At 41.6% G+C, this 144179-nt stretch overlaps 2 protein-coding genes across 4 annotated transcripts; one reads left to right on the top strand and one right to left on the bottom strand.

Annotated features, from left to right (window-relative positions):
• Window positions 1–26400: 26400 nt before the first annotated feature.
• On the top strand, window positions 26401–85609 carry abhd2a (abhydrolase domain containing 2, acylglycerol lipase a). 2 transcript variants are annotated; one of them, XM_067971396.1, is made up of 11 exons: window positions 26401–26465; window positions 36949–37050; window positions 37957–38165; window positions 51861–52036; window positions 52543–52710; window positions 62830–63013; window positions 71788–71880; window positions 73287–73400; window positions 75833–75902; window positions 77888–77972; window positions 84869–85609. In XM_067971396.1, exons 3-11 carry the CDS (start codon window positions 37963–37965, stop codon window positions 85069–85071), a joined length of 1296 nt encoding a protein of 431 aa, XP_067827497.1. In that variant the 5' UTR covers window positions 26401–26465; window positions 36949–37050; window positions 37957–37962; the 3' UTR covers window positions 85072–85609. The 2 variants fall into 2 exon arrangements, with proteins under 2 accessions (XP_067827497.1, XP_067827498.1); XM_067971397.1 differs by lacking the exon at window positions 26401–26465 and adding an exon at window positions 26610–26626.
• Window positions 85610–110738: 25129 nt separating this feature from the next.
• rlbp1a (retinaldehyde binding protein 1a) lies at window positions 110739–126791 on the bottom strand. Of its 2 annotated transcripts, none has more exons than XM_067971154.1 (7): window positions 126780–126791; window positions 124676–124804; window positions 118886–119090; window positions 115560–115738; window positions 114011–114169; window positions 113161–113271; window positions 110739–111125 (listed from the first exon to the last, which is right to left on the bottom strand). In XM_067971154.1, the coding sequence occupies exons 1-7, from the start codon at window positions 126789–126791 to the stop codon at window positions 110967–110969; spliced, it is 954 nt and encodes a 317-aa protein (XP_067827255.1). In that variant the 3' UTR covers window positions 110739–110966. The 2 variants fall into 2 exon arrangements, with proteins under 2 accessions (XP_067827255.1, XP_067827254.1); XM_067971153.1 differs by having other exon boundaries at window positions 124676–124807.
• Window positions 126792–144179: the final 17388 nt, after the last annotated feature.

Below are 144179 nucleotides of genomic sequence, written 5' to 3' on the forward strand. Positions count from 1 at the left end.
CCCATTTTCACTGGGGGTGGGACAGATTCTGACTCTGCTGGGATTCCATCACATTTGGACCAGACCTTTAAATCTCAGTCATGGAGAATTGGGTGGATCTTCTGTCCAATGCTCTATGTCAATGGGGTGTGCCAGGGGGAGTTCCCACGTCCCCCCAGGAAATTCCTCCTTTAATGCGTTTGAAAGACCACAGTGGAACTTAGATCAGTTGAACATGGCAGGAGTCCCTTTGAGGCTGTCTAAAATTCTAAAATCAATCGGAGTGGCTGCAGTGAGAGCTGAAAATTATTAAAAATAAAAATTCGTCAGCCCATTTGAGCCACGGGAGCACTCAGCTCATCCTTAGAAGGATGGATCGGATTGGCTCAGAATGGTCGCTGCTGATGCACCCTTGCCAGTGACCACATCCCCAGGGTTTGGGATAGGGCCTCGGTCCTTGGGCACAGGCAGGTAGGGGTTGCACTCCACCATACTTATACTTGCCCCATCAAGCACTCAGGCCCCAGGACAGCTACAGAAGGAGTGTCAGAGCTTTTTTTGTCCATGTGGGACATTTAGGTGCATACTATGCAGCCTCAGCAATCACAAAACAAGGTTATATCCAGGTTCCTATTAATTTATATATACTTAAAGCTGCTGATACTAATAGATCTTGATGTTCTGATTTTGGATTAATCCACCAATGAGGCACAGTGCTAAAAACAGCCCTTTCCAAATCTCCAGGCCCATGAAATTCAAACAGAAGAAACAAGAGAATAAGAAATATAAGAGCACGTTGCAGTGAGTTGCCTGTGCATCAAGGGCTAGACTACCTGGGCTCATGAGCCACAGGTTAGATGCCTGTGAGATACAGCACAGATTAGAAGCATAAATATGTTCTCTTTACACTTATCGGTCAAGCAGTTCCCAGATCAGCACCGATTAGAAACGGAGTAAAGCTCCCTCTGCACCCTCTCAACAAGCAGTCCCAAGTCAGCTGTAGTGCAGGTAAGATGCAGAATAAAGCTCCCTCTGCTCTTGCCCACAAAATGTGATTTAACCCCAACCCTCAGAAGTGTTACTGCACCAATATGACATTTCTATTTCCCACACCATCCATTATTATGGCATTTCTGAGTGAGTTTGCCAGTAATTCGACAAATTATCTTGAATTATAGTCAATTTTGGGCATTAAAGTCACTGCAGTAAGAATTGAGTTGGGATTCAGCTACCCCAATGTTGGTGATGCACAACCTGATGTGGTACAGAGCCATTAAGGATGAGGAATTTCCAAGATTGGATACTTGATCTGTGCTGAGTTGGCTAATACCAATTGGGTGGTGATGGAGGTGCTGTAATTAGCTTCAGTCTGGCTTAAAAACGAGAATATTCAGGGTTCCCACCCCCGAGGCAAGGATTGCCTCTTGTACTGTTCCCCAACAAGAATCAGCATCTTCAGGCAAGAAGGGGATAAATCTGAGAAAATAAACATTAAAAATCTATTTCTGCATTTACCCAGGTTTTACATCTGAAATAATCATGTGCTAACCAACTGCTCAATCAGGCTCCAATTACCTCCAAAAAAGCAAAATACTGCGGATGCTGGAAATCTGAAATAAAAATAGAAAATGCTGAAATACTGAGCAAGTCAAGCAGCATCCGTGGAGAAAGAAACAGAGTTAACATTTCAGGTCAATGACCTTTCTTCAGAACTGGAAGAAGATAAAGATTTAACAGTTTTTAAGCAAATACAGATGCCAGGCAAAGGGGAAGGGAGGAAAGAACAAAGGTCTGTGATAGGGTTCCTCCCCCACACCTTTACCTGGCTCTGCGCTTGCTTAAAAACTGTTAAATCTTTAACTTCTTCCAGTTCTGACGAAAGGTCATCGACCTGAAACGTTAACTTTGTTTCTTTCTCCAATTACCTCCTCATTGTTAATTGTAAACAATTTTACAACACCAGCAATTTTATTTTAAATTCACAAGCTTTCGGAGACTTCCTCCTTCCTCAGGTAAATGTTCAGGAGCTCCACATCATTGTTAATTGTAAGATTTATATCAATGAGTGTTAATTGTATTCAAGTGGTGGGTATCAATTGGGGGCTCTCTTGTGTCCTTTATATAGGAAGTTAATTTAGGGTGTGGTGTGTGTGTAAGGGGAATCTCTATGAATAAAAGCTTGGAAACAACTAAAGACCAGGCTCTAGTATTCTATCCTTCAACGGCTATCCAATTATACCACTCGTGAGCTGTGCCATTTACAGCAGTGCTTTCTTGCTTACTCTAATTTAGAATGTGTTTTGCAATAAATCATAACCAACTGACAGACACAAAACACAAACCAATAAATACCCATTGGCACAAGTCAACAGAACAACAAATACACAGAAAATCTACCCCATAATCTGAAATCTATGGACTGTAAAGAAATCAGCATCTGTCAGATGCTGCAACAACAACAACTTGCATTTATATAGCGCCTTTAACGTAGGAAAACATACCAAGGTGCTTCACAGGAGCATAACAAGACAAAAATTAACACCGAGCCAAAGGAGATGTTGGGAGAGGTGAATAAAAGTTTGGTCAAAGAGCTAAGTTTTAAGGAGGGTCTTAAAGGAGGAGAAAAAGACAGAGAGACAGAGGTTTAGGAAGGGAATTTCAGAGCTTAGAGCCTACACGGCTGAAGGCACACCACCAATGGTGGGGCGAAGGGAGTGGGGGATGCACAAGAGTCCAGAATTGGAGGACGCAGAGTTGTTGGCGGGTTGTAGGGCTGGAGGATGGTGCGGTCAATCATGTCAAAGGCTACAGAATTCGAGGAGGGATAATGCAACATGGTCACAGTCACAGAGGATGTAATTTCTGATTTTGATTAGAGCTGTTTCAATGCTCTGGCAGGGGCATTGCGATGGCTTCAGTCATCTCCTGCACTGATTTCCATTAGCCCCAGCCAGTGTTTGCTCCCTAACCCACCTGAAACAATTGCTAATTGCAAGACAATTGCAAGACCAAAACGCAAAAGCTCATTTTGTTCATATATCAAAAAATATCTTGCATTTGAGAATAGAGCAAGGCTGCAAGGTTTGAATAACATTCACATGTATAATATAATGCTTTGCTTTCTTTCTGTTTTTTGAACTAAGTTTTTTGTTTACCAGTAAAAAGCTGTCATTTGAAGCCTTAATTGTGTTAAATATAGCACTACCAATGGCTGGAAGTGAGTTATTATAGTGTAATTTCAACAAGGAGAGGGCTTTCAACAAGAAGAGGCTTAGATGATATCATAACGTGCAAGAGTGAAGCTGGAGTGTTTTGGGATGTGAGCTGAACTCTGAGATTAAATTGATGACTCAGTAGGTCATCCAGTGTGGTGCCAAGGCATACAGACCAGAAAATCCCAGTTGGCAAATCTCAGCCAGAGCATAGGTAGAAGTGGCAAACAGGGCCACCTCCTCACAACCACCTCATGCAGTATCACCGCCACCTCAGAAATCATCAGAGGTTGAGTGCTGGTCTACTCCATTACTTATGTGTAGACTTTGATTTTTGCCTGTCGGTCCTTAGCTCTCCCTTCATCCTTGGCAATGGCTGCCAATGGGTTGAGATTCCTCTTCAGTCTTTCAAAGTCTGTAAGAATTTTTGTCTCCTTGTTCTGCCACTTCCCTATAATTATCTGATTCCCTTTAAGTTTTCACTGATATGCAATTTTCCACTTCCTTCATTAGTCTGTTCCCTGCACCTGTCCAAATCGACGCCTGGAACTGTGAATAATTATGCAAACGAGTTGACCCACAAAAATTGAGTGCTATCAGCACCCTACCATTCTTCTGGGATTAGTACCAGTTCTTAACCATTTAGACCTGATTTACACCATTACATGAAAATCAGGGGAAAGGGGAGCTTCGGTTACAGAAGTGACCTCAAATGTAGAATAATGTTATCAGCTTTCAGCATTATAACACGTTCTGGGTTACTGGCATAAGTCAAACTTTAAATTGTTGGCTTCAATGTTTGCATAATTATGGAAATAATTTAAATATTTTAATTTGTTTTGGAACTTCTCTTGGAAATATCTATCCTCAGTATAACGGACAAGTTTCTGTGTTGCATAAAAAGTTGAGCATCAACCAAAGAACTAAGCAGCTGACAGCAAAACATACAATACTCTGCTGTCAGCAATGCCACAAAGCCAGCTCAACAGAAACAACTGGAGGCTTACATTAACCCCGTCAGCAGCAGCATATCTCCCTGTCTCCTTTTCCTTTGTTTCTTTTCTTCTCGTTCTCTTTCTAGTTCTTTCTTTTTTATCATTTGTTCTTGGGATGTGGGAAATACGGGCAAGACTGTATTTATTGCTCATTATCACTGCATTAGGGAAAAGGTGATGGTTGGTCTTTTTGAACTGTTGCAGTCCTTTTGGCGATGGTGCTCCCACAATGGTATTAGGTAGGGAGTTCCAGAATTTTGACCCAGTGACAGTGAATGAATGGTTCCCTGGTGTCCTGGCCAACATTTATTCCTCCACCAACATCACTAAAACAGATTATCTGGTCATTATCTCACTGCTGTTTGTGGAACCTTGTGTGCAAATTGGCTGTCACGTTTCCTACATTACAACAGTGACTGCATTTCAAAAGTACTTCATTGGTTGTAAAATGCTTTGGGACGTCGTGAGGTGGTGAAAGGTGCTATATAAATGTAAGTCTTTCTTTTCGTAATACATATCCCAATCAGGATGATTTGTGACTTGCAGGGAAACGTGGAGGTGAAAGTGTTCCTATGATCTTGCTGTTCTTGCCCTTCTTGGTGGTAGAAGTTGTGGGGCCTTGAGGTGTTGTCAAAGTAAGCTCGATGAGTTACTTCAGTGCATCCTGTAGATAGCACGTACTGCAGCCACAGCGCATCCAGTCCAGTGACGGGGCAGCAATCAAGCGGAATATCTGTAACACATTCTCCCTGTAACATGTTGTTCCTGTAACACATGGTTCTTGTAAATATACACTCTCTGTAACACATTCTTTCTATATCACATTGGGTAGATTTTGACATTGTGTGATTGTGTAAAACAGGTGATAGTGAATCGGCAGCCCGTTTTAAATCTCTCCCGATTTTTATTTCCATTGACTTCAAAAGTCAAAATCAACCCCATTCGTTCTGTAACACATTCTCTCGGTAATACATCTTCTTTGTCACACAATCTGTTTGCCATCATACTTCAGCTTCATATTCACTTTCTAAGCACAACTGGCTCTCTTTAACCAGGCTGTTTTGATTTTCCTATTGCGAAATCTAGGTGATGGGCCAAGGCTGATATCTCAGGACACCACCAAGGCTGAAGTGATTAGGAGGGAAGATGTGATATATCATGTGATTTGGTGACAAATCCTTTTCTATGACACAAATTCTTTATGGCTCTTAAAGACATATGAACAGAAGGAGAGTATTATAAAAATCCCTATTGTTCTGCCCCACACATAGAAACTGTGCAGACCATTGTAATTGTGTTCTTGGCTTGCAGTTAATCTCATATCCCTCCACTCTGTTTGATCAGGAATCTGTTTTTTTTTTGAGTGCTTCAATGGGGTCCACATTCACCGTAACATTTTCCATAAGGAGGTAAATTTACATACGAGGCAGTCACTTCTTAAGACACATTTAGCTTGAGCTATCCTTAGTTTATAATCAAGCCACTGTCTCAATAAAGGCTTGTGCTGCCAGTAAAAATTGAGATATGCAATTTTCTCAATTTGAGAGGAAGACAAGTGAATGATGAACACATATGTGGTTAACAAAGCCCTTCCTCGCTCCTGTAATGAACCAAGAGTCCCATTGCTCCCTGTGGAGCCCTCTATTTATACCACATGTCTGGTTTTGATGAACACAATTCCATGGTGAATGGAAATTGGATCCCACCCATCATGTGGTTCAGACGAAACGGACATACAAGATGTTGTTGGTTAAAAATCTAAATAAAACTCAACCAACATAGTTTTTATATAAAAGAAATAGAAAGCTGAGCATAAATAAAAAAAACACCATTGAGTAGTGCTCACTGACATTATTATCCTACATGTTTAATGAACCTTGCTGACACTGCTGATGTGTACACTCTGTTTATTCCCTCCCTGGGGCAGAATCTCAAATGTGACCAGCTAAAAGTAGTCAGATGCTTTGAGATTGCCTTAGAACATTCACAAGGAGCAACAGTGCAAAAGGAACAATAACTCTTTCTGTGGCTTGTGCCTTCTGATTCAAATCAGCAAAAAAACATTTGGAAAGCACCTAAAGTCAATACTGTTTGGGAACTCAGTTTTAACAAAAAATCCTCTCCTCTCCTGTCTCTTGTGGCTGTATAGTTCCACCGATGTGACCATTCTTCAGAGGTCAGCCTGGACGGTGAGTGTCGGAAAATTATTTTACCGTGGGAAGCACCACTGCTGATCCTGATCCTGTCCTCACTCAATGTCCACACATCCGTGCTTTCCAGTAAGCTAATTTTTCCCTTCCATACTTCAGGGACATTGGGGTAATTTTGACTTTGGACGATAGCGTAAAATGCGTGATATCAGCTCGGCCACTCGTTAAACACTTCCGCCGATTTTCGATTCCATGGAAACGGAAACCAGGAGAGATGTTTAACAGGTGGCCGAGCCAATAGCGCGCGCTTTATATTATTGTCCAAGTCAAGATGACCCCCATTGAGTCCAATTGTAGCATCCTGCTGCCCTGACTGAGATCAGCTAACACAGACTAAGAATTGAACCTGGGACCCTCCAGGTCTGGGAAGCTCATTTCTTTACTGGGACATCAAGGGTGCCTGCTGCTCAGTTTAATGCAAGCACACTGACTATGTTTCTTTTATAACAAAGTTATCTCTCCACTGCCCTGGTCACTTTTCTTCTCTAATGATATATATTTACTAAAGGCTGACATATAATCACAGCCTGTAAATAACAATCACTTACTCTTTGAAAAAGATATTTTCTCTCCATTTTTGCTCGCACACAAACCATTTGTGCGTGGAAGGTGAACAAGTGCTGACCTGTGATTTATTTGCACTTTTAAAGGTGCTTTGTAAATAAAGCAGAGAGTGTCTCTTATGAGCCCTAGATACCCTGGAACAGCTCCGGCCTGAGGCCTGAAGGTCCATTACATAGACTTCACTTGAACGGACAATCCAACCCGCTCAAAGTGCAAGGTTTTACTGTAATGGGAAGCACTGGAAACACAGTTACTTAATTCAAGGGTGCAAAGTGTGGTAATGACTCAGAGTGGTTTCAGAGTGCGATTAACTTGCAAGCTTAAATATGTTCTCTCCGTGCAATTGTCTAAACATACGTTTTAATCACCATCACAGAGAGCTGCCAGGCAATCCGTTGTATAAAGGTACGATTACAGCAGAAGCTCGCTGCTATAAGAACTGATCCATAAATTGGAAAATACTTTTTGTTTGCAATCCCTCACTCCTTCAAATCCACATGATCATCCTATGATAAATCCACTTCAAGTGCCCTGATGGCTCAGCTAGTAAAGGCACTGCCCAATGAGTCATACACAACAACAACTAGCTTTTATAAAGTGCTTTTAATGTAGAAAAACATCCCAAAGTGCTTCGCAGGGGTGCTGAGCCAAAGGAGGAGGTATTAAAGAAGGTGACCAAAAGCTTTTTACAATAAATGGGTTTTAAGGAGGGTCTTAAATGAGAGGGAGGTGGAGAGGCCAAGTGGTTTGGGGAGGGAACTCCAGAGTGCTGAGACCGAGGCAGCTGAAGGCATGGCTGCCAGTAGTGGGGCAAAGGGAAGGGAGGATGCACAAGACCCCAGAGTCACAGAAACAGAATTTGGGTTGTAGGGCAGGAAAAGGCTACGGAAATAGGGAGGGACTAGGCCATGAAGGGATTTAAACACAAGGATGAGAATTTTAAATTTGAGGTATTAGGGGACCAGGAACCAGTGAGGACGGGGTAATGGGTCAGCGGTACTTGATGCAGAATAGGATACGGGCAGCAGAGTTTTGGATGAGCTGAATTATATGGAAGGTGGAGGATGGTGGCCAGCCAGGAGAGCATTGGAATAGTTGAGCCTGGAGGTAACAAAGGCATAGATGATGATTTCAGCAGAAGATGGGCTGAGATAGGGGCAGAGGTGAGTGATGATATGGAGGTGGAAGTGGACGGTCTTTGTGATGGATAGGATATGGGGTTGGAAGCTTGGAGTCAAATAGGATGTGAAAGCTGCAAATAGTCTGGTTCAGCCTAAGACAGTGGCTGGGAAGGGGCAAGGAATTGGTTGCAGGGCAGCCCCATGGAACTGGACAATGGAAGAGAGGTGGAGGAGGAGGATGGTGTGGTCAATCATGTCAAAAGCTGCAAAGAGGTAAAGGAGGACAAGGAGAGATAACACACCACAGTCAGAGTAACAGAGGATGTCATTTGTGACTTTGGCCATTTTGATACTGTGGGAGGGGTGGAAACCCAATTGGAGATTTATATGGCGAGAGAATTTAGGGGGGACAGTGGAGAAAGGCCAAGGGTGAGTTGGGATGGAGATTGAAATCACTGAGGAAAAGGAGTCATTCAGTGCAGAATCTGAGTGAGGAAAGGAGGAAGGATGGGGGGAACCTAGGGGTAGAGCATGGTGAATGGGCAGTAGTCAAAGAGGATTTTAAAGGAGAGGTGAGAGGAATGGAATGAGGGAAGATGCTCAAAGGGGGAGAAGGTACCAGAGGAGTAGGAGGAGAGATTAAGATGTGATTTAGTGATAAGGGCCACTCTGCCACCACTCCAGTTTGGGCAAGGCAGATAGTGGAAAGTAAAACCAGGCAAGGAAACTTTGGTAAGAGGCAAGATTTTGGCACCCATAAGCCAAGTTTCAGTCAAAGCCAGGATGTCAATATAATCATCCAATATGGACCAGGAAGATCCCAGGTTTAATCTTTGGTCTCTGCTGAATTAAATGATCTCTGCTTGGGCAGCTGTGGGGTATACTTCTCATTTTAAAGGAAAAAAATCAGCCATGGCTCCAGCTCCTGAATGTTATCCAGTGACCGTTGCTGGAAAGTGTGCGTGTGGACATCATAAGCCCATTCTGCCCATCAAAGCTCATCCTTCAATTGGGTGAGAACTAGGGTTGCCAACCCTCCTGGATTGTCCTGCAGTCTCCAGCAATTAAAGATTAATCTCTCCGGACACTGCTTTGAGCAACCCAGGACAGAAATCATAGGGAATTTTCAAAATCAATATTGAATGGTGAATCAGATTTAGCTTGTTATCAGCTTCTCATTAGTTTCAGGCATTCCTGGAGACTCTATACTCCAGCCAATGTTTGAAATATCAAGGCAATGTCCGCTTGCCCTCTCTCAACCATCTTATTGGTGAACTGGTGCTGTGACTTACAATTCTACCATAAAGTCAGTGCTGTCTTGCTTTATGTCATGTAATGAAACCTCCCAGAATAGGTCCAATCAAAGTTGGCAACCCTAGTGAGGCATGAAGAATGGCCACTTGGGGCCAGTTACTGGGCAGTGGCCAGTGACCAAGGAGCAGACTCCAGACAGGAGAAAGAGTTAACTTCAGGTCCCTCATTTGCATATTTATTCACAACATCACTTTTTTCTCAAATATCTCCAACACTCTCTCCTGCTCAATAACAAAATAACTGCTGGTGGTACAAATTATTACCAAAGTCACTGATATATAGTTGCCACAAAAAAAAATTGATGGAACTGCATGATGCAATCCCCAAAACGCCGGTTAAAAATCATAGAATGTTGTGTAATAAAAATGGAATATGACTTAATTAGTCAGTGTATCAGCTAAATGAATGCAGAGCAGGGACCGAACTTGCAACATTCTTGGTCTGAACGGCTCAGTGCCATACCTGCGGTGCCATGAATTCTGTCTCTTTTTATTCTGATTATTGTCCCAGCTCAGATGAGGTGCTTTTCCAGACACCCTCACACCCCGCAGGGAACACTTCAGTCTTGGGCTGAGATGCACCCGTCTAGTCCTGTCTCCTGATCGCTTAACCCCAGTATTAGAGCAAAATCATTTCAGAAACACGCTGCTGGAGGGCATCCATTACAAGAGTTACCTGTTCATTTTGATAATTATATGTACAGTAGAATGATCTGTCATTGAGAGGGAGTAACAGTGCCAAAGGCAAAGCTTCCACCTCCTGATCGGTCTATTACCAAAATGTTCCTGTACAGCGAGAAACATGGGGGCTGTCAGAAATTAAATAGCAGAAGATGGCCAACATGGAACCGTAACCTGGAGAAAAAATTGGCAGAACAAAGGAACAAAATGAAACACTAAAAGTGGGAACACTGGAATTGTGGTGCTGTTTATCTATATAATGAAGACTATGGGGTAGAAATTAGCCTTGGCCTATTTTTGGGCCATTCTCCTTCAACCCCTCTCCCCTGTCTTCCAGCTCCTTGCAACTGTCCTTGCATGGTTCCATTCCTACCTATCTGAATGGAGACAGAGCATCAAAAGCAATGGCTTCTCTTCCTTCCCTCACACTGATACCTCCAAGATCCCCAAAGGATTTCTACTCAACTCCCCTTCCTCTTCCTTATCTACATGCAATCGCTTGGCAACATCATCCACAGGTACAGAATCAGCTTTCACATGTATGCTCATGATGCCCAGCTCTAATTTTCCACCACTTCTCTTGACCCCTTCCATGCCGTCAGACTGCTTGTCCGACATCAAGGCCTCCAGCACAATGTGAGGAAAACCGAAGCCATCATCTTCCGCCCCTGGCACAAGCTACTTATGCTTATTTGTGAAGCATCCTGAGAGATTTCTTTATGTTTATGGTGCTTTATGAATGCAGATTGTTGTTGTTGTTGTCTGCATTGGCTCAGCAACTTATCTGATATGCTCAACCATCACAAATCAATATTTATAAATATGGCACTGACTTTTCAACTGTTTGATGCAATGAGTTAGAAATACACAGATTGCATCTTCAGATCGAGTGTTTATTTTTATTTTTCCATTTTCATGTATTTTTCTATTATTCTTTAAATCTACCTCCACTTGTGTCTCCCAACAGCACTGCCCAGATAGGGAATTCAATGGCATATTGAATTTGAAATTGAAATTGAATTGAGTTTGAAATTGAGAGTACAAACGCACCGCACCCAAGAAATGGTAAATAAAAAATGTCGCCCACTTGAATCAGAAGGGGATCTTCCAAAGTTGAGGTTAAGGCACATTGTTGAGCCAGAGCAGAGCTTTACTCTGGATCTGGCCCGTGCTGTTTCTCACCTGGAATTGTTAGATGCCTATACCAAAGTGAAAGGGGTTCAATTGGAACATAAGAATTAGGAGCAGGAGTAGGCCATACGGTCCCTCGGGTCTGATCCGCCATTCAATAAGATCACGGCTGATCTTCGACCTCAACTCCACTTTCCCACCCGATCCCCATATCTCTTGATTCCCCTAGACCCCAAAATCTATCTATCTCCGCCTTGAATATACTCAACGACTCAGTATCCACAGCCCTTTGGGGTAGAGAATATCAAAGATTCACAATCCTCTGAGTGAAGAAAGTCCAGTCTTAAATGGCCAGCCCCTTATCCTGCAACTATGCCCCTTATACAGGGTATAACAGCATAGTGGTTATGTTATTGGACTCGTAATCCAGAGGCCTAGACTAATAATCTGGAGACATGAGTTCAAATCTCGCCACGGCAGCTGAGGAATTTAAATTCAGTTAATTAAATAAAATCTGGAATAAAAAGCTAGTATCAGTAATGGTGACCATGAAATTACCAGATTGTTGTAAAAACCCATCTGGTTCATTAATGTCCTTTAGGGAAGCAAACCTGCCATCCTTACCCAGTCTGGCCTATATGTGACTCCAGACCCACAGCAATGTGGTTGATTCTCAACTGCCCTCTGGAATGGCCTAGCAAGCCACTCAGTTTTACGATGCCGCTACAAAAATATGTAATAAGAATAAAACCGGAAGGACCACTAGGCACCGGACACAACAAAGGCAAACCAAGTCCAGTCAACACTGCATAGTCATCCTCACTAACATCTGGGGACTTGTGCCAAAATTGGGAGAGTGGTCCCACAGACTAGTTAAGCCTGGCATAGCCATACTCACAGAGTCATACCTTTCAGCCAACGTCCCGAACTCCTCCATCATCACCCCTGGGTCTGTCCTGTCCCACTGGCAGGACATACCCACCAGAGGTGGTATATGGTGAGGGGGGCGTGGCCCTAGGAGTCCTCAACATCGACTCCAGACCCCATGAAGTGTCATGGCATCATGTCAAACATAGGCAAGGAAACCTCCTGCTGATTACCACCTACCTCCCTCAGCTGATGAATCAGTACTCCTCCATGTGAAGCACTGAGGGTAGCAAGGGCACAGAATATACTCTGGATAGGGGACTTCAATGTCCATCATCAAGAGTGGCTCGGTAGCACCACTAGTGACTGAGCTGGCCGAGTCCTGGAGGACATAGCTGCCAGACTGGGCCTGTGGCAGGCGGTGAGAGAACCAACACGAGGGAAAAACCTACTTGACCTTGTCCTCACCGATCCACTTGTTGCAGATGCATCTGTCCATGACAGTATTGGTAGGAGTGACCACTGCACAGTCCTTGCGGAGACAAAGTCCCATCTTCACACTGAGGACACCGTTCATCGTGCTAAATGGGATAGATTCACAACAGATCTAGCAGCTCAAAACTGGGCATCCATGAGACGCTGTGGAGCAGCAACAGAATTGTATTCCACCACAATCTGTAACCCCATGGCCCGACATATCCCTCACTCTACCGTTACCATCAAGCCAGGGGATCAACCCTGGTTCAATGAGGAGTGTAGAAGAGCATGCCAGAAGAAGCACCAGGCAAACTACAAATGAGATGCCAACCTGGTGAAGCTACAACACCGGACTACATGCATGTTAAACAGCGGAAGCAGCATGCTATGGACAGAGCTAAGCGATCCCACAACCAATGGATCAGATGAAAGCCAGTCGTGAAAGGTGGTGGACAATTAAACAACTAACGGGAGGAGGAGGCTCCATGAACATCCCCATCCTCAGTGATGGCAGAGCCCAGCACGTGAGTGCAAAATACAAGGCTGGAGCGTTTGCAACCATCTTCATCCAGAAGAGCCGTGTGGATGATCGATCTTGGCCTCCTCCCGAGATTCCCACCATCACAGAAGCCAGTCTTCAGCCAATTCGATTCACTCCATGTGATATCAAGAAACAGCTGAGAGCACTGGATACATCAAAAGCTATGGGCCCCGACAACATCCCGGCTGTAGTGCTGAAGATTTGTGCTCCAGAACTAGCCGCACCTCCAGCCAAGCTGTTCCAATATAGCTACAACACTGGAATCTACTCAACAAAGTGGAAAATTGCCCAGGTATGTCCTCTCCATAAAAAGAAGGACAAATCCAATCTGGCCAATTATCGCCCCAACAGTCTACTCTCAATCATCAGCAAAGTGATGGAAGGTGTCGTCCACAGTGCTATCAAGCGGCACTTACTCACCAATAACCTGCTCACCAATGCTCAGTTTGGGTTCCGCCAGGACCACTCAGCTCCAGACCACATTACAGCCTTGGTCCAAACATGGACAAAATGGCTGAATTCCAGAGGTGAGAGTGACTGCCCTTGACATCAAGGCAGCATTTGACCGAGTGTGGCACCAAGGAGCCCTAGTAAAATTGAAGTCAATGGGAATCAGGGGGAAAACTTTCCAGTGGCTGGAGTCATACCAAGCACAAAGGAAGATGGTAGTGGTTGTTGGAGGCCAATCATCTCAGCCCCAGGAAATCGCTGCAGGAGTTCCTCGGGGCAGTGTCCTGCGCCCAACCATTTTCAGCTGCTTCATCAATGACCTTCCCGCCATCATAAGGTCAGAATTGGCGATGTTTGCTGATGATTTCAGGTGTCCAGTTCCATTTACAACCCCTCAGATAATGAAGCAGTCCGTGCCTGCATGCAGCAAGACCTGGACAACATCCAGGCTTGGGCTGATAAATGGCAAGTAATATTCGCGCCACACAAGTGCCAGGCAATGACCATCTCCAACAAGAGAGTCTAACCTTCTTCCCTTGATATTCAACGGCATTACCATCGCCGAATCCCCCACTTTCAACATCCTGGGGGTCACCATTGACCAGAAACTTAACTGGACCAGCCACATAAATACTGTGGCTACAAGAGCAGGTCAGAGGCTGGGTATTCTGCGGCGAGTGACTCACCTCCTGACTCTCCAAAGCCTTTCCACCATCTACAAGGCACAAGTCAAGAGTGTGATGGAATACTCTTCACTTGCCTGGATGAGTACAGCTCCAACAACACCTAAGAAGCTCGACGCCATCCAAGACAAAGCAGCCCGCTTGATTGGTATCCCATCCACCATCTTAAACATTCACTCCCTCCGCCACGAGCACAACGTGGCTGCAGTGTGTACCATCTACAAGATGCACTGCAGCAATGTGGGAAATTGCCCAGGCATGTCCTGTCCACAAAAAGCAGGACAAATCCAATCTGGCCAATTACCGCCCCATCAGTCTACTCTCAATCATCAGCAAAGTGATGGAAGGCGTCGTCCACAGTGCTATCAAGCGGCACCAATAATCTGCTCACCAATGCTCAGTTTGGGTTCCGCCAAAACCATTCGGCTCCAGACCTCATTACAGCCTTGGTCCAAACATGGACAAAAGAGCTGAATTCCAGAGGTGAGGTGAGAGTGACTGTCCTTGACCTCAAGGCAGCATTTGACCGAGTGTGGCACCAAGGAGCCCTAGTAAAATTGAAGTCAATGGGAATCAGGGGGAAAACTCTCCAGTGGCTGGTGTCAAACCTAGCACAAAGGAAGATGGTAGTGGTTGTTGGAGGCCAATCATCTCAGCCCCAGGACATTGCTGCAGGAGTTCCTCAGGGCAGTGCCCTAGGCCCAACCATCTTCAGCTGCTTCATCAATGACCTTCCCTCCATCATAAGGTCAGATGTGGGGATGTTCGCTGATGATTGCACAGTGTTCAGTTCCATTCGCAACCCCTCAGATAATGAAGCAGTCCATGGCCGCATGCAGCAAGACCTGGACAACATCCAGGCTTGGGCTGATAAGTGGCAAGTAACATTTGCGCCAGATAAGTGCCAGGCAATGACCATCTCCAACAAGAGAGAGTCTAACCACCTCCCCCTGATATTCAACGGCATTACCATCGCCGAATTCCCCACCATCAACATCCTGGGGGTCACCATTGACCAGAAACTTAACTGGACCAGCCATATAAATACTGTGGCTACTACAGCAGGTCAGAGGCTGGGTATTCTGTGGCGAGTGACTCACCTCCTGACTCCCCAAAGCCTTTCCACCATCTACAAGGCACAAGTCAGGAGTGTGATGGAATACTCTCCACTTGCCTGGATGAGTGCAGCTCCAACAACACACAAGAAGCTCGACACCATCCAGGACAAAGCAGCCCGTTGATTGGCACCCCATCCACCACCCTAAACATTCACTCCCTTCACCACTGGCACACCGTGGCTGCAGTGTATACCATCCACACGATGCACTGCAGCAACTTGCCAAGGCTTCTTCGACAGCACCTCCCAAACCCGCAACCTCTATCACCTAGAAGGACAAGGGCAGCAGGCACATGGAAACAACACCAACTGCACATTCCCCTCCAAGTCATACACCATCTCAACTTGGAAATATATCGTTGTTCCTTCATCGTCGCTGGGTCAAAATCCTGGAACTCCCTACCTAACAGCACTGTGGAGAACCTTCACCACATGGACTGCAGCGGTTCAAGAAGGCAGCTTATCACCACCTTCTCAAGGGCAATTAGGGATGGGCAATAAATGCTGGCCTTGCCAGCGACGCCCATTTTACATGAACGAATAAAAAAATACTCGCCAAGGATTCTTCGACAGCACCTTCCATACCGTGACCTCCACTACCTGGAAAAACAAGGGCAGCAGGCACATAGCAACAGCACCACCTGCACGTTCCCCTCCAAGTCACACTTCATCCTGACTTGAAAATATATCGCTGTTCCTTCATCATCACTGGGTCAAAATCCTGGAGCTCCCTACCTAACAACACTGTGGGAGTACCTTCACCACACTGACTGCAGTGGTTCAAGAAGGCAGCTCACCACCACCTTCTCTTGAGCAATTCGAGTGGGCAATAAAAGCTGGCCTTGCCAGCGACGCCCACATCCCATGAATGAATAAAAAAAAAGTTCTAGATTCTCCAGCCAGGGAAAACAACCTCTCAGCTTCTAACCTGTCAAGCCTCCTCAGAATCTTATATATTTCAATGAGATCACCTCTCATTCTTCTAGAAAGCACTGACATTCTTTACCTTCCTTAGCCTTAAAATTCTCAAACAATATAAAAATAGAAAAATATATAAAGAATTAGGAGATTACAAACAGAGACATTGTGTTTACATTATGTGAGTGATTAGTATTCAAATGAAAACAGAAAAACTAATGATTGAATTGATTCGCTGAGGAGATTATGAAAATAAATTGAAGAGTTTGTGTGGTCAGGTGGTTGAATGACTGGGTGACTGAATGGCCAGGTGACTGAATGACTGGGTGACTGAGTGGCCGGGTGACTGAATGACTGGGTGGTTAAGTGGCTGGGTGGTTGAATGAGCGTGTGGTTGAGTGACTGGCTGATCGACTGGCTGGGTGATCGACTGGCTGGGCAGTCGAGTAGAATCTCAAAATCAAACACTGCATTGCTATGATATTTTTCATTGTTGTGAGTGTATATAATTCCTCTGTTTTCCTTTCTGTCGCCCAGTATTCATGCACTGGTTATAGCTTTTAAGGCTCCACCCCTCACTATTCTTAGCTGACCATTGACATGTGCTTGAAAATGAACGTCTTCAGTTTAAAGTGTTAAAAGTATGCAATAGGATAGGTGCAGGAAACTGTTTCCTCTGGTGGGGGAATCAAGAACAAGGGGATGTACTTTTAAAATTAGAGTTAGGCCATTCAGGAAGCACTTTTTCACACAAGGAGTAGTAGAAATCTGGAGTTGTATATTCTGTTATGACCTCTGGTGTCAGCTGGATTGTTCGTTCCAATTCTGAACATCTCTATGTCAGTTCAGATTGTTTGCTAGAATGGCTACTAGTTGAGAGAGCGGTTAGTTTACTGAGAAGTTGGTTAAGTAAGTGGTTAGTTAGTTGAGTAAGTAGTTGAGCAACCAATTGTTTGAGTAAGTGGTTGGGTGGATAACCAATTAATTCAGTGGTTTGCTGAGTAACCGGAAAATTGAGTGAGTGGTTGGTTGTATGACAGATTGACCACTGCAGTGTAGAAAGTGTGAATTAATCAAGAGAGAGGGCCCTTGTCAGCCTCCTTTGTGTGGCTGCTACTGATTTTTCACTTTGGAAAATGTTGAAAAATAGGAATTGGGTCTCAGTGCAATGAACACTAGCTCACAACAATGTCAGACCAGGTGTTATTGGACTGGAGATGGACAACCAGGATTATTTGGGGAGGTTGCCACAGTACATTTAAGGTTTCATTTTTACATTTAGAATCTCAATATTAAACATTGAATCACTATGATATTTTTCATTGTTTTGAGTATATTCCTCTGTTTACATTTCTGTCACCCAGTATTCCTGCACTTCTGCACCGGTTATAGCTTTGAAGGCGACTGGGAGACTTGCCCCATCCCTCACCACTTCAAGCTGATTTTGGCAGCTCTTGGAAATGAACATCTCCTCAAATTTCCCTTCCCCTTCCTGCTTGTATCTCACCAAAGTGACACAGCTGAGAAAGAGGTTTTGTTGAGGCGGTGAGTTTGGTGAACCTACAACTCCCCACCGCTATGGTGCAGCACCAGGATGTGGCATGAGTAATTGATTTAAGGGTCCCGTTAAAATTCTTTAAGTCATTTTTATTTCCAAAAATGGGAGCAGGGATATTATAGGTGTTTATTTAAAATGAGCATTTTTATGTAGCGAAAAACCACAAATGGAACTGTTGGGATTTTGGAGACCTGAACTGGAAGCCACACTGAAAAATACTCGTAATGACCTGTCTCAAGTAATAACCAGTCTACTGAATAAAGACTGCATAAACCATAGCATAACAGGCGGGTCTTGGCAACATATCATTCATAAAGTATGACAGTGGAACTATTTTCACCTGTGGTCATTTTGGTTGAAAATGCTGATCACAGGATAGCATAGAACTGCTTCAAAATTATTTTAAAACCATCAATTCCTGTATTATACTAAATAGGGCCTTTTATATTGTCCTTTTAATTTTGTATCCCAGGAGCCCGATGTCTGTCACCTAGTTATTGTGGACAGGTTTAATAGACCAGCTCATCTTTTCCTGTCTGTTGTTTTTGTATGCTTGTAAGGACTACCTCCCCCTGCTGGTTAGAATCAGCAAACTCACCACAGGTTAGGGATTGAATTTTGGCCCTTTTTATCTCTGTGGCTCAGTACGACACCACCTAGCATGCTTACCTCTAAGCCTTTACTCAGTCTAAATATGTCCTGTGTTTGTTCTAAGGGATTAATTAGTGCTTCGTTGACCCCTTGGGTAGAGCAAACATCTCATTATTTTCTTGTTGCATTTTCTTCTTGTTCTCTGAACTATTATTTTCTTACCATTTTGCTTCTTGTTATATTAATTATGTTTTCTGATCGTTTATTCTGGGTTTAGAAGACATAGGCTGGTTCCACTTATCGTGCTTCCCTTTCTGCAGTGTAAGGCAAAGCTCTAGTTACTGGACTGTGATTACGATAATATGGCTGTTCCCCCCTTCCTGCCCTCCCACATGGGTTTGAATTACAGACTATTATTGGTGACTTCAAAGCACTTATCCACATTTAGCAATCAGAAAAGAAGACCTGAAAAATTGACTAGCCAAAAGAATTGCTTTCTGCTGGCTGTAAGAGGCCTATGTGAAATGAGTTTGGACTGCCTCACCTGACTTCCTAGTGGGAATGGGCCCACAACACAAACTACCACTAATTTGGCATTAATTGGCATTAACTTGTTTATCCAACTCAAAGAGGCCACACGATGGCTGATGTGGGAAATAGGAATGTTAGTAAAATAGTATTGAGTGCTCTTCTCAGGTTGGGGGTAAGATGCATCATCATTGCAAAAGGCGCTTTGCTGTACATCTAACCATGCTATATCTGACTGTGTTCTATGCTGACACTTGTGTCCAAAATAGTCGAGTGTTGCATTTCCCAGCACTGACACCCTTCACTTTGATGAGGACAAATAATTCACCCCCAACTTCTTTCCACAGTGAATTCCACACTCCCTGCCACACTCAAAGAGAGCGTCATTTGGAGATAAAAATGCAACAATGTAGCCCCGATTCTCTAACCTGCAGTCCCTGAGAACATGAATCGCACAGATAGCACTGGATCATGGAATTAATCCTTCTGTCCATTTATAAACACAATATGCAAATGTTAGTCCTGAACGATGTGATAAAATCACCAAGATATTTTCATATTTATTTCTTTTTCTATTGAAAAGGCGAGAGCCAAAAGGAGTGACATTTTAATAAATAATATATTTGCATTTCTATTGCACAATATCACCATCAAATTGTCTCAAAAAGCTTCCTTTACATTGAATTACTTTTGCAGTAAAGTTGTGTAAGCAAACATGACAGCTATTTTGCGCAGAGCAAGATCCTACGCACAGGATTGAGATGAATGACCAGTTAATCTGTTTTTCTGGTGGCAACTGAGTGAAAGATATGGAACTGTATTTATTTTTAAAAGCATATACATCAAAATAGATTACACTTTCAAAGCAGTTCTAACTCACCACCACCTGTCGCGACCCCTCCACTGCCTCCGTGTGGTCAGACTGCTTGACCGACACCTGGTCTTGGATGAGTCACAATTTCCTCCAGCCAAACATTGGGAAGAGCAAAGCCATTGTTTTTGGCCCCTGCCACAAACTCTGTGCCCTTGCCACTGGTTCTATCCCTCTCCCAAAGTCACTGTCTCAGTTGAACCTTGAGCTGAGCTTCCTATCCTATGTCCTTTCCATCACAAAGGCCGCCTACTTCCACCTCTATAACATTGCCCATCTCTGCCTCTACCTGTGCCCATCTGTCTCTATTTGTGCCCATCTGCTGTTGAAACCATCATCCGTGCCTTTGTCACCTTCAGACTTGACTATACCAATGCTCTTCTAGCCGGCCTTCCATCCTCCTCCCTCCATAAAGTTCAGCTCATCCAAAACTCTGCTGTCTGTATGCTATACTGCACCAAGTCCCTCTGGCCTCTTATACATCCTCCCTCTCTTCACCCCACCATTGGCGACCGTGCCTTCAGCTGTCTAGGTCCCATGCTCTGGAATTCCCTCCCTAAATCTCTCCACCTCCCTTTTAACAACAAATTGCATTTATATAGCGCCTTTAATGTAGGAAAAGGTCCCATGAGCTCCTCACAGTAGTTAATGGTTTGGGTGGGAGAGGGAGGCCTCCATCGGAAATGAATTTTGATGAAGCTCCCTACCTGAAGCATTAACCTATCTTTTGTCCTTCAGATGCTGGTAGACCTGCGATGTGTTTTCAACATTTTCTGCTTTTTTCTCATTAATTTCCTATTTGTACGGGCTGTTCCACTGCAATGATGCGATTCAAATAAACACAGGCTTCCCAAATAAGTATTGTTATTGCTTGTCTATAATGTGAGCTTCTGATGTAGTGATGTAAATCATATCCAAGTGCATCCTTGGTCTGTGACATGGAGGGGAAAACTTCCTCTGTGTGCTAATTGTTGTAAAATCATGAACGTATTTCCTATCCCAAGTACACAGGGGAAACCTTCACCCATGATGACTAAAATAGTGCACAACTCTTCTCCAACTTCCAAAAAAAGAAGGTTGCAAACACTGCTTTATCAAGTGCCTCTTTAATCTTCTCAGCAAGTAGCTAAAACTTCTCCTGTCAAATTTACTGCTTAATGCAATATATTTTCCAATTAGTGCTGTACAACTGCTTAACACGCTTGTATTAAAATCTTTTTCATGCTTTTTAGTGCATTTGGGTTAATGCCTGTGTTAAAAATGCATACAGGGGGATTTAGTATGAGTAGTTTAAATGATCGCATTACAACAGCACCAGTCAGAAAACAAATCCCAGAACCTCAAAAAGGTGATGTGAAACTCGGGTACTTTTTATCTAAGCTAATTTAAGGTTCTCTGCCATCATCAACTAAACCGTAGCCTGTGTTGTAAGGGGAAAATATCCCAGATCTTCTGTATTCGTTCAAACTATCCACAATTTGTAAATTTACTTGTTGTAATATGCATGAGCAGATGCCAGAGAATAGCTACTCAGTAGTAAGATCACCACACTTTCCAAATTTTTCATTTTGTTATCTCCATTTTCCGGCATTTCCCCAAGCAGCAATTTACTTTCCACATTGGTAATTCTGTCAGTCTTTAACTGTGCATCTGAAGTGGGCATGAGGGCGACCTCCTCTTCTTTTGGAGTAGATCTTTCAGACAAATTTCTTGCAATTTTGAAGTCCCTCCTGCAAGAGGTTAATTTCATCCCCAATGATCTTAGAATGGGAATCACTGGTGCCCCCTTTCTACCAGGCCAAGTCCTGCAACTACAGAAAATAGGACTGAAATTTCACATTTTTTAAAAACAACTATTTTGGATTCAGATAATGACTTAACAGGGAAAGGAGCTGGTAAGTGGAGGGTGCGCATTTGACCAGGCTGATTTAAAATAAAAACTCACTAAGGTAGAAAGGCCAATTTTTCATGTCTCCTTCACAGCACAAGGCATTGCTGCCACGCTTCTGATCTTTGGCCACCCGGTGAGGAGGGGGGGGCGGGCAGGTCGGAGGACGTCCTCGTGGGCCTGTCCAAGGTGGCTATCCACAGGTCCAGGTTAGACGCGGCCCGGCGGTCGCTCCGACTGTCTGCCTCTCTTCCGTGGCATTCTCCTCGCCTGGGCAGCCCTGGAGAGGGAGCACGCGGTGTCAGCCGGTACGCTTGAGGCTTTCCGCGACCGGTGGGCACCGCAAGGGCTGGAGTGCATCCTGGATCCTCATAATAAAATTATTATTTGACACTGTTATTTGGTTTTTGATTTGTTTTAAATAAAACACACCCTAACCCCCCCTTCTTATAAGAGGGGGGGCCTATAAACAAAAAAAAAAGAAAAATAAGGCATTGCTGGGGCTGAGAGACAGTTGGAAAATCAGATCTTCAGGCATGTCTACATGATTGCAGCATTTTGCAGCAAAGAAATATTGGGTATTGGGAGACTCGCTGCCCTCTGTCCTCCCTAAAAATCACCATCCATATAAACTCTCCAACCCATATTCACAGAAGCACCCTTAGTCTTCCCACTTCCCATGGCCTCTCTACTCCCATGGTCTCGATACTGACAAGGCCATCTCCAACCATTTCCTTGTATCCTTTACCACTCACATCCCCCTACTGCCTTCCAAACCCACTTCCTTCTGCGTCTACCCTTGGAAAACAGCATCCCCCTAATCACTTACAACCGCACTTTTAAACTCTCAATTGCTTAGCCGTTGGTCCTGTATTTGCCACTAACATTGTAAATGGGTCCCTCTCTTCAGGTACTGTGCTCCGCCCTTTCAAAACTGGCATCATCACTGTCTTCCTCAAAAACCTACCCTTGACACCTCTCCAAAGTGCTTGAATGTGTTGTCACCTCCCAAATCTATGTCCATCTTTCCCACAACTTCATGTTTGAATCTCTTCAATCAGGTTTCCACTCCTGCCACAGCATTGAAAGGGTACTAATCAAAATCATAAATTATATTTTCTATGACTGTAACCATGATGCATTATCTATCCTCATCCTCTTCGATCTCCCTGCAGCCTTTGATAAGCCAGTCACTGATTGATAACTATTTCCATTATTTGCCATCTTCTTTGAATGTGTCTCCTCTGTTGTCCAGCTCGGTTGGACTACTCCTACTCGGGTTCCACTCTTACCTGTTTGATCCTAGAAGGAGCATCTCCAGAGATTGCTTCTCTTTCTGCCCCTGTTACCTCTGGAGTCCCTCAAGAATCTATCCTTGGTTCCCTCCTCTTCCTCATCTACATGCTATCCCTAGGTGACTTTGAACCACACAATGGGTCATTCAGTCCATCATGTCTATGCTGGCTCTTTGCTAGAGCAATGTATAACTAATCCCACTGGTCTGCTCTCTCCCCATTGCCCTGTATCTTCCTGTGCTTCAAATGTTTATGTCCCGGGAACAAATATATAAATATATATATAGTTACATAAAAATTACACACTTGTGGGCTTCTCATATCAACTGCATGACCTACACAAATATAAAGAGTTTCCACTTTGCTCAGGTGGCCTCTGAACATAGAAACATCATTGTGCATTTGAATGCCCATTATCCAGGAATCAATATCCAGCCCTGATGCCTTCATTATGTGGTGGATGACAATGCCCACATTATATTTTTCCAAAACTCTGTGGAAAGGAAAATTATGCCAAAGGATTAAACAGTGGCAATTGTAACAATCCTCTTCGAAAAAGGAGACAAAAATAGGCCAGGAAATTATATGCCAGTTAGTCTTCAGTGGTTGATAAACTACTGGAGTTTATAATATGAGATGAAATTACTAAGTACTTTGGGAATCGAGTTAATTAGTGCCAGTCAGCATGGATTTCCATAAGGCTGGTCATGCTTGACCAAATAAACATCCTTGAAGAAATAATAGGCAGGATAGACAAAAGAAATGCAGTGAATGTGGTTTATATGGATTTTTGAAAGGCATTTGATAAGGTACCAATTAAAAGAGTTATGGCAAAGATAATTTAAGGGGAATGAGGCCAAGTGGATACAGAGATTGTTGGAGGGCAGAAAGCAAAGGATAGGCATATTAGGAAGTTTCTAGGACTGGAAAGACTATAGTCAAAGGGGTCGATATTGGGGCTACTTTTATTTACTATACACATAAATGATCTGCACTTGGGAACAATATCTAAATTTGCTGATGACACCAAATTGGGGCATATGGCAAATTGTGACTAGGATTCTGAAAAATTGTAGAAGGACATAGACAGGCTAGCAGGTTGGACAGATAGGTGACAGATGCTGTTCAATGTAGAACAATGCAAAGTAATACATTTTGGAAACAAGGTCAGGGAAATGACATACAGCTTAAATTGTAAGATTTTAAACGGAGTAGAAGGAAGGGACTTTGGTGGGTCGATACACAGATCAATAGAGTGAAAGTGCAAGCAGGTAAAGCCATGAAAAAGGCAAATGGAATCCTTGGTTTTGTATCAAGAAGCATGGAATGCTGAAGCAAGGAGATAATGTAGAACTTGTACAAAACCTTATTTAGGCTGCAGTTGAAGTACTATTTACAATTTTAGGCACCCCATTATGGAAAGGATATAAAAGCAATGGGAAAAGTGCACTGTAGATTTATCAGGGATGATGGGGTTACAGGGATTTGAGAAGTTAGGCCTTTTTTCACTAGATCTGAGAAGAATAAGGGATGACCTGATAGAGATCTTCAAGATTGTGAAGGGTCATGTTAAGGTAAATAGTGAGAGATTTTATTCCAGTGGCTGGCAAGACAATAACAAGAAGGAATAAATTTAAGAAAATTAGAAAAAACATGAAACGGGAGCGTTACAAACTTAGGTTTGCTGTCGATACGTTTGAGGGTTCAGTGGCATCAGTCGCTCCCTTAAGTGGTCTAAGCGCCTTAACTTTGAGTGTTGATTCGCAGTGCACTGTATTGATTTGTACGATAGCATAACCTGGGAATGTAACAACAGCATACCCTTGTGATCTGGGTCAGTTACTATTGTCTTTAGCATGTATTTATTCAATCTCTCCGAAGGTGGACCAAGTAAGTTTGGTTCAAATTGAAAGCTGCTTTATTCCACAGTAAAGTGAAATGTACAGTGTAATCAATGTGATCAGAGTGCTTAGTTCAAATGGTACAATTGGAAATAGTTTCTCCTTATTTATTCTATCATAACTTTGAACACCTTTTTTAAAATCTCCCCATACCTCCCTGCTCTAAGGAGAATAATCCCAGCTTCTCTAGTCTCTCCACATAACTGAAGTCCCTCATCCCCGGTACTAAATCTCCTTTGCACCCTCTCCAAGCCCTTGACATCCTTCCTAAAGTGTGGTGCCCAGAATTGGTCACAATGCTTCAGCTGAGGCCTAACCAGTGATTTATAAAGTTTTAGCATAATTTCCTTGCTTTTGTACTCTACGCCTCTATTTATAAAGCTTAGGATCCTGTATGCTTTTTTAACAGCCTTATCAACATGTCCTGCCACCTTAAAAGATTTGTGTATGTGAACCCCCAGGTTTCTCTGTTTCTGCATCCCCTTTAAAATTGTACCATTTAGAATATATTGCTTCTCCTCATTCTTCCTTCCAAAATGCATCACTTCACACTTTTCTGCATTAAATTTCATCTGCCCATTTCATAAATACAGTCAATTTTAGCATCAACCCGATTGTATTATTGATAATCTAACATTACCTTCAGAAGCGAAGATGGATGAAATGTAGCCATTTAAAAGCTCTGCCATATCCCGGGACTCCACCTGAATCCTTCAATGAATTTGATTTTGATGTGGACAGTGAGGTTTTTGGAGTAACTGTCCTAACATATAGCTGGACAATAAAAATATGGTTTTCGATTGCTGCATTTTAATAATGTTTGGCACATATGTGAGTGGACCCATGTCTAACCCACGACTCCAGCCCTGCGCTGTCCAATTTTAATTTGAGAAAAAGATGACAGCCCTGTATATAGGCTCATTTGGGTGAGGAACCCAGAGCTGGCAGTGCTCGTAGAACAGTACTCCCAGGTCATCCACCTATAGAGAATGACATAGAGTCTACAGCACAGAAACAGGCCATTCGGCCCAAATGGTCCATGTTGGTCTTCATGCTCCACACGAGCTTCCTCCCACCTCTCTTCCTCTAACCCTGAAACGTTAACTCCCTTTCTCGCTCCACAGATGCTCCTGAGTGTTTCCAGCATTTTCTGTTTTTTATTTCAGATATGTGCTTTTGTTGTACTCTGATAAAACTCAGGGACCTGTGTTGGAAGGGGGGGGGAAAAGTGACATCACTTGAAGATTGGGACATATAGCTTGAGTGGGTTCAGAACCCTGATTTCTCATTGGCTGAATGCGCTGTCAATCAATATTATGCTCAGCAACCGTCATGACGACGGCCAGACAAATAGGGAAAGGCAGCGAGCGGGAGTTATGCTTGTGACGAGAGACGTGCAGAAAGCCAGTAGCGGAGTGATGGGCGTCTTTAGCATCCAATAGAAATTCGTAAGTTCAGCGTGGGAGGCGGGACTAGGGTGAAATGCTGACCAATGGCAGTGAGAGACGGCAGTCGGGCGGGACTTGATGGTTGCCGGGTGGAGAGGTGCTGTGTGGTGGCGTTTGGGGTTGGAGGTGAGGAAAATACGAGACTGTAAGAGATGATCGGGATCGGGATCGGGATAGGGGTTCGGGGACATGGTCGCGGAACTTCATCTCCCGGTTGAGCAGTAGTGCCCGGCCGGTGTCAGTGTGGAGGTGACGCGTTGGGAATGGAGCGGCCTGCGGTTGTCAGGGTGAGGAAGCGCCGGCTGCTTTTCTCTGACACTGGGCGCTGAAGCCACCGGCCCAGTGAGTGGCCTCAGCCTCCCTCGTAACATGCCACGGAGTTTCCAAAATACTAATAGTTTAAATTGGATGAAAGAAAGTGCAGTCCCAGCGTACCCACAATTTTACATAGTTTAGTCTCTTTGATATTATTAGATTGCTGGAAGTTTTTGAAGTATCTGTAATATTGTAATGACAAATGGGAGAAGAGTGCAAACTCACTCCATTTTTTATTTTTATTTTAAAAAAAAATGTTGGTCTTGTTTGGTAAAATTCGTTTTTTTCTGGGAGTTTTATAAATATAAGTATATTTTCCTTGTGTATATGTACCAGCAGCTCTCCTTCGGTGTTGATCATGGGTAGTATGGGGCTGGGGTTCTTCCCACTTCTGCGCTCACCAACCTGTGATTTATTTCTGCCTGTCAAAAGTGAACAGGTGGGAGATCATGGCCTGCCATGCACTGAAGCGGAAAACCCCGGCCGTAATACTTGGGTTGCACCTTTATGGCTGCTGCTCAGGTACACGCCTTGTGGGAAAGTTGTCCTAAATGGGTATATCCTGTTCATTGTAGCTATTTTGTAAACTTCTGAAGTTAATCTGAGGACATTTCTATTTGCTTGTAAATTTCTGGCTCCAGGACTAAAGAACCCACCGTGAATCGACTGGGTTATTCTTTTTCAATCTGTAGCAAAGCGACACCAGGAGTGGTATGAGCACTGTCTATTGTAGATAGATATTATTGAGTTTCAAAATCTAAAATAATTGAAATTGCAGCAAGGATAATGATCTCAATTCTAGGATGTTTTATATTATATTCTGACTTGGATGCTACATTAATATTTTGGGAATTTTACAGTTTTGTAATGTAATAGGACAACAAGTGATGTGTGGTAACAAATATGATGTATCTTGATACCATAGTGGGATAAATATTCATATGCCTGTAGCTCAAGTAATTTTTGCATTAAATATTTCATTTATGGAATGGAATAGAAGGTGTTAGAATAGATATGATTGTCCATATAAATGGAGGCCAGTTTCCAGAATTGTGGATGGCTTGCCAGTTCTTTTGCTGATAAAATGAAGGGACATTTGGTCATTAAATCTAGAATTGTTATAAAGTATAGGAACTGATTTAAAAAAAGGGGCAAGAAATACATAACCTTTTAAAAAGGACTGAAGCTGAATCCAATGGTCAACATATTTATCACATTTATTTTATAATGAAGTTCTTAATTTGATTCTGGGGTATCTATGGAATAACCCTGATCCCCAAAGGGAAACTCCAAAGTATATATCCTTCTATTGCCCATATTCACTCCCAGTCTGCAACTCTTCACAAACAACACCACTGGCGCCCCATCTTGTCCCTGTGGCGTATGTAATCATCTTAAGTCTGTATCTATCTTCGTAATTTCACTTCAGTTCCGAACCAGATATTTTCTCTTTTTTGAAAGAATAAACACATCGTGATTTTGCTGGTGCTTGTTCCACGTATCCATTATTGTGTGGGGAATTTTTTTTTCTAATCTCTAGCCTGTCTTGAGGCTATTAATTTGAAACTTGTGGCCTTTAGCACTCTGTTGTGTAGTCTGCATACACCCACAGTTTAAAGGTTGGCTCTGCAAGTCTCTTGGATGTAGTAGTGAAATCATCAGTTGGAATTGTCAAATGAAACTGGAGATTTGATGTCAGCCTTGAAATTACTCAAAGGTATCTATTATTAACCATATCATATGTAATGTTTGTTTTATGTTTCAGTGCACAGCTGTCGTCTGCGAGACTTGTACATGATGACTAATGACTGTGACATCGTTATTGCAGGAAGTTCTTGACCAATATATATTGTACATAGCATGGATATATGAGAGTAATTTCAGGGCAGTAAACCAATTGCAAGGGATTCGGAGCACACCATTAAACCATGCAAGCAGAGCATATTGTGGGTGGGGACCTTTGTGCCACATAGTTACTGGATATTTGCAGTTACTGTATATCGGTTTGATAGCTAAGACCAAATGCAAAGGTGAAATGGCCAGGAGAGAGTTGAGGTTACAAATGAAGGCAGTGCACAACATTTCACCATGTAGAAGTGGCCTCAGTTTATATAAGCTGAATAAACTTTTATTTTTAGTTCTCGCTTGTATATTGCTTACAATTGGGTCAAAGTATAGGTGCCAAAATAGACCAAGGTAAGAGTAACTTCCTATATGAAAATAAAACTTCTGGTAACCTAAGGCTCAGAATTGATTGTTTCAGAACAGGGTACCAGAAGTGTATAAATTGAATTTAGAAAGCATGTAAAACAAGTCTGTCAAAGTCTTTTGTCTTTCTGGATTGCTTAGGGCCACATATTAAATTAATATTCCTACAAATTTGCATATATTCCAAGTTGCTGATACTAACAGATCTCCATGGCCTGATTAGTATTTATCCATCATTGTGCTTTGCACAGCTCTTTGTCAAACCGAACAAAGCAGCAAAGAAGAAATTTGAACACATGTAGGATTCAGCTGCCCTTGCTTCATGGGCTAGGTTACTATGCCTTGCATGCCAGATGTGGCTTACAGAGCATATTTAGGACAGCTTACCTATGAAGGGTTTCTCATTTGTGTAAGCTTCTGAAAGATTTTGCTTAACTCTCTCAAATTTGTGGTAGGAGCCTTTTTTTTTAAAAGCTCTCTTTTTTAAAAAAAAAAGTTGAGGTTGAGAATTCCTCTTTCTAAGATATTTTTCTCCTCTTCCACATTTGATTTCTCTTCCAGGCATTTTTTCCTACTGTTTCTGGGTGCCCAGCATCTACTGGACTGGTGGGTCTACTTCTGGGCTATAGAAAAGAATGATCAGCATATAAAACAAACTGTCATTGTGGGTCAAGGGGAGAAAACTTTCAGGGAGTAGGCAAGTTCCTAGCATCTGAAAGAATTTGTGGTGATTACATTTTATAAATGTGTATGGATAAAGATAACTCTTGGGAATGGAAGATGATAATGGGGTGGGCAGGCAAGATGGACTGATATGTTGCTATATTACCATCTGTGGGAACGCAGACGTGACCTGCACTAACATTCTGCCAGTGGCTTCCTGAAGCTGGTTGCTAAAAGCTGGGGTAGCTCTTCCTATGGGAAGGTGCCTGGTTTCTGTTTGCCTCCTCCTCCAAAGCTGCATGGGCAAGTTCAGATATTTTGTTTATCAAGTAGCTAGAGCTTGTGTATCCCAACATACTATGCCAGTTGACTTCTAAACTCCAATTTTAAATAGCAGGGAACTCTGTATAAATGTGGTATAATTCAGCATTTTTCCTGTGTCTTTAAATTCATTTTTGGAAGGGGATATTGCTAACATTCTCTTCTAAGTATCATGTGGTTTAACCTCACAAATGGATAAAGCTTTTTTTGGAGGGGTTTTCCCAACTTGACTCAACCCAAGCTTTTTAACTCTGTGGCAACCTAATTGTTTGTTAAATAGTACATTAAAATTGTCGATAAAACAACAGCACTTGTTGCCTTATAGGTGGGCTCAGAAGTGTGCAGACCACCTTCAGAAATTATACAGTGGTTCTGTATTTATTGACTTTTTTAAAAAAAACAATTGTTCAGTAACTGGTTTCAGAGTTGGTCTGTCTGAAGTGCTTTGGGATGTTTTACTACGTTGAAGGCCTGTATAAATGCAAGTTGGTGTTGTCTGAGATTTATTGTTTGCTGTGAATTGAATGCGGGGTTAGAAGGGAACAAGTAATGATTTCGCTACCATTTGGGAGGAAGAATGAGGAGTGGCAAAATAAACTAAATGGTACAATTTTGAAGGGGGTACAGGAACAGAAAGACCTGGGGTTCACATACATAAATCTTTGAAGGTGACAGGACAAGTTGATAAAGCTGTTTTTAAAAAAAAAAGCATTCAGGATCTTGGCTTTAGAAATAGAGGCATAGAATACAAAAGCAAGCAATTAATATTTAATCCTTTATAAATCACTAGGATCAGTTGGAGTATTGTGCCTCATTCTGGGCACCATATTTTAGAAAGGATATCAAGGCCTAGAAGAAGGTGCAGAAGAGATTTATCAAAATGACACTAGAGATGAGGGACTTCATTTATGTTGAGAAACTGGGATTATTCTCCTTAGATCAGAGAAGGTTAAGGGGAGATTTAATAGATATTCAATAATATGAGGGGTTTTGATCGAATAAATAAGGAGAAACTGTTTCCATTTGGCAGGAGGGTTGGTTACTAGAGGATGCAGATTTAAGATATTTTGCAAAAGAACCAGAGGGGAGATGAGAATTTATTTTATGCAGCGAGCTATGATCATAGAATCATAGAAAAGTTACAACACGGAGGAAGGCCATTCAGCCCATCAAGTCCGTGCCGGCTTTATGCAAGAGCAATCCAGCTAGTCCCATTCCCCCACCCTTTCCCCGTAGCCCTGCAAATGTTTTCCTTTCAAGTACTTATCCAGTTCCCTTTTGAAGGCCATGATTGAATTTGCCTCCACCACCCCCTCGGGCAGTGCATTCCAGATCCTAACCACTCGCTGTGTAAAAAAGTTTTTTCTCATGTCTTCTTTGGCCAATCATCTTAAATCTACGTTCTCTGGTTCTTGACCCTTCCGCCAATGGGAACAGTTTCTCTCTATCTACTCTGTCTAGACCCTTCATGATTTTGAATACCTCTATCAAATCTCCTCGCAACCTTCTCTGTTCCAAGGAGAACAATCCCAGCTTCTCCAGTCTATCCAGGTAACTAAATTCCCTCATCCCTGGAATCATTCTAGTAAACCTCTTCTGCACCCTCTCTAAGGCCTTCACATCTTTCCAAAAGTGCGGTGCACGGGACGCAGTACGCCAGTTGTGGCTGAACCAGTGTTTTATAAAGGTTCATCATAACTTCCATACTTTTGTGCCCTATGCTTCTATTTATAAAGCCCAGGATCCCATATGCTTTTTTTAACCACTTTCTCAACCTGCCCTGCCACCTTCAACGATTTGTGCATATATACTCCCAGATCTCTCTGTTCCTGTACCCCTTTTAGAGTTGTGCCCTCCAGTTTATATTGCCTTTCCTCATTCTTCCTACCGAAATGTATCACTTCACATTTTTCTGCGTTAAATTTCATCTGCCACGTGTCTGCCCATGCCACCAGCCTGTCTATCACTATCCTCCTTACTGTTTACTACCCTTCCAAGTTTTGTGTCATTTGCAAATTTTGAAATCGTGCCCTGTACACCGAAGTCCAAGTCATTAACATAGCTCAAGAAAAGCAGTGGTCCCAGCACCGATCCCAGGGGAACACTATACACCTCCCTTCAGTCTGAAAAATGATTTTGAATGCACTGCCTGAAAGGATGGTGGAAGCAGATTCAATAGTAACTTTCAAAAGGGAATGGAAATATACTTGAAAAGGAAAAATTTGCAGGGCTATGGGGAAAGAGCAGGGGAGTGTATAGCTCTTTTAAAGAGCAGGCACAATGGGCCAAATGGCCTCCTTCTGTGCTGTATGATTCTGTGATCAGTAAAAATGATGGAAGCAAGCTAACTTGAGACTGGAGGCACATCTTATTCAAATCTTACAGACAAGCTTCTTGTTTGTTCACAGTTTGCTTTGTTAAAAATTCAGCTGAGGAGTCTGTAGATCCATTGGAAAACGAAATTGTTGACATGGTTGCCATCTTGTTCACTTTGTTTTTGCTAAAGATGCAGCTGCTGGAACTGTGCTGTCTCTTGGGTAGTTCCTATTCTCTCTTGTACCGTATGTGTAGTTTGGAGAACTATAGCATAATCGCCTTTGGGTAGTGATTCAACAGAAGTATCTCAGCTTGAGATTCCCACAAGTACAGTGCAAGCAGTGAATAACACTGCAGCAACAGCTCCCCAGAGCGCACAGTTCCCAGGTCTCAGTGTCATTGTTTCCTCTAAGTTGTTCTGACCCGTATAACCTTGTTGATTTTAACTGATGTTTCTTCTGATCCTCAACTGCTTGAAGTTGGACTCTTAATCCATGTTCTGATTTAACAGGAAGAAAAGCTCCAAAGACTAGGTGGCATAAAAGAGATTTCAAGCAAAGATAATGGCACATCGAATTAAAGCGGAACATGGTCATGTGGCTATAAAGATGGTTGGAGGACAGGATGTAATGGAAAGTTTCTTAGACTGGAAAGATGTCAAGTGGTATTGGGGCTGTTTACTGTATGGATAAATGATCTGGACATAAGAATTGAGCAGAGATTATTTATGTGTACAGTAAATAAGAGCCCAAGATTTGACACTGAATTGTGGAGGTGTGAGGAAGGCAAATTGTGATCAGCTCTGTGAAAGACTTCAGGACAACATACATAGGCTAGCAGGATGGGCTGATAGTTGGTAGATGCTGTTCAGTGTAGAGAAATGTGAAGTAATACATTTTGGAAGTAAGAATAGGAAAATGAAGTACACTTTAAATGGTAATGGGGTTGACCATGGTGTGCAGATACAAAGTGCAAGTAGGTAATGACCCATCACCTTTAATGTCATTTATAAAAGGCCAATGGAGTCTTCAATTTTGTATCTCGAGATATAGAATACAGAAGCAAGGAGTTGATGTAGAACTTGTACAAAACTTTAGGTCTCATTTGGAGTATTGTGTACAGCTTTGGACACTCGATTCTAGGAAGGATATAAAAGCAAGAGAAAAGCTGCATTATAGATTTACTAGAATGTTACCAGGGAAGAGATTTGAAAAATTAGGGGTTTTTACACTGATGGAGGCCTTTAAGATTATGTAGGTTTATGTCACATTTACTAGTGAGCCATAATGCTGGAACATATAGTTTGTTGGTGGAACACATCTGGATGAAAGTGAGGCACAGGTCCTCGAGGATAAAGCAGAATAAATACTAGGAAAAAAGATGATCATTTCTAATGCATTTTGGCAAGTTGTTTTGAGTGAATACTGCAGTAATAACTGCATTTACTTAACCACTTGTCAAGACAACAGTCTACAAGAGTATCCTCTTTGATTTCGATGTGCACTAGGATTATGTTTGAGCTGTGACCCTTGTTGACATAAATATCACTTACTAAATTTTTAACAGCTGTAAATAAGTTGTACTAGATTGGAAGGGAACGCTACGGTTTCAGTAATTTCCTTTCATAATCCATCCATATTTGGAACTGTTCCTCAGAAAAGAAAAAGCATTAAAGAAAAAGTTCACCCTCTCCGATGATGGTGACGGAGGGTGGGATGAGTAGTGGTTGACAAATGTCTGCCATCTGGTATATCTGTGAAGTCCTTTTTTTCAGCATTCGACAGAATGTAAACAGGATGTGTCATCTTGTTTTGCATGAAGGACAAGCCGTTAGTGGCAATTTACTTACTGCAGCAATATTCCGAGACGCCGCTTAAATTTTCATTGCTAAACTTCTGAAGCTTAAATCATTTATTTTTAGATCAAAACTATTGAAGCTGTCGTCGCTTGGCAGATTGCATCTTTGCTGCTTTAAGAAGGATACAATAAAAGTTACATCATAGGATAGATAATATGACTTCCTCTTGAAGTTCTGAGAACATTCAAGATGCCAACCAGTTAAAGTCACATATAGCATCAGTAAACCTTATACAGGGAAATTTCCAAAATCTACTTTGCACGGCAGTCAAATCTTTCACAACTTCAGTATCACGTGGGATTCTCATCTGTAAATGAATTACGTTCTCGTAAAATGTAGTTCCTCCATTGAGAAACATTTTTAACTGTTACAATTTGGAAATCCTTCTTCTCCAAAGACCCTGCATCAGCTAGGTTGACAGATATAATAATTAGCTTATGGTGTCCGGCATTGTACCACCTACTAGCTGGTAAATGGGGTCAAGCTACAGATATACTGGAATGCACAGCTGGAGTTACCATATGCAAGCTGGTGACCTTGCCAGGGCAATGAGATGCTGTTGTGCTGGGGAGGAGGTGGGGGCAGGAAGACCATTTGTATTTGGCAAATTGTTGGTAAGATTGTAGCAACATAGATTCTACCATCAACAATGACAGATATAAATAACTGGTGTATAAAAAAACAATGCAAGTGAATGGTTATCAAGAATATAATCTTGACATAAGGTTCAGATTACTAAAAGTTGTGACTTTTGTTGACTGGAACAGAGGAGGTTAAATCTAATAGAGGTTTTCAAAACTCTGAAGGATTTTGAGAGGGTAAATAGTGAAAGATTGTACTGGTTGACAAATGGGTAACAGTGGAGTACAGACTCAGAATTATGACAAGAACAATGAAGGAAGAAGTTGGAAGAAATGTTTTCACACACATGGCTCAGAGCATGGCGTGCTTTACCACTGACGATTAGGCAGAAACTCTACCAACGTTCAAAAGGGAACTGGATAAATATATGAAAAGGAGGAATTTCGAAGGATATGTGTGGAATAAAATAGGTAGCTCCAGTTGAAGAGCTAACACACAAGCAATGGACTTTTTCTGTACAGTATTTTTTATGATTCTCTTATATATACCACTTGACCTAAACTCTTGCAATTTATAATGTTGTCTAAAATCCCTGGGTGAGATTTTCTGGCAATTGCTTCAACACACCCACTTTTTTTTAAATCATGATCCAGCAGGCTACAAATTGGAATAGGTTGTGGAAAAAAGACTTTTCAGTCCACTGTGTTTGTATGGAAATTACTCAGGACTGTGTGTTCTTAAAACAGGTTTGACTGTGTATAGAGAATCCTGATATGGCACTTCTGTCAACAGTGATGTTTTATCCAAACATCAGTATGTATCAAGTCTAAATCGCAATATGCAAGGTTCAGGATTCAAAATGTTTCCTGGCAAACTTGCTATCCTGAGGATGAGATAAAGGAGGTTATTGAATACTCATTTGTGAAGTATTCTGTACTTGTGGCAGGAGCAGCGCTAGCTGGTGGAAGCTAAATAGTGCCTGCCATTAGTTTTGGGGGGAAAAAAACTGCTTTTAACTTCCATGCGTGATCACCAAATTGAGACTAGTTTACCTGCTGACGTTCAAAAGTATCTTTATCTTTATCAAATACTGTTTTCAAAAATGTTAATGCAAAATGATCTTTCACTTCCTGCCGCTGCCACCACGCGTGCGCATGCATGCACGCACGCACGCACGCACACACATACACTTACTTAGAGAAGTGGTCAGCTTTAGGAGGAAACTGGTCTTTGCGTGGCACAGAATTTGCATTGTCGTCCATGCTATACTAGTTAAATTTTATATTCAACAGCTTGCTATTGACTTCCTCTCTTTTAATATTTAATCCTATTTCCATTTGTCAGTTTTAATAGTTCGACTGTGAAACTGATCAAATAACATGGGTTTGTTCTCAATATCTCAAACTACAGTGTAATGTGTGAATCGTGTTGGCTGTCTCCATAGTTGCAAACAAGCTGCATCATGATTGAGGCAGGCTGCTGTAAATGATGACTATACCTATGGAAAAGGCATGTGCAAGAGGCTCATTAATTATTTAAAACTTAATTAAAGAGCGCTAAGCATTTTAAAACCTGTAGTTGAATTTCTGTTGGTTGTATGAAATCCTGTTTGTATTAGCTTAGCTTAGTTGGTAACATTTGACCCTTGTACAAAAGGTTGTGGGTTCAAGCATCACTCCAGGGCGGGCACATAATCTAGGTTGTATTACTGAGGTAGTGCTGCAATGCTGGGGCTACTTTTCTGATGAGTGTAAAAATAAAGTCCATTTTGCCTGTTTCAATGGTTCAGATGGTCTGTAAAGATTCCATGGGAATATTTGAAGAGCAGAGAGTTCTCTCAATGTCCTCGGAAATATTCCTCCTGCAACAAACACCACCAAAAATAGATTGACAGGTCATTCATCTCACAGGTATTTTTGGTATCTTTCTTTCTGCTGTATAATAAATGGCAGTGTTTTCAGGCATCTTACCTGCACACTATGGAATAATCATGACAAGAAGTATATTACAAATTCTAGATTAGGCTAGAACTTTCAAGGCGATGGATAATTTGAGAGTTAATAGCTTCCGTTGCTTTAGAAAATATCAATGTCAAGTCAATAGGGAAGTAGTTACAAGGGTAAGAGGTAGTACTTTGATTCATAGCTTATTTAAATCTAAAACTGAACCGTAACTGTTTCAAGGGCTGTATATGATATGAGGTTTAAGATGTACATAGATTTCATTTGTAAGGACTTAATAATTTACAGGGTCTTTTTAACCCCATGCTGCTACTGCTGCCTTTATACAGTTAGCATATGTTTGCAATTTTATACATGCAATAAAGTAGTCTTTGTTTATTATTAGGTTGGGAGTCAGAGAACTGAATCTTGTTACCTGAACTGAACCATTTCTCACCTGCAGTCTGATGATTGAATTTATCTTTTACCAGATTGAATAACCAAATTGGTAAGTTCTGCCCCTCATCCTTACTTTTCTCTTACTTTTGCACTGTATTTTAGAAGAGGATTGTTAAAAATTGGGCACATTAGTTTTAAGATTAACCTTGAAATTCCCAACAAGTGGACAGAGCTCTCACCCTAGAACTGAGTCTATGCTTTTTTTTAAAATTGAGAAATCCAGGTGACAGGCCAAAGCCCATAGTGCAGGACATCATCAAAACTGAAAAGATTCGAACAGAAGAGAAGTAAATTATGAAATAGTGGTTAGATAATGCTAAACTTGGGTTTTAAAACCCTGAAGATTGGAAGAAAGAAAGACCAATATGTTGCACTTCAGTCTGCCACCTAAAGGTATGCAAGAGCAAAATGGGTTAAATTTTCTTTGTCTTTCTGGACGGGCTATTTTGGATCAGGAATCTGCTGTGTGAGGAATTGTGGTTAAGAACTCCCGTGACTTCGACAACAGCAGCTGGTATATAGCGAGCTTTTTTTCCTTTTCTCTCTAAGGTTGTGACTCATTTTGAGATCTGGAATCTTGTGCATCAGATATGCTGGTTGCATATTGAACAAGTGAATATTGAGTCCAAATGCTTTGCACATAGGTGCTTCCACCAGGAACAAAATATTTCTGTTTTTTTTACCTCCCCCCAGCAACTAGGATGATGGAATTTTCACTGCTTTTGGTCCTTGACAGCCACTTATGTTGGTCGAAAGTATGTTTTCCCATCTTCTCCCTTCCCCCACCCCCCCAGGGAACCATTTTGCCTCAATTGGAATCCAGTAAAACTGATCTGAGTTGGGCAATCTTGAGCCTTGCACCCAAAGCTTGATGGCCATCTATTTATAAGCACTGAAGCCCTTGTTTTAATATTATTTGTACTTGACCAACTTTCTTTGAAAAAAATACTTGTAGGTAACGATGGCAGACTCGGAGAGTGTAAGGATTGCACCTGAAATGCCGGCCATGTTTGATGGGATGAAGCTGGCTGCAGTTGCTGCAGTGCTATACATCATTGTAAGATGTCTGAATCTTAAGAGCCCAACTGCTTCTCCACAGCTGACTTACCAGGATACCCCACTCACTCGATTCTTGCTGAAATCATGCCCACTGCTGACCAAAGAGTAAGTAAATGAATTGCTTTCCAGCTGTTTGTTGGTACAAAGCAGATAAGTGTATTGTCAGGGGGCAGAGACCCAGCATCTAATTCTTAACTAGAAAGACTCAATAATACACACCATAGAATTTCTGTTGTAAAGAAATCACTGTTAATTTTTCAGCATGATTGTCATCTATTGAGATCAAGCACTGACGGCCAATGTTTGCACCATAACAGATTTAAAATTAATTGTAACAAAAAATAAAATACTTCAGATGCTAGAAATCGGAAACAAAGACAGAAAATGATGCTAGTAGTCAGTAGGTCAGACAGCATTTGTAAAGAAAGGAAAAAGTTAACGTTTCAGGTATAACCCTTCGTCAGAACTATTCTGCTGACCTGCTGAATGTTTCCAGCATTTTCATTTTTGCTCCAGAACAAGTTATGTTTATTGCTAAGGTGCTGCGGAGAATGATTAAAAGCCAGTCACCTTGCTTCTGGGTTTAGTTGACCGTCACACCGCTTTTATATTAGTCTTTTAATTCAGATTCTGGGAGCCCAGTATCCGTGATCTGATTCCCGACATTTGCAGTATGCTGTTAAATCTGTTTTCTATAGATAGGCAGCTGAATTGTAGCCCGGTTTTACCTGCAAACTAAATTAGAATACCAATGTAAAAGGCCCTTTTAAATCACTTGGATTGTGCTCTTGCACATCCTTTGATATACATCATCTGAATTAAAGGGTTCAATCACTTCCAGATTCTCCTTCTTTATATGACTCATGAGCACATCAGATTATCCAGGTTGATTGGAAATTAAGTTTAAATTATACTCCTTGTGTATTTTTCTATTTGAATATTTTGAATGTATTTTCATTTTTGCAACCTTTTTTTATTTTTTAAATCTCTTGTAAAACTCAACAAGTCAGATATATTTGTACTTACTGATTCCGAAAGGCATGGTCCCACATGTTGAAATCCTTGCTACGCCCTCTTGTGCTGTAAGGTAATTGTTTAAATAGGGTATCCAATTAATAGGTACGTTTCCTTTCATTTCTCCAATTCTACTTTATAAAATGCATTGATTTAAAAATACAAGTTCACATGCATGAACCTGGAACCTTTGAGGGCCTTTTTGCTGTGCTTATTGTGAGCTGGCTTCTAGCATTTATGTTGTTAAATCTGGTCTCTGTAAGTTGGTGGCAGACCTTTAGACATAAGTATAATTGGATGTACCCCAGTCCGCGGCCTTAAATGGATTTAACAGCACAGATGACAAACTTCCAGAACCCGTCTTAAAAGACCAATATAAAAGCAGCTATAGAGTGATGAGTTGAATTACTAGAAATATTGGACCATCATTTTTGCTTGTAACATTCATTGCCATTTTACACTAATCTAGTCCTTGAAGGTTAAGGGGGCGGGTCTTGAATCATGCATCAGCTAGTCTAATTTTGGTGATTCCTGTAAAATGCTCAAATGCTTTCCCCACAGTGTGAATAAAGGGCAATTAATATTGTCTTAGAAGGAACAGTTCCTTAAACTGCTGGAATTCTTTTGAGACGGTAATGCAGCTAATGAACAAGACCACTTCCTGTGGATATAACTTGAATTTCCAGAAGACATTTTAATAAAAGCTACTTTAATATTGGTTTTGCTTTAATTTGGATTCTGAGATACTGGTGTCCATAAGCTATTTCTTGCCGTTCATTCTATTAAATCCAGTTCCCTTATCCTGGTTAGAGTCTTGTGGACCCAATCTTTTGTGGATTGTTGAATCTGTTGCTTGGGATAAGGGAAGCAGATTTAGCAGCATAAATACCGTTCTGCAGAATCAGAATTAAAGTAAGACTACCATAAAAGCAGCTAAGGTGCTACACATGGCACTTTTTTTTTAAAAAAAGGACACGTGGATTAATGCCAAATTAGCCAGCCGGTTTGAAAATGGGGTTAACAACGCTAGCAGAAAGTGATAATGAACAGGCTGTGTCAGGTGGGGAAGGGAGGGGCAGAGTTGTATTCTGGAGGAGTTTTTTCTGATTCACTTGTTACTCACACTATTAAAGGATATTGCCTCCACTAATATAAAATGTGCTGTTGATGTTGGACGGAGCCTCTTTCATTTAACACCACCTTTTGATAGTAAAACCAGTTTTGAAGCTGACTTCATTTTAGATTTAACTTCATATGCTTTTCCTTTAAATGCTTGAGACAGAACATTTATTTCAGAAAATCTAAGTAAATTCTATCCATTGATACCTCCCCTCCTCCTTCTCAAAGAATTCCAGTAGACTAGTGAAAATGATCTTTGGCATCTAAAACCATGTTGTCCTATCCTTATGGTCTCTGTTCTATATAAGCTCTTGAGTATAAACAGAATGTTTCCTTCCAAGTTCTTCAGCTGTTCTATGAAAAGAAAAGCTGTAATTGTGATGATGCTGCTGTAAGAAGGCTGATAGAATGAATTATTTTCCTTTTGTGTTTTGAAAGATCAAACCATATAGTCCTAATACTGTCAACATTCACTCCAAAAGGACATGTCCAACCACCACTCTTTTGGATTGGACAGCTATAGCGAGGATGATCATCGTGGGACTGGTTCAAACTTCAAACTAATGGGTGGGGGGAGCCTGCTTTTTGAATTTGTATAAATAAAGCTTTTCATTAAAATAATTGAAAGAAAAAGTACTTTGATGATTAAAATAGAACACTTGAAAGACATAAAACATCTGGTTTAGTTTTGGCGACAGAAATAAAACTCTCATATTTCATTAAAATCTTCCAACATTGTGCTTTCCTGGCTCTGTAAGAGCAGCTATCTCTATACCAGTATGTTGATAAATAGATGTTTGGGGAGGCCTGCAGTTAGTTTTATTACAGTGCTGCCTTTTGGTCATAATTTTGTGTAAAACAATTGGCAGATGATGTATCATTCCACAGAACAGTGATCTCTTAATATTTCTCCCACCTTTTTCTGTCAACTTTTTCTTCTGTGTCCTTTCTGGTCTGTATGGCTCAGCTACACACTGCCTTAAAAGCTGAGCCATGGAAGGGCACCATGTGCATATACTACTAGATTATGTGTTTTTTTAAAAAAGCTTTCTTGTGTTCAGCTAGTGCCAACACCATCTAGTAGAAATAAATGAAAAGCATCTCCCAGACAACACCAACCTATTGCATCCGTAACCTATGAATGCATCATCAGATTTTAACCAAAATGATGTGACCTCCCCATATTAAACATTAGTCTCCGTTTTAAAATAAATAGACATAGTCAAAACAAGCCACATCTGTTCATCTGTAAGAAGCAGTCTATTGCCTCAATAATGTAAGTTCTGTATTTTTACCAGACTGAACAAGTGACTTCCTTTCTAAATCCTTCAGTTCCATTTGTATACAGGTTTCATTTGAAGTACTTTGAACTATTTGCCTAAATCTTCAGTGCTTCAGACTATAATCAGGTGACTTTTCACTGTAATTGATATGAGAAAATCCGACTCCTGTTTCCTTTTTGCATCAAGCAAATTAGAAATCTTAGCCCTCTGTCAGTGCTACTGCAACTGACTCTGGAAGATGTACAAGTTTCTTGCATTTGATCCTCCACTGGTAGAGGAAAAATTGCTTTTTACCTCCCCACCCATTCGTCTTTACTCATTACTGGTGTGAACCCATGTGCTACATCTCCAAAGGTAGCATTCATATATCAATACATCAGAAACTTTAGTGTTCTTCATGACAGCGTGTCAAATGGTTACATTGCTTGTAGTTCTATAATCAGTGAACATAAAAATATGTAGAGAGGAATGGTTCTGGAAGTAGTTGCCTTTTTGGAGAGAAAAAAAGGAGGAACTTAGTGTTTTTGTTGCAATAGTGTCACATGAGCAGTGAGACAGTGTTTCTGTAATTCTGTTTGGTAAACACTTCTAGAAAACTATGCCATTGCAACAGTAAATGTTAAAGAAAAAGGCAACTATAAAGAAAAATAGGTTTATGATCAGGGAAAGGCAATTTGGCATAAGTCGATCCCTTTTTCAATCGTAATGCAATCTAGGTTTGAATTGTAGTTCAGACTATGCTGCAAATATTTGGTTTCCTTACACATTTACAATAAGAGTGTATGACTATCACTGATACAAATATTACAGTATGCGTTTCCATCCTGTTAATCAGAATTTCCTGTAAGCCAGCCACATCTTTATGCCCTATTCTTTCCACCGCACCCCACGCCTCAATTTTAATGTTAACTGTGTGTTGCCAAATAAAGATAAATAGGCAAACACAAACTATTTCTTTCAAAAATATTGATCCAAGACTATCGCTTGCAACTATATTCTCTTCTGTTTATTGCTGCTGCTTTTTTTGTACTCTTCCTTTTGTCTCAGGATTATAGAGCACGAGACCTACTGTTTTGGTTCCATTTCATGTCATTCTGCTGCTCACAGTTGAATTACCTGATGCTGCTTTTGTTTTGACTTTTAAACCATGAAACCAGATTTAAGAATTTCTGTTGGGATAATAACTTTGGTTATTGCTGCAGCTTTACTGTTTCAAATATTCAGGAAGGTGGATAGAAAATAAATACATTTTTGTATGAAGGGGTGTAATTCCAGTATGTCGCAAAGCATTTTGGAAGCTCAAAACGAGCAGACATTTTTTTAAGCTAATTGGTTGTGAGCAATCCTACTGGTCATTGATTGACAGACATTATGAAACCCTATTGCTAGACTTCCTGTTTATGACTCAGCATCCACTGCTCAGCTGCTGTAATTTCACCTCTGCTCCAGTGCAGAGATCAGTATTGTACAAGTTCCCCTTTGATGCAAGGTACCTTAGTTCTTGCAGCAGATGCAGGGCTTGTATTTTTGAGGACTATTAGCATTTCAGTATCATATCCAAATATATCATTCAGGATTTTTTAATATTCAGTGTGTACTGCATTTATAGACTTGTAATAAAAACACAAATGCTGGAAATACACAGCAGATGAACTTTCCTTTCTCTGATCACTTTTGCCATTATTGTCTGTTTTTATTTCAGATTTGTAGCACTGGCAGGTTTATTTTTTTTTAATCTCCTACCTATAATTTATGTTCTGCACTCTTTTTCTACAAATTATCATCTAAAACTGTGCAGTTATAAATTGAAATCCTGAATACAGTTGCATTTTAATCGATTTTATGTCTGATCTTTAAAATTTGAAATTTTGGTATAGAAGTAAGCCATTCAGCCTATTGTTCCTGTGCTGCTGCTAGTTCCCCCACTGAAGTTATCTGCTCCAATCTTATTCCCCTGCTCTTTCCTTGTTAGTTTAAATCATTGTAGTTAAAAGTCCCCAGGATGAAGTTTTTGTGGATACTGTACATTATTTTTTATGTAGACGTGTATTGTAGAGGCAGGGACAAAATTAAGCTCCCAAAAACAGAATACGAGTGAAGATCATCTTTGAGATCCACGCATTAAAACAAGGCTGGAAACTTGAGTAACTGACTAATGGTCACCTTAGAGCTCGGCCCGTGGCCCTTTGATGGTTTAAAGACCTTGAAAGAAAGCACCTGACATACAGTGAATTATTTTGAAGTGCAGTGACCTGTTATGAAGGGCAAATGCTGTCAGTCATTTAGTGCACAGCAAGATCACATAAACTGCAATGAGATGAATGACCTGTAGCTCTGATGGGGGTGCTTGAGGGGTAATGCTTTCCAGGATACAGAGAACCCCCTGTTATTCTTGCATAGTACCATGGAATCTTAAACTGACGTACCTAGAATAGGTTTAACATCTCATCAGAAGAATACAATGCGGCACACTCAGCACAACACTGGCATGCCAATCTAGTTTATGTGCTCAAGTTCTGGAGTAGAACTTCAACTCTCAATCTTCTGATTCAGGGACAGGAGTGCTACAGTGGTTTCTTGTATTTTTCCAAATATATTTATTCTGACAGGTAAGCTGTTTGAGAGCCATACAATATGAAATATCATTGTGTATCGATTTTAAACTTTTTTTTAAGGTTCTACAAGAACCTATTTTACGTAATCATTTTTTTGTTGAATGTTTGGTCTGATAAAATTATTGCAAAATTGTCCAATTTAAGTAATACCCTGGTAACCTCCTTCCAAGGAGGGTTTTGGCATTGGTGCTCTTGCTGTCAGAGGTAACTCTGTAAAGTGAATGGGATATGAGGCTCTCTGCTAGGGAGAATTTGAGTGGCTTGGGTTAATTTGAGCTCCCCCTCCCTTCCTTTGCCAAAGCACCTGGCATCCACTTGGCATACTCTTTCTCACAGCATACTGACATCAGGAACTTGATGTGGCAAATTGTCGGTGCAAATCCACGTTCTCACTCTGTGGAAATGATTGTTCGTTTGTTTAAGCTCCACTATTTCAACAATAACAACTCTCATTTCTATAGCGCCTTTAACATTGAAAAATGTCGCACGGCACTTTGCGGAAGCGTAATCGGACAAAAATTGACTCCGAGCTAAAGAAGGAGATATTACAAGGGGTGACTAAAACCTGGTCAAGGAAGTGGATTTTAAGGAGACTCTTAAAGGAGGAGAGAGAAGTGGAAAAGTTTAGGGAGGGAATTCCAGAGTGTAGAATCTAGGTGGCTGAAGGCTTGGTCGCTAATGGTGGGGCATAGGGAGTGGGGGGGATGCACAAGAGGCTAGAGTAGAAGGAACGCAGAGTTCTCGTAGGGCTGGAGGAGGTTACAGAAATAGAGAGGGGCGAGGCCATGAAGGGATTTAAACACGAGGATGAGAATTAACTGTGTAATAACAAAGATGACTTTTTGCTGAAATTGAAAAGCTGAATTGAAAACTTTACACTTAAAAAATAAACTAGGACTAGCATAGACATGCATTTAGCCTTCACTCTATTAAATAAACATGAACTATGTAGGCCTGGCAGGAGACACTTTGGCAGACAGCAATATATTGCATTGGATTCCACTTGCCTGTCTGGGTTCAGGAATTTAAATCCTGCACTCATGCTCTGAGACATTTGCTAAGGTATATTTCATTTAGAGAAAATTGGTAATGTCCTTTGTGACAGTGTTTTATATTGCCTCTCATCAAACAAGTTCAGTGCAAGCCCACTTTAGTGTTTACTTTGCATGGAAAGTTGCATGCTACAGAAGTTTCTGAAAGGAAATTTTGATTTGGCTTAGTTTCTTCAATTAGAAGTAACAGTTCTGATTCTGAGAGACACTTTGAGAGGGTCTTGAATTTTTTTTTAAACTTGAAATTCAAAAGAATGAAAAGATTCCTGCAGTAATAGTCCAGTGGTGCTCTTTGATGTAACCAGCTATCCAGTTAACCCCCTTGAGGATTGCAATACCTTTTCTACATGTGGTTCAGATGTTTTGAATTTATTTTAACAAAAAAAATGGCAAGTAACCTTTAGCACTGATCCTTTGCTAATGTAGAAATAGTATTTCCTTTCTTATCTCCCTGTTATCTTGGCTCCTGGGTGGGGGCACTGAGTTGATGACATAGCACACCACCCTATGGAGTGTCAGATTGGCTTATTTGGTAGCACATTCATCTTTGAGTCAGAACTGTGGGTTCAAACTCTATTACAAATTTGAACACATAATCTAGGTTAATACTTCTTTGCAATACTAAGGGGGTGCTGCATTGCCAGAGGTGGTGATTGTTGGATGAGATGTTAAATCCAGGTCCCATCCACCTGTTTAGGTGGACACAAGATTCCATGGCACTATTTGAAGAGCAAGGGAGTTCTCCCAGTGTCCTGGCCAACATTTATCCCTTAGCCAACACCACCCAAAACAGATTAACTGGTCATTTATTTCATTTGCTGTTTGTGGAACCTTGGCTGCCTCATTTGCCTACACTTAAAAAGTACTTCTTGGCTTTGAAGCACTTTTTATGTCCTGAGGACACGAAAGTTACTATAAAAATCTAAGTCTTTCTTTAGAGTGGCCCCCTCATCGATTTCTCTCTTGTAGCTGGTCACCAATGGCACTGATGATATCTGTGGTTCAGTGCATATTATGTACTCAGATACTGTGTTTGTATTGCATCAGAGTTTATATAAATATTTGCTTTTAAAATGGTGGCTAAAAAAGTCTGTCTTGAAATGTTTATATGATTGTTAAATACAATAATAGTACAGTATACACAAAGATAATGTATGGAATGACATGTAAGATTGTAACTTATTGCCGCCTCCTATTTGGCATTACCAACTGCTCCATTTTTTTAATATGAAAAAAGTTAGTTTTTTTTCTCCCCTTCCTCTCCTCATTTCCTGAAGGAGTTAACTCTTTGCTGGCTCGCTGGGGCACAGATCTATGGGTGGGTATAAGGTATCCTCTGGAGTGAGTCTAGTCTGCAAGTGTTGACAAGTAACTCCAAAATAAAATGCACAACATTTAAAGAAAGCTGCAAATTTGAAATAAAAACTGAAAATGCTGGAAATGTAGATCAGGTCTATTGGCATGTGAAAGGGAAAAAGATTAATGGTTTAAATACACATCATCAGAACTCTGAGCTTGAACATTAACTTACCTTCTTTCCAATGCTGACCGACTTGCAGCACTTTGTCTTTCTGTGACGCACCTACTTTTGTTTTTTTTTCTCAATCATCTTACTGTATTTTGACCAATTTGACTAAGAATATTCATAGATTGGATTAATTTACCTTTGTGCTGGAGATTAGTTGTTAAATTAAGTCCATTGATCCTTGTATTCGTATTTATATGCTCACTAAATGCCATTTGCATTGACACTTTTTTTTTTGTTTTGCCCCTTGTGACTCATGCCAGGTTCCATGGGTGCAGCAGCATCTCAGAACCAACCACAAGGGCCCATTCTTTGTGTGAGTTAGACAGCAAGTGCTTGAGGCCATTCAAATGTTTGGGGGCAATTGCAGCCTAACCCAATCCTATCCCCACCTAACATCCAGTTTCCAGCAGGAATCTCTAGATAACAGTTGAGCAAGAATGTGGTCTGATTTTTTTTTTCTTTTGATTCTCTCTTCCCCACCCCCAGCAGAAGGTTACCAAGGCCAACAGTTGAGACCCATCTGCCATCCTGGTTGAGATCAGCTAACTTGGCATAGGCCACGAATGGAGCCTTGAATCTCTAGCTTGTATGGTTGTGCTCCAATGGGCAGTGTGTTTACTCACTGAGCCATCAACATAGCTTTAATCTGTATATTTCATAAATGTGCCAACTTGAATGGCTGATTAATTGATAGTTTGGCATCCAACAACTTGAATTATCCATTGTGATGCTTCTCTTTACTGTTTGTATTACATGTTTCAGAACAGTCAGTAACAGAATACCCTGGGGAATCATTGTTTAAGTGAATGTATTGTTGCCTGTTGATTGTAAATGATGTAATGGTTTCACTGGGCCAGTGTTGTGTACAAGGTTTATTTATATAGGGAATAACTGAAGCATTTGTGAAATGTATATGATCTTCAGGCTCAGGTGTAACCTGAACCTTTAAATTTCTTATGCAAAGTCCTTGGGGTTAATGACTGTTATTGTGACATAGCAGTAAGAGTTTTCATAATCCTGTTTTTTAAAATTTACCTATTTGTGTATTTTATTTGCGACTCATTTGGTAACACACTCACTTTGTAGTGAAAGATTCAGTTCAAACTCCAGTCCGCAATTTGAGCACATAATCAGGCTAACACTCTAGTACAGTACTGAGGGAATGGTGCATTGTCAGAGGTGCTATCCTTCAGACAAAGTGTTAAACTGAGGCCCCATCTGCCTGCTCTTTTAGGTCAGATGGATGTTTGAAGAAAAGGGAGTTTTGTGTTCTGAGCATTTTTTCCTTAACCAACGCCTCCAAAAACAGACAAATTGATCATTCATCTCACTACCTTTTTGTGGAACTTTGCTGTGTACAAAGTGACTGCCTCATTTGCCTAAATAACTGCGACGGCACTTCAGAATAATTCATTGTGTGTGAAACACTTCAGTTTTCTTGGCAAGACACAATAAAGTGCTATGTAAATATCAATCTTTCTTAGAGCAGTTCAGGTGATGTAATCCACTTGAGCCTTTTTGAGGTTTATTGATTTTTGAACCTGGAGACATGTTTGAGAACTGTGTTTGCACAAAAATACGTTCATGATTGAGGAAAAAGATTTAGATTTGATAGTTGACCAGCCTATATTGGGAACTTGTCATATGGGGAATCGTGGATGCAAACGTTGGTTTCCAACCACTCTAGAATTCTCTGTGGTGTTGACTGCATGTAGTGAGAATCTACTTCTCGGGCTTTGTAAAGAGAACAGGTTGGAAATAACAGCTTCCTCTTGATCAGGCCCATAACTGTGGCAGAGATGTGTGTGTGCTGTAATAGCAGGATTAGTTCCTGCTGGGAGATCCAGCTTCACAAATTTTGGACTGTACAAGAAGGGAAAACTGAGCCTGCCAAAGAGAGGAGCGTTTTGTTTGTATTTGTATTGCTAACTACACTGGTGGATTCTGGTCATGTGATTGGCAGGAAAGCAGAGATAAGTATGAGTTTCAGACTATGCTTTCCTGAGAGTGGACATGGCTGCAAAAAACTTGGACAGCTCATAAGTGGTGGCTCCAAAAAGTGATTTTATTTATTTTTTCTTGAAATGGATTGGCTTCTTTATCTCCTGCCTATACCCCTCTTGAGAGAAGGGGTAGAGACTGAGAGAACAGGAGCAACTGGGTCCTCACAGCTTTAACACAATATTGCATGTTAGATACATGGACAATCGTAAACCAATCATAGCCTAGAGCCTGCATCAAAAGAACCTAGGTGAATAATGCATAAATTGTCTTGACATACAAGCTTTGTCACTATGCTTTTATGTGGCAGTACGATACACTGCTGTAAAATTGTATTTAAGCCAATACATTTTCTTGTAGAATGTTCTTAATTCACCACCTCAAAATGCTACCACCAGCAAAGACCGACCTGTACCTCTGCTGTTGTACACTGCAAAATGCTCCCGAAATGACCCAAAATTACAAGGATCAAATCTGTACCTATACTGTTGGGTGTTTTCTCACAGGCTAGGTGGACATTCTATGAAGACTTTGTGCACTCACCATTAGACTTTACTGAAATCCTAGAGTACATCGCATCATGATCAACAGTAATTTTAATTTAACTCTAATTTTAACACCAGTTTCCTCTCAAATATGATCTTGTTCCTAAATCATAGTACTTGCTCATTTTATGATAGTGTCTGCTGTGTTTCAGTTTTTAAATATCGACGCCTGTGTTCACCACAATTAAAATAGCACAGGAGCTAGTTCTGACTCCTATGTTCCTGAGAAACAAGATGTTCTCAAAGGTGTATATTCTTTCTATTCTAAGACCATGCAGTATAAACTGGTTCACCCAGACCATGTTAGATGTTAGTTTGTGACACCCTGCAAAATATCACTTCTTGGTTGTAATGGTTTAATAACGCTGTCATTTAATCCGAGTCTCTGGTCCCCTGTAAAATCTACAACCTTGATCTCTTGTTCACCCTCCACCCCATTTATGTTTAGCTTTTATGAAAGAAGGAGAGGGGTCACTGAGCTTTGTGATCCTTGAGTACTGTTCAACTCAGTCCCACACGCCTGACTGAATTTTTAATATCCTTTCCCGTTAACTTTATATGCATCTAATTGCTGTGCGCCAAATTATTTCCTGTTTAAACTTAAAATCATCTTATAATTAAAGAGCTTGTCCCAGTTTTTAAAAAAATTCCATGACATTTTAGACTAGATGATATTTTAATGTTGCCCTTATTGACTTAACCCTCAACAGCTCAGGCTGTGTAATTACTGTAGTAGTTTATCAGCCAACTTCTGATATTTGTTCAAAGTTGTTTCTATTGTGATCGGCTACGATTTTAATGGACAATTATATTACTGCTTTTCTGTCAATTGAAGTGGATTTGGATGCATATTCATACAAAGCATTTAATGTAGCCAAAATGATAAATAGAGAATGGCGCAAATTTGAAATACAAATAGAAAATGTTACAAATACACAGTAGGTTTCAAAACTTGTCTCCACCCAAACATCACCCCATCTTTTTAGGTGCTGACTGACCTAAATATTTCCAGTATTTTCTGTTTTTATTTAATTATACCTCAATCTGGTTAACAATCTTGACCGCAGACTGCACTATGGCAAAGGGTGCAAGACTACTTCCAGGAGCTGGCCTTATATTTTACACTGGGTCCAAGGTAATTGTGGTTCAAACTTTTAATTTTGATTTTTTTTAATGTTAGGCAGCCAGCAAATAATCAACTCTCATCTAACATTAAAAATTTAATCTGCATTCAGAAGCAGTTGAGTAGCATACATCTGTGTTGTCCGTGAATAAAGTATGACCTGAGAGCCAGCAGTGTAACTCTGGTCTGCCAGCCCTACTTCATATTGTACTGAACGGAGCCTCGTGGCAAGGAAATGAGAGGATATACCTAACTGTGAACTGCACTGTAGTTGAGTATTAAATTAACCTTGATTGCATTGCTACTGTCAACAGTGCATAATGCAGCATCTATTATTTAGTGAGGTAGAGAATAATGTCCTCAAAGTATGGCACAAATTAAAGGCTGTAGAAGACAGAAGCAGTTATCAGGCCTGAAAGAGTCTGATATATAGTACTCATGTGACCTGAATTCAAACTGATTCAACAAATGGTGCATGATACTGTAACTTGCTTCTAGTGTTGCATTTAAAACTAAATGTTATCTGATTTATATGTATTGTATAATTTTTGTAGCAGAAGTATAGATGAAATAGTCAAGTAACCTGATGGGTAGTGGCCAGAAAATTATGTAAAAGCTGATTCATAGGGGAAACTATCCGTCACTTCACCTGAACACTTGAAAATGTTTTTTATTTGTGCAGTCATTGGTTTGAAGGGTAAGTCCCATTCTGAGTCCTATGCCACTTCACTGTTTTCTGGTCACGGTAGAAATATTTCCAATACCGTACATACATAAGGAAACCCACACATTAAGCAAAATCTCTACTTCCAGCCAAAAACCGGGCTCGTATATTCACCAAAGAAATCAGATTTTAATGTGTGCTGACTGTTTCATATGTTACCGCTGCAGATAAACAGAGCCTGGGAACCGGAGATAGTTTTGACTACAAGAACTGCACTTCGGCTTAATTGTAGATGATTAGATTTTGAGCCAAAAATGGCATTCTCTGAAAAGCCAAGCAATTTGTTGACCCTCCGTTCAGTGGATTCATACTGCTTTGAAGTCTTGTTTTTGATTTTGAGTCCTGCAGCCTCACTGGTCAATCAGGATAACTGTAAAAGAAGATTTTTATGGACCAACAGTAGTGTTGCACAGCATTTAGATGAATGCCCATTTCACTGGGAAAGTTTTGCAATCAGTGTGACAAGGAGCACTAAGATAAAAGATTAATTTAAAAACTCTGAGCGGAAACTGAGGAAATGCAAGTATTAAAAATAAGGACATGTTATTTTGTAGGGTCTCTGCTGAGTTCTCTATCACAGCTGTTGTGATGGCAGAGGGAGGGAAAGTCAAAGATCTGATGGGATGTCACTAAGTGCTGCCTACAGCACCCTTTCAGGTGCAGCAGTATATGGCTTTAGTTTGGGGGCCTTGTAATGGAAGAAAAGGGGTTGAGGAATAATGTGCTCTTTAAGTGACTGTTATTAATGTGTAGTATTATGTAACTAGTACCTTTTGAAATCTGTTTTAATGAATAGATACATTCCACCTCTGATCTGGGGAAAGAGTGGACACGTACAGACAGCATTGTATGGTAAAATGGGGCGTGTAAGCTCCCCTCATCCCTATGGTCTCCGCAAGTATCTCTCTATGCCTGATGGGGCGACTGCTACTTGGGATCTTTTTGAGCCTTTGGCAGAGCATAACACTGGAGGTAAGTGGCTAAATGGAAATTTGATGACTATTCTTATAATTAAGCTTTCATAGAATTGTCATTCCTCCATGTATCAGATGAAAATGGGTGTGAAGGCAGGACGATACCAGGTTCAATTTCCAGTCTGTTTAGGCAAATTGTTCATTGAGTCAAATACCAAGAGCACAACTTAAAAGTTAAGAAGTTAAGAGTAAGAAGGAAAGTTGAGCAGAATCTTGTCATCCAAAGGCTACTAGAATTGTGGAATAACTTACCAGAGAAGGACATTGAATTTCACAGTACAAATGAGTTCCAGAGTACACATTTGGAGTGAGAAGAATTTGAGGGAAATAATGAGGTGGTGTACAGGTAAAAAAGGGACCAATTTGATTGTGACCGTTACCTGGTTTAAACAAAAATCTTCTGTTAAAAGATTGGGACATTGGAACAAGTGATCATGAACTTGACGTTTAAATGAAAGTCACTGTATTTTGTGTTAATGCTGCCATATTCTTATGTTGTGCTAGAGGATATTACTATGGTGATTTGTCCTGGAATAGCCAATCACAGTGAAAAGCAGTACATCCGAACATTTGTTGACTATGCCCAGAAGCACGGCTATCGGTGTGCTGTTCTCAACCATCTCGGTGCATTGCCAAACATCGAGCTCACTTCTCCTCGTATGTTTACGTACGGTAAGGAAGATTTCATTCAGAATTTTTTTTTGAGTAGGAGAACAATGTCTACTGTGCAGTGATGCTCACGGGGTGTACTGTGCAGTGATGCTCACGGGGTGTACTGTGCAGTGATGCTCACGGGGTGTACTGTGCAGTGATGCTCACGGGGTGTACTGTGCAGTGATGCTCACGGGGTGTACTGTGCAGTGATGCTCACGGGGTGTACTGTGCAGTGATGCTCACGGGGTGTACTGTGCAGTGATGCTCACGGGGTGTACTGTGCAGTGATGCTCACGGGGTGTACTGTGCAGTGATGCTCACGGGGTGTACTGTGCAGTGATGCTCACGGGGTGTACTGTGCAGTGATGCTCACGGGGTGTACTGTGCAGTGATGCTCACGGGGTGTACTGTGCAGTGATGCTCACGGGGTGTACTGTGCAGTGATGCTCACGGGGTGTACTGTGCAGTGATGCTCACGGGGTGTACTGTGCAGTGATGCTCACGGGGTGTACTGTGCAGTGATGCTCACGGGGTGTACTGTGCAGTGATGCTCACGGGGTGTACTGTGCAGTGATGCTCACGGGGTGTACTGTGCAGTGATGCTCACTGGGTGTACTGTGCAGTGATGCTCACGGGGTGTACTGTGCAGTGATGCTCACGGGGTGTACTGTGCAGTGATGCTCACGGGGTGTACTGTGCAGTGATGCTCACGGGGTGTACTGTGCAGTGATGCTCACGGGGTGTACTGTGCAGTGATGCTCACGGGGTGTACTGTGCAGTGATGCTCACGGGGTGTACTGTGCAGTGATGCTCACGGGGTGTACTGTGCAGTGATGCTCACGGGGTGTACTGTGCAGTGATGCTCACGGGGTGTACTGTGCAGTGATGCTCACGGGGTGTACTGTGCAGTGATGCTCACGGGGTGTACTGTGCAGTGATGCTCACGGGGTGTACTGTGCAGTGATGCTCACGGGGTGTACTGTGCAGTGATGCTCACGGGGTGTACTGTGCAGTGATGCTCACGGGGTGTACTGTGCAGTGATGCTCACGGGGTGTACTGTGCAGTGATGCTCACGGGGTGTACTGTGCAGTGATGCTCACGGGGTGTACTGTGCAGTGATGCTCACGGGGTGTACTGTGCAGTGATGCTCACGGGGTGTACTGTGCAGTGATGCTCACGGGGTGTACTGTGCAGTGATGCTCACGGGGTGTACTGTGCAGTGATGCTCACGGGGTGTACTGTGCAGTGATGCTCACGGGGTGTACTGTGCAGTGATGCTCACGGGGTGTACTGTGCAGTGATGCTCACGGGGTGTACTGTGCAGTGATGCTCACGGGGTGTACTGTGCAGTGATGCTCACGGGGTGTACTGTGCAGTGATGCTCACGGGGTGTACTGTGCAGTGATGCTCACGGGGTGTACTGTGCAGTGATGCTCACGGGGTGTACTGTGCAGTGATGCTCACGGGGTGTACTGTGCAGTGATGCTCACGGGGTGTACTGTGCAGTGATGCTCACGGGGTGTACTGTGCAGTGATGCTCACGGGGTGTACTGTGCAGTGATGCTCACGGGGTGTACTGTGCAGTGATGCTCACGGGGTGTACTGTGCAGTGATGCTCACGGGGTGTACTGTGCAGTGATGCTCACGGGGTGTACTGTGCAGTGATGCTCACGGGGTGTACTGTGCAGTGATGCTCACGGGGTGTACTGTGCAGTGATGCTCACGGGGTGTACTGTGCAGTGATGCTCACGGGGTGTACTGTGCAGTGATGCTCACGGGGTGTACTGTGCAGTGATGCTCACGGGGTGTACTGTGCAGTGATGCTCACGGGGTGTACTGTGCAGTGATGCTCACGGGGTGTACTGTGCAGTGATGCTCACGGGGTGTACTGTGCAGTGATGCTCACGGGGTGTACTGTGCAGTGATGCTCACGGGGTGTACTGTGCAGTGATGCTCACGGGGTGTACTGTGCAGTGATGCTCACGGGGTGTACTGTGCAGTGATGCTCACGGGGTGTACTGTGCAGTGATGCTCACGGGGTGTACTGTGCAGTGATGCTCACGGGGTGTACTGTGCAGTGATGCTCACGGGGTGTACTGTGCAGTGATGCTCACGGGGTGTACTGTGCAGTGATGCTCACGGCTACAGGGAAACTAAACCGTTTTTTTCACAAAGTAATTTGCCAAAATAACACTTCTGTCAATGTTCCTTAACCATTTTTTAAAAAAAAAACCTACATTTTCTATTCCAGTAGAAACTGGCCATTTCAGTCCTCCTTTACTTCTTCAACAACAACTTGCATTTATATAGCGCCTTTAACGTAGGAAAATGCCCAAGGTGTTTCACAGGAACGTAATCAGCCTTGAGGCCATTCTTGATGTCACAGACAGCCTGAGTCGTGGAATAGAGCCATTTCATTTTAATGGGTGTTACAACTTCAAACTGGTCTGAGAGTTGATTCTGAGCCACCTTTCTTGAGCTGGTATGCTGTGTACTATACCGGGAGCATATTTTTGAGGTTTTGTTGTCTCTGGATCAATTCTTAGGGCAGTTCAAAGTGGGCCTCATTAAACTGAATGGAGCCGTTCCAAGACTCCATTGGCTGCTTCCCTTCAGTGATGCCATTGGACCGGCCTCAAGGAAAGGAGGTTTGAAATAGCTGTACCATTGTGTCTTTTTGAAAGGTAATTATGTAGTGGAGAGGCAGATTTTTCTTGTGGTGAAAACTGCATGTACTGGACAGAAGGTGCTATTGCTATGGTGTCATTTTTCCCCATAGATTTAATATTAAAACTTATTTGTGTTTCACACTAGATTTTGATGGTACAGCTAGCATTCTGTGACTCAGATTGTGCATAAAATAAATGTTGTGCAATAAAAAAAATGGAAGTAGCTTAACCTTTTCAGTTGCTCACCAGGTCCAGGGGATTTGTCGGCTTTTAGTCCCATTAGTTTCTCTAGTACTTTTCCTCTACTGATATTAATTGCTTTAAGTTTCTCACTCTCATTAGCCCCTTAGTGTCACTGCAATAGAAAGGGGGGACAAGTAAGCCAGGATTCATTTACCTGATTGCTGTCCTGCTGGAAAGTGCACATGCGTGATGTTTGAGGATAGGATTACGATTGCTGTGACATCCCCACAGGAGAAGAGCTCCGATGCCCCCATGATAGGATAGTCTGCTTGTGCTCATTTGTGTAGGCTCATACATGAAGAGCAGCACATGGAGGAGGTACCAGAAGTGTATCTCAGCAAGAGTTAGTACTTTATTGAGAGATGAAGACAAAAAGTCTTAATATTGAAAGAGTATGTATATGTTTCACTGTCATGAATTTGTCATGTTATTACATCATTGAATTACTTCATTGGCTGTAAAGCGCTTTGGGATGTCCCGAGGTCATGAAAGGCACAATATAAATGCAAGTCTTTCTTCTTTCCTAATGAATTTGACTATTGTATAGTGCAAAATTGGTGTTCGGAGATCATCTATGAATACCTAAATGAAATGAGCACCACCTTTGGAGATGCTTTGTTGTATATTTATGCATTCTTGGTAAGAGGAGCTAGCAGACAGTTAAGTAAGGGACCTTGGTTTATGTTTGCTTCCTTCTTTTAAAATAGCTTTCTGCTGTTTTAGTCTTTTCTTTCTGGGAAGAATTCAACTGGCTTCATGTTACTTGCAGGCAACACTCCAAACAGCTGATGTAGGCAAACAGCAACAGTTGAAATGTGTTAGCAATTAAAAATGGTGTAACGAAACGTGATAAGTATTAACAGCCAACTTAAAGCCCCATTTCTGTTGGTTCAGTGTCTTTACATTATGTAAGAAATCTTGACGCACAACAAGAGCGATAGCACCTTGAGATAGAGAGGTTCACAAAAGCTCTGGTTTTATTTCATGCTCCTTGAGATTGTATTCACCTTTTCAAGGTTGCCCAAACTGCGTACAGCCCCTAGAATTTATACCCAATGCTGCTTCCACCTGCCCTGCATGTGTTCTGGTTGTTGAGTTTGTCATTTAAATCAGCATGGGATCTGCATAGTGTTTTTTTTCTGCTGTAAATTTGTTTGCGTTCCATGTAAAACTGAAAAGGAATATATTCTTTAAGAAGTTTTATATTAAATCATGCGGTCCCAGGCGAGTGATACTCAAATGGCGACCCTTGACCTCTGTCTGCCTCTTTTTCCTGTTTGTTGATGCTGACAGTCACGTAAGAGGTAATTGGAGATCTGATTACAACGCACCACAAAAATATAGATGTTTGATGCTGTTGGATCTCCAGAGGTCGCCAGCTTTATTTTTGAATACTCTTAATGAGGGGGAGGGGGCTGCCCCTGTAGACATCCCTTTAATGTAAAACTGTCTTTAGAAACCCAGTCCATACAGGATTGGAATATTTCAATACATGGGAGTTTTTACTGCTCTCCTTGACAGGATAGCAGAAGGCAGTCTTTCTCTCACCTGTTGTTTCCACAGCCAGTCACAATCTTCCTTGTCCATATTTTATTGATGGGCGTTACTCTTATGAACTTTTTTTGTCTGATATATTCTTAGTCCTCCTTGCATTCTCACTGTTGAAATTAAGACTCATTGCAACAATCTAATCTCCTACTCTAATTTATTCTTTCCCAGAAGAACACCTCCATCTTTCCTTTCTCCTACAATCTCCAGGCTTTTAAAGCTCAAAGGTTGGTTGCTAACATAAAAGTTAGGGAGCTTGGAAAATGAGGACAAGGACTGTAAGTGACTTTAGGAGGACATAATTATGATGCCGTTTGGAGAAGAGAATTGTGAGGTTATGCATTTTGGGAGGAAAAATGAGGAGTGGAAATTAAAGGGTGTAGTCAAAGAAATCTAGGGATTCAAATACATAATTCCTTGAAAGTGCGACTGCACTTATGGCATTATCATAATACCATAAGAAGTAGCATTTTGGGTTTTATAAATGGGGTACAGAGTACAAGAACAGGAAAGGAATGATAAATTTGTACACAGCAGTAGTTAGGCCACGTGGTATTGTGCAGTTTTGGGGATCTCATTATAGAAAGTTCAAGGATGATACTAGAACTGAGAGGATATACTTATTAGGAAAGGCTGAACAGGCTAGGGCTCTTTCCTGTAGAAAAGAGAAGGCTGAGAGTTGACCTGATAGAAGTCTTTAAGATAATGAAAGGGTTTGATAGGGTAGACGTAGAGAAAACGTTTCCTGTTGTGGGGAAGTCCAAAACTAGAGGTTATAAATATAAAATAGTCATTAATAAATCCAATAGGGAATTCAGGAGAAACTTCTTTACCCAAAGAGTGGTAAAAATGTGGAATGCGCTACCACAAGGAATAGTTGAGGCAAATAAAATAGATACATTTAAGCGGAAGCAAGATAAGCACATTAGGGAGAAAGGAATAGAAGGGTATGCTGATAGGGTTAGATTAAATAGGGAGGGAGGAGACTCGTGTGGAGCATAAACGCCGGTATAGACCAGTTGGGCCGAATGGCCTGTTTCTGTGCTGTAGTTTTGATGTAGCTTGATCTACATTAAAATTATAAAGAAGGTACAGCATAAATTTATCAGGATGATATCAGGGATGGGAAACTGTAGCTGGAGAGATTTGAGCCACTGGAGTAAAGAAGGCTAAGAGGAGATTTAATAGGGGTTTTTTAAATTATGAAGGGTTTTATAGGGTGAATAGGCTGAGAACTTTGCATCTTTTTAAGAGTTGAAAAATATTTGCAGCAGAGGAAGATACAGGGCAATGGGGAGAAAGCGAAGAATGCAGGATTAGTTTTGGATTGCTCCAGCAAACAGCTGGCACAGACGAGCTGGACCAAATGACTTCCTTCTATGATACCTAACCAGTACTACTTACCTTTTTTTTTTCGGACCTCTTCAAACTTGATGGTGTCCTGCATTATGAGCCTTGGTTCTTCACCTAGGTTTCTCATTTGTTTTTAAAAAAGCATGGTTTAACTCTAAAATTTGATTCTGATACATAACAGTCCACTGTTACTGTAATTGTTATGGTTTGAAGTTTTGCATTTGTGGCAAATTTGCAGTATGGTTGCAAGTTGGTTAGAATTGTAAAAAGAGAAAAAGGGCATGTTTTTATGAATCCAAGTGCTTGTTTTTTTTAAGGAGTCGGGGATGTGATTGCTGTCAAATTTGATCTAGTATGAGATCCATGTTGCATGTACACTGATGTAAACTCAAAACATGAAGTATTTTTATCTGGATGCATGGGCCCCTTTTTTAAACTTTACCAACGTATCACCAGTGATTGAAAGGCTAATATGAAAAAGCCCTAAGTTTTCCAGGCCTTTGACAGCTGCTGTTGAGGTCCAGGAATAATTGAATGCTAGGTGCCACTGGAGGTGTGGTTTATTGTCAGGTGCTGGAGCCATCAGATTGCAGTGCTTCCACTGCTGGCAGCACATCAGCAGTTGAAAAGCCCCTATAGTTTCACATCTGTTTGAACTTTGATTTCAGTGCAGTCATCAAACTAGACATCAAAACAATTGAAGGATTAAAATTAATTAATCGTTCTACAAGTTTCAGCGCATCTGTTTTTAGTCAGATGTGCCTCACAAACTTTTTAACAATACTGCCGAGATGACCTAATGTCTTAATAATTGTAATATTACTAAGATTAAAGTTCAGCTGTGTATTATTTCAAAAATCAAATGAATAATGACTGCTGGCAATGAACTGGTCTTAAAAATCTTAGTTTGGACATGGTGCATAATAATTGAATGGAAGAGTAATGCCTTATCTCTTGTGCATGAAGCATAATTCATTTCTACTTTGTTCTTTGCAGCTATTTCTGCCTTTCTTTTGTTTCTTGGGATTGATTTAATACTTTTTTTCTGCTTTTTTAAAGTAAAATTAAATATTTCAATAGCCTGCTCATGCTTTGTCTAGATTCATCTAGCCAAATTTTAATGAAATACCTCTTACCAAGTGAATAATTTTCTTGATGTAGTTCTGTTGTGTTCACTGGTCTTTCTGATTAGAGGTAGGGGAAGAGAAGTCCTGTTTATGGAGTATAATGTGGGGAAATGTGAGGTTATTCACTTTAGTAGGAAGAATAGAAAAACAGAATATTTTTTAAATGGTGAGAAACGATTAAATGTTGGTGTTCAGAGAGACTTGGGTGTCCTCATACAAGAAATACAGAAAGTTAGCATGCAGGCACAGCAAGCAATTAGGAAAGTAAATGGAATGTTGGCCTTTATTACAAGGTGGCTGGAGTACAAAAGTAAGGAAGTCTTGCTGCAATTGTACAGGGCTTTGGTAAGACCCCATCTGGAGTATTATGTACAGTTTTGGTCTCCTTATCTAAGGAAAGATATACTTGCCTTAGAGGTGGTACAGCGAAAGTTCACTAGGTTAATTCCTGGAATGAGAGGGTTGTCCTATGAGGCGAGGTTGAGTAGAATGGGCCTATGCTTTCTGGAGTTTAGAAGAATGAGAGGTGATCTCATTGAAATATATAAGGTTCTGAGGGGGCTTGACAGGGTAGATGCTGAAAAGTTATTTCCCCTGGCTGGAGTGTCTAGAACTAGGAGGCATAGTCGCAGGATAAGGGGGTCAGCCATTTAAGACTGAGATGAGGAGGAATTTCTTCACTTGGAGGGTTATGAATCTTTGGAATTCTCTACCCCAGAGGACTGTGGATGCTGAGTCGTTGACTATATTCAAAGCTGTGATAGACAGATTTCTGGACTCCAAGGGAATCTTAGGGATATGGGGATTGGGCAGGTAAGTGGAGTTGAGGTCGAAGATCAGCTATGATCTGATTGAATGGCGGAGCAGGCTCGAGACGTCATTTGGTCTACTCCTCCCATTTCTTATGTTCTTGAAGTTATAATGCAATTCCAATTTTGGATTCCCCCCTCTCTGATTTTCAGATTCTCTCTCTCTCTCTCTCTCTCTCTCTCTCTCTCTCATATACAGCTCTCTAATACAATGCTGGTGAATGAGCATAAGATCAAATAAAATTATCAAGTTCTGAAATCAAGGTTAGCAGCTGTGAACACATGGCACCTAGAATTTTAAAACAATTGGTACCATGTTACAAAGCTTCAGGATAATTGGAAGATTCTGATTTAAACTACAAGGCTTTGAGTAGTTTGCCATCAGAACCCTTTGATTTTGTTACAAATTTAGATCACATGCCCATTTCATAAGCTGCAATTTTTCTTGCAGTACATTAAATTTTACATAGCTGCTCTGTCATTGTGACTGTGAACTGCACTCAGGAGGTGTGTTGCACTCCTTTCAAGAATGGCAGTTTTGACCAGATACTGGCAGGTGGCAGTCACTTGTGGAATTTTGGAAGAGGTGGAAACAAATTGGCCACAAAAGTACATGAACCTGTTAGGGATCCATTCCGCCAACCCAGTGTTCTGGTGAAGCCCATTCCATAGGCCTGGTGCACCTACATGTTACTTTTTCAAATATGTAGCTAATGACTGAACAGTCTGGAATCTACTGCCATAGTTGTTGAGAATTGCTTCCTATTGCTGTGGGGATAGGAGAGAAACTGTAATCATCAATTTTCTTGGCAATTCCTTCCCACACACAACAAAAAGCACTTGAGGGCGTTATGTTCTTGTTCCTCCTCACTGATGTAAAAATCAAGACTCGTCGCACCATCTCAGATTCTACTCTTTTCTAAAAACTCAAAACATAGAAAGTCCTTATCTACTTCACTCTTCCCTTCCTCTTCTTATCAGGTTTTCAAATCCCAACTACCGGCATTGGCATTTGATTCCCCTCCTCATCTGCTACTCTGTACTGGTGGTGTCCTGCTCTGCGGGCCTTGGCTGGGTTCTCTTTTTTTTTTTAAATGTCCAGATTAACTAGATGAGAAGGGAGTTGATGACTAAGGAAAATGCTCTTGCATCGTTTCCATATGACAGGTTGTCCAGGGAAAGTCCTTGGCTCAATTGCTAGTACTGTCGCCTTTGGCTCAAGACGGTAATTCCATTCTTTAAATTTGATAAATTGAGGCCCCATCTTCCTGTTCAGGTCGAGGTTAAAGATGTTCTTGAGGGTCAGGGGATGGGGTGATTTTACGGTTGTTCTGGATGGGTGAACTAAGATGGGCCAAATGGCTTTCCTCATCTGTAATTATCTTGTGATCCCATGACAGTATTTGAGGAAGAGCAGGGAGATCTTGCAATGTCCTCATCAACATTCTTATCTATTCTCAACAAATATCACAAAAACAAATTAACACTTCATTGCTTTGTATGGTATTGTTGGTACTAACAGCTACAGTGTTTACCCACATAATGGTCACTTCAATCCAAATGCATAATCCACTGTGAAACATATCCCTTCATTTCAATGATGTGATAAGGCACTCTTTCAAGTCTGTCCAGCTGTTTTCGTGCAGATTTCTAGAGGGTCTAGCAATCTATTTTGTATGTCCACTCTGAAATTGGAAAGGCACTCTTAAGGAAAGACTGGTGTATTCCAACAAAGGTTCTGTGCTTGACTAATATCTTTCTCTTTGCATGTGTATATCTCAAAAGTTGTTTGTTACATTTTTAAGTCTTTTTAAAGTAATCAGTTTATATTGTATGACTGGCACAAGGGTGATCATGTTATGATACAGGTACTCTACTCGTGACTGGAAGAAAGTATGTGCACAACTTTGCCTGCAGTGGGTTATCGAAATTTTGTGTTTATTCTACACTGACATTTTAACAACTACATATGTGCTTGTACCAGTTAACCTCTGCAGAATACACACGTCCAAACTACAGAATCTTTGAAGGCAGCATGTGGATAAGATCTGGTCTGCAAAACTAGGGTGCTCTGTGTGCGACTTTCAACTTCAGTTCATTTGAACACAAGCTGCCCATAATGGTGTGTGTTCTTCGGTCACCCGCAATAAGTGGAATCAAAAGCCCCTTGAAAATGAATTCCTAAGACAAAAACAGTATTATAATTCCGACAAATAATGGGTTCCATTAAAATGTCATGGTTTCTAAACTGTTTAAGAATACTTTATTTACGCTTGTAAATTTGTCAGATTACCAGGGCATAGATGAGAAAATTATTTTAAAATCTGTTTTACCGTCAAGTCATTTTGATGCTTTGAAAGTTTAAAAATTAATAATTTTTTTTGTAGGTTGTACATGGGAGTATGGCGCCATGGTAAATTACATAAAGAAAACCTTCCCCCAAACCCAGCTGGTGGTTGTGGGTTTCAGTCTGGGTGGAAACATTGTTTGCAAATATCTTGGAGAGAATCGAGTCAATCAGGAGAACGTGCTTTGTTGTATCAGTGTCTGTCAAGGCTACAGTGCGCTGCGGTGAGTCATTTTAAAATGAAATGTACACATGTATTCATTCCCAGGGTGCAACAAAATTAGCTTGAAATGTTAATTGATTCAGAAACCTTAAATGTACCATGTAGTATGATACTGAGCCATACAGCCCAGATGTTCACCAGTTCAATCCCCAGTTGATCAGCCAAGGCAGCATTTGGGCCACTACAATTAGCTTCAGTGGTCTGGGGCTAGAGAAGGAAAAATCAATCCTCCTGCTCTTAGTCACTATCCATTGAGTCCTGTTGCATAAGGATATCAGGTAAAGATAAGATCAAGGCCCACAGTGATGCTCTGCACTGTTGGATAGCATGCTGACACTCACTGTTTAGGGCCAGGCTTGAGGGATGGTCCTTTGTCGAAGGAGCCAGATGGCTGCCAGCACCATGGAACTACACCATGGTTCCTTCAGGAGAAGAGAAAAAAAATGAAATTTTGTTTTAAGATGCATATGTTTCTCGTGGGAAACCTAATTTCATATGAATTGTTAAACTCGATTACTCAAAAGTTGAAATACCATAAGCTTCGATTGTTCCAGAAATTTGTCAGACAACTAGTGAGAAAGGGTTCATTCAGCAGGTTGCTAAAACATGGTAGTCACAACTTCAAAAATTCTAGTAGTTAATTGCCCTACCCTACCTCCCATGCTGTGTTGGATTTTTTTTAAAATTACATTTTAGACTGTAAATAAAATCACTGTCTATAATCGAGAGTAAGCAATGTTTGGTGTATCAAAGGTTCTGGTAAATCAAAGGACTGTAGTTAAAGACAGCATATTTAGTGGGTCTTATACATTCACTAGTAAATTAAAGACTATACTAAAGATTAGATAATACAGTAGAACCTCAGATAAGAGCGCTGAGTTATGAATTAACTGCTCAACTTAGTACAGAAATAGGACACATTATTGTACATGATTTCTGCATTTCTCGTATTTCAATACAGGTATATTGCGTGATACTAGGCTACTTTTTTATTAGGAAACCTTGGTAGAAAGCAAAAGATCATTGTATAAGATATACCAAGGTTGAAGAGAATAGAGAAGATGAGGTGAGTCAGGAAGTTGGCAAGCTTGGGTTTTAAGCAAGTTCATTGAAAAGAAAGAGAAAATGGATGCCAACAACAACATGCATTTATATAGCGCCTTTAATGTAGTTAAACGTCTCATGGCGCTTCACAGGAGTGTTATCAAACAAAATTTGTTTGAGCCACGTAAGGAGATATTAGGACAGGCTTGATCAAAGAGGTAGGTTTTAAGTGTCTTAAAGGAGGTAGAAAGGTTTAGGGAGGGAATTCCAGAGCTTGGGGCCTAGGCAGCTGAAGGCCCGGCCGCCAATGGTGGAGCGATTAAAATCGGGGATGCGCAAGAGGCAAGAATTGGAGGAGCGCAGAGCTCTCGGAGGGTTGTAGGGCTGGAGGAGGTTAGAGATAGGGAGGGACGAGGCAATGGAGGGATTTGAAAGCGAAGACGAGAATTTTAAAATCGAGGCATTCCCAGACCGATAGCCAGCATGGGGGTGATGGGAGAACGGGACTTGGTGCGAGTTAGGATACGGGCAGCAGAGTTTTGGCAGTGAGGATTTTGGCGTTTCAAAGTCCTGGCAAAGAATTTGTTGAGCAGACAATGGTGCAATAATTTAATGCAGCATACAGGGATGAGGAAGTGCATTAGAGCAGTGTACTTGGACCTTAAAACAAGAGGGGTCCACAATAAACCTTGTTTAGTCATTGGCAAATTGCACTTTCAAAGTTCTTCTTAGTTCAGATGAATGCTCTCCAGTCTCATTGTTTGTATTTTTGAGATTTTGATGTATATGTCAGAACGTTGTACTTATTTTTGTTGTAGAGGTTTAGGTTGTGCTTTTCTCTTTCCCGCCTGTCTATATGCTTAGGAGCGAGGCTCAAATTTCTTTTTCACTTCGATATCGGAGCTTTTCTCTGTAACCATTACTAAAATCTTTTACAAAATTGAATAAGCCAAGGACTGTGAATCACAACTAAGTCTGTACCAGCATTGACATTGCAAGTACCATTCCTGTTCTTTATTCAGCACTAATGGTGCAAAGTAACAGTACTGATGCAGCTTTTTTACTTCAGGTACCAATACTGAACCGATATAGGATCTAGTGCCACTCCACCCCCTTAGCTGTACAGATATCTCTGCCTAGGATTTAAGACATTAGAAAAGATAGAATGTAATATTGTCAGTTGGCCCATCCAACCAACTTGTTCCTACAGACCACGTGCAATTTGCTTTATTTTAGTGTCCGTTTGGCTCAACAGTAGTCAGAAGGTTGTGGGTTCAAGTCCCACTCCAGGATTTAAGCACATAATCTAAACTGCCATTTCAGTGCAGTTCTGAGAGGCTGTTGCATTGTTGGAAGTGCAAGCTTTTGGGTGAGATGTTAAACTGCCTGCCTATTTCAGTGGATGTTAAAGATCCCATGCCACTATATGACAAAGAGCGGGGAGTTCTCCTGGTGCCCTGGTCACTATTTATCCCTTAACCAACACAAAAGGTCATTTATCTAATTTCCTGTTTGTAGCACCTTGCTGACTGAAAATGGCTACCCACAAAACAATAGTGACTGCACTTTGAAATTAATTTACTGGCTGTGATGCTCTTTGCACCATCCTGAGGATGTGAAAGTGCTTTAAATATAGATTCTTTCTTTAGCTTCCCCTACAGGAGATTAAAAAAGCCAAGCAGGCGAATGATTGAAATTTCTAACAAAACTTTAAGATCTACTCTGGCAGCTTGTTTGCAACAGGTGACATTTCCAAAATCCCAGCATCACACAAGCCATCACATTTCACCTTTCACTCCATCTGTGGCTATACTTAACCATGTAACTTTCGCCCCTGTTCTTAACCAATTATTTGGGCAGTTCCTTTTCAAAAGAATTAATTGACACAGCATTAACTGCTTTTGATGGGAACCTATCAGATCTGTTGTTGAGGATGGAGGAGAAACCTCCTGTGATCTCTGCTCTTACCAATTTTGGAATTGTGATGGCAGAACTGAAAATCATTGCTTTTGTCTAAATTTTCCTTGTCTCCCCTTCCTTTTTTTTTGAAGGAGGTGACTTACTGGGGTATGGTTCTGTGGGTGCTAGTTTGACTATGACATCTCAATCAAGCCGCTGTTGCTCGTGAATGAACCTAGACGATGGTTATTGGCAGGCTATTTCACCATGATATATGGATGACATCTGCTGACCCTGATCCTTGCCTGTCATCCATATTTTTCAGCAATCTTCGCTGGATAAGTGAGCCATGTCTGATTTTGTTTTCTCCTTTTTAGCCTGTCCCAGAGATCAGTTTACCAGCTATTTCCAAACCCAGCTAACTCAGCACAGACCAAGAATCAAAACTGCCTAGTTCAGTACTACACTCAGTTAAATTGGCAAAAGTAAAAGTTGTGGCTGATCTCTAGTCTAAAATCTACAAGTTGAATGTTGTAGTTTTGTGAAATGAAAGCACAAGAAAGAGGCAATGATGTAAACAAGTTCATGACCTTTTGCTTAAAAAAAATGGACTGATGCTCACTTGCTTAATATTAATCGGATTCATTTAGTGCCTTATCGTATTTCAGTGCTTCGCATACAGCAAATTATTTAGAGATGCAGTGCCTGCCATGTAGGTAAATGCAGCAGCCATTTTGCACGCAGCAAGATCTCAACAATGAGATGAAACATCAATTTTTTTTGTGTTGGTTGTGGGAGGATTGTGGTCAGGACCGCAGGAGAACCCGCTCAATTAGCCGAATGGCCTCCTTCCGTGCTGTAACCTTTCTATGATTCTATTTTCTATGCTCTTAGAACAGTACCATCTTTAAAGCCTGATTAAACCACTGGAACAGGCAGACAGGACCACAGTTTAACGTCTCATCTCAATGATGGCACTTCTAACAAAGCAACACTCCCTCAGTACTGTACTCGAGTGTGAAATGTGCTCAGATCCTAGGTTGGGGCTACAAAGTGCAGCCTTTCTGACTGAGGCAAGTGCTACTGAGCTGACATTGTACTTCAATGTTTAACACTAGTGCCAGACTGCACCACTAAAACAAGCCACATCTTTAGTAGTTAATGTGGGAAAGGGGGTGGGGAATAAAAATTAATTAAACTAAGTTTATATCACCCTGGAAGTGAGACACTAAACGAAAGCATGTTAATTTAATCCAAGTACAGAACAAGTACAATTATGTTTCAGCGCTAACCTTCAATCCCTACTGAGGTGGCATTTAATTTAAAGTTACATCTCAGCTGTTCCTTGGAGTTTTGTGGATTGTTGCACTTCAAAATTATTTGATTCATGAGAAGCTTAATTGAATTTGGTTGTGGAGACAGTATTTTAGACAGCAGCTCTGAGTTATTTATCCTACACAATAAAGCGTGACAAAGATATTGATTTCACGATCCAATCCAGATTAAGCAGTAAATTAGGTGATTTAGGATGGTCACACTTTTAAAAAGTAAGTGTGGTACAGCAAGGCATTATGTTGATGCTCCAACTCATTGTGCCGCAAAACGATAGGTTGCGGCTTTGAATCTATGACTTCTTGCATAGATTCTGATATTGGCTGTACATTGCTTTGGGGGAGGAAAATGGTTCCCACATGCTAAGTAATTTCCCACAGGATGAGAAGAGAAAGTTTGTAGAGTATTCCTTAAACACACTCATCAAGAGCCTGGTTAGAGAGTGGCCTTGAGCAGATAAAGAAAAAGTTCTTAAGGATTTTTCTAATAGTTTAAAGAATGTTGTGCAAAATAATATCAAGAGGTTACAACTTTCTTATAGAAGACCTCAAGACGGGTCATAAACTGTTTGCAAGGAAATGCCAGTCTCAACCTGTTGCCTAATCTTACTCTTCAGTTGACAGAATTCTTCACTTGGAATTTCCTTTTTTTTAAACCCCCTCAACATTTTCTCCCCTCTGCTGCTTAAAGTGCTGACTCTTGAAGTTTAGTTCCAAGGGTGTGTCAAATCCAGTTTGTAACTACTTGCTGATGATACAAAGCTAGGTGGAAAAGTAAGCTGTGAGGAGGACAGAGTCTGCAAAGGGATATAGACAGGTTAAGTGAGTGGGCAAGAAGGTGGCAGATGGAATATAATGTGGACTGTGAGGTTATTCACTTTGGTAGGAAGAATAGAAAAACAGAATATGAGGAACTATTAAATGTTGGTGTTCAGAGAGACTTGGGTGTCCTTGTACAAGAAACACAAAATGTTAGTATGCAGGTACAGCAAGCAATTAGGAAAGTAAATGGCCTTTATTGCAAGGGGGTTGGAGTACAAAAGTAAGGAAGTCTTACTACAATTGTACAGGGCTTTGTTGAAACCTCACCTGGAGTACTGTGTACAGTTTTGGTCTCCTTAAGGAAGGATATACTTGCCTTTAGAGGCGGTGCAGCGAAGGTTCACTAGATTAATTCCTGAGATGAGCGTGTTGTCGTGTGAGGCAAGGTTGAGTAGACTGGGCCTATACTCTGGAGTTTAGAAGAATGAGAGGTGATCTCATTGAAGCATATAAGATTATGAGAGGGCTTGACAGGGTAGATGCTGAGAGGTTATTTCCCCTGGCTGGAGAGTCTAGAACTACGGGGCATTGTCACAGGATAAGGGGTCGGCCATTTAAGACTGAGATGAGGAGGAATTTCTTCACTAAGAGGGTTGTGAGTCTTTGGAATTCTCTACCCCCGAGGGCTGTGGATGCTGAGTCGTTGAATATATTTAAAGCTGAGATAGACAGATTTCTGGACTCCAGGGGAATCGAGGGATATGGGAATCAGACAGGAAAGTGGAGTTGTAGTCGAAGATCAGCATGATCTGATTGAATGGCAGAGCAGGCTCGAGGGGCCATAAGGCCCACTCCTGCTCCTATTTCTTATGTTCTGGAGGTAACTTGATCAATGCATTGTTGTAGCATTTTTATCAGGGCCTATATTGAGAATTTTCAGATTGGGGCATTTCTCAGGCTTTACTGCTATTGCGTAGTTTCCCCTGGAGATTTTTGCTTAAACAATCCAAAAAGGAACATTTTATGCAGTTCAAATGTCATATGTTGCTGGTACAAAGCAGGATAAAGACCTCTAGTGATTGCATGAGTGTACTGCATCCTTTTAATATCAGCTACACCTTCAATTTGCTTACTAGTGTCAATGTTTTCCTTCCATAGTACAAGCTGAATGGGCTTCCATTTTTCTGCCAGAGACTATCCTTGTTTTTTTACAAGCAAAGGTTGGGAACTACAAAGGAACTGCTTGTTCCTCTAATTTGTAATCATTGACCTTAAACTTTATGAACTCCCAGGGAAAAGTCCCTTCTCACAGCTCTTTGGCAATTAAATACAAAAGCTAAGCAATAGATTGTAAACTTTCATGGCTAGTGCTTTTAATGAACAGTTGATCTATAGCATTCAGCCTTAACTGCATTTCAGCATAATTCATTGGGCTGGATCAACAAGTAATAAAACCTACCCCCTGGGCATTTGCTTAGTCTCTGACAGCAGAAATATTTGTGTTATTTTAGTTATGCTCAGAATTGGCATGTTAGGGGTTAGTTTCTATTTTGCTCATTGGTATGCATTGTAAAATGGAACACCTCCCGTTCTTTACACCCAATATTTCTATAAAGCATTGCCACGTCGGGCAGAATGCATGTTCAATTCAAGGTAAAGCTCCTGTATTGCTGCAGTGTTAGAAAAGCAACCATACTAAATCCTTGTATGGTTTCCATTTTGCACATTAGTCATCTCCAATTGCTGCTAATTTTAGTGCCAAATTATAGGCAGTTCTGTTCTATACTATATGTATAGTGTGTCAGCCGTGGCTCAGTGGTAGCACTCTTGCCTCTGAGTCAGAAAATTGTGGGTGCAAGTCCCACTCCAGAGACTTGAACACAAAATCTAGGCTGACACTCCAGTGCAGTACTGAGGGAGTGCTGCACTGTCAGAGGTGCCATCTTTAGGGGGAGATGTTAAACCAAGGCCCCTTCTGCCCTCACAGGTGGGCGTAAAAGAACCCATGGCACTATTTTGAAGAAGAGCAGGGACGTTCTCTCATGATCACATTGCAGAAATAACCATTTTGTTATTCGCAAATGTCATTTGTGTGCAATAAAATATGATATAAGATGTTTAGTACTATGATCATTTATACACTTGTGGCACAACTTGAAAATTATGATGGTAGATTTCATTTTAGCATTAGACTTAGTTCTCTTGTGTTTACACTACGACGATTATTACATCAAATCACAAACCTAAAAGCAGAGCTTATTCCCCTTTGTCTCAACAAAACTTTGGGTGGCTAATGCAGTGCATTTAGGTAGCTGCCCTGTTTGATACAAAGCAGTGATAGCTTACTCCTCCTTGCTCTGTGTCACCAAACAACTCCAGAATTGTATAAATTTCTGGCATGACTTCCTATAATTAACAACTAGAAGTAATTATTTACAAGATTAAAAACATCTGGTTGCCTTCAAATCCTCTTTATTGCTACAAGGTAGATCATATACTGCGGAAATTGACCTTTTTAAAAATTGGGGTAAAAACTAAGGTCAGGCAGGCACAATGACAAAGTGCAGACAGGAATGTTAACCTTTTTAGAACTTACTGACTGCAAAAATGGTCTTAATGTGCAGCAATAAGCTTTTTTTTTTCCCCCTTAATATAAACTGAGCAAGTCTCTGGGATGGTTTTGAGTGAATGAGGAAATGCTTGGAAAAGTTGAAGGTCTCTGAAAATAAATGAATTTTAAACCTTGCTTAATGGAAGTCATTCCTCCCACGGTACTTCATGTGCCACATGTGAACCTCTCCTGTTTTTGTCTGGCTTTTAAATACTGTCACATTTGTATTATTGGGCAGGTTTAAATGGCCTTGTGTTGGTTTCATTCTATCTGTTTCAGTTTCATTATATAGTTGTAATAACTAAAAGTTTCTGGTTGTTAATGAAAATTGTTGCTGTATTATTAGAGTATTACTAATCCAATTAATAGGACATTTTAATGTATTTTTGAACTTTGCTACTATTGTCCATTGGACTCCGTAATGTACTTTTTATAGTGTAGCAGTTGCAAGACATTTATTGAGTGTGTCTACTGAACCTAACTCTGAGTTAGTTTTATTCAGCATGTTGTGTGGACTCCTTACTTCAGTGCTACCTAGATCGAGGGCCAATCCCCATTGTGCAGGTCACCATGGTTGAAAAGAGATGATAAAGTGAATGGAAGCCTAGTGACTAAATAATGCAAATCTTCAGGTCTTAACACCTGCATATTGTATGGGGGGAAGAGTTCCACAGTTTTAAGCTCACGGAAAGTATGAGTTGGAATAGAAGACTGCATTGAATCTTGATTTCAGTATAATGAGGTTGCAAGGAGTAGCATTGTGCAATATGTTTGGAGGGAAGTTTAGACAAGTAATGATCATAGGATCAGTAGAACAGATACCACAGAAAGCTTGTAATGGAGAGATAAGAAGAAGGATTGCCTACTGAACAGGAAGCTGCTTCTTGCCTCCTAGCTCGGAGTGTCAGAAGGGTGTTGGAAGAGCTTCCTGAAATCTGACCACTGTATTCAAGTCTTTAGCAAACTGTTTAAATGTAGATAAAGTGCTTCACTTTATTTTAAATTTGTAAAGCTGTCAGGCTCTGCCTGTCTCCTTACTGGAAGAAACAGATTTGCACAGCACTCTACAAACTCTGCTTTATATTCTGTTACCATGTGCCTAAGGTACTTTCTTTTGTTTTTGTTTAGGGCACAGGAAACCTTCCTCCAATGGGACCAGTGTCGGAGGTTTTACAACTTTCTAATGGCAGACAACATGAAAAAGATTATTTTGTTTCACAGGTGACTTTTATGTCTGTTGGTTATTCATTTGCCTGTTGTGATAGAATATATTCTGTAAAAGATGCTGCAAAGGATTCAAACTTCACTGTAGGGAACAAGAGTGGCCTGTGAAACTGCTATATAATTACAGTAACCAATATTTAACCTGTTTTTGCATAATTGTGTGCTCACTGAAGGGGTGATTTACTTAACATAAATTCATTCTTATCCTCTAGCTCTATTGTGCACCTGTTTGTGCTTTCTTAAGCAGAGTTTTTGTGCACCCTTGCATTCAAGCACACACATTTGAAAATGCCTGGGTGTTAGCTGGTTTTATATTGTGCTCACTAAAATGGTAGTGCCCTGGCCCTCAAAGCTCAGGTGTCTCTCAGTCGATGGCAACACCAAATTTAAACTTGCTGGATTTGTCTCTTCCTGGTCACTGGCCTAGGCAAGTTTACTTTGATGCTGTTACTAATTGCATGGGAGTTGTTAGCATTCACTGCCATATAAAACAGCTCTTGTCTATTGGACAGTGCAAGATTTTGGGTATCACTTAATTAAAGGCAAATTATTTCTCAGATTTATGATGGTGCTTTTGTATTGATGTGCTGTCAGCTGCAAGTAGAAAATATTCCTGCTACCAGAACCCAGTACTGTAAAGAAAATAAATTTTGCAACTCCAAGAGCTTCCAGAACCAATTTCTCATAGATCCTGAGAGCTCTAAAATGTGGGCCTCCTTGATGTTAGCTCTCCAATGGGCCCAAAAGCACACGGAGATTGTGCACCTCTGCATTCTTCCTAGTATCCTAGCATCCATATAAAATAGTCTGTACGACCATTACTTGTTGAGAATTTTGTGCTGTTAAACTCAGCAGAGTGGGGACGGGGGTGACAGGGATGTTTTGTTCACTTTTTAGTATTTTTAATCTGCAATGGCGTATGACTTGTTACTGCTGACTATTTGGGGCCATTGGTTACAGGACAAGGTGACTTCTATTTTTCCGTGCAGATAGGGCTGTTAATACTCACTCATTACAGAGAATAGAAATGGTTTTTAATACTCGAGTCAGAAAAAAATCTCATAACTTGAAAAACGTATGATGAATTGTTAATTAATTGCCTTCTTTGCAGGAGGATTCTAGCATAGCACACGCAGTAAAGGAAATAACTAATAGACTGAGTTCAAAGAAAGCAAGGGTGGGAAATTGCCTTCTCATGGTCTATGCTGGAGTCATGCTTTTCAAGGACAGAAAAGACAGCCATGGCTGGTATAGGTGATGCTGTACTGTATTCAGTCAATATTGCATGTGTTTGCCTGTATCGACTTTTCCTAATGCTAGATTCTCTGACAATTGGCATTCATAAATATTAGACAGATATTATTAACATTTTGTTATTAGTGTTAACATTTTATGTGTTACAGAAAAATACTATTTGGAGAAAATGAGTATAAAACACCAAATGCTCTGGTAGACGTAGACCTGAGCAAACTCTACACAGCAACTTCCCTGATGCACATTGATGACAACATCATGAGGTAAGTGACAGTATGTCATCTTGGTTGCTGCCAGCAATCTCACCTCTGTTAGAAGCTATGGTTTCCAGCCCTCTACTAGGAACTTCACCTCTTAATCTCACTTGACACTTCAGCGCAGTACAGAGGGAGGGCTGCATTATCAGAGCTGCTGTTCTTTGAATGGTGCCTATTCAGATGGATGTAAATGATCCCATGCTCTTCTCAATGAAGTGTTGAGGGCTCTCCCAGTATTTTAGCAACATTACTCTTTCAACCCTCAGCCAACACCACCAAAACACAGATTAACTTGTGAAACATTGAATCCCGTAGATGTCTGAGAGATTGCTTCCCTCAGACTTGCTTTCTTGGTTATTTTAAGAAAAAATCCTGTTTTTCTCCATTTTGTGTTAATTCATAAGACTCTTAATTATATAGTGTTCATTTGGGAGGAAAATTAATTTTGGGTAGGAGTGCTTTAGTTCATGGGAATCCAGCACATAGCCATTTTAGCAGTGCTGCTTCTGCGGGCCTTGAACTAAGGTTGGGAACATAGAAATGTACAGGACTGGAAGAGATCATTGTGATACCTCTGACTGGTCCCTTTTTTTAAAGAAATACCACACACTACCCTATCTCTCTCATCCCTACTTCTGCCAAATATCTATCAAGCTTTTGAATTTGCCAACGTTGTCTGCCTTGCTGGGCAGAGTCTGTGTCGTGTATTTGCCCTCGGTGTAAGATAGTTTATTCTGAATTGTCTGCTCACCTTTTTCTGAGCTTTAGTTGGTGCCCCTGGGTTACAGACACTTTAGTTATGTCAAAAATATTAGGATTTGAAGTTGATTTGTATATAAGTGACATGTGGATTACAATAGAACTCTTAAATCTGTTAGTTTTCAGCTAATCATCAATATTTCTGCTTCTAGGTTTGTGTTTGCTCAGCGGTCTCTTACCTGATTGCTCAGAGATGTTTATCAGTCTTCATGGTCCCCACCCAGAAGAATCCTATATTTAGGATTAAAAACAAATGTACATCAACAACTCACCTTTACATAGCACCGTTAATGTAGAAAAATGTACCAAGGCACTTCAGAGGCATAATCCAAAAAATATGGACTCTGAGCCAAAGGAGGAGATGTTAGATGGGGTGACCAAAAATTTGGCCAAAGAAGTGAGTTTTAAGGAGGGTCTTAAGGGGGAGAGGGAGGTGGCGAGATTGAGGGAGGGAATTCCAGAGCTTCGGGCCTAGACGGCTGAAGGCACTGCCTCAACTTGCTGGGCAAAGTGGGGTATGGACAAGAGGTCAGAGTGGAAGAGATGGAGAATTCAGGGAGAGGGCTTGTAGGATTGGAGAAGGTTACAGAGATAGGGAGGGATACAGCCATGGAGGGATTTAAACACAATGAGAATTTTAAATTTGAGACGTTGGGGGGCTGGGAGCCATGCACACCTTTTCCCCGTGTCCAGGAATGGATTTTAAGAAATAGTACACAACTCAGAAATATTTTCAATTATACAGACAAAACTATTTAAAATGAGTGTTCTGCCAACAGATAAGGTGTGCAGTGTAATGTGTGTAGAATAATGCTCAATCAAACTTCAATGTTTTTGAACTACACAAGATCCATTGCACTTTCATCCTAATGTTGGAAATCTAAACACTGAAGGAGACTATTTTGGGCCATACTCGAGCTCACTTCTCTCATTCAATTTTCCTGCTCTTTTCTTGTCTTTTTTAATATTTTTCTTTGTGCTTATTTAATCTTAAAGACAAACACTGAAGTTATACACTTACAGTCAAAATATAGATAAAAGTACAATAGCTACATATGAAATATGCAATGTAAAAAAACTGAATTCCCAGAACATCTCAAATCAACATTCTTCAACAGGACCACAATCCATGTATTTGCTAGAAGGTGGTTAAGGGGCGATCTAATAGAAGTGTTAAAAATTATGAAAGGGTCGGAGAGAGTAAATCCATTAACAATGGTGATTGATGTGGCTTCAGTTACCACTCGTGGTAATGTATTCCATATTTTAACACCACTTGGTGTGAAGAAAAAAGTTTCTAACTCCCCCTTTTGTTCTGCTTGTACTAATCCTAATTATAGCCCATTGTTAATGGATTTATTGGTTAGTGAAAACAATCTTTCACAATTTACTCTCTCCGACCCTTTCATAATTTTTAACACTTCTATTAGATCGCCCCTTAACCACCTTCTAGCAAATACATGGATTGTGGTCCTGTTGAAGAATGTTGATTTGAGATGTTCTGGGAATTCAGTTTTTTTTTACATTGCGTATTTCATATGTAGCTATTGTACTTTTATCTATATTTTGACTGTAAAGTAAGTGTATAACTTCAGTGTTTGTCCAAAACATGTTTCCTTTCATCCAATGAACCTGTATCTAATGCATCTTAGATCTACAGTAATTTTTATCTATTTCAGGAAATTCCATGGGTATGACACACTGAAAGAATATTATGAACAAGAAAGCTGTATGCACTATCTTCACAATGTAAGTAATCCTGATTCTGGTTTAAATTGTAATCCAGTTCTTTGCACCTCATTGCAATGTGATTTGTATTGCCTTTATCCAACTTCAAAAAAAAGTCATGGCAACTGTATAAAGCAGATATCACAACATTATTGCGTGTGGTCAAATTGACCTTCCTGGAATGCCGGGCAGCAGAGGCTCCCCTATCCCTTCCCATTAATAGTCATGATGTGGAGATGCCGGTGATGGACTGGGGTTGACAATTGTAAACAATTTTACAACACCAAGTTATAGTCCAGCAATTTTATTTTAAATTCACAAGCTTTCGGAGGCTTCCCCCTTCGTCAGGTGAACGATGTGAAATGAAATCCTCGATTTCATTTCGAGGATTTCATTTCACATCGTTCACCTGACGAAGGGGGAAGCCTCCGAAAGCTTGTGAATTTAAAATAAAATTGCTGGACTATAACTTGGTGTTGTAAAATTGTTTACAATTCCCATTAATACTCAGTGATGGAAGTGGCCTTGTACGGGTTCAAAGACCAAGCACTGCATCCAGTTTGCCTACGTAGTGAGCTATCACTCAGCTTGGAATGTGAATTACAGGAGGATCCACATCAGTGGCAGTTTAGTGTCCTTGAGGCTTTAAAGGCAGTACTTACAAAGGGCAAGCATTCTTACACAATGGATACAGATAAATTCACCATTTGATTTGAAGATAAATATAAAATAGCTATTGAGCTGTATTGTGTTCCAATGCAAACTAATGTAATCAAAGGGTTTTGATATTGTCCTAAACCATCACCATGACAACAAAGCTTAATTAGAACCCAGAGATTGTGTTACAACCAAATGTTATGTTATACATGTACAGATGCTTTCAGTTTACTAGCTTGCCTTCCTGAGTCTTCACCTTCCCCTCCCCCATCCAAATGTCTGCTGTTTTTGGGCTGTAATGAAAGTCCACTCTATATTGTCATGTGGCAAGAAAGGTCATTAAATTCCCCAGTATCATAGACCTTCCCTAGCTTGATAATGATCTGTCTCTCTTCAGCACATTCTTGTGCTTGTGGGATTTATATTTTGTGTCCAGGAGGATGAAGTAGTTGGTGCTGTGGGGTGTCCAGTGAGAATTGTTACTGCAGCTGCAGGAGAGCAGAGGGTTTTCCCCCCCTTCCCAATTCTTTTCTTTTGTCTTGCTTTTTAAAAAAAGGGTTGATCTGTACAGGTGTATTGCTTGTTTTCTAAAATGTAGATTTTGTTGGTACCAAAACAAGCTCTTGCATCTGTGAATAATGTTTTCTTATTTGTAAATGCTGGTGTTGATTTCAATAGCATTTTAAGTATCTGCACTTCATTTTGAACGTGAACACTCTGAATAACTGCTGATCTTTCAGAGTAATCATTGCTTATAAAATACCTCCTGTTACAACATGCTTTTGTGCTGGTCCCCAAAGACTATGCATTGTTGCTGCTAGGATTATTTAGCATATTGATACCAATAAACTGTAGGAAAAACTGCACAAGCCAGTACACTTTAATGTGCAGTCCTCATTTCTCAAACTGTTCCCATCAATAGCGGTCCTGTAAGGTCTGGTACCTTACACAAAATATTCTCTCCAGACAACCCAAATTTATCTAAAAAAAACTATATTACTGGGCATTTTCCACAGTTAAAGGAGACAAGAGTACAAACATTTTTCATACATTCACTATTCTGCTTTACTGAAATTCCAGTTTGGGGGGGGTGGGTGGGAGGAGGAAGGGAAGGGATATTTACAATGTATTCCATAAAACATTCACAATACCCGCCATTAAGCTTTACCGAAATCCCACTGTCAACACTTGTATATCAAGAAAACGTGGGGGGAAAACTTGTCAAAACAGGTACAAATACTTGGTGAGTGGAGAAGCAGATGAAATTATTTGAAAGGCTCGTCTTTGCTATTCCCGTCAGTAGATGGCATCTGTTTGTAATGTAATGACTTTTTTACCTGCTGACACAGATCCAGATTCCTCTTCTACTAGTGAATGCTGCTGATGACCCACTAGTGCATGAAAGCTTACTGACCATCCCTCGTTCACTTGCGGGTGAGTTTAATGATTATGCCTTTTGGATGTTAGAAATTAAAAAAGCAAAGTCCCTATCTATCTTTAATACTCCTAACTAGACCTTTGCTATCATGCAGATATTTTCTATCTTACAAGCTAGAAATTCTTGACAATTGATCTGAATTCTAAAGTTCACCCCAGGTTCAATCCCTGATCTACGCTGAGTTTGTTGATCTCACCCAGGTTGTTTCATTGTCCAATTCTTCCATCTATCCTCTGATCAATATCTTTATCTTGGAATGCTGCCCTCTGATTAAATGCACTGCCAATTGTTGCACTGAGCCATACTTGACCAGAAGAATGCTGGTTCAGTCTCTACTGAGTTAGTTGCTCTTGGCTAAGGCAAATATTAAGGTCCTACATCCGACAGTGTTCCTCGGCTAGGGGTGGGGGGCTGCAGAAATTCAGCTTGGGTTCCTGCTCCTGATTGCTCTCCAGAGACAATTGCAGGAAAATATGAATTTGTAGATGTCCACTAAGGATGGGGATCAGGCTTGGGCATATGATGCCCCTCACTCATTGTCTAGGTACATGCATACATGAATGAGGTACTGGAGGGCCCTTGTTGCTATGGAATTGTACCTCTGAGGAAGAAATTTAGATGTACAAATTTGAAACCTTGCTATGAATTGACTCTGGAATGAATTCGAATGAAGTGATTACAATGATGCAGCTATATTGTGCATCCAGCTCGTCCTCGGGATTCAAACAATTTACGCCATACCGTTTAAACCTGAATGAATGCTAGATATTTTAGTGCTGTCTAGCTCAGATTCAACTTTTGATCATTTTAAAATCCAGCTATATTTTGGGGATTACGAAAAAGCAACAGCTCATGGTAGGCATGGAAGGGCTGATACCATGGAACAGAGCGCTGGGAGTTCAAACTGTCACCCTACTGGAGTGTATAATGTTGGCTTCCCTGGCCAAGGATTCTCCATCCTCTCCCCACCCCTTTGGACTAAGCTGTGTATTGCACCATATAAAAAGAGAATGGGGGGGAAAAGGAGTGCACAGCATTCATTACAGTGTCATGTATCTTTGGGGTAGAGTGAAATACAGACATATCTTCATTGCTTTCAAATTTTGCACATAGTGACAGTAAAATAATTTGAGAGGCTGTAATACAGAAGTATAGGGACCCAGCACAGTATTCAACACTATTTTCTGAACCAATGTAATTTTTACATGTATTGTGTCTCCATACAAAGATGGCACGATCCTTTAAAAGGTTAGCTTGGAAACTTGCAATTGTTTTTTTCTGCTGTAGTGGCCTGTGAGTGCTTTCTCTTGGTTACATTGAGGTTGCATTGAACAAATGCTTGCAGCCCACCAGAAGTGCCAATTATCTATATTCAATGCATAATTTAACTATTGAAATTGCAGCACAGTGTAATTTTTTTTGGGATGGGTCTATTTTTGAGAAACTTGGTATAGGGTAGAAAATCAGTGAAGACAGGAAAATCAGTGATTTTGCTGATGTCATCTTTGGGTTTTACATGCCGATAGATTAAATATTTTTCTAGTGTTGAGAAAATGACTTTTCAAATACAAAACATCCTTTTGTAGTTTTTAAATACTTGAGTTAGACCACTGCTGCTTTTCTATTTTTCTAATGCTGCTGACCCTCAGTGCGTGGGTTTAGCACCCGGAATCTGGCAAGTTTATCTTCGGTGTTGCTACCAGCTGTGCAGGACCCGTGCACGGGAGCATGTCAAGCTAGTACAATATAAAAGCAGTTTATGAATCAGCACTTGCAATACTCATACCTGACACAAATTATGTAGCCTTGAAACCAGATGTCTCTGTAACCTTTTCATCAAAAGCTTTTACTTGATAAAAATGAAGATGGTTCCAGAATGGCATGACCTGTATTCGAGTGCCCCGTTCCACTTTTTAAAACCCAGCAGTCAATTATGTTTCGCATCTGTATTGAATTTTGCCAGTGAAATGTGCCTGAAACGGATGCAACACAGCAGAAAATTGAACAGAATAGCTTTGCTAATGTCACATAAATCAGACATCAAACGTAACTGTCAGCAACCAAAATGTAGTGTTAGTCATTGGCTCTCACTAAACCCAGTTATGACTAGGGTTAATTGGGAGACCATAGCAGGACTATGGATGACTTCATCTGGAGCCCTGATTTTAAAGTACAAAACACTAGCATGTGTTTTTAGGTTTTAAAACCTTGTTTGATACAAGAAATAGTTTATGGGAAAGTCTCTTGCACAACTGTCACAAATTGAGCCATAAGATCAGCATGGTATATACTTCTAGACTATAACAGTGCTGGGCTGCAGCAAAATGGATTAGTGTGTACTCTTGAGTACCAGAGAAGCTTGGCTGTCATGAAATCTTCCTCTTTGCACAGATGGGATGAACTAATTCAATTCTTAGTCATTGGTTGAGTGCCTCTTGCAGTGTGATTATGGTGTACTACCAGTCTGAGACTGATAGCTGCGCAGCATAATATGTAGCTGGTAGCGCCTGAATTACACTGTGCTGTGAATCGCACTTTAACAGCCAGAGAGCTCTACTTGTGTACGGTCAATTTTAAATATGTTGAGAGCAAAGATGGGAGCATCCATTTTTGCAAAACGCTAAAATAGAAAACTGGCCGTAAGATTTTGAAGTGGAGATATACTTCATGTGGAGTTGAGCCAGAGTGATCTGAGATGGTCTTGCTATGAAGGTCTCAGCTGCTTTCAGGAGGGAGATCAGGACCTGGTTCTGGAATTTTACTGTTGATTTTGCATGGACGTGAAACATTAGAGCTTATTTCTCTAGGTTGTTTGAGGAGATGGGGAGGAGGGAGATGGAATGATTCCACCTCAGGGTATGAGGTGATGAAATTGCAGATGCATTAATCCTAATTTTCCGAAGCTCTCTGGATTCAGGAATTGTGCCTTTAGGATTAGAAAATGTCAAATGTCACTCCATTATTTAAGAAGGGAGGAAGAGACAAACCAGGTAAGTACAGATCTGTCAGTTTAACTTGGGTTGTGGGGAAGTTACTGGAATCTATCATCAGAGACAGTGACTGCACTTGGAGGGACAAGTATCAAATGATCAGAGAGTCAACATAGATTTGTGAAGGGTAGGTCATGCCTGATTAATTTAGTTGATTTTTTTTTGCGGAGGACACTAGCTTGGTGGATAGGAGAGTTGTCTATACAGACTTCCAGAAGGAATTTTATATGGTTCCGCACAAGAGAGATTTGGCAAAAAATGAGACTGCACAGAATTAAAGGTAATCTTATGACATGAGTCGGTAATTGGTTGGGAGGTAGGAAACAGAGTAGGGATAAAAGGAACGTTCTTTGATTGACAGGATGTGACAAGTGGTGTTCCCCAGGGATCTATATTAGGGTCTCAGCTTTTCACCATATATATATTAATGACATGGATGAAGGATATCCAAGCTTGCAGATGACACTAAGTTAGAAGGCACAGTAACTTCTTTAGATGGGAGCAGGAAGTTACAAAGGAACATAGACAGACTAATTGAGTGGACAAAACTATAGCAGATGGAGTTCAATGTGGAGAAGTGTGAGGTCATCCAGTTTGGATCTGAGAAAGACAAATCGGAATATTTTCTCAATGGCGAGAGGCATGGGGCTGTGGAGGAGCAAAGGGATTTGGGTGTCCATGTTTACAAATTATTAAAACCTAGAGCACAGATATGAAAAGTAATCAAAAAAGCTAATAGAATTTTGGCCTTTATCTTAAGGGGGTTGGAATTCAAAACTGAGGAAGTTGTAAAGAACCTTGGTCAGACCCCATCTGGAGTACAGCAAACAGTTTTGGGCACTGAACCTTAGGAAATATATATTGACCTTGGAAGGGGGTACAGTGTAAATTCACCAAAGTTATACTGGGGCTTAAATATATAAATTATAAGGATAGGTTGCATAAACGTGGCCTGTATTTCCTTGAATTTGGATGGTTGAGAGGTGATCTAATCGAGGTGTAGAAAATGATTAAGGAATTCGACAGGGAGATACAAAGAAACTATTTTCTCTGGTGGGGGAATCCAAAACAAGAGGGCACAATCAAAATTAGAGCTCAGCCATTTAAGAGTGAAATCAGCAAGCACATTTTCACTCAAAGCATGGTGGAAATCTAGAATTCTCTCTCCCAAAAGGTTATGGATGCTGTGTCAATTGAAATTTTCAAGACTGAGATCGATAGATTTTTGTTGGGCAAGGGTATGATGGGATGTGGAGCAAAGGCATGTAAATGGAGTTGAGGTCATGATGTGGCTGATTGGGCCTACTCCTATTCCTGTGTTGCTATCGGCTTCACCTACAAAAAGAAGCAATATTTCGTGGTGGCTTCAGGACGGCGGCCCTAAACTTTGAAATTAAACTTGAACCTAATGTCAGGCTCCTGAGGGTGATGTTTGAATTAACTTTGAACTCGTTTCAATGCCGACACTGGCAAGCTGCAGGTTTGTCCAAGTAGTAATGATGTGGACTTGAGTCTGCATGCAGAGACAATTTTGCTGTAAAATCCACCTGAAGGTGGTCCGTATCAGCGCATTTTACATGGAATTACATGGAGTCTGCAGCACAGAAACAGGCCATTCGGCCCACCTGGTCTATTTACGTTCCATACAAGCCTCCTCCCACCCCTTTTGTATTGTAGTACCACTTGCTCCTGACGCACGGGTCTTGCACAGCTGGTGATATGACCAATTTTATTGTACATTAATTAATGCTGGCTTTTGAGTTAAAGATATTCTAAACAGAGGATTAATCTTGATATTTAAAATGTGTTCCAGGGTGAGTTATGCTGGGCTTTCTACAGCAATGCAAAGTGACAGAATAGTTCCAGAAACATGTCTAGGGCCGAAGTTTAATATCCCTGGAGGAGAGTCATACCGTACTACGTATGTTTAATGCAACATAGCATATACCTCCATTGGGGTGTGCAGGCTAGTTTAAAAAGTGCTTTGGATCAAGTGTATTAAGTACATACACTCCCACCTGCACTCCCAAAATATTTAAAATTTACTAGTTGGGAGCAGTGTTCATGTAAGCACTGATGTGCAGCTCTGATTCGCAGTTAGGCAATTTGAAACGGTGTTGCTGGAAGGGGATTGATCTGAGATTGGCAGCTGCAGTGCAAACCCATTGTATTTATGGGGCAATCTCTGGGATTCTAAGATTATTGAAATGAGTAAAATATTTATACTAATCAGCATTTTTTTATATCCGTAATGGTTATAGATCATTTTTTTAAAAATTGCTCAAAAACACTGGTCAAATCTATTTACAATTTCACAATATTGAGTTTAGTATGCCTGCAGTATACTGATGGATAAAATAACTGTGGCATGTGTAGCACAAACATGTATTTTCATCCCTGTTGAAAGTTATTGAAAAATATTTTTTCTCCTTTGGTTAGATCTTTCATCTAGTGATTTAATTTTGCTTGATGTAAATACAAACCTCCCTTTGGAGCAGAAGTACCGTAAAAGGCATTGAAGCTTCTTAGCTGCATCAGTCGAGCAGTTGATTTCCTGTTATGTATAAGAAAACATGGCCTGCTTAGTGAAAAAGCCATTCAGCAGTGGAGAGTTCTGAAGCCCTCTGATGTTTGTTTGGTTACCTTGCACTCACAGTGTGCCGATTGACTATGAAGCCATGCTGCAGTTAATGAGCTGGACAGCAGGTGCTGCTGGGTAAACATTTGGCTTCAGCACCATCTCTGAACAAATACACTGCACTTACTGACACTGTTGTCCTTTATCTTATCCTCTAAAGTGGATGTATTCATGAGCTAGACCAACTCATGATTAAATAGAAATGTTTTATGTTTAATTTTGGGGGTGTCATAGATTCAGATGTATCTGATACATTATTTAAACAGGTGGTACTTCATGATAAGCAGTACACAGCATGTGCTTTGTTTAATTAGTGTAGGTTAAATCTCCACCTTAGTGGTAGGGTTGCCACCTCCAAGACATGTTCTTGGAGGTTTCATCACGTCCTCCCACCTCCAACCACTCCGCCCAGTCAAACAGCCTTTTTTCCCATTTCTGATATTTTTATAACAAATAAATGAAAGTGTTCAAAGAAAATGAAAAAAACACCAATTTTTTTTCAATGCCCCAATGATTTTTCTCCTAGGTTGCTAGCAACACTATCCTGGAGATTAATCTATAATTCTTGGAGACTCCAGGCCAATCCTGGAGGGTTGGCAACCATACTTAATGGTGAAACTTTCCAAATCCATTTTTTATTTCCTCTCTTCCCTCTTCACTTGGGGGAATTGCCATCTATTGCTGGGTTATGGTTTGGATGCCAGCAGGGCTTCTAATATTTCACCAAAGTGGACAATCTGCATGTGTGAGCCTAGACTTAGTGTTAGGAGGTTGTTTGACTGTTGGGGTGAGAGCATCACTAGGCCTGATGTTATCCTCACCTAAACTTTCCAGCAGAGGTTACTGGATAGTGACCAAGAATTCTGTCTAACTTCTCTTCTCCCCCGACCCCCTCTCAGCAGATGGACGCTGAGGCTAATTGTAGCAACCTTACCATTCCTTAGACTGAGACCAACTAATTTAGCCCAGAATGGGGTCAGAACCTGGAATCTTCATGATCTGTATGGCTCGGTATTACACTAATGAATGCACTTATTAACCAAGCCATCAAGGCAGCTATAAAGCCAATATGAAGCTAGGACTGGAGCAAGTTTAAAGTTGCTTTTAGACATAGAAACCAAGTTAATCCTTTACATACAATCATGCAGACAAAGGGTCGAGGTTGCAAATGTTTGGAATTGCTGATTTTGGTGTTTACTTTTGTGTAGCAAGTTCTGTGTGAATAACTGCTAATTTCTAACTTTATTTTCTCTTTCCTTGTCAGAGAAAAAGGAAAACGTCATGTTTGTGTTAACTCTGCATGGTGGTCACCTTGGATTCTTTGAAGGAGCAGTGCTTTTCCCAAAACCTTTAACATGGATGGATAAGCTTATTGTAGAATACACAAACGCCATCTGTCACTGGGAGAAGAACAAGCCCCAGTGTACGACAGCTGGAGACCAGAGCTGCTCGGACCACAGCGAGTAACCATTGCACAAACCTGATTTGCCAAACTTTCTCTTCAATCATTCAGCCCTTTATCATCGTTACATTCCTAGCCTGGGTTTGACTACCTTAAAACTACTCCCTGCTATTAATGTAGTTCAACCAGCAGAATTATACTCTTTATCACAACTGTTTAAGTATGATTGCAAGGCCCTTTCTATGCCTTTCTCCACTCAAAGCAACTTGGAGCACACACAAAATGGTGACTCACTGCATTTGCACAACAACATAGTCTATAGTGATCAGAACTTGGGACAAGAGTTACTGTTACCACAGGTATATCTGGTGTCAGTAGGTTTGGAGCAAATGAGCCAACATTTAGGGTTCCCAGAAGTTAAGTGCGTTTTGCAGGAGCTCATTTGTTAAAAATTGTGCCTTCTCTTGTATATTTTTTTAATTTATGAAAAAAGGCATTTATTTTTCTGCCCTACCAAGAGATCCAGTTTTGGTTTTGGTCATTTGATCAGATTAAGTGCAGCAAAGTGTTTGAGTTTTAAAAAAAATAAATTTGCAAAATGAAGACTTCCACTGGTTTTTGTCTTTTTAGGGAAACAAAATGTAGAATTCTCACTCTGGGAAACTCTTGCAAAACTAATTTATTACTTCTGTTTGGCCCTCCATGACAGGAACTCCAGATTCACAGTTGAACTGTATTGCCTGCAGCTGTGGTACAGTTTGCCTCTGGAATGAGTCTCTCTCAAACTCGAGCATTTACATGGCACTTATTACTGCAGTGTTTGATCAGCACCATTTTAGCTTTTTAAAAAAAACACAAAGCTCTATAGATATGGGTTTGAGAAAAATTACAAACAATTTTGCATTAAAACCCACAAATTTCTAAATATTTTGTGGAATTTTCAAATGCAGTGGTTATGGATGCTGCTACAACAGACTCGTGGGCATGAATGTGGAACAGATCTTCATATATTGAAAAGCCATTTTAAAAAGTTTTGTACTGTCTGTTTATAAATGTTGGCCTGTATAGAGATTGTCTATCTTGATCATTCCACTGGAGGACTTGGTATATGCTCAGTCGTTCCAGCAAAGTCTGAAGTTGGTCCTAAATCCTCTTATTCTGATTGGCCTGTTCTGTTGCCTGGTCGATACTTTGTGCAAGCACGACTCTAAGTACTTTCAAAACAAAGAAATCAGAAATGGAATAAGTTGCTACAGCATTCGTTGATATATTGCTGATTCGTGATCAGTCCTTAAAGCCTATATATTATCAGTACTATAAAACTGTGTGTTTCCTAGGTTGATTCTTGATTGGTGCTGAGTTAGCTGATTTCAGCCAGAGAAGCAATGGGCAACACTGCAATTGGGCTCTGCATTCCTGGGATAAGAAGTGGAAAACTCATTGCCTTCCCCTCTCTGATCACTTTCCAATGGTCTCTGCATTTGAATAGCCCACCAACATGGGAATGGACACGGGTGAGATACTAGAATGTAGTTGCTGCCTGTGGAATTGAGTCAGCACCATCAGGAAAGGAGAAAATTGGGAAACAAAAATTGTCTGATGTTGATCAACTGATCTCATCCCTTTCCATCCCCAAACAGATCTGTCCTACAGTGTCTATTTCCAGAAGAAGCTGTGAAACATTTTCAGCCTGTAAACCAACAACAGATAAGCATGAGATTTAATTGAATATCGTTATAATTTGAGGGGTTCTAATGATTCCTAGACTTATGACATTGGTCAGGGAGTCAACTTGGCTCTTATTGGCAATTCTTGAGGTAAAGCACCCTACAGAAAAGATATTTATTGTAAAAGCATTAAACCAATGAATTTAAAAAATACTACCCAGCTGGTGTCACCAGAAATCATTCTATTTTTGAATGATGTACATAAGCACCAGATAAACCACATTCCATTTTTGTTTTAAACAAACTGATATCCATTCAGACTGATATTATACTCTCTGCACTCCTCTTGGCTGGTTGAACCAAACAAACATTGTTTCCTCTGGATTAAGTACTAATCTGTACATGTTTCCCAAAGTGAATACTCTACTAAATACTGCAGATGTGTTTTCTCATGATTCGGTACCAGTTAACTTTGCCAAATGGAAATCAAAGTCCCGCTGTCCAATTTTGATTATTTAAATATATTCGGTGAAAGGCTGAAATGAAATTGAATTTAATTAAGTTTTTTTGATAACTCATTGGGACTTGTAAAGCTGTTTTAGAAATTCTATCAATTATTGTAATGGTCATGCAATTCAATTTAACCATTATAAAAGCAAAAATATCCAACATATTAAATGTATGCTGCATCCAGTAATGTTTATCCATTATGTGGAATGAAGCACAGCTTGTTGAAGTCAGTAGATCAGTAAACTGAAGACTATTAAGTATATTTGTCACCAAGATGCCGGCAGCAGTCTTTTTGTGGCACAGGGTCTCGTTGACTAAGTCCAAAATATGTACAATGCTGCTTTGTCAGCAGCTTCCAACTTGAGAAGGAAACTCATTCATTTGAACTTTGGTGTTCTAGGATTTGAGAGCTGATTCTGAGTCACACCTCCTGGTTTTCAAGGCTGTCAGGTTAGCCGTATAAGATTATAAGACACAGTGCAAACATCTGCTGTGCTTGTGCAGGTCGGTGGGGTGGGGGGGGAGGAAAAGAATTACTCAACTGAAGCATTTTTAGCAGTGTAGCTAAAAGTACTTATACCATAGGAAACATTGCTTCTGATCAGGTAACTGGTGCCTCAAATACTGTAAAGTCTGGATAGTGTACAAAGTGACATCAGACAGCCTGTTACCGACTGAACTCTGTTCCATCATGTCTAACTGTCTGTATCTGGGTGATGTTTGAAAAGTGTTTAAAACCTGAGTTTACCTGCTTGAAAATATAACTTTGTGGGTGTGTGGATAATGGCCTTATTAACTATTACAAAATCATTACAATTCTCAAAATTTTTAAGCTACTTTCTGGTTTGCTTGAAGGCCCTCATTTAAGCTACTGTAATCAAACTCCTCGTTCCCTGGATCCTGTTAGAGCATCCTTGAGTCCTAATAGTCTGCTGCTGTTTCTTTTTTGTTCTCATACTTTCTTACAACATTCTTTTTGAGTGCCTCTTCTGATTTGTACTTGTCCCATCGACTCTACCATCTATATTAAGTGAAGACCAAAGAAAACATACCTCCATTACCTCATTATGATTATCTGTTTTGTCCTGAATCGAATCTGCATCTGAATGAGAATTAGATGAAGTGCAGTTGAGGTGGGTATGATGAGCTAGCTCTGAGGTTTTAGTGGTGACTTTTTAATTGGGATGCATGAAATTTGGAATGAATTAATGCAAATGTGACTTCCAGGTCTCGCATATGGTGTGTTTTCCAATTTGAGGTACTACAACTGAGAGCGCCACTTATGGTTTATGTTGGCACTCCACAGGTACTCAACCAGCATGTTTGGTACTTGCGCTTTTACGCTAGGTAAAAATGCACACCAAGTTTTGTTTGCTTTTGAGTTTCTACCTATGCAAGATCTTTCTTCCAAAGCTCATTGCTAAAGATTGGGGCAGTGAAAAAGGGGGTTTCATTTGCTGTTTAATTAAACAATGAAAGTGGTACCTCTACTACATTTTCCTGTACTCCATTTAGTTGCAGATCTATTCAACGCCACAGTGCATTAAATAGCATTAGGGAATAGAGAGTTGAGGTTGTGTTGGTGAATATAACATACTTTAGGATTAGTAGTTACAGTGATTAAGTAGTAACTTAGTGAATGCAATAACTGCATAAGTCAGTAGTAACTTGACCAGTTGAGAGTAATGCCAACTATGTTGGAAGGGTGTCCCCTCAAGGCGAGTTGGTTGAGATTTTTCTATGATATTTAGGCAATTAAATATGGTGTTCGTTTCACTCCGTAAGAAGCACACAGATAACTTATCCGTGAAACAGATGCCATGTTTCCCTCGTTATGTCATATGTTTTGTTTTTGAATAATTCTTTCACTGTGAGGCTTTAGACTCTGTTACTCAGGTTAAAAGTTAGATTTTTTTTAAAATCCTGATATGAATCATATCAGTTTTCATGTTGTAATGGGACTTTTCTCATTTTCAGTACATGTTGGAGAATGCGTTGCAATGGATCATGGAAATACACCAAGATGCTGTTGATATTTTTGTTTCAATAAAATTGTGTTTCTTGGCAAGGGTTTTTCAGTGTATAGCATTGCTATTTCCATGATTGGTCAAACAGCTTGTCATTTCCAACATTTGTGCTAGGAGCTAATCATTTAATAAAAGTTTATTTTTTTGTAAAGAATTGTCATTAGAATTGCAATATTCTTGTTGACTTGGTTATCAGCAATTACTGCTGTAAGGTAAGGATGTTCCTGTCTTGGGGTGCACTTTTGTGTCTTTAATGAGTTAGAACTGTTACAAACTACTGTAGTTAGGACGTTTGTGCCTGTGAGCTTGTGTGTTTGCTCAGCTTTTTCTTGTATTCAACTCCCTTGAGTTTTTATGCTCAGTAAAAGTGCACAGAGTTTTGCCTGCTTTTGAGTAGCCTACCAATGCAAAATCTTTCTAAAGCTCGTTGCTAAAGATTCGATCATTGAGAAAGGGGGTTTCATTTGCTGAGATATGTACCAGTCCAAGGTCTGTAATAGAGTAACATACATCATTTTAATATGCTATTTTCACTTATGGTTATAAAGGCTAGATTAATCTGTCACTAAGATTTCAGTAAAGTGTAAAGGGCATGAGTAAGATTTTCATGGGAGAAATTTGAAGAATTAAGATTATCGTACAAGCATTTTAGCATAAAGTGTGTTCATGCTGGCACCAAATAAGCACAGTTTCAACACAGCAGTACATCTTTGTATATTTTCCTGTGCAGGTCCAATTCCTGTGGTGCATTAGTTTTGGTTGAGCATTTGTACCTGTGCCTGTCTAGTAAAATTTTTGCAATACAGAGTCAGGAAGTTTGCTTTGAACTATCAGTTCTTGAGTAAGTTATTAGTGACTTTGGACATTTTCCTCATTGGTATTTAGATCTCGGCTTCTTCTCTGTTCTGCTAATGTTGGTAGGAAACCTCCAGTAAGAGTGAGACCTCAGTAAAACTAAAGACATAATTCACATAAGGTGTGTTTAAAGCTTCTTCTATGGTGTGCTAGTGCCACCGGCCTTAGAGGATCTGCATGTTGGGAGTTAGCAGCACTAGCACAGTATAAAAGCAGTTTCAAAGTGTTCTAAATCTATAAATATGCTCCATCTCGTTTCAAATGAAGTTTAATAGTATAGAGTACCTTTGTTAAATTCTTAGTCCTAACCAGGGGACTTCATTCCAAAATATATTTTAAACTAAAGTGTTTATGTTCCACTGCCCAACTGGTGAGAGCTAAGACTAATCTGGAATATTTATTTTAAATAAAGCTTTTGCCTGCAGCAGAGAAAATCAGCACCCCCGCATACACGAAATTACATAATTGCAAGTATATTTAGGGTTTGCAATGGGGTTTTCTCTCCCAGTGCTGTTGGAGTTACCAATGCGATGGTGTAGCCAGGAGTTAGTTGAAATTTGAAATCCGACTCCTGGCGCGGTGCTGCCAACATATTGTGCGAATCCAGCTGAAGAGAATATCCAATGAATTCTCTCTTTTATCCTTCTTTATTTCTTTTGGCTTATACCTATGTTACCGGAACAAACAAGGGCAAATATTTCTAGCTGGTCGCGTATCAGACTTTAACAATTGCAACCAAAAGTCAGAAACTCAATGTTCTAAATCCCGTAACGGTTTGTAATGTCCTGAGAACTTTTATTGTCTTTCATATCCTTATGTCTCGGAGTCTTCCCTTTTTACATACTCGTCCACCAATAAAATTCATGCTGTATTTTGAAAATAAAGTACAGTTTAGCCGATGATGTGCACTTGCATTTAGTTAAATGCTGTATGTAGTGGATTCCAATTTCTATTTGGGCAATTGAAATTTCTGTTAAAACCATTTCAGAAAATGTAATGTTAATTCTTCACTGACTATTTTGATCCAGCAACACATTCTTGTTGAACAGTGTAAATGTTCCAAAGTAATACAGATTAACTTTCAATATTCAGTAGCACTTAATTAACAGTTAATACTCCATATGAAAGTATGACTGCACTTAAACATTTTCTATATAAATGGGATGTGGTGGTGAGTAGGGCAAAAATACGTAATGTCTGGCACTAGCAGAAAGGCATGACTTTAACAGTGTTCTGCACTTCATCTCCTGTTCTACTTTGTGTTCAGTGCATCAACAAGTTCTGGCTTTTTGTAAGTTCAGCAGAACACCCAACCCTTTACTTGTTCATTTGTTGTCTCTTCGCCTTGCTTCTGGGGGTAGTGCCAACATACAACATTGCGCTTCAAAATAATTCATTGTAGGTGAACCACTTTGAGCTGTTTCTGAGATATGGTGACAGATGATATTTCTACACAGAAAATATCTAGTAATTTATCTACTTGTTGAATAGAGTGTAAATTTGTACATTTAACTCGGACTTCTTAAACGTTTATTCTTCTCTCCCCTCCCTCCCCATCACCCGTGCACTTTTAAAATGTTATAATGGTAGGCTTAATTACATATAAATCGTACAACTATAATTTTTTTCTGCACTCTTGCACAATCTTCATGTTAAGTTTTGTTGAACCATTTTCCATTTTGTGGAACTCTTATTGCTTCCAGTGTATGGAAGGCATCTCCAGAAGATGCACCATGAAATGAATTGTACTTGGCATGTTCCGCTCAGGTAGTAAGCATATGATTCCATTGTTGAATAACTTTGTTTTGTTGATTCCAGTTTGCCTTTTTTTTTCATTTATGAAGAATTTGCCTTTCAGTATAACTTTTTATTTCTGAATCACATCACAGAATATAACTTTAAAAAGAAACTTGCACTGAAAATGTGGAATTCCAGAGACCGAAATCCCCACTAACATTTTAAAGAAAGAATTTACATTTATATAGTGCCTTTCATGATCTCAGGATGTCCCAAAGTATTTCACAGCCAATGAAGTACTTTGCAAGTGTTGTAACTTGCACTGTAGAGAAACACAGCAAGGTCCCACAAACAGCATTGATCTGTTTTTAGTAATGTTGGTTGAGGGGTAAATATTGGTCAAGACACAGGGAGAACTGCACCACCCCCCACTTCAAATAATGCCATGGGATCTTTTATGTCCACTTGAAAGGGCAGTCAACATCTCAGTGAATTCAGCCCACTGCACTAATCTCTGTTTGCACCTGCTTACTTTTGACAGTTTTTGACTTCAAGGTGAAATGCCTCCTGGTAGTTTCAGAAGCCGCCATAGAGGGAGGAGAATTGCACAAACCAGTGAACAGAGTGCATTGTCATCCCTGTGACATACTGTTCACTTCACTGTGAAAGTTACAAGTACAGCTTGCACACAACTTCAAGATTTGCATTAGTCCAGCATATATTTTTAATAAAAAGCTTACCATATTCATCTCTGGTTGATGGGGTCTAGATATGTATTTTGTGGATTGGTGCATGGATTTAAGTCACAATCTCAAATTCCAAATAAAGCAGCTTTTGATGTGAACTTGTTAAGGATGTGAGAATACAAGGATTTTATTCAGAGCTGTACAACTGGTACTGCTTGTTAGATTTTTTTTAAACAATTCCCTCTGCCCTTCTCAAAAGGAGTGTAGAATTTTAGTCCTTTTTGTGCATTGCATGTTCCTTAACATTGTTTTACAAACATTTTGATCAGCTCTGATCTGCAATAACATCCAATAAAAATAAGGAATATTGGTGGGAACCCAAGAAATCATTAACCATAATATTTAGAAAAAAGAAAACTACTACAGCTTTAAAAAAAAATCTCTAGACATCAGAGTACATTTCTGGCAGTGCCCCACAATAAACAAACCTTTACCAGCTCCCAGTTGGTTCCTGATGTAGAAGGATAGCTATATCGGTACTACAAGTATGGTTAGAAGCACCGTTTTGTTTACTGTGTCTTGGCTTGTACTAGATACGGTTCCACTGTAGAGTTTTCTGAATAATGTAGTAATGTACAGTAGTGAGATTTAGGGACCTTTTCATACACTTGTCCTCAGTTTGCTCTGGTGGAGTTAAACTCCAAGACACCGAACTGAAACGTGTTGAAACCTTCTGCCTGTTTGTTTTGTAGGGGTTGAAACATAAATCCGCAAATGTCAGAAAATATGAAATAAAAACAGAAAATGTTGGAAATGCACAGCCGCTATGTCAGCATCTGGAAAGGGAAAGAACGGAGGGAAAGTTTCGGATGGGGACCCATTCAGTACTCACCTGAAATATTTAACCTGTCTTTCAAATGTTGACCAGCATGTTGTGCATTTCCAACATTTTCTGTTGTTATTTTGTAATTGAAAAGAAGAGCCTTTTATATAACTAAATTGTAAGAGCTGTAGACCCTTTGCTGTTGAGATTTGATTTGTTTCTATCAAAAGCCCCATTCACTTTACAATCAGTAACTGCTTTCCAATGAAAGGAGTTTTTCCCTCGTCAAGGCTGCATTTGAACCCGGGTGTAAGTCTGGATGGATGGTTTTGTGCCTTGCCCCTTTTTATATTTGGTACTGAAGTTCTACCAGGTTCCTGATCTGAAAAATACAATTAACCTGCTTTGGATTGTAATGAGTTGTGATTTAGCATTGTTGTTGGACATCCTTACCAATTTGTTTTTAAAGGATAGACCTTGAGTATATCTATTTGTCATGTCGTTAAAATTACTACCTGGGAATATTCAACAGTGTAGGACAGAATTACAAGATAATTTTTCTTGATTCTTCAATTTTTTTAAGAATATTTTCATCCTTTCACAGGCTGGTCACCACCGTCGTATTTCTCCAGTCAGGAGAGTGCAAGTCTGAGCCACAATCTCCCGCGGCCAGATTCTGGCACACTGATTGGCTGGCGAGAAATGGGTTGGGGACAGAACTGGCAATCAATCACTGGTGCAAACACACAGTGATATGGGAAGGTGGGGTGAGAGTTTGATCCGCAAACCACTGCAGAAGCATTGATGCTGTTCCTCAGAGGGGGGAGAGATAATCACCCATTTCTAGGAACTGGTTCAGAGCAGCATAGACAGAGGCTGAGGAGGCAGAGGCCTTCTCCCTCCCCATTACTATATTTTGCTGCAAGGCCTGAGGAGGCCAGAAACTGGAGAGAAAGATGAAAAATAAAAGACATGCACAAAAAAGCAGTGCCCATTAACCTTCCCTATGTCTCTCCAACTGATGGTCCTTGCATTAGGCTGTACGGATGAAACCCACCCAACTGAGGCAAGCAAATTCAAGTGATTGAGCTGCCTTGGGTCTTGAACTTGTGCCTTTAGTTGGGAGACAGGTAGTCAATTCATGCTGAAAGGAATTTATGCTGAAAGGAATTCACTTAAGAATAGAGTTGAGAAATGCTAATAAAAATATTACGGCCTTTTGCAAACCTGACAGCACAAATCTGTTTGTAGTCCTTTGCATTTCAATGTGTAATTTAATGAGAAACCAGCTCCTTTTTGTCCAGTTTTCCTTTATCTTGTGGCTGTAGCTCTTAGTCCTGTTTATAGAAGGAGCAGAGGTCATGTTTGTTGGATTCATATGATTTGAATGGATGATTTCCATTTCACTTGCCTCACACTTTGACACTTGCACAATGTTCTGGACAATCCGTGCATCAGATGGGGTATGTAAACAGACAGATTTGAAACAGCTAGAGATGACCAATACCAGAATGCCAATTATCAGATCCTAAATGAACAACATCCATGTAAACAGGACCTTGGATGAGGGGATAGGTTGTTAGAATAATACTTGAAGAGATCATAATCTAGGGGGCTGAGCCTCCTTAGTACCAGTCCTGGGTGAAGAAAAGATCACATTTGAGTAAGCAGGTGTGCCTAATTCAAAGTTTGTATGCATGTAGGGAGGAGGGGAATGGAGGTGGAAGACAAGGTATTTTAGATGATTTTTGCCTCCAAATCACCCAAAATAAAACAGTCTCAATTCTGACCACAAGAATTGGATGCCCTAGCATGTTGGAGAGCATGTGCTCATTTTGGAGGGTTGGTGTCTGGTATTGGAAACCCCTTTTTAAAAAAACACTGGGACAATGGCCTGTTTGATCTGTTATTCCAGGAGAGTCAAACTATCAAGTGAGATTCTGAGTTTTATTCAGTACCACAAAATCGATAGGGAATTACAGAAAGAAGCAACTAGCAATGCAATGTTTTGAACACAATGTTTACCTACATGTGCGAGATGGAATTTTGTTCTTTTCATGTTGATTTTTTAAAAATTTGCTGATTGACTTACTATATGGAATTGTGCAATGTATTTAAATAGTTACACTCTAACTATTTTCTTTATTGCATTAAAATTGTTGCAGAATTTTATAGAACTGTTTTATCTGAATTTGTGGGCTTGAGTTCTGAATTGTTGAAATAAAGGTTGTAAATCTGAGGATTGATACGTATGTCTCAACTTTCCTCCTTGTTTAGTACATTCACCCCGCTGTGTATTTAACTTGCACATTCTAATTCAATTTTAAGCTGTTGATGAGCACCCCAACTGCACCATTGTGACACTTTTTTTGTTTCTTTTACTAGCCATTCTGTGGCCTGAGTGAGGCTGCTAGTTCAAAAAGAAAAAAAAACTTGTATTTATATAGCACCTTTCACGACCTCAGGACGTCCCAAAGTGCTTTCCAGCCAATTAAGTACTTTTTCCAAAAAAAAAGTATAGTCACTGTTGTGATGCAGGAAACAAAGTCAATTTGCAAGGTCCCACAAACAGCAACGTGATTACCAGACAATCTTTTTTAGTAATGTTGGTTGACTGATAAATATTGGCCTGGACACCGGGGAGATCTTCCCTCCTCCTCTTTGAAATAGCGCCATGGTATATTTTATGTCCACCTGAGAGGGCAGAAGAGGCCTCTGTTTACCGTCTCATCCAAAAGACGGCACTTCCGACAACGCAGCACTCCCTCAATACCGCACTGGAGTGTCAACCTAGATTTTGTGCTCAAGTTTCTGGAGTGGACTTGAACCCTATAACCTTCAATCTCAGCCTTGGCTCAGTGCTTGCACTCTCGCCTAACAGCTGTGCAAATTAGGCACCATGCCCACTCGGAATTGGATTGAGACTGCTCAGTGAGATTTTTAACCAGGCTAGAAAATATAAATTTTAGTTGGACAAAAATGTGTGACCCACACATTCCCACAGTAATAAATTTTAAAACAGATGCATTCCAATTCTAATTTTACTTTAAGGGCTACAGATTTGGAGTTTCAGAAATTTAACTGACATGGAAGATGGCGAAGAAAACTTATAAATTTAAAAGAATGCTGTGACCTATAGAACTTTAATGAAGGAGAGGTTTTTTTGAGGAACCAAGGTGAAGGGTCATGGCCTAGAGTGCAGAGCAGCACCAACGTTGAAACAAATAGGAAAGAAGTTAAGTTAGATCAAGAAGTAGTGAGTAGACAGCGCCAACTTGAGTTTTAATAGTCTTGTTTGTCGGAGGAAGGAGGGAAAATGAAGCAGATAAGCAGTTCCACAGTTTTGAGGTCCTATGATAGTTGGTGTTGGAGTCAATACCCCATTGAGTGTCTATTCCAATACAGGGAATGTAACAATACAGACAGCAAATAATCAATGGGAGTAGACTGTAGATGAAGCATCATAACATTTGCACACCAATTTCTAAAAAATATTCCAACAGGTCTTTAGTTAAACCATCACTCCCCACGTTTCTGATGACTTGGCTTGAATACTGACTCCAATTGCAAATTGCATGCTTGTCATCTTTGCAGAAACAGGCATCCGCCATATTTGAAGATCTGATCTAAGAGTCAAAACCAGGTATATTCTGTAAAACAGCAGCTGCAGTGAGGTGGATCAATGAGGTTCTTCCAATCTCTTGGTATGGCTGCTGCAATCCCAAATACCAACAGCAGCTCCATTGGAAATCTAGATTGCAAATACCTTCATGATGGAATAGACCCAACAAAGTGAGTAATCCCACCTGTGTTGATATTTGCTCCTCCTAATTCCAGCTGCACCCAACTAACCTTTAATTATCAAGTTACAGACCATGTCTCTTATAATTATGAGACTGAATTAAAAACATGAGGAAAATTGTTAGGTTTGTGAAAAGTGTTTCCATGTTGGCCAATTCCTTTGCCCTAGATTCTAGAGGAAGCAAATGCTATGCTTTTTGTTTTACCATAGTCAGGCACTGTATCCTTTGCTTCCCTTTCCTATAATTTAACATTCCCTTGATGATTTCCTCCTCCTAAAGAAAATTGAATCAATGGCACCTTCTCATGGAGTATTGAAACTGAAGCCTTGTCAGTGAACTGCAATGTTGAACTAGGATCAGACCTTTATTTGGCTTTGGATTCACATTAATGAAATGTATTTTTAAGACAATCCATTATTACTGCAGCAATGTGGATTGGACACCACAAAGCGGCAGGAAATTGTGATCTGCCAGATGCTGAGCTCCAAATCGCAGGCATGTCACAGCAAGGAACTGCAGAGCTGTGGTATGTTAAATCAGAAGAGTAATGGCACTCCTCCTTGGGCCTGGTTGTGAGATGGTATATTTTTCCCTCTTTGCCTCAAATGTCCCCCATGCTACCACCACCTGAGAGTTGTAAGCAGGGGAGGAGAAATATTAAGAGTGAGATTTATGTTCAGAAAGTGAGGTGGTTCACAAACCCACTGAAACTCAGAGACTGTTACTTGTTCAAGGGTGATGCATTAAAAAAAAGGGTAACATTTTTAAACCTGAGTGAGTGGGGACTGATGGGCCTGAGCACAATCTAGATTCCTGCTCCTAGCATTTTTGTTAATGCTGCACAGAGCTAGCAAATAAGAATGACACATCATGACTTGCTGATTTCTCCCCCTCCCTGTAAGGAAGTTTTGTGTCTCCCTGTTTACCTTCTTAGAGAGAGACATTAACGAAGCTACACAGAGGCAGGCTGCAAGTTGTTCAGGTTGGATCTTTTATTCTGCTCTTCTGCACTCTACAACTGGTATCACTTTTTTTTCTCATTATTTAAATAAAAACATACAGCCCATGGATGGAATGCAATAATCTCAACCTTATCAGCAATATATTGGACGTCACAATAATTCTAAAGTTTTTTTTCTTAAAGTTTCTGCTGGTGAGGCTCAATTAATCAATACGATTCCCTTTTCTTTGCTCAATGCTACTTGTGGGCATTCACGAGAACCCAAATCAAATTTGTTCAAAGGAAGAGATCAGGTTTGACTTCATTTGAATGGAATCTACATTCTAATCCCACTAATTGCAGAGCCGAGTTTGAACAACCACTTTGTGTTGTGCACATCTTGTTCAATAGGCAAAGTGTTTCATCTCAGTGCACATGGAACATGAAAAAGTGAACCAAGAAAAAGAGCCTTAATACAGAAAATATCTTACAATGCAGGTGGGGATAGTCCACACCTGAGACAGTCACAGTTCATGACCGAAGCAGAGGAAAATCTAGTGAAAAATGACTTCTTGCCCTGGCTGGAATTTCTCCACTGCACCCTGACATATGTTCCCGAAGACCATTAGAAAACTGGTTTAGATGGTCTGAACAGTCTTTTCTCAATCTACTTTAGCTGCACATAATCTACACTATGATTAAGGGAAAGTGAATACTTTCTGAACCCCAAAAGTAAACAAACAACTCCAAAATACCTATCTACTTTTACAATCTAAACCATTTATTTATTAAAAGGTTTGCGAGTAGTGAGCATTTCCTGTGCCACACTTATAACATTTCCATGTCATATTTTATCAATAACACCCCTCTTATAAAACAGCGTATCCTTCAATTCACCATGAGAAATACTATGGGAGATCAGCTGGTATATGTATAAAAAGTGCTTATAAAACTAAGGGATGTTTATGACAAGGTTTCGAATCATTTTCCACTTGTGGTTCCAGGCCAGATCCTGTACTATCCTTGTGGTTTCTGTGATGGGGCTTGCCAGTTTAGTGTTAACTTAGGACCTATTTTGTGCTGTAAATTCATTCCTGCTAAAATCTGTTGAGTCCATTCCAAATTAATTTTACGTAGGAACCCTACAGCCAGCAGAGAGAAGAGACTTGTCCCATCAGTCTGTGATGGATTCAAATACAGCCCTGTGTCTGATCGTTGTGTCACCAAACCATGTGTATTGTATATTTATTTTTTATATCGGCAGAGGAAGAGTGAAAAATATACTGGCTAGCATGTGGTACCACAGCAAACAATAATGCACCCAAATGGGCAAAGATTAGCTGAATTATTTTTTATTAAAAACAGCATATTTGGAAATTAGGAAGAACTCAAGAGGAAAGATCAGAGGAGCAAGGACTATTGATAAAACAGAGAGACAAACAAACCGTAACAATAGGGAGTAGGGATTCGTGCTTTTGCCGAAGAAAAAAAATCAGACGGAGACATGACACATGCAAAATGGGTCTACTCAAACGTAGTGCTCGGACAGTAGTCTTTTAAAAGCAGCAATCAAAACTGGACTTTTACTGTTTGGGAAGTTTGTATCAATATTTCCCAGCGGAGCACTGAGTGTTTTTCTGTATTGATAGCTGCCCAGGGCAGAATCACCTATGAATCTTTGGATCTGGCTTTAGAAATATCCAAATGTCTTTGGACTTCCAAAAATGAATGGGAATGTAATTTTTAGCCCTTCAGCTATTCTTTTATAGATCCAAATCCCACTTACTCAGCATTTCACCATATTCCTCAATGCCTTCTGTCTCCAAAAACACATCTCTTATTTTCTTGCCTTCATATATATTGTCTGCTTCAATCTCCTTTCCTGGTAGTTTATTAAAAACTTTGGGTAAAAACGTTCCCCCTAACTTCCGTTCTTCTAACTCCCTCATTTTTAACATGTCCATGGGCTTTGAACCCTTTGCCACAATGAACAATTTGCCTGAATCAAGTTTGTCAATTTCCTTCAAAATCTCTCAATTTCCAAACCAAACAAATCCAACAGAAGTTGGATGTCCTCATAACTTCAATTTCTGATACTGGAATCATAGTCATTACCCCATCTGCACCCTCCAAGGGCAATAATATCCCTCCTAAGATGCTGTGACCAGAACTTAATCTCATTGTTATCTGCCACTGCACTGCACTTGTTAATTCTGGCATCTCCCAGTCCAGCTGTCTGCCAGATGTTAGGAGGTGTTATTTGTTCAGACTATTCCACAAACATCTGCTCTATACTTAAACAAACATTTAAGCGGCAGGAATGAGCAGTGTAATAATTGTCAGCTTGTAAATTCAACCAGCCACGATTGCACACAGTGTTCCTGTTTTCTATTAGATTTAGCCTAAGGGTTTCAGCTCAAGACCCTGCCCTTTGTTTACCCTTAACCTGAAAGCACGACTCTTTCAATCTCTCAAAGTTTGTATGGCTTCCTACAACAGTTGTTTCCAGTTAATCAGGAGGGCCCGACACATGAGGACTTTACATATTTGGTTCACCCAATTGTAGCTACGATCATGGCTGGCTCGGTGTAGTTTTCAGGTTCTGGGAAAGAAAAAGTTATAATAGAAGATGGTGTGATGAGTCTTGATATTAACACATGGGATACAGGAAGAGTGTGTAGGATTGGGGCATTAGTCTTCTAGGCAGAACAAGAGAGGAAGGTTCAGAGGTGCACTAGTAAAATAATATTAATAATATACTGGAGACCAGAAAGATTTTAATTGAAGTTGGAGGCAGGAGTGGGGTGGTGGGGGGGAACATCCTACATGAGACTGCAAGTTGTTTCTTGTTGAGAAACATTCTTCGCTCAGGGGACCTGCACAGTTTTGCCTTTTCCTCATCATGTGTTCTTTGCTCTGCTTAAGGATAATCCATTTTGCTAATACTGCTGTTACCCACTGTGTTGTTACAAATAGCTGTGCATCTCCAGACAACTGCAGCATTTTGGAGGTGATAACGTTCCAGGGTGTGGAGCGATTTATTGACTAAAAGACATAAATTCTTCACATGCCAAAGGTTGATTTTACATCAGAAAGTCCTTTTTACAAGCCTATTGTGCCTTAACACTGGTTGACCCCAAATGACACTGCTGCTCTCATCATGCAATAAAACAGCAATCTCCTCCCTGGCCTCCTGATACCCACCCGACATACACTCCAACTCATCCAGAACACTGCTCCTCACATCCTATTCTGTACACCTGTCAACGCTGTCCTTGCCAGCCTTTATTGGCTCCCCATTCCTAGTGCATCGACTTTAAATTCCTTGTTCTTCTTTTCAAACCCCTCCATGGCCTTGCTTGCCCATCTCTGCAGCCCTAGCCAGACCTGTGTCCCAACATGCACCCTTCACCCATCCTAATCAGACCTCCACTGCATCATCAGTGGAAGAGACATTAGTACTTTAGAATCCCCTTCCTAATCTCATCTACCTGCAAAAGCCACCTCAAACCTTCCTCTTCAACTGTCTTCTATCACCTCCTGTAACTTCTCTCCTATTTCCTGCTCAGTATCCTCTACTCACCTATAAAGTGCCTCGAATTACTTTATGTCAAAAGTGTCATCTAAATGTAAGTAGCTGTTATCATAGTGGTAAAAACTATTATAAAGTCTGCATAATCCTGATTGCTGGTCAGTGACTCATGCTGGAAACTGCATAGGTTTGGACGTTGGGTGAATATAAGATTGGTTCAGCGGTGATCCTCCTTCACTCTCGAGTAGCCTGTCAACGATGTTTGGCTTCACTTGTGAACAATGATTATGTGCGTGAGGTACCAGAGGATGCCAGTGCCCATGTAACTATACCCTAAGAGTCAACAACATCGGGAGAGATGGGGGAAGAAATTGCAAAATTTCTTGTGCTTGAAGTTGAGTTTATAGATTTTGTGGGAGGAGTCACAACTACAGAATAAAAGCTTCAGGATTGTGGTAGGGATTAGTGACTGGCACTGTTCTATACACATGGCAACCAGCTGCACCTCTACACTCCCTAAACTGCCCATAGGGAAACACCCTGAAGACACAGCATATGAAGGGTGAAGAGTTTAGTTACACCCCAGGAAAACGTTCCCTCAGGGACACTCCAGGATAAAATGTGTGTCGCGTACTGAAATAATACAACAGGTGAGTGCCGTGAATAACCCAGAATATCACACCTTACTGAGATAGGCTTGTATCCTAGATAGGCCAAAAGGGTCATATAGGCCAAAGTTGACAGAATCAGATGACACCGACATGTGGCACCTAGTGCTGAAATATGTTGTTTTCAACCCAACTTTTTTTGCCCTGAATTAGAAATAGGCATATCCAAAAATAACTGTATATATTTAAATACAATAGACAGAGGATATGTCACTCCCTGTACAATGCAACTAAACAGATATATCAGAAGTGTATGTGGGAAAAGTAATGCACAAAAAAGCTGCTCAAAAATTGTAAATTTTTAACATGTTGGTCTTGTTAACTAATTCCCAATAATCAACGAGAATCTATTTCTTGATCAAATCTGGAGGAGTGACAAGAGTTTGACAGCGTGAAGGAGTTAACTTAATTCATAAAACTGGGATTTCCAACTCTTGGATGATTTAATTCAGCTTCAATCACATTCACTTCCTGCTACCCCAATGAAACCCCTCACATTCAACCTCCTCCGTAAGCTCCTAGACCCTCAACTAACACTGACTCTGGCCCTGAGACTGAGCACCACCAGCCAAATATATAGATCTGTCTAACTATGTATGACCCCCATTGTAAGTACCTGCAGTTATCGCAATCTAGTATGTACTCTGTATCACAGCATGACCTCACACAGCGTGTAAACTTCTTGTACAAAATAAATTTTAAAACAAATTCAGCTTTGTTGCCCCCAATATTAGTCAGTAACTGCTCCCAGTGAACTCCCCAATTAAATCAACAGCTGTCAAAGATTATTTTGTTAACAATCAAAACTCTGGTTCAGATAGTTAATCATTCATTGAAACTGTTTAAAAAAAATAGTTCCAATGTATCTTCCCCCTAGCTGTGTCGTCGTTGCAACTATTTAATGTGTCATTCTCATTAATGTCTTTATCATCTAAAATGTGCAAACTATAATTATCTTTTTAACTATTTTTTGTGTTAATCAAGATGGCGAATGGAACACTTTCCCTCTTAGGCCCAAGCTTTTCTGAGCGTTCCTAGTCTTAGTGCCATCAGCTTTTCCAGCCATTGCCTTCACTTGAGTTCCCGAGTATCCTTCAGATGTGAAGAAAGAAAAGAATAAAGCTTTATCACATTTCTCGGGGAGCCCCAAAGCACTGCACACGCAATGAATTGCTTCTTAAAGTACCGTCACTGTTACATGGGTGAACACAGCAGCACATTTGTGCCCAGCAAGACCCCAGAAACAGCAAATGAGAAGAGGACAGTAAGTTGACCGGACACCAGGAGCACTCCTATCTCTTTTTCAAAACCATGGCATCTTTTAACATCCACCTGAACCACTAGAAGGGGCATCAATTTAACATTTTATCCAAAGGATGGTGCCTTGACAATTCAGCACTCCCTCAGTTGTACAGTTAGCCTAGATTATCTGCTCAATTCTAACCAAGGGTTAACACCCAAAACCTTAACCTGTCCTTTCTGTTTTCAGATGCTGACAGGCCTGCTGTCATTATTTTCTGTTTTTACAGAAGACGAGAGTGGGCATAGGTACATCTCCAAAAAAGGCAGATTTATGACCAGTGACCAGCCTGTTACTTTGGACCCTTTGTAAAATCAACCTCTTTCCTCTTGCCTTTGTCACACAACTGTTGGGTTTGTAGCACCCCCTGGTGGTTCTTGATGCTGGTGCTTTGCAGTGAGCCTGTGTTATGTTCTGCTTGAAAGTCCAATGTAATATGGGGATATGGCAAACCGCAAGAGCATTTTTAAAATTTTGGCTTTTGTTTTTGGATGAAATCAGCAAAAAAACTTCTAACTGGGTGGTTTATGAAGTTGAGATATAGAGGGCTTTTCGAACTCAGTGACTGAGGATAGATTTGAACGCAGGGACATCATCTCACCCGCTTGTGATAAAAATGTAAATTGTTTTTGTTCACCTCATTTCTCCCTTCCTCTTCTGATTGTTGCAGGGATACAGATCTATAGGCCCTCTGCTAACTCATTCAAGTAACCATTCTTCATGTGTGAGCGTAAACAGTGAGTGTCATCGGGATTTTTTTTTTTATTCGCTCATGGGATGTGGGCGTCGCTGGCGAGGCCAGCATTTATTGCCCATCCCTAATTGCCCTTGAGAAGGTGGTGGTGAGCCGCCTTCTTGAACCGCTGCAGTCCGTGTGGTGAAGGTTCTCCCACAGTGCTGTTAGGAAGCGAGTTCCAGGATTTTGACCCAGCGACGATGAAGGAACAGCGATTTCCAAGTCGGGATGGTGTGTGACTTGGAGGGGAACGTGCAGGTGGTGGTGTTCTCATGTGCCTGCTTCCCTAGTCCTTCTAGGTGGTACAGGTCACGGGTTTGGGAGGTGCTGTCAAGGAAGCCTTGGTGAGTTGCTGCAGTGCATCCTGTGGATGGCACACACTGCAGCCACGTGCGCCGGTGGTGAAGGGAGTGAATGTTTAGGGTGGTGGATGGGGTGTCAATCAAGCTCTTTTGTCCATGTTTGGACCAAGGCTGTAATGAGGTCAGGAGCCGAGTGGTCCTGGCGGAACCCAAACTGAGCATCGGTGAGCAGGTTATTGGTGAGTAAGTGCCGTTCAATAGCACTGTCGACGACACCTTCCATCACTTTGCTGATGGGGCGGTAATTGGCTGGATGGGATTTGTCCTGCTTTTTGTGGACAAGACATACCTGGGCAATTTTCCACATTGTTGGGTAGATGCCAGTGTTGTAGCTGTACTGGAACAGTTTGGCTAGAGGCGCGGCTAGTTCTGGAGCACAAGTCTTCAGCACCACAGCCGGGATGTTGTCAGGACTCATAGCCTTTGTTGTATCCAGTGCACTCAGCCATTTCTTGATATCACGTGGAGTGAATCGAATTGGTTGAAGACTGGCTTCTGTGATGGTGGGGATATCGGGAGGAGGCCGAGATGGATCATCCACTCAGCACTTCTGGCTGAAGATGGTTGCAAGCGCTTCAGCCTTGACTTTTGCACTCACGTGCTGGACTCCGCCATCGTTGAGGATGGGGATGTTTACAAAGCCTCCTCCTCCCGTTAGTTGTTTAATTGTCCACCACCATTGACGACTGGATGTGGCAGAGCTTTGATCTGATCTGTTGGTTGTGGAATTGCTTAGCTCTGTCTATAGCATGTTGCTTCCACTATTTAGCATGTATGTGGTCCTGTGTTGTAGCTTCACCAGGTTGGCACCTCATTTTTAGGTACGCCTGGTGCTGCTCCTGGCATGCTCTTCTATACTCCTCATTGAACCAGGGTTGTTCCCCTGGCTTGTTGGTAATGGTAGAGTGAGGAATATGCCGGGCCATAAGGTTACAGATTGTGCTGGAATACAAATCTGCTGCTGCTGATCTGCTGCACAGCGCCTCATGGATGGCCAGTTTTGAGCTGCTAGATCTGTTCTGAATCTATCCCATTTAGTACGGTGGTAGTGCCACACAACACGTTGGATGGTGTCCTCATTGTGAAGACGGGACTTTGTCTCCACAAGGACTGTGCGGTGGTCACTCCTACCAATACGGTCATGGACAGATGCATCTGCAACAGTTAGATTGGTGAGGACGAGGTCAAGTAGGTTTTTCCTTCATGTTGGTTCGCTCACCACCTGTCGCAGGCCCAGTCTGGCAGTTATGTCCTTCAGGACTCGGCCAGCTCAATCAGTACTGGTGCTACCGAGCTACTCTTGGTGAAGGATGTTGAAGTCCCCCACCCAGAGTACATTCTGTGTCCTTGCCACCCTCAGTGCTTCCTCCAAGTGGTGCTCGACATGGAGGAGGACTGATTCATCAGCTGAGGGAGAGCGGTAGGTGGTAATCAGCAGAAGGTTTCCTTGCCCATATTTGACCTGATGCCATGAGATTTCATGAGGTCCAGAGTCAATGTTGAGGACTCCCAGGGCCACTCCCTCCTGACTGTATATCACTGTACCGCCACCTCTGGTCAGTCTGTCCTGCCGGTGGGTAACAACATACGCAGAGATGGTGATGGAAGAGTCTGGGACATTGGCTGAAAGGTATGATCTGTGAGTATGACTATGTCAGGCTGTTGCTTGACTACTCTGTGGGACAGCTCTCCCAATTTTGGCACATGTCCCCAGATGTTAGTGAGGAGGACTTTGCAGGGTCGACTAGGCTTGGTTTGCCTTTGTCATGTCCAATGCTGGATGGTCCGTCCCGTTTTATTCTTATGACTTTTTGTAGTGTGATTGTACAACTGAGTGGCTTGCTGGGCCATTTCAGAGGGCAATTAAGAATCAACCACATTGCTGTGGGTCTGGAGTCACATATAGGCCAGACCGGGTAAGGACGGCAGGTTTCCTTCCCTAAAGGACATTAGTGAACCAGATGGGTCTTTACGACAATCAGGTAGTTTTCTGACCACCATTACTGATACTAGTTTTTTTTATTCCAGATTTTATTTAATTAATTGAATTAATATTCAACCGTCGGACGCATCCGAGGCGAGCCCGTGCATTTTCCAGGAGGGGTCACTCGAAACCTGTTCCCCCTCCCCCTCCCCCTCCCCCTCCCCCTCCCATCCCCTCTGCCTGCAGCCCACGAACAGAGCGAGTGGGGAATGCTGCACATTACAGGGTTGGGGAGGGCCAAGGATGCTGGTACCACCGAAACATTTTTTAAGCAAATTATTTGAAATGAAACCTCTGAGGCTGTTCCAATCCCAGCCCTGAAGAACGAATAATTATAGTGTTATTAAACGCCTCAATGCACTGCTGTCTGGGGCAAATTTCTTAACTGTTGGCATGTGTCCCACTGTATCACCGCTCATTTCCTGAAGGAACCTGACCCCACTCCCTCAGCCTGGAAGTGTAGCAAATACAGGAGCCTTCATGCACACAGCACAAGAAGCAATTCTCCAAAATAACGGTCACCGGATCCACACTCACAGGGGTAGTATTCAGCTCTGAGGCTGGATTTGAACAGGTCAGACTTAACCCTCCAAACCCGAAGGGGTGATTTAATAGCAGTGTTTAAAATTATGAAGAGATGGGACAGAGTAGATATTTGAAATGATTGAAAGGTCTCGAATGAGGGCGACATAGATGTAAGATTAAAGGCAAGAGATTTAGGACAGAGAGCAGAAGAACTTTTTTTGACATACTGGTTTGTAAGGCTGTGGAATACACTACCAGAGTTAGTGATTGAAGCAAAGACCATGTCAACATTTAAGAATAGGTTAGATAGATGGTTGAAGGAAAGAAATTCAAAGGGATATGGAAACAGAGCGGGCATAAGGGATTAGGACTAATGCTCTTGTGTTGGAGGATAAATACCAACACGGGGTTTCAGTGTTGTAATTTCTATGTAACACTGTATGATTTCAGATATTTTTCACACATATGCTTTCTATCTCTGTCTTTCTCTCTCTCTCTCTCTCTCTCTCTCACTCTGTCCATTGAACCTCTGAGCCTGCACAGATCCACGATCAACTGGTTGGATGAGGACAGGATCAAGCTCAGCTGTGATATCCTCCCTCACGGTTGAACAGCCTGCTGACACTCACTGTCTAGGCTCAGGGGTGATGAAAGGCCACCTGCGGAGGTAGCAGAAGGTGACCAGTGCCTGCAGAATTCACACGCCAGTAAGAATTAGCACATTGAGGAGAGAAAATTGTGAATTTTTTTGAAGACTAAAAGCTGTTTTTGTTAATTGCCTTGCAAAGACATAGCTGGTGGTCTATTCAATGCTGTGAAACCAGCATTGGCAGCGGGTCATAATGATACCTTGTTACGTGGGCTGATTGTGGCCAATGTGAGGCAATCTGGGAACTGAGCTCGCTCCTCACAGAACAGAGCTGCAGGTGCTAAATATTGTTAAGTCGTTACATTCTTTAAAGGGCGACCAGTGCTGACAAGTGACCAGCAGTTTATTTCAGGCAGGCCCCCCCCCCCCCCCATTTATTTAACATTTTAATTTACTTACATTTTTAACATTCCACACAGCACTGAAGGATGTCACACCCTGGGGACAGCATGTCCCATTACAGCTTTTCAAAAACATTCAAATGTCCCAATGAATGCACTCACTGACACTGAAACTTATTTATACTTATGTGAATTCCATGCTCATCAGGTGATAGGTGTTAGCACTGAGGAATGGAACACTTTCTCAGGTCAGATGTGGCATGAGTTGGAAGACAGTAAAGCTCCCTCGATAATGCCCCAACAATGGTCTTCAGCCCCAATTTCAATTCTATATGCACAGAAAATGGTCCATCACTGGGAAGAAGGGAAATGGGATGAGGGGGTATTTGAAAAACATTTCAGAATTACATTCCAAATGGAGAAAGATTTATATATCTGTAGCCTCTGTAATCTCCTCCAGCCCGACAACTCTCCGAGAACTTTGGATTCCTCCAATTCTGGCCTCTTGCGCATCCCCGATTTCCTCCGCCCCACCATTGGTGACCGTGCCTTCAGCCGTCGAGGCCTCAAGCTCTGGAATTCCCTCCCTAACCCTCTCCACCTCCCTACCTCGCGCTCCTCCTTTAAGATGCTTTTTAAAACCTCTCTCTTTCCCTGTCCTAATATCTCCTTATGTGTCTTGGTGTCGAGTCTTGGTTGATAATCGCTCCTGTGAAGTGCCTTGGGACGTTTTACTACGTTGAAGGTGCTACGTAGATGGAAGTTGTTGTGTGTGTAGGGATATTCTACGCAATCAGAAAGCACTGCCTACCTCAGTTATAATTTGCATGCACTTCTGGTATAGCTATAGTCATCTTGGGACTGGAAAGTCAGGTTGGCCTGGCTGTAGACAGTGCTGGTTCGTGTGGGTTCCACTGTTTTGTATCACATTTAAAATGTAGACAAAATAATTTAACAAGTGCTCAGGCACTAGTTGGGTGGGAATCCTTACACGACCGAATAGTATCTTAACCCAGTTTTATTCCACTATGTATGTAGTCTTATCATCTCTATTGCAATGTGCAAAACACTGGGGATGAATTTCCTCGGAGTACTTCCTCCCCCGGCCCCACCGCTGTAACTTTGGTAGAACCCCGTTTCCGCCGAACTTGTGCCTAAGGTACGGTGACTGAATGGGAGAAACCCTGAGGAAATTCACCCCCACCACCCATAGAATCCCACTGGCAGTGCTTAATATGCTGCTTCTAAACCAATGTTGCCAAACTCTCCTGCATGACAAACACACTGAAGCCCAGTGCTGCAGATACAGGTACGGTAGTGTAGTGGTTACATTACTGGACTAGTAATCCAGAGAATGTGAGTTCAAATCTCACCATAGTAGTTTGAGAATTTGAATTCAGAAATAAATAGCATGCAATCAGTAAAAGTGACCATGAAGCTGTTGGATTGTCGTGAGAACCCAACTGGTTCACTAATGTCCTTTAGAACAGGTATTCTTACTCGGTCTGCCCTCTGAAGTGGTCAAGCAAGCCACTCAGTCTGATCAACTAGGGATTGGCAATAAATGCCAGCCTTGCCAGTAATGCCCACATTGCAAGGATGAATAATTTTTTTTAAAGATAATGGAGGAAAAGGGAATATATTTTTGTCATAGTACTTAAAAAGATCAAATTTGCAACAACGCAAGTATACTGGACTTCTATTGCATTATTTTGAACATCTATCTCTAGTAGCCAGCTGCCACAAAACCTTCCATTTGCACAGACAAAGCCCCACTAGCATTCATCGAACTGCACAGCAGCTAGATCTTACTTTCTGGCTGTGAATAATGTTTTCTTCTAGAACCTATTTTCTGCAGTGCACGTAACAGCATACATTACTGAAAGAAAACATGGCACCAAAGTGAATATATCCACTATACAAAGCTTCCTCATTGATTCCTGTGTGATTTAGCTATTTACATAACGTATTGTACAGAAGCAATCTTCCCCATAAATGTACTGTCTAAACATCTTTCTGGAACCCAAAATCTCGAAAAACAGCTGGACATGTGAAAGAAATGTAAATTGCTTTCTCCCCCAAAATTTTTCCTCCCCACCCAGTATCGAATCACAGACCCTTGTAGATGCTGAACTGTGGCAGATTCTTCCTCTCCCTCACCCAGGGTCCTGAGGCAAATTGTAGTGTCTCAACCATGATTATCTCATTCAGGGTTTAAATTTGTATATTACTGAGATTGTAGAGTCTGGCCACCAGGTCCCAATAAATCACTCAAATGCTTTCTGAAAAAATTTTCAACTGCTATTTTTTTCCTCAGTAACTGAAATTTCTAATTTCCAAAATAAATGTTTGAATAAAACAGTATGCGATTATATGCTAAGCTTACATAACAACAGTTACTATCCTACAAAACAGCTCACTGTATATGTGAAACAATTTGCGATGTCTCTGAGAGATGTGAACAGGTGATGTATAAATACACATCTATCTTCCATTTTTAAACCAATGGTTGAGCTGCACTTTGCTTTTCATAAAAACTCCTTTATTGCTAATTTTGCATTTCAACAGAAAAGGGGCAATGGTTTAGTTGCAGCTCGGGTCTGACATAAAACCCCCAATTATGTGAAGGAAACCTGAAGTGAATTCAGAAAAGTTCAAAATATGTTGACATGGAATTGTCAATCTTTACAGTTTGTATGGTACAATATTTTAGGTAGACAGTTTCAAAAACCCCCTTGAGTTATAGTGTGAAAACTAGCCAGTAATTAGGTCCCCCTCACTATTAAAGGCCTTCTTCAACCCCATTTATGGGTAATTAAAGGGCAGTATCTTCTGACTCAAAATACGGACCAAAGATTTTCTCAGCGATCACTTTGCCGTCGTATTTGGGTTGATTACCTCCGAAATCTTCCGGGAGGATATCAGCATCAATCTCCTCGAAGAAGGCCTCCAACTCCTCACCATGGACGTAAACCTGTGACAAAACAGTTAGCGTGTGTTCCTTGACATAAATAATCTGATTGGGCTAAAGCCACAGCAAATAAAATCACTAAATTTATCTTTAAAGGACTAAATGAATGGATAAGCTATTATATATTAAATTTAGTATGTGGGGCACATGTTTTGTTGCAAACTTATTATTTGCACCTGTTATTCCTTTCGGTGGTACTGTGAAAAGTCTTTTCAATGTTAACGGTATCACAATGTGTTACACACAATCGCTGCTATTTTATGGTTAGAGTATATTACTCTGAGATTGCAGAGTCTGGCCACCAGGGTCCCATAAACCACTCAAATGCTTTCTGATTTTTTTTTCAGATGCCATTCTTTTTCTCAGTAACTGAAATTTCTAATATTCAAAATAAATGTTTGAACAAAATTTTAAGACATTTATTTCACAATAACATAATTAAATTTATCCATTGAATTTTGTTTTGTATCTTTTAATGTCTTCATTAATGTTTTTACTTGAAAGTCTCAGCCCCTCCCAAAAACCTGGGATTTGATATTTTTGCCTGGAGCTGTGACTCTGAGATGAATTTATATTTTACAGTCTGAGTATATGCAGCATACCTAATTTCTCAGGAAACATCAGCACCTTTCAATCAGTTCTACTAATGCGACTTTTCTTTACCTCCAGTAGGTTTACTTCAAATTTTCTTCAAATAAATTTGAAAAACAAGAGAACAAATTTCCAAAGCTTCACTGAACTAAAATTTATGTTGAGTGTTTTTTTAAAATCCTTCCATGGTCTCTCCCCTCCTTATCTCTATAACCTCCTTCAGTCCTCCAAGAACTCTGCGTTCCTCCAACACTGGCCTCTTGTGTATCCCCCCCAATTCCTTCACCCCACCATTGGCAGCCATCCCTTAAGCCATCTAGACCCTAAACTCTGGAATTCCCTCCCGAAACCTCTCCACCTCTCTCCTCCTTTAAGACGCTGCTTATGACCTTTCTCCACCTGTCCTAACGTCTCCTTCTTTGGCTCGGTGTCAATTTTTGTCTGATTATGCATCTGTGAAGTGCCTTCTTAAAGGTGCTATATAAATGCAAGTTGTTGTTGTTGCTGCTGCTGCTATTCCTTTCAAAAGTGAATTTACACACTCGTGGGTTTAAAACAACAATGACACATAAGGGCCCAATAAAGGGAGAACACCGCAATTAGGGATTCTTGCTTTTATTTTTATTGGGCTTGCATTTTGCATACGATGTCTTGCATTATTGCATGATCATATGCGGCCCACTCACTGATTTTCAATTATGTATCTGGCCTCCAGCTCCAATAGGTTGGACATCCCTGATCTAGGCAAATAACTCATATCAATCTTTAGCAATTAAAAATAAAAACTATTAGGTGAAGTATAGATTCTTTAGGCTCCCTATAGGCTATACATTTATATGTCTATTATATAAAGAACAGGAGCTGATATAGCAATTTACATTGTAGCTATTATTATACTCAGATTTCCCTTTCGGTTTCATATCAGATATATCAATCATAAGACAACCTGGAATTCCCTACCTAACAGCATTGAGGGAATGCAATCAACACACGGACTGCAGCAATTCAAGAAGAAGGCCCACCACCACCTTCTCAAAGGCAACTAAGGATGGGCAATAAATGCCGGCCTTGCCAGATGCCCACATACCGAAAAATTATTTTAAAAGTACAATAGATCCTTTTTGATATATCAACCTCACCCATCTACCTTCCCACCATATCCCTCTATCCCTTCTCTCGAGAATTCTTGAACCAATTTATATTGTCCACTTCAATAGCCTTCCTTGGTCATTTATTCTCCAAATTTAGCTTTTAACTCCTGAGATGGGAAAGAGCTACAGACCTTCAGAACAGTGATTTACTTGGGATATCTGTAGGAATTTCTGCACAGAGCGCTATGGAGCTAAATCTTAATAGAAACTTCAGAGAGTTCTTTTGTAGGGCAACAGGTTGGAAAAATGCTTAAAAGTAGTCCCATTACATTCAATGTCCTTTGTTCTGTGCTTACCCTCTCCAGAAGTTTGCCCTTCAAGAAAGGCTTGACTATGTTGTAAGTAGTGGTGAAGTACCAAGGCTGATGGACGAAGTGTACGGCTTTAAATCGAGCAGGGAAGGAGTCCTAAAAGTTCAATAAGAGGAACAGACATGAAACTATTAAACTTCCCTCATTGTTTCTTTGATCGATGTGTGTGTGTATGTGTGTGTATGTTTCGAGATGGAGGTACTGGACAGTGCAGGATAACAGCAAAGCAATATCCCATTGCTTGGAGCCCAGTGGTTGAGACATCATTTTGTGAATAAGCAAAATCAAACCATCTGCTTTGACCTACTTTTTTTTAAGGAGCAGATCATTTGAAACCCCTGTGACTCAGGTTCAAGTCCAGCCCACTTTGTAAAATGGGCTCAAGGAACATGTCCACAATTATGGCACGTTGGTTCGGATTCCTTCCTCCCACCACACTAAATTTCCAATCCCAGCTGAGCAGCTTTGAGTGGAGGTGGTGACTGGAGGCCTGGTTCTCCCCGAGGAGGAGGGAGGGAAAATCATAGGCCATGTCTACAAGCTCCTCTGAGTGACCAGTTTGGAGCAGCATTAGGAGAAGCCTCTCAGCTGGAGGGGAACCATGGAGACCAGGGGAAGTGGGGAGAAAATAAGACGACCCATGGAACAAAGAGGATAGGGTGAATAAATAGTTAGAAATGTAGTTGCTAACTCAACTCATCTGGCTCAAAATAAAGGAATTTAAGTTCATGTTTAGAAGATAAAATGAAAAGACAGTGAAAGCAGGTGCTTTTCCTTGAATTGCCCCACACACATCTAAAGGACCACTCCCTCTAGCTGATAGCTTTACACTCACCTGAAGCATGTCGACCATTTTCTTCAGCTCTGAGGGTTTAATGCTAGATGCTTGTTGCATCGTAAATCCCTTGAAGTTTTCAACAATGCAAAATCCATTAATCTGTGTCTCCTCATTCTCTAGAAGTTTCTCCAGGATCACACAGTAAGCACGAAGGATCTAACAAGGAAGAGAAATGTTTTAAATCACCCGCAATCATCTTCTGAGTCGTTAACTTCTGAAATAAACATTCTTTTAGCTGATTTCAGCTGGGGTTGCAGTGAAATTGCTTCAGTTGGCATCAGTTCCAGTGAGAGGAACAATCAGCCAAGATTCCTGCTCCTGATCACTATACAGTTACTCCTGCTGGGAAATGTGCATTATGTGGACATCAGGTGTGGATCTCAGAATGGCTCAGCTGCAGTATCCTCCCATGGTCAAATAGCTAACTGACAAGCAGTGTTTAGGTCCAAACATCGATCACTGGTCTTTGCTAAGTTATGTGATTTCAGCTGGGGCCATTATAGAGGTACCACAGTACCAGGAGGGGATAAATCAGCCAGCATTGCTGCTCCTGGTTGCTGTGACCGTGCTTGAAAGCGTTTGTGGACAAAGGGGGAAAAAAACAGGATTGGCGATGCCCTTTACAGTTGAATTGCCTCCTGGCACTCACTGCACGAAGAATACAAGAAGAATAGCCACTTGGGCGAGGTAGTGGTTTAGAATCTTATCCCAGCAAGTCAGTGGCCATGAGAATCTGCAGGCTGTCGATCCCAGTACCTATGATGGGATTGTGCCCACCAGGAATATCTGCTGCTAACCCTGGAAAACTTTCTAGGATGAGGGGTTGGTTCCCTAATTTGCCTGCAAATGGCAGCCGCATCTAGGGCACCAGCCATATAACCCATGCTGGAAAGACTGGCGTAGCTGCCCAGGCTGGGAAAGGGAGCTGGGTTTCCTTTCCTCCCACAAACAAGTCAAAGGTTCCCCCATGACACCCTTACAAAGAATAATTTAAAAATTAAAAAGAAATTGTGTCCAAAACTTAAGAGGTTCAGCCATGAAGCCCCCAAATGGTCCACAAACCTACTTGGGTCCATCAGTATGGCTAGTCTCATGAACCGGGTCCCAATGAACCTCTGGAACTTCGAACCACAGATATTTGGAGCCCCCGCCCAGGCCCTGGGCTCCCATGCGTCGATGGTTATGTTTGGGGCAGGCAGAGGCTCCGCCCCACAACAGATCATCCTGCAAACCTCATGACCAGGCCAGGACGCAGTGGGGGTAATTTCCAACTGACCTCTGGAGCGTTAAACTGCTGTTGCAGGTCGGTCACCCTTTATAGAAACTGCCCAACATGCAATGCCGGTTTTACGCACTGGTGGCAAGTTAAAAATGACCCCCTCCCCATGTATCCATGGATTGTCCAAGCCAGCATCTATCTACAAGAGAGGAGAAGAGGTAATTGGAAGAACAAAGAGAGAAAAAAGATCAAACAATAGTTTGGAGGCACATATCTTCTTCGGTTCTTTGGTATGGGCCGAACCTCAATGGCGATTGGTTCTATTACCTCATCAAAAGTAATTTCCTCGTAATCCCAGTTCTCGATGTTAAAGAGCAATACGACACGGCCATACTTGTCTCGATTTGTGAGAATGCCGGGGTAACCCGCCTCGATGGTGCTGCGCACGGCCTCAGGCGTCAGGTCCTCAAACAGCTCAGGGTATTGTTCACGAAATCGCACGTAACCTATCGGAGAAAACAAGTTGGAACAAATAAATAAATCTCTTGGGGTGAGGGCAGGGCTTTACACCGCAATCCCCAGGATTGGTTTGGTAGCCTCATAGTGGTAGAACTCATATTCCAATTAGATATGAGAGCTTTCATTGTGATCAGTCTGTACAGTTCTCAGATTGGGTTGTTTTGTCTTTTGTATCTTCCTCTTTGGAGACTAGTGTGAAGTAGTGGAAGTGCGTGCAGGCCAATTAACAGTATGACAGGCTGCAATGTGGCCGATTCGTCCATGGCCATAACCATACCAGCCAATAGGGTGGCTAGTCCTGTGCGGCAGGAGTTTTTATGGGCTCCTAGAACCCATACGATGAGGCGGTGGGGTCGGGGGGGGACACCCATACCATCCCCATCCCCCATCCCCATCCCCAACAGAGACAAGTATCTCAGTGGATGTCAACCCAGAATTCAGAGTTGAAACTCCAGTCTCCACTCACTGGGATTGTCTGCACTGTTTGAATCCTACACCTTCTGACTCAGAAATGAGAATACTACCACTCTCACTCCTCAGATTGGGTGTGAGGTGGAGATAGCCCAGGTTTCACGTGTTTTTTTGTGATTGCCACCAAAGAATGTGAACATTTAGCTGACAAGAGGCCTCCTTGTTGCAGAGATTGACGATCTCAGATTTCCGTTCTCTTCACCCAAGTTAGGTATTTCCTGCCATGAATTGGCTAAGGCCAGCCCAGAGGAAACACAACCCAACCGTGATCGGTAAATTCAAAGATTACTGAACTTAGGGGCTCAAATTTTTTGCAAGACTTCCGTTATGGACTAGGGGTGCAGGAACATGCAGCTTCTAAACTGGAATGGGTTTAAGAGAAAACTAATTAAAACTCCAAGTACTTGTACTTTAACTTCTGCCATAAGAGATTGTGTCTACATGCAATTCCTACCAACCTTTTTCCTCACAAATTCCTATATCCACATTTATAATTGGAAACTGCCTATGTAAACTTCTCACATTGTAATTAAACCCTCCACCCAGTGGAGGTGCTGCAGCACCTTTACCAGCAGGAGGCTGTAATTACCACGTGACAAATTTAAATAAAAAGTTTCCATTATAAATGTGGACATAGGAATTTATAATGGAAATGTAGAAAAATCAGGATAGAATATACAACTTTAACATTATGTTTGCACGCCCTGGTCCAATTATCCCCTGCTATCTAATCCCACTTCACTTGAATACAACACTGCGATGGAAAATAAACTAGTAACATTTTTTTGAGAATCCTGTGTCTGGTGTGCATCGAACACATTCTTTGTCACACTCCAGACATCACATTTTGTTACAATCTTAAAAAGTCCAGAAAGAAAGCCATTCATTTAATACTGGGTTCTTCTGATCTGGAAGCAGAAAGATACAAGCAGTTACAACTCACCTCTAAGCGTCCTGAGAAATTTATAAGCGGCCTGGATTTGCCCATTTAGACCATTTCTCCACAGGGAATACTTGAATCTTAAAGGGACAAGCCAGATTACACACAGCTCCATGATAACCAGGATTCAGATAACAATACTTAATTGGCATTAGTGCCCCTGACTAGCGAAGTGAAACAATAGGTTCCTGCTGCTGATTGGTATCCAGCACCTCTGGCTTGAAAGTGCTGATATGTAAGTAGAATCAAGCTCACTTTCACAACCATTCTCCAGACCAGAGACTACATGTGAGCAATGCCATGGGAGATCATCCAGTTTTAATTATTTAGTCACTCATTTATTTAAAGGATTTTTGCATGTTGTTTTTTCCGTGGGTGTCAGCATTTTCTCCTCTTCCTAGTCTCAATTGTTTCTTTCCTGCTTTGCTCGATCACTGCGCAATGTCTGCCTGTGTCTCGTGCACAGTGAGATGAACCGTCACATTGAGAGGCCACTAATTAACACAGAAGAACTCTATTTTCCCATGCCATAGCTCTGGGCCTTGTCAGGGGTAATTAGCAAACACAGGAGACATGTCTCCTGTTTAATGAGCATCTTCTAAGCCTCTGGCGGCTGAATGCTTTCTCACTTGCTGATTAGATTTTGATGAAGGGCCAAGACTTGGGCTCGGACATTCCGCAAAAACCAAAGCTATTATTGGTTGAGGTCCAATCCTCAGTACGTGCTGAGTTAGTCAGAATGAAGAGAGAGGCACGACAATTGGTCTCGGTGTCCTTGGGCTAGAGAGATGTTCAAGGTAAAAGGCGGGAGGTTTAGAGGGGATTTGAGAAAGAACTTTTTCACCCAGAGGGTGGTTGGAGTCTGGAACTCACTGCCTGAAAGGGTTGTGGAGGCAGGAACCCTCACAACATTCAAGAAGCATTTGGATGAGCACTTGAAATACCATAGCATACAAGGCTACGGACCAAATGCTGGAATATGGGATTAGAGTAGACAGGGCTGATGGCCGGCGCGGACACGATGGGCCGAAGGGCCTCTATCCGTGCTGTATGACTCTATGACTCTATGTAAAAAAATAAGTTCCTGCTCCTGATTGGTGTGTAGTGGCACCAACTGGGAGGTGCTTATGTGTAAATAGAATCAAGGCCTGGCTGCGATGCCATTCTCAATCAAACAGCCTTTCAATACTCACTGACCAGGCTCACACATGAAGAACCACTTGGGCAAAAACTTGGGAGGTAATTTGAGGGAAAAATTGGAGGTGTCAAAAGTCTGTCCTTGGATCCATTGCCCTTCTCAATGCCAGGGATATTCTGAGATAACTGAAAAAGCGTAAGGTGGCCAATCATGGTCATCTACACAGTCCTTGCCACAATACCATTTCCGCGACCAATTGCTGCTAAATCCCTGTTAATTTCCTCTCCGTTTCATTGGTTGAGCAGCTCAACTGATGGCTGAGCTGGGATTGGGCACCGCACCGGCTGGGAATAGCTTGAGTGTGATGTTCAATCATAGCAGCAACAAGCTGAAGCTCAGGTCATGGTGCAGTGGAAAGCAACCAGAAGTGCCTTCCCTAAAGACAAATAAACTCTTGTCAGATTGGAGAATTGGCCAGTGTAAAATCAAATCAGGTGAATGTTTGGGAAGTATCTTCAAAATGTGTTAATGAGCTGAGCCCTGGCACTTCCAATTTCTATTAATCAACCCAGGTTCATCTCTCACCTTTGAGAAGTTCATAAGACCTGTTCACATCATACTTTCTTGCTCTAACAAATCGCAGGAAGAAGGAATTATCTTTGTCTTTTGTTTTCCTATACACAGTCTTGCAGATCTCCTCTCCAGTTTCAGCAGTCTCTAGAACAAGTTTTTGAAGCTGTTTCACACATATCTCCCGTTTCTCCTCTGTTTCGTTCAATTCGTCCTTAGCCTTTGGAGAGAAAAGAAAATCTGGTCATTTTTCAGAAAGTTTCCAGTACCTAAGGCCAGTATTGGACTATACCCCAGATTAGTAAGGAGCTGGCCTTCTCTTGTGCCTTCACCGATTGGGAATTCCTATCTCAACTGGTCAAGAGTGCAGAATTGGCCCTTGATGAAGAGGAGAAGACTAAATGAAGGATGAGTCAGTCTGTGCCTTTCTTGTACACCTCCTAATAGCCAGTTCAGAACAGCGCTGGAAGATGACTCCACACAGACTATTTGCCCACTGACCTGGTTAGGAATAGTACATGGAGAGGAGGCTCTTAAAAGGGAGAAAATAATTACAAAAAGAAATGACATTGTAAAAGTCCAGTTAAATATTTAAACACAGTTAAAAAAAGATTTTTTTTTCTCCTTAATGTTATTGATGAAGCATTAGTACAAGACAGGAGCAGTTCCAGAATTCAGTATTCGAAGCAATACTGGATGGATTAGAAGTTTTTGTTATGCCAGGACTGTGGTGACTCAGGACCTGTCAGAACTGTGCTGATGGTGTGGGCCTGGAGGTGAACATGTAATACTTGTATCAGAACACTCCTGCATCTGGTGTTTGTAGCATATCCACCAACTGATCGCATGTTCAGAACAAAATGGATTACATGGCTGCGCTGTAGCACACTCAAATGTCTGCACGAGGTACTTGGCTAAACATCAGTGAAGAGAAGATCATTATTAACGTGAAGCCATCCCTTAAAGTTGCTTGCTTGAACTTTGAACCTTTCATCATGTCAAACAGCACTCGTAGATAGCCTGCTCCATGACACTTAAACAAAACAGATGGTAAATGAGGCTCTAATCCTGGTTATTCTTGTCCTGTCTCTCTCTTGTTCTGACATAATGGAGTGCACTGACCCTAATTCAAAGGATAATAAAGATAGTCCTTTTAAAGGGCAATTATCTGTGTAGATTTGACAGCAAGCTGCTTGCTCATTGTATACTGCTTAGTAGGTGTGAGATAAATTTTTTAGATTTCTGCTTTGAAGGTCTTGGTGCCTTTGATATAGAGGTTGGGACTATGGAGTAGCTCACAAGTGTCTCTAAATCACTAGGTAGATGAATGCAACTCTGCCCAAAGAATGCTAAGAAATATAGATCCATAGACACTATCAGACAACCAGGGATCCAACACGGCCCTTCCCAGATATCTAGGCCGTGAGAGCAGCCAGAGATTATATATAGTACACTGAATGACAACAGCTCCACGATGGGACAAGCTTAGGTTTTGAGAGAATTATGTTGAACTGGCCCATTTGGGTCACTGTAGCCTAGAGTTCATTCTGCTCACTTCCCAGCAATACAGTCAATATTAAGTCTCCAGACTACCAGTCACTTCAAATTTTGTCTCCAGGTGACAATGAAATTGAGGCTGCCCATCTAAAGGGGTTACAGAAGGGTCCATCCCATTCTCACATCTGAAGGAACGGGAACAGCGTTTAAAGATCTTTTAGAAAGAGCGAAGAAAATCAGGAATTCAAATTAGTGAAACAGGCTGCATGATGAAAGGCCTGTTTGAACATGCGAATTGCTTGTCTGCTAATAAAACAGATCACGGAATTTAAAGCGAGAGTAAATTTCCCCACAGTTCGGTTAATGATATTTTTTCCAAATGTTTAAAAGTGAATCAGTAAGGTTTTGCTATGCAAAGGAGCCAGGGAGAGTTCAGGGCCCTTATGTGTGTGCATGCGCATATTTTTAAAAATTCATTCATGGGATGTGGGCATCGCTGGCAAGGCCAGCATTTATTGCCCATCCCTAATTGCCCTTGAGAAAATGGTTGTGAGCCGCCTTCTTGAACCGCTGCAGTCCGTGTGGTGAAGGTACTTCCACAGTGCTGTTAGGTAGGGAGTTTCAGGATTTTGACCCAGCGACAATGAAGGAACAGCGATATATTTCCAAGTTAGGATGGTATGTGACTTGGAGGGGAACGTGCAGGTGGTGGTATTCCCATGCGCATGTCCTTGTCCTTCTAGGTGGTAGAGGTCGTTGTTTTGGGAGGTGCTGTTGAAGAAGCCTTGGCGAGTTGCTGCAGCGCATCTTGTTGACGGTACACACTGCAGCCACAGTGCACTGGTGGTGAAGAGAGTGAATGTTTAGGGTGGTGGATGGGATGCCAATCAAGTGGGCTATTTTGTCCTGGATGGTGACGAGCTTCTTGAGTGTTGTTGGAGCTGCACTCATCCAGGCAAGTGGAGAGTATTCCATCACCTCCTGACTTGTGCCTTGTAGATGGTGGAAAGGCTTTGGGGAGTCAGGAGGTGAGTCACTTGCCGCAGAATACCCAGCCTCTGACCTGTTCTTGTAGTATATGTCTGTGTATGTGTCTATCTCTGTATATGTTGTGTTTGTGTATGTGTATATGTACATGTTTGAATGTCTGGGTGTATGTGCTGTGTCTGCATGTATATCTGTATGGGCTATGTTTGTGTATGTATACATGTTTGAATGTTTTTGTGTATGCGTGTGTCTGTGTGTTTATCTGTTTATGCTGTGTTTGTGTATGTACACATGTTTATATGTCTGGGTGTATGTGTTGTGTCTCTGGGTAAATGTCTGCGTGTTTTCTGTTCCAGACAAAAACTAACGCTGGTTGCCAGTTTCTGCAGTTTGTGGTAACACGTTCATTTCCTGGGCCTTTGAAATTCATCAGCTGTTTTTCTCGAGTCCAACAAAGGTGCCTTTACAGGCTGACCTTGAAAGGCTTAAGTAGGTCCTGTGGCAGAATGCACTTTATTTCATTTACCCTCAGAGAGAATCAAAAGAAAGGCCACAACATCATCAGAGGAGCAGGTCAGAAGTTGTGACCTGAGAATGCTTTGTAAAAGCTATAGAACATTCCAAAACACAGCACAAGAATAGCTGCCTTTCCATTTTGCCGCAAGGCCCTGATATACCTGAGGGCTTTGACTGACATTGTATGTTTTCTCAATCCTGAGGTTAGATTGCATCTTTGCAGTCACTCTATGCTATACCTTAATGTTTTTTTTCCATGTAATGTTGTGCTACTTGTTGGTTTGGAAGTTTATAAAGCTGTTGCTCTCAGAGCTCTGCTCAGTAAGTAACATTGGGATTGTCTTCAGACTCGCCACAAACTCCATTCCCTCACCACCGATTCCATCCCCCTCTTTGGACACTGTCTCAGGTTAAACCAGACTGCTCGCAACCTCAGCATTCTATTTGACACGAAGCTGAGCTTTCGACCCCATTTCCTCTCCATCACCAAGAGTGCCTACTTCCACTTCCTTAATATCACCCATCTCCGCACCTGCCTCAGCCCATCTGCTGCTGAAACCCTCGTCCATGCTTTTGTTATCTACAGACTCGCTTATTCCAATGCTCTCCTGGCCAATCTCCCATCTTCCACCCTACAATCCTCTGAGAACTCCCTCCAACTCTGGTCTCTTGCGCATCCCCCACTTCCTTCGCCTGACCATTGGTGGCCGTGCCTTCAGCATTTAGGTCCTAAACCCTGGAATTCCCTCCCTAAATCTCTACTCCTCTCCACCTCTCTCTCCTCCTTTAAGACTCTCCTTAAAACCTACCCCTTTGACCAAGCTTTTGATCACCTGTCCTAACATCGCCTTCTTTGGCTCAGTGTCAATTTTTGTTTGGTTACGCTCCATGAGCACCTTGACACATTTTATTACTTAAAAGGCGCTATATAAATGCAAGTTGTTGTTGTTGTAAATGACTACCTAGTGTGCCAATGAGCCCTTTGGACCCCAGATTCTATCCTTGGGTGTGCTGATCTCAGACAGAGCCACTAGAGTTAGCCGGGGAACCATCAGGGTTCCTGTTCTTGATTGTTGTCCAGTGGCACCTGTTGAAAAGTGCAGATGTATGCACAATGGGCGACGACAGGATTGAGCTCGGCTGTGGTGCCCCACTCCCTTGGTCGAATAGCCGGCCAGCACTCACTGTCTAGACCCCTACATAAAAAGCATGCCCGCTTGGGTGAGGTACTGGACAGCTGCCAGTGTTCGCAGAACTAACAAGAGCCAGCGCCTTCGGAAGAGGAGAGGGGAAAACTGAGGGGGAAAAACTACTTCCCCTCTTTCTCGATCGGTGTGAAATTTCTGAGATTTCTGCATCCATTTCTAAAAAGGATTTTCTAAGGTGGAGCTGCCATCATTACACAGTTCAAACTCAGCCACTGTCAGAATCCCTGGCTGCCTTCTCTTTTTTTTAAATGTAGCGTCTCAAAAAGACCACAAGGGACAAATGTAAAATCAGATAAAGCGTGCAAACTTCAAATCTGTGGAAACCAATCTTAAGCCAGGGTGCCAGGAGAGGGGCAAAATGTAACCCTCTAATTATTTGTTATTTGTGTTAATAGGGGCGATAGTTAAGGGTAAATTAATCGGTCCTGTGTCCGTTCGTTGAAGGGACCCCGGTTGGAGAATTAAGGTCACAGTGTTGTAACTCTCTTTCTAAGCTGCACTGCATTACATTATTTAGCTAACACTTCTAATTGTTGATTAATCTGACTATTTGTAACTTTTTTTGGACTCATTAAGATCTTAGTGCTGGGGAATGGAACACTTTCCATTTCAGGGGCTAAGCCTCAGCTGATAAACCAAGTACAGCCCAGGTAGATACAGGTAGTATAACCCCCTCCACATTGTCCACCAACGTACTTCAGCTCCAACTACAGAAGAGAATCCTTATTGCACCAGTGCGACATCCTTTTCTCCACTTCTTACACCAACCATCCTTGGACTTCTATCTGAGTTACATTGCCAATTAGTGCTGAATTAGGGACAGTTTTGCGCCTTATGCCTTTGCTGACTAGGAACTGGATTAAGTCTGCCCAAACTCATTTCACATACAACCTTACAGCCAGCAGACAGTCTGGGCTTGATTTGTCCCTAGGAGAAAGCCCAGTGTTTAACATGGTGCCCCAACCAATTCCTCACATGACTTTTTCTCAATCAATCTCTTTGTGAGGTGCAACTGTCAGTGAAACAGATGAGGCAGAGTTGTTCTCCTATACTAGGCGACCTGGCTATTCACTATGTTATACTGTATATATTTTATTTGGGAGGTAGTTGCCCTGAATTCCGTCCCCCTCTCGCCCACTGCTTTCCCTCTGGTTTCGCCCAGGCCATGAGGCAGAGATTACCAGTCTCCATTGAAATGCCTACTGTGGGCAGTGGTGACCCCTCCTTCCATTGCCTGTCAGCCAGTGCATTAGTTCAGCACTGCTCAGTCTCTGGAGTCTCCATGCATGCTAAGACATGGCACTAACTGTATTCACAGTGACAGGCTGAGTGATCCCCAACGCTACAGAGATTCAAACTCAAGACCAGCTGGTCCCAAGATTGGCACAACTGGCTGAGGTGGTTGAACTCATCCCAGACTATGCTTCACAAGAGAAGGAAACTTGGTGCCTGGGGATCTAGTGTGTGTGTGTGTGTGTGTGTGTGTGTGATGTATCTTCTTCACAGATAATCCAGAGATCCTTGAGCACTGGCCTCCATTATCAGGATCATTCCTTGTTTTGACTCCTCTGAAACCCAGAAAAACCCTCTGACTTACTTTCTGCTGTGTGTGAGGGGGCAGCTTCTCACATTTGCCAAACACAGGCCCATGATCCTTTGTGGTAAGGTGCTCGAGTTTGTTGCGGAGAGCCTGCTCCTCCTCAGAAACCATCCGGAATGTTCCTGTCTGCTGAAAACAGAAATACGCTGATTATAACACCCATACGTTTTAATAGTGTCATTATAAGCTGCTAAAACAACGGGCTCAATTAGGAAATGGTGGCAGGTTGGGAGCGGGGTGGGGGGTGGGGGGAGAAGGTTCGCATGGCAAACCCGTAAACCTTACCGTTTCCGACGCGATCACATTGTAATTGATGGTGATTAACATGCTCTCCGGGTTTTGCGCCCGGAGCTGCAACGTGAGGTGGGGCGGCAAAAAGGGGAGTGAGCGAGCGAGACGTCATTCGGCGCTGGAATGGAAGATGGGGGGTTGGAGAATGGAAGATCGGTGGTGAGGGGTGAAGAAGGGGAGATCGGGGGGGGGGGGGGGACATCTGGGGAGGGTGAAGAGGAGGAGATCGGAGCGGGAGACATCGGACATCGGAGCAGGGTGGAAAGCTAGGTTGATTTTGTGTTTTAGCTTTGTGCAATGGTTTGTTATTTAATTTATTTTGTTTCTTTTTGCCTGATTCAGCCCTTTCACTAGGCGTGAATCAGAAGCCATGGGAAAGCCGCCCAGGTAAGTTAAAAATTGTTCTAAGTACATAATCTGTCACAAGCAAAGTGCCTCAAGTACCTCCATGAGGTACATTTGGTTCTTTAACTATCACCCCCGCCGGCTTTAATTGCCATCAGGACTTCTGGATTCGGGACGCCCGCGCACAGGTGCGTCGGTGGGAAACTTAGAAGTCGGCGGGTTGGACCCGGGCTCCGAACCCGAATGGGAATTCTGCGATTTTCGGAGCCCCCCTGCCCCCAACGCACCCGCATTTTCCCGGGAAAATCGAGCTCAATGTCACCAAACACATATCCAGTGGTTAATGATCGGAGGGATCTGAGGGCCACATGTTTCTGACACACATCTTAACATGAAGAGGATACACAGTAGTGACTCTTTGTAAAATACATTTTTCTCACCATTTTTCTCTTCTCCCCCCCCCCCCCCCCCAACCTGGAAACGTTGACTCCTTGTTGGGTTACAGTTCTACAGTCTCCAGGCACCCACCTAACCAATATTCATGTATGATCCTAGACAGTGAGGGTCTGTAGACTATTCAACTATGGGGAGGGGCTCGATCCTGTCCTTGGCCAACATCCACACCCCCACATTATCACCAGGACACCCTCGCCCCAACCTGGGGGCACTGAGGACAATTGTGGTGCCTCTACTACAGACTAGTGATCAACTTCTGGACCTTCCCAGTCTCTGTGGATCAGCTACTCAGCGCCTTAACCAACTGGACCACTGAGGGAGCCAACCAAGGTACTTTATAAAAACTGCAGCTTTTGATTCTAACCCAAGCTCACTCATGATGTTGACAGGTTGGGAGCAGAGTGGCAACCTCTGACCAAGTCCAAAGCTGGATGGGGACTGGACAGGGAGTTGGATTTGTTTGTGATACTGATGTGCATTCTCTATACTCTATACCCTGGGCATTGAGACATTTTGTGATTGAGGAGAGCAGATGATTCCAAATAGAGAGACAGTTACAGAACTGTCATAAACATCCACAGTGAAACTCAAATAGTTCATAAAGTTCATATCACAGGTGAAGGAGTCTGGGATTCCTTTTTGGGAGTAACAATCTCTTTTAAAGTAATTTTTTCACTCCTGTGGTGATTTCCCATTCCACTCACTATCCCCGCTGAGGGGGTTGTGTGGGGACTATGGGGGGTTTGGAATTGCTGCTCGAACTCTGCCAAAATCACTTTGAAAGAACCCATTAAGAGGCCCGTAAGAGTGGCCTGCGTCTCTCTTTTTCCACTATTCCCTCTCTTGCTGGTCTTTGATCAGCACCTCCCTACAATGATGCGGTTGAAATCACTGTGTTGACTGCTGGGAGATCACAGATGCCAGCCCCCTGTCTCCACAATCCATTGTGTTGTATATTGATGTTATGAGATCCGAAAACAAAATAAAATGGATTTTTCCACATACTTACAATCAAAGCCATGTTATCTCTGTAGTTCTGGTATTTGTTTTAAATTCTGGAACAGAAAACAAATTGTATCAGACAGTCTTATTGGATAGTGAAAAAAATGCAATGACGATTTGCATTTAGACAGCACCTTTAACATAGAAAAAAACATCAAGTTCCTTCACAGAGATGTGAGGATCTTAGAGGAGAGGAAGGTGGAAAGGTGGACGGCTTTAGGGAGGGAATTCCAGGGGTGGCTTAAGGCATGGGCATCAAAGATGAGGCAAAGGAATGGGGGGGATGTACAAGAGGCCTGGGATGGCAGGACTGACGTATGAGGAGAGATTGGGTCGACTAGGCCTATATTCACTAGAGTTTAGAAGAATGAGAGGTGATCTCATCGAAACATATAAAATTCTAACAGGACTAGACAGACTAGATGCAGCGAGGATGTTCCCGATGGCTGGGGAGTCCAGAACCAGGGGTCACAGTCTCAGGATACGGGGTATGCCATTTAGAACCGAAATGAGGAGAAATTTCTTCACTCAGAGGCTGGTGAACCTGTGGAATTCTCCACCACAGAAGGCAGTGGAGGCCAAGTCATTAGATGTATTCAAGAAGGAGATAGATAAATTTCTTAATGCTAAAGGGATCAAGGGATATGGGGAAAAAGCGGGAACAGGATACTGAGTTAGACGATCAGCCATGATCATTTTGAATGGTGGAGGAGGCCCGAAGGGCCGAATGGCCTACTCTTGCTCCTATTGTCCATGTTTCTATGTTTACTATGTAGGCCGGAGACAGCAAAATGAGGGACTGTGGTGCTGAAGGAGGTTACAAAGCGAGGCCATGAGGACTTTATGGGACTGGGAGTGAATGTAGGTCAACAGGGATGGGAGTGATGGATGAATGAGACTTGGTTCGGAATAGGAACTTTATGGAGGATACAGGATGGGAGTCCAGCCAGGAGAGCACTGGAGTAATTGGAGTGACAAAGGCATGTATGAGGGCTTCAGCAGCAGATGGGCTGAGTGAGGGGTAGAGGCAGGAAATATCTGGAGGTGGGCTGGGTAGTTTTTGCAATGGACAGGGGGCAAATTTTGTGGCGAGGACCAAAGACGGTGACTTCAGTTTTCTGACTGTTTAGCTGGAGGTAATTAAGGCTCAACCAAGATGGGATGTCAGACAAGCAATCAGACACCACAGAGGCAATGTAAGGGTTGAGAGAGGTAGTGGAGAGATAGGGCTAGGTGTCATCTGGGTGCATGTAGAAGCTAATCTCATATCGACAGACGATGTCGCTAAGGGGCACTGCAGTGAAATGCTCCATATTTTGAGGAAGACGACCCAAAAAGGCTAGCTGGTGACCTGGGGTTGGAATTCAACTTCAGCAGAGCCACAAAATGGGCAATAGAGAATCGGCCGCCCGTTATACACCCCGCCTGATAATCAGGCAGTATGTATAATGGGCGGCCAATTCACTACTGCCTGTTTTGTGTCCCCTCCGCAGGTGAATTTGACCTCCCTGGTCTCAATCCTCTGCCAGTGCTGCCGTGGACTGGTTGCTAGGAGGCATCAACTTGGGGACGGGTCTCCCTCTGATTTTTTCCTCCTGCGCCCCCCCACATAGAAGTATCTGATACCTTCTTAATGCAGCATGGTTGAGACCAGTGGCTCAGAGAATGGAAGAATCTAGTCCCTCATCTATGCAGCCAGAGAGCAACCCATTGGTGCTTCTAAACACTGTGGTGATGCACTGTCTACAATCACCATGTTATTATTGGAGGCTAAGGAGACATAATTAACCTACGTTTTATTGTGACTTTTATTGTAAGCCTAGGGCTTCAGAGTATCCATGGTCTATATATATCGTAGAATCATAGACTCTTACAGCACAGAAGGCGGCCATTCGGCCCATCATGCCTGTGACAGTTCTTTGAAAGCGCTATCCAATTAGTCCCATTCCCTTGCTTTTTCCCCATTGCCCTGCAATTTTCTCCCCACATTTATACATATACGTGTAAATCACTAGATTTTTCTCTGTGAGGTTTTATTTCTATTACTTAATGGGCCCTTCATCTTCAGAGTTGAATGTATAACTGTGCCCAGAACATCCCATCGCTCAGTTCCTGCTTCCCTCAGGAAATACTCTCAGCTCCAGGAATAGACAACCTCAGGATAACTGCAAGGGCTTTGTTTCTTTGAAGTTTATTGATTTCTGTAAAGTTCTGTAATAAAAACAACTCTTAAGAAACTTCAACAGCAGAACTTTCTGTTTGGACAGGAAGTAACCAACCAAAACTGTGTGAGCAGCAGTGTTGGCCTCCTGTGAAGCAGAGGTACTAATAACAAACTTCAGGACAGCACTAATTGTTCATTTTACCATTGAAATTAAATAAACTAATAAAACCAATATAGAAAACAAGCTGCTTTGACAAAGGGAGGATGCAGAGTGGCACTGAGTGTTCCAGCATTAATCCTCAGTGCCAGTGAGCGAGAGGACACGGGTTCTATTCCTTATTCAGTCTGAATCATGCCGAGCTGAGAGGTGCTGGCCGCAGGCTGTGGCTTCTTCCTCCAAAGTGATCTCCTGCCTCAGCACAAGCTCCTGGCAGCTGGGATTTTGCAGGGATCTACAAGCACAGTGCCTAATCCTCTTTCTCTATAGTTGATGCTGAAGTCTAAGAACCATAGGGATAAATGACCAAAAAAAGAAATTATGATGCATCAGTCTATTCTTAAATGCAATTCAAAGCAAGGGATAAAAATAACCCAACAATATATCCATTGGCTCCCAGTTATTATAGGCTGTCTGTTTACACATCCCACCCTCATTATAAGGTTCTCAGTTATAACACTCTGTAACATCACACCCTCATTATAAGGCTCTCAGTTATAATACTCTCTGTTATGTACCACACCTTCACTATAAGGCTCTGAGTTATAACACAGTCTCTGATATAAGCCTTGTCTCAGTGTTTCGCTGGTCCATATTGTGCTGTATGGTGCTCATTCAGTACTGTGCACCCTTGTTGCACTCTGCTAACAGCATGGCTTAGGGGAATTGTGTTACAACGAGTAGATGGAGTAGAATTGTCACTTAAGATATATTTTAGAATGTATATTGGCAGCTCTAATATCTGCTACTCTGCACATTTTTATTTCTTTGTGACTCCAGGGACCCGATTACATGCAGAGCTTAAAATGGAGGCAGAAAAAGTGAGCTTTTATATTTAAATTGAAGCTATTTGGAAAATCACATGGATCACAGTAAATCAGGCATAGTAAACCTGTATACCCGGAGATTTGTGATCTAAACTCAAAAGTGAAGTTAAAATTCTCCACATAAACCTTCACAGCACTGTGACTTCAGGAATGTCACTGGTCTTACAACTGAGCTCAGTACCCCTGGCTAGGGAAAGGACAAGTCATCCAGGGTTCCAGATCCTTGCCTGTGATTCCCAGCGGAAAGTGTGCACCTTTGTGAATGCAGAGTGGGGTTGGGGATGCCCTGCTGTGATGACCTCCACAGGTGAATAGCCTGTTGACATTCCCTATCCATGCTCACAGATAGACACTTAGGGTGAGGTACTAGAGGGATTTAAGTGCCTACGGAGCCATACCTGAGCAAGAATCAGTGTCTTCAGGAGAGGAGGGATAGATGGAAAACTGGTAGGGAGGGGAAAAAAGAAAAGAAAAGCCCCAAAACCAGCAGTGCTGTTACATAAGAACATAAGAAATAGGAGCAGGAATAGGCCATATGGCCCCTTGAGCCTGCTCTGCCATTCAATAAAATCATGGCTGATCTTCTACCTCAACTCCATTTTCCTGTCCTATCACCAAATCCCTTGAGTTCCTTAGTGTCCAAAAATCTATTGATCTCAGTCTTGAATATACTCAATGACTGAGCATCCACAGCCCTCTGGGATAGGGAATTCCAAAGATTCACAACCCTTTAAGTGAAGAAATTTTTCCTCATCTCAGTCCCAAATGAACAACCCCGTATCTTGAGACTATGACCCTAGTTCCAGACTCTCCAGCGAGGGGAAACAACCTCTCAGCATCTACCCTGTCAAGCCCTCTAAGAATTTTATACTGCACTGCCAGCAACAAAAAGCCATTCAGCGCTGCAAAAATTACCGTGTAATCTGGCAAAATGTGATTAGTCTACACAAACACTACACAGCTAACCAGAGCAGCCAAACTGTGCTAATCAGTGCAGAGTGACGCACTGATACCAGCCACTGAAGGGAGCAGTTTGTCTGAATTTTTATTTAAAGAAAACATTCTTTCTGCTCTGCTGGAATGTCATAAACACTAGAAAAGGATTGCGGGTGACTGGAATTTAATCCAATTCCCAAGTTGGTAGAGAATTATCTAAAAGCATTTTTTTTAAAACTTCTACTTTCAATTTTCTCCTCTGCTCTCTTGAAGGTGCTGTCTCCTTGTTACGGAGCAGTTCCGTAGACTCTCTCAATTCAAGTATAACAGGGTTACACCCTCGCTGTACTAGTTTCCATTACGAATCGGTGCATGTGATGAGGTGAATGCAGCACCAAGTCCCAGGATGGAGCCAGCAAATCCAAAATGGCTGCAATCACTTTGCCCCCATCGAGACTCGCCCACTCCCAGATTAGTAGCCTGACACTGCAGTAGTGACATTGTTGACTTCAATGTGACTTAAGGAGCAACACAACATCCTAATATGTGCGATGAAGCACCAATGTTCACCAGAGAGACTATTTATACCTGCCTACCAGGAACAGGTACACAGAGCAAGATAAGCACAGCCACCTGTCTTAGCTCAGTGATGAAATGAATAGACATGGCAAACATCTATAGATTATTTCCACTGGTAAGTAAATCGAACATCAGGGGTCATGATCTCAAGATAATCGCAGGATACATAAAGGGGAGATTAGAAGAAACTTTTTTGCACAGTTATCGGAATGTGGAATGCTTTGCCACAAGAGAGGAATTATGCAGAATTGATTACAGCTTTCATAAAGATGCCGGGTAATTATTTTAAAAGGAATATGAAAGGATTTGGGGAGAAAGCAGGAAAATATAACTGTGTAAAATCAGTCCCCTGCGAGGGGCCTAAATTTAGCACAGGCAAGGGCAGGAAAGCTAACCCAGCCTTCCAAATAACAGAGAGACCAACACTGAGGAGTTATACTTAAGGGTGTAGCAGCGCCTACAACTCCCTACTCCCCAACAGAAGGAAAAACAATTAAAATCAAAGACCGAGGGTTCGATTTTAACTGGGGGCGAGTTCACGGCCGGTGGGGGGCATGGGATGGGAGGGAATCCTCCGGGGAGCTCAGTGTGAGGCCCAGGGCCATTTTAATTCCCGGGCCTTATTTGAATAAAACAGGACAGTCTCCCACCTGAAAGCGGCGGGAGTGACATCAGGGTGGGAGCACAAAATAGGGTTGGGAGCATGAGGATGTTGGGGGGGCCCAAGTGAATGGCCCCCGGTATAAAGTTAGCTCTGGGGCGGGTGGGGGTTGGCAGCCAATACTGGCAATGGGAGGGAGAGGCAAGCCAGAGGACTGGGGAGGCCCAAGGGCTCCCTGCAAGGTTCTGGGTGGAGCACTCCTACTCCTCCTGGCCCACAAGGTTTCCACAGAAAATGTAACTTTTTAAACTTACCTTGGCCTCTTTAGGCCACTCCGTGACTCCTGCCACGATCGGCTCCTGGGGTTTAACCCCGTGCTGGGCCTCCTGAATCACGCCAGTAAAATGCCACCGCCACGCAGGTGACATCATTAGGCCGCGATTTTCCACTGTAAAGTAAGCCCCCGCCTGCAGGAGCCAGGCTGCCCTCCCCATGTTTGTTCTCAGCTAAGTTAAGACGATGGGAGATGGGAATGCATCAGGAACGCTGTACGACCACCCTCGCCATCTTAATCCCCCCACCCGCACCGTTCCTGCCAGGTAGTGGGGGTTTATAATCTACCCCCATGGTCTCTGATGACTGGCATATGGGGAGGGCAAGCTGAGGGGCGGTGGAGTGGGGGGGTGGGGTTCACACTGAATTACAAGGGGGCAGTACATAAGCCTCCAAACTCTCAAACCCTCACAGTCAACTTCATCAATAACAATGCTACTCTTTAACAGAAGTTTATAGGCGATGTTACTCAGTTCATGAAATCAAATGTTCATTGAAATTGATTTAGGAATCATTGAAATGGTCTGAGTTACGAAAGGTTTCTTTGTTGCTAAACAAGTTTGTGACACACTGGTGTGATTGACATCGATGCTACACTGCTGCATCACCTATGTGTATGTGTGGCATCACTGTCCGGGTTGGACTCGCCATGTGGAAAATCAGGAGAATTCCCAAGTGCTCCTGCCAAAGGTTCCAAAGTGATGGATTATCGCCACTCCCTTTTTCTATGAAAATCCTGAAGAATTGTATTTGGTGGGACCAATCCTCCCCCCGATCACCGTGGACCCAGTCTCTCCCCCCCCCCCCCCGACCCCGATCACTGTGGACCCAGTCTCTCCCCCCCCCCCCCCCCCCCCCCGACCCCGATCACTGTGGACCCAGTCCCCCCCCCGATCACTGTGGACCCAGTCCCCCCCCGATCACTGTGGACCCAGTCCCCCCCCGATCACTGTGGACCCAGTCCCCCCGATCACTGTGCATCACATTCATTGCCATTATTTTGCTCACACTGCTCTGCAGCACATTCCTGGTTTTCCTTTAAATGAACCTTTTCTAATCCAAACATTAACACATAAAGTGGAAAGTGCTGCCAACTGGGAACACTCCCGGAATTAACTTTGATCTCTGGCACTTAAAGTCATGTCAGAAAATTCCAGGTCCATTTCCTAAATGACTTATTATGCTTCCCAAACAATAATGTGTCAGGAGCAAATCTGGAAAAAGGATATCAAAGGATGCAAACTGTTTCCCAGTCAGCAATTTTAGAAACCAATGTTTTGTTTTGTCAGAAGCTCCTCTCGAAACAATGTCGGAAGTGATTAACTAATACAGGCTGCCCTAGTCTTCCTCGTTCAACTTTGGATCCTGACTTTCTCCAGTTGTTAGAATTTTGGATTGTGTTACAACCTGTCTGAATACTTAGCTGTGTTTCATTGTCAAAATCTTAGAACTCCCTACCTATCAAGCCCTACACTCTGGAATTCCCTCCCTAACCCTCTCCACCTTTCACAGAATCATAGAATGATTCAGCACGGAAGGAGGCCATTCCATCCATCCAGCCTGTGCCGGCTCTTTGGAAGAGCTATCCAATTAGTCCCACTACCCTGCCCTTTCCCCATAGCCCTGTAGATGTTTCCCTTCCAAGTATTTATCCAGTTTCCTTTTGTAAACTATTCTTGAATCTGCTTCCACCACCCTTTTAGGCAGTGCACTGCAGATCACAACTCACTGCGTAAAAAAATGTCTCCTCATCCCGCCTCTGGTTCATTTGCCAATTACTTTAAATCTGTGTCCTCCAGTTACCAACCCTTCTACCACTGGAAATAGTTTCTCCTTATCTACTCTATCAAACCCCTTCATAATTTTGAACACCTCTAATAAAACTCCCCTTAACCTTCTCTGCTTTACGGAGAACAACCCCAGCTTCTCTAGTCTTTCCACGTAACCTCTCTTCTCCTTTAAGACGCTCTTTGACCAAGCTTTTGATCACATGTCCTAATTTCTCCATATGTGGCTCGGTGTCAAATTTTTGTCTAATAACGCTCCTGTGAAGCGCCTTGGGACATTTTACCATGTTAAAGGAGTTATAGAAATACAAGTTGTAACATTATGGTGGATGCACCTTTGTCCACAAGGACTGCGACGGTTCAAGAAGGCGGCCCACCAACACCGTCTCAGGGCGACTAGCGATGGACAATAAATGCCGGCCTTGCCAGTGATGTCCACATCCCAAGGATTACATTTTTTTTTTTTTTTTTTTTTTTAAAAAGGCCAATATTTTTCCTGACGTACCGAGGCCTGGTCTGACGGGCTATGGTTCCACAGAAACCCAATTAATATTTCCATGTATTTAATGTCATTTAGTGCTCTACAGTAACAAAAGAGCATAAATGTAAGATAATCGCAAAAAGGATTAAAGAGAAGATTAGAAAAAGTTCTTTACACGGAGGGTGGTTAGAATGTGGAATTCTCTATCACAAATTATTATTGAATCAGAGTCCATAAACTCTTTTTAAAGGATTAATTGCTTGAAAATTAAGAATATTAAAGGGCGTGGGGATTGAGCAGGAGGGTAAGATTAGGCAAGGTGACTCATGTGAAGAAAAACACTGACACAGATTTAATGGTCTAAATGGCTTGTTTCTGCACTCTAATACCACGGGTTAGATGCAGAATAAAGCTCTTTCTTCACTGTCCCAACAAGCACACCCGGATCAGGTACAGCCTGGGTAAGATGCAAAGGAAAGCTCCCTCAACACTGTCTCATCGAGCACTCCCAAGTCAGGTTACATGCAGACTAAAGGACCCTCTACACTGTCACAACAATGTGCCTCAGATCCAATCAGGTATTTTTATTTCCAACATCAGCCTCCTTATAGAGATTGATGATGGTATACTCCCTCCGAGTCCTGTTACCATGGGAATAGAGGTAAGAGGTTATACATTTCAGGCCATCCAGCCTGCTTCAGGATGATGACCCATGTGCTGTTCTAGGACCAATCTCAGCATTTTTTCATCCTTTCCCTGCCCCAAATTCCTACCCCTCCATTCTCTGCTGAATCTACAATTAGTCTGGTTCCTTTTTGATTGCTTTCATTGATTTTGAATCTTTCAACCTCTTGAATCCCTTTATTATTCTCTCAGGTTTTCTGCTGTTCACTGTTACCTAACTTTTTATAATTAGAGTCCCATGTCCCATCTTGCACCATCTTCAGGCTGGCTGTAGGTCACAACAGTTAGAAAAACTAATGTTTTAACCTGCCTATCCTTAGGAAAAAGGGCTGTAAATTAACCTCTTTTCTCCACCTACCAGGCATGTGTTGAGTTTCTACATTTGTCTGCCAAGATTACAAAAAAAGAAAAAAATTGGGTTTATAAAGCACCTTATCACATTTCCTGGTCACCAAACCTTAGGTATAAAATGATGGGTGGAGTAAAGCGACTAAAATGTCAACTCTTCTTAAGGAAAGGTTAAAACATTAGTTATTTCTAACTTCACAACCAATGAATTACTTTTGAAGCACAGTCACTGCTATCTAGGCAAATGCAATCGCCAAATGCACAGATAACAGTTCCAACAGCAAATATACTGAATGATCAGTTAATCTGTTTATGATGATAGAGGAATGTCAGCTAAAACACTGGGTGAACTCCATGGGAATTCCATGGGATCTTTAACATGCACCTGAATACGCAGATGGGGGCTCAGTTTAATGCCTCACAAAAGGCCACACTTCTGACAATGCACCATCTCCTCAGTACAGCACTGAAGCCTCAGCCCAGATTATTTGCTCAAGTCCTGGAATGGGCCTTCAACCTGCAACCTTCTAAGTTAGAGGTGAGAGTGCTATCAACTGAGCCAAGCTAACACATCAAAGTAAGTAAAATCATTAGCCCCTAATTTTATCAGTGATTTTTTTTTAAAGAATCAGTTTCCTGAACATGGCTATCAAAGGATACTGTCATTCTGGTGAGGTGACCTGTTTATAGTTCTACCAGTTGAGTATACAGGATGCACTGTAGTCATTATATCATTTGTGATTATATTATCTTATTGTGATTATATATGCACATAATAAGTTACTTTATTAGAATGTCTTAAAAAATAAATTAAAAGATCTGTGTGAAAACCAACCTACAATAGTCCAACTCGCCAGTAATTCTGATTTGATTTAGAGGCCATGATGTGCAGAACAGGGACACTGTTCCCTCCTGTATTCCTATCCTTCCCATCGGGAACTGCTCAGTCTCCACTGGCCTCCTCTCAAAAGCAGCAATGCGGAGACTGGCACCTCAGCAGCATGGGGGAATCATACCTGCATCCTGCCTCTTGCATCACAGAGCGGCAATGAGCTCCCCTTCCCATTGCTTCCTTCCTTCCTGCTCTCTCTTTAGGTTAAATCCCCCAAAGGTAGCAGATATTAACAATGGAGTGAATTCTAATTTTCTACTAATATGAAGTTAGAGAAGTCACTCATACAAACACCCATCCTTTCATGAACATTTCTGTAAAATGATAGAAGCTTTGAAGCAAATAAACAAATGTATTTACACTTTAGTATTTGCCTGTTAACTGAATATATTGAGCTTTAAATTCCTGTTTGGTGATTTGTTTTTTACTCTTCTTTTAGGGCATTGAGTCTTGCTGGGTTAAGTGTTTCACCAGTGCCAACCGCCTTCTGATACCCGAGCCAAAAGGCCAAGTGAGCCTAGACGGTGAGAGTCAGCGGCATATTCAACCACAGAGGGTATCACAGTGAAGCCCGATTCTGTCCTCAGCCAATGTTCATAAGAACATAGGAAATAGGAGCAGGAGTAGGCCATAAGGCTCCTTGAGCCTGCTCCGCCATTCAATCAGATCATGGTTGATCTTCTACCTCAACTCCACTTTCCCGCCTTATCCCCATATCCCTTGATTCCCTTAGTGTCCAAAAACCTATCGATCTCAGTCTTGAATATACTCAAAGACTGAGCATCCACAACTCTCTGGGGTAGAGGATTCCAAAGATTCCCCATCCTCTGAGTGAAGAAATTTTTCCTCAGTCCTAAATGGCCGACCCCTTACTTTGAGACTATAACCCCTACTTCTAGACTTTCCAGCCAGAGGAAACAGCCTCTCAGCATCAACCCTGTCAAGCCCTCTAAGAATTTTATATGTTTCAATGAGATCACCTCTCATTCTTCCAAACTCCAGAGAATATAGCCCCATTCTACTCAATCTTTTCTCATAGGACAACCCTCTCATCCCAGTAATCAATTTAGCAAACCTTCATTGCACCCCCTCTAAAGGCAAGTATATCCTTCTTTAGGTAAGGAGACCAAAACTGTACACAGTACTCTAGGCGTGGTCTCTCCAGAGCCCTATATAATTGCAGCAAGACTTCCTTATTTTTATGCTCCAATCCCCTTGCAATAAAGGCTAACATATTATTTGCCTTCCTAATTGCTTGCTATACCTACATGTTAACTTTCTGTGATTCGTGTACAAGGACACCCAAATCCCTCTGAACATTAACATTTCTTAGTCTCTCACCTTTTAAAAAATATTCTGCTTTTCTATTCTTTCTACCAAAGTGGATAATTTCCCATTTCTCCAAATTTCCCCACATTATACTCCATCTGCCACCTTCTCGCCCATTCACTTAACTTGTCTACATCCCTTTGCAGCCTCTTTGCATCCTTCTCACAGCTTACTTTCCTAGCTTTATATCAGCAAACTTGGATACATTACACTCGGTCCCCTCATCTAAGTCATTGATACACATTGTAGATAGCTGAGGCCCAAGCACTGATCCTTGCAGCATCCCACTAGTTACAATCTGCCAACCCGAAAATGACCCGTTTATTTCTACTCTCTGCTTTCTGTCCATTAACCAATCCTCAATCCATGCTAATATATTACCCCCAATCCCATGAGCCCTGATCTTGTGTAACAACTTCTTGTGTGGCATCTTATCAAATGCCTTTTGAAAATCCAAATATACTACATCCACTGGTTCCCCCTTACCTACCCTGCTAGTTACACCCTCAAAAAAATCTAATAGATTTGTGAAACACGATTTCCCTTTCATAAAACCATGTTGACTCTGCCTAATCATATGATTTTCTTAGTGCCCTGTTACTACGTCCTTAATAATAGATTCCAACATTTTCCAAACTACTAATGTCAGGTTAACTGGCCTATAGTTCCCTGTTTTCTCTCTCCCTCCTTTCTTGAATAGCGGGGTCACATTTGCTACCTTACAATCCACGGGAACCGTTCTAGAATCGAGGGAATTCTGGAAGATCAAAACCAATGCATCCAATATCTCTGCAGCCACCTCTTTTAAAACCCTAGGATGTAGGCCATCAGGTCCAGGGGATTTGTCGGCTTTTAGTCCCATTAATTTCTCCAGTACTTTTTCTTTACTAATCTTAATTACTTTAAGTTCCTCACTCTCATTAGACTCTTGGTTCCCCACTATTTCTTGTATGTTTTTTGTGTCTTCTACTGTGAAGATAAATACAAAATATTTGTTTAATGTCTCTGCCATTTCCCTATTCCCCATTATAATTTCTCCTGTCTCTGCCTCTAAGAGACCAATGTTTACTTTCGCTAATCTCTTCCTTTTTACACACTTAGAGAAGCTCTTACAATCTGTTTTTATGTTTCTTGCTAGTTTACTCTCATATTCAATTATCTCCCTCTTTATCAATTTCTTGGTCATCCTTTGCTGATTTCTAAAACCTTCCCAGCCCTCAAGCTTACTATTCTTTTTCACAACATTGTAAGCCTCTTCTTTTAATCTAATACTATCCTTAACTTCTCTAGTTAGCCATGGTTGGATCACTTTTCCCATAGAGTTTTTATTTTTCAAGGGAATGTATATTTGTTGAGAATTATGAATTATTTCTTTAAATGTTAATCATTGCTTATCTACCATCATATCTTTTAATCTAATTTCCCAATCTACCTTAGCCAACTTGCCCCTCATATCTATGTAATTGGCTTTGTTTAAATTTAAGACCCTAGTTTCGGACTTAACCACATCACTCTCAAACTCAATATGAAATTCCATCATATTATGATCACTCTCCCCAGAAGACCTTTAATTGTAAGATTACTAATTAACCCCATCTCCAATAGCCTGTTCCCTAGTGGTTCCTCGACATATTGTTCTAGAAAACTGTCTCCAATGCATTCCATGAAGTCATCCTCCAAACTACTTTTGCCAATTTGGTTTGCCCAGTCTATGTGAAGATTAAAGTCCCGCATGATTATTACGTTACCCTTGTTACATGGTCCTCTAATTTCCTGATTTATACTCTGACCAACACTATAACAACTGTTAGGGTGCTTGTAAACTATTCCCACCAATGTTTTCTATCCTCTGTTATTTCTTAGCTCCACCCATACTGATTCTGCATCCTGATTCTCTGAGCTAAGCTCCTTTCTCACAACTGCCTTTATTTCATCTTTCATTATAAGGGCTACCCCTCCACTCCCCCTTTTCCATTTTGCGTATCTTACCCTGGAATATTTAGTTCCCAACCTTGATCACCGTGCAATCATGTCTCAGTACTGGATACTATATCAAACCTATTTATCTCTATTTGTGCCATTAATTCATCTATCTTGTTACGAATGCTTCATGCATTCTGATATAACGCCTTTAATTTTAACTTTTTACTATTTTTCCCCGATGTGACCATAGTCACTAATGCCCTTTGTTAAACTCTCTGTCCCTTCTTGACACACTCTACTTGTTTTTACCCAAATCGCTACTCTGGCCTACAGCCTTGACTTTTCTCTTCAGACGTATAAATTTACCCTTACCTGAACCCTCCCCCCCCTCCCCCTATTAGTTTAAAGCCCTATCTACTGCCCTAGTTATTCAATTCGCCAGGACACCAGTCCCAGCCTGGTTTAAATGGAACCCGTCCCAACAGAACAGCTAACCTCTTCCCCCAGTATTGGTGTCAATGCCCCCCATGAATCAAAACCCCTGCTTCCCACACCATTCTTTCAGCCACACATTTAACCATCTAATCTGTTTGTCCCTATTCCAATTTGTATGTGGCTCAGGTAGTAAGCTAGAGATTAGTACCTTTGAGATTCTGCTTTTTAATTGGACCCTAGTTCCTCAAACTCCCTCAGTAGAACCTCATTCCTAGTCCTACCTATGTCATTGGTTCCATGACAACTGGATCCTCCCCCTCCTGCTTCAAGTTCTTCTCCAGCCATGAGGAGACGTCCTTAACCCTGGCACTGGGCAGGAAACACAGCCTTCGGGACTCCCGGTCACAGCTGCACAGAACAATATCTAGCCACCTGACTATATTATCCACTAACACTACCACGTTCCTTTTTACTCCCCCCACATGAATGGCCTCCAGGACCACAGTGACGTGGTCAATTTGCCCATCCTCCCTTCAGTCTTTGTTCTTATTTACACAGGTAGCAAGTACCTTGTACCTGTTGGACAAGGGCAAAGGCTGAGGCTCCTGGACCACTGCATCTGGGGTCCCCTTACCTATCTGACTCGCAGTCACATCCTCCTGTCCCTGACCACTAACTAAATCTAAACCACTACTTAACCTAAGGGGTGTGACTGCCTCCTGGGTCATAGTGTCCAGCTAACTCTCCCCCTCCCTGCACCTCGGACTCCAGCTCAACAACTCTGAGCCGAAGTTCCTCGAGTTGCAGACTCTTACTGCAGACGTGGTTGCCTGGGATCACGCTGCACTGCACAAACTCCCACATGCTGTAGTTACGGCTCACCAGCTGCACAACAATCTCTATCTAACCTTGTTTTATTTATTTACTTAATTCAAGCTTTTATGTAATTAATTCACTTGGTTTATTTTTAGTTATTTTTTAAACGAATTAATTTATCTAGCTTAAGTTATTAATTTAATAAAGTATTAGCAAGTTATAGGTTCCTAGTTCAAATCACTGTCCTAGCTTAGAATGCAAAAAAATGTATTATTCACCCACCAGTCGCCAAACTGCTGTCCTCTGGTGTCACTCTTTCAAATTCCTGCCTGTGTTTGAGTTGGTCTCAGCTTTATGTCCCCGCCCTGCTCTTGTTAGCTGGTCCTGCTCCTTCTGCTCTCGGGCCTCTGCTCCCACTCCTTTTATCCCCAATAACCACAATAACCACTAAAATCACTAACCAATTAATTAAGTACTTACTGACTTACCCTCGGCGCTCCTCCTTGTCTTGTGACGTCATTTTCTGAATTTTTCTTGATTTTTGATTCCTTATGCAACTCCCTTTATGCTCCGCTCAGCCTTAATCTATAATTCTTTGGCTTAAATCACTTAGCACCTCCTTCCCCCTCTGCACCTAATTCCCACACTCACCAAATTCCCAGTTGAATGTCCTCACTCTGTTGGTACTTCACTCCGTTAGAGGTTCGCTCTCTGTCTTTCCCATCCTCTGTGTTCACAGCTTGCACTTTCGAGCAGGGGTCACAGTGCCCATTCTGCCATATGGACTGAGATCAGTTAACTCAGCGCAGACTGGGGATCGAAACTGGAAATTTCCTGGTCTGTATCAGCATCGTACCAAAAGTCATCTTTATCAGGAGAGCCAAGGACATTGTCCTACTATGTGCATAGCCTGAGCTGCTATATATCCAATCATTTCAGCCACAAGTTTCAATCAGACATTAAACATCAGGAAACATAACAGCCCCATTTTCCAATTACACTTAATGCTTCGCCTGATGTCTTTAGTAATATTTTATTTAGCATTGCATGAATAGTACACAGCAGCAGATTTATAATTATAATATTAATCCCACATTATTAAACATCGAATCATTGAAACCCGAGCTGAAAGTCACTTTCTTATAAAGCAGACATGCTGAGATTTCAACATGATTTCCTCTTTCGCCTGAAAGTTTATTTAAGGGTTTTCTTTGTCAATCACAAGATTCAGTCAAACACAGAAAAGGCAGATTCACAGACAAATACTGTTGCAGTTTTTAAAAAAATAATAGCACGTCTGTCTAAAATGTTATATGGTCTAAAATCTATTTTAATGAAAAGAGAAAAGATTGGACTTCACTGTGGAGAGAGAAAGTAAAACTGCGAATGCTGGAAATCTGAAATTAAATCGGAAAATGCTGGAAATACACAGCAAGTCATTCAGTATCGGAAAGAGAAAATACAGGTTAATGCTTCAGGTGGGTCTCTTTGTCAAAACTGTTCTGATGAAGAGTTTGTACCCTGAAATTTAAACTTTTTTTCCCCTGAGAGACCTGCTGTGTATTTCCAACATTTTTTGGCATTATTTCAGATTTCCAGTAGTCACAGATTTTTTTCTTTTTAATCTCAATAATTTTAAGTATATTGCTTAATACTATATTATTACTATACCATTAGAGCAAAGGATATCCATTAGCTCCCGTATGCTACAAGAGATGAATCCATTTTACCTGGACTCATCCACAGGCTCCTATGGTAAGCTGGTAAAGTGAGCCCAAGCTATGTTCGATAAGCCTGACAGACTAAGAATTGAGCAAAACCATTGGATGTGTAGGGATCCTTGTCACTCACCAGGTGATGGCAGGAAGAAGAGAGTGGTTAGCAATTCACTGAGTCAGGCAAAGGACGGCACCCGACTCTCCGAGGAGGTCGACACAACTGGCAAGCAGAGATCTTCAGTAGAAAGTTTTGCAGAGCCAGTTGATGTGGATTAGATTGTCACAAGGCATCAATCACAACAACTTTTAATTAAGTCGGCACAAAGCAGCAAGCCTTCTCTTCGTGAACTGCAGGTGGAGGGGAGGGAGAGGGGGAAGGGCGGTCAGGGACCGTGCATTGTGTAGGAAAAATAGCTAGCGGGATTCCAAGTCTTATTAACAAGCAGAAGTGCCATTCATTAGGCACTTTGTTGATCAACTGTAACCAGAAATTTGAATGAAAGAAGAAAGGGCTGGAGGCTGGTCAAACTCCAATACCAGCATCACAAGAATTGCCGTATCACTAAAACTCAGTCAGGAAAAAGTATCAAACCATATTCCGCTATCAGGTTACCAAGAACATCACTCAAATAAAAACTTAGTGTTGGCAACAAAACTAATCACTATTTAAAAGGGATTATTGAGTTTGTTTTCCCATATGGAATTTCATTTTTTTGAGGGTAATTGTTAATTTTTTTTAATCGTTCATTGGATGTGGGTGTCGCTGGCAAGGCCAGCATTTATTGCCCATCCCTAATTGTCCTCGAGAAGGGGGTGGTGAGCCGCCTTCTTGAACTGCTGCAATCCGTGTGGTGAAGGTTCTCCCACAGTATGTTAGGTAGGGAGTTCCAGGATTTTGACCCAGTGACGATGAAGGAACGGCGATATATTTCCAAGTCGGGATGGTGTGTGACTTGGAGGGGAACGTGCAGGTGGTGTTGTTCCCATGTGCCTGCTGCCCTAGTCCTTCTAGGTGGTAGAGGTCGCGGGTTTGGGAGGTACTGTTGAAGAAGCCTTGGCGAATTGCTGCAGTGCATCCTGTGGATGGTACACACTGCAGCCATGATGTGCCGGTGGTGAAGGGAGTGAATGTTTAGGGTGGTGGATGGAGTGCCAAACAAGCGGTCTGCTTTGTCCTGGATGGTGTCGAGCTTCTTGAGTGTTGTTGGAGCTGCACTCATCGAGGCAAGTGGAAAGTATTCCATCACACTCCTGACTTGTGCATTGATGGTGGGCAATGTTAATTATTGAACTTGCATTGCCATAACTTGAGTCATAGATCACTGACATGGTAGCAA

Source organism: Heptranchias perlo, chromosome 34, assembly GCF_035084215.1.
Source record: "Heptranchias perlo isolate sHepPer1 chromosome 34, sHepPer1.hap1, whole genome shotgun sequence".
Classification (NCBI taxonomy): domain Eukaryota; kingdom Metazoa; phylum Chordata; class Chondrichthyes; order Hexanchiformes; family Hexanchidae; genus Heptranchias; species Heptranchias perlo.

Excerpts from the sequence above, each read along its gene's own strand:
- abhd2a (XM_067971396.1), top strand. The coding sequence starts at position 37,963 with ATGGCAGACTCGGAGAGTGTAAGGATTGCACCTGAAATGCCGGCCATG. Across the intron at positions 71,881-73,286 it reads AAGATTATTTTGTTTCACAG|AAAAATACTATTTGGAGAAA; the intron begins GTGACTTTTATG and ends TATGTGTTACAG. Across the intron at positions 77,973-84,868 it reads CATCCCTCGTTCACTTGCGG|AGAAAAAGGAAAACGTCATG; the intron begins GTGAGTTTAATG and ends TTTCCTTGTCAG.
- rlbp1a (XM_067971153.1), bottom strand. Across the intron at positions 119,091-124,675 it reads CCCCTCACACACAGCAGAAA|GCTAAGGACGAATTGAACGA; the intron begins GTAAGTCAGAGG and ends TTCTCTCCAAAG. Across the intron at positions 114,170-115,559 it reads AGGAAATTACTTTTGATGAG|ATCCTTCGTGCTTACTGTGT; the intron begins GTAATAGAACCA and ends CTTCCTTGTTAG.